Genomic DNA, 144,179 nt, shown 5'->3' on the forward strand with positions numbered 1-144,179 from the left:
CACAGCGGTTGGAGCTCGGTCTGGATTCCCTTATATGAATAGTAGATCTGATGAGTGCACCTTTCACCATCTATTGGGACACCTTGTGCTGCACACACCCCATAGGGGTTCAAACTCACCGGAGCCAGGAGGTTAACAAGCCTTGGATCAAATCCTCTCTCTGTTTACTCCCGAAGTCCTCCAGGGTTGATGATCAGATAACAGCAACAATGTCCACATGTACAAAAAGAGACCCCGAATAGTCCAGTACCGTTTTGATAATTTATTGTAAGTAAATACACTGTAAAAATCAGTGGGCGCAGTTCCTTACAAAGGATAGCCTTCTAGCTTTCAGTTGGTTGGTAATAGTGGATAACTCAAACTGCTTCTCTCAAAGCACAAGGGTACTGGTTGCAGACTGGATGGATGTTACACACTCACAGCTGATCAGTCCTTCATTCCACTAGTATACAACTACAAGCTTGGAGCGCACTGCGTGTCAACCAGGCACAGCTGATCCGCACTTCCTCCTTCTCGTGTCTGAAGCTTCAGGCTAAAAGCACACTGCGTCCTCACGTGATAACGGTTGCCATGGTATCGTGCTCTGACTAGTTTCGTCAGGAAGACTTTTTCAAAGAGCATGTCTACACGGCTTGTTGAACAAAATTTATCTGAAAACCAGGGGGTGGGGCACAACCAACACTCCGCCCTAATGAGTTAATACTTGGTAAGCACTAGGTCTGATTGGAAGGTGCGTCCCTATCTTAAACTGGGAACGTATCCATACTCCAACCAACCAAAAGCTGCAGGTTGCACATTTAAATGACACCGCAGTCTATTTATACCAGAATCTTGCATTACATCTGCAAACTCCCAATTCTTTGTGAGAAACAGTGCCTATGTCCTGGATTAAAACTAAACATCTCCTCTTCCATATATTCCAGGTGCAACTGAAGAGAGAGAGTCGCTTAACCCCCAAACATAATTAAGCTATATGGATGTCGCAGTGTAGTGACCTAGTAATTAAAATACCCATAGTTCCTCACCCGATATAATTCTCATAAATAATCAGATAAGTTTATCACATTGCGACATAAAATTGACATAAAATTAACAAAAAATAAGAATGTTACATACAAAATCGCATATAATCGCATATAATCGCAGCAACATCGGAACTTGTGATAAAATCACGAAAATAATAATGATTAAAATCTAATCAGATTAAAATTACCTGACATACCTATTGACATAAAATGTTACATGCAAAATCGCATATAATTGCAGCAACCTCGGAACTTGTGATAAAATCACAAAAATAATAGTGGTTAAAATCCAATCAGATTAAAATTAACTGCACGGCATAATCTAAAATTCTACATAGATAGAAAGCGGAAGTTGATAAAAGATTCTCCAGTACCGCTCTGTATCACATAGTTCCATATTGTACATACACAATAAAAATATGTAATCCAAACGGGGCATAGTTATTAAGTTATCTATATAGAAAACAGATCAAAATCTCAGAGTGAGGAACCCCTCCATTAAAACTCTAATGCCCCGTACACACGGTCGGATTTTCCGATGGAAAATGTCCGATCGGAGCGTGTTGTCGGAAATTCCGACCGTGTGTGGGCTCCATCGGACATTTTCTTTTTTTTTTTTAATCTATTTTTATTCAAATTTTTCTTATAAGACACAAGAAACATAAAAACATATACAAATTGGTTAGTTAGTTTGTACAAGTAATACAGCGAGTACATCGGGTAATTAAACTGAAAAAAACGCAATAATACATACATGCAATACAAATGTGGGATATAAATGTAGAAAGATAGTACCACTTTCCTCCTGCTAGAAAGTAGGCTTTGGTTGGAAAAAAAAAAAAAAAAAAAAAAAACCCACAGTCCATGGAAGCCAATACCTATTAACTAGAGACTACCTTTAATCGTCAATTCTATGGTATATTAACTGAAACTAGTCAAACATTAGTAAACAATATTCATTTCCTCCAGCCACCCACTCCAAACTTTATTAAATTTCAATTGGCAACCTCTATTAAGATAGGTATCCTTATATAATGGAAGATTATCGTTAACCAAGCGTTTCCACTGGACGCTTGTCGGGGGATAGGGTTTTTTCCATTGGAATGCTATAACTTTCCTAGCATAAAATAGAAGCAAACCAATCATCGTACGTTTGGCTACAGCAGGAACTAATTTTTTTATAAGGCCCAACATACAGATCTCCATAGACAGTGGTAGGTTAGTGGATGCAATTTTATTAATTAAAACAAGGACCTCCCCCCAAAATTGTTGTATCTTTGGACAATGCCAAAAGATGTGAGAAAAATCTCCAGGGGTGGAGCTACATCTCCAACACTTAGGAGAATGGGCAGGGTTTATCAAGTAAAGTCTGTGGGGAGTAAAATACGCCCGGTGGACTATTTTAAATTGCACTAATTTGTCACGTATAGAAACTAGCGAGCTAAAGGGGAAGTCCCAAACATTATCCCAATCGTCGCTATTCAAAGCTGGAATGTCGCGCTGCCAACGGGATAAAAGGCCGTCCAACGGTGGCAAGGACACATAGATTAGGTGCTGATATATGTGAGATGTAGGTTTTTTTGTACAACCGGATCTAAGAGTATTCTCCAGTTTGGACTGTGTTAGTATACAGGACGAACATGGGAATTGGGCTTCGAAAGCGTGCAGAAGTTGAAAATAACGAAACTGATAATGCTGCGGAAGGTTATACTGGGAGGAAAGCTGGCTAAAGGAGAGCAATGAAGTGCTAGACACCACTTGTGAAATTAGTTTTATACCATATCTAGTCCATACCTGAGGGTCTATAAATTTATAGAAGTGTGGTAAGTTAGGGTTTAACCATAGGGGAGCATTAGGGGAAATTTCAGTCTGGGTGTATTTTTCAATAGCCAAACCCATTTTCCAGGCCCGTAAGGTAGTGAGCATAGACGGAGTTAATAAGTGTGGGGCACATGGGCCTCTGTGAATTAAGTATCGAAGGGATTCCCAGGAGCCCGCCACTGTGGCCTCCAAAACGGAGGCCACATTGGTTTTATCAGGATTTAACCACCAGACCACTGTCACAAGCTGTGTCGCCAAAAAATACTTATAGCAGTCCGGAAAGGCCATGCCACCCCGCGACAGTGGCCTCATCAGTGTCGATAACTTATATCTGGGTGGTGAGGGGCCCCAGAGAAACTCCGATAAACGTTGATTTAGTTTAGTGAAGAAGGATTTAGGAATCCACTGCGGGGAATGACGGAATAAGTATATGAATTTGGGGATGACCTTCATTTTAAGCAAGTTAACCCTTCCCCATACCGACAGGGGGAGATTATTCCATGCCTTGAGTTTAACTTTCATATCCCCCACTACCGGATCTAAATTTAATTTAAGAAAATCTGAAGCTTGTGCGGAGACATAAACCCCAAGATATTTAAAGGAGTCAACCCACTTTAATGGACTGTCTGGAAAGGATGTAGCTTTGGCTGCCTGATCTATTGGAAATAAAGTAGATTTTGGCCAGTTTACCCGGAGGCCCGTTACTATGGAAAATGTATTAAGGAGTGACAGAGCACCCTGGAGTGATGGACCCGCATCCCCAAGAAACAGAACCATATCGTCTGCATACAGGGCTACCCTCTCCTCTAGCATGCCAATCCGGAGCCCCTTAATATGAGGCGATGTACGAAGAGCCTCTGCAACTGGCTCTATGGCTAAAGCAAATAAAGCCGGGGAAAGAGGGCAGCCCTGTCTAGTTCCCTGAAACAATTGAAATGGGGTTGAAAGTCTGGAGCCCAAACGAATCGATGAGATGGGACACCTATAGATCACCTGCAACCATGATATAAACCACAGTGGAAAACCCATTCTACGTAGAGTCTCCCACAAAAAGGGCCACTCTACTGTATCGAATGCCTTTTCTATATCTAATAGGGCAATAGCCCTTGTACCGGAGTTGTTATGTTGGGCATGAATATTGGTGAAAACTCTCCTAAGATTAACATCAGTTGACCTTTTAGGCATAAATCCTGTTTGATCGGGGTCAATAACCGAAGGTAATAATGGATATAAACGGGTAGCCAGCAGTTTGGTTAAAATTTTTAAGTCATTATTTAATAAGGCAATTGGTCTATATGAGGTGCATAGCTCTGGGTCCTTAAGGTCCTTATGAATCAAAGTGAGAAAGGCCTGATGCATTGAAAGGGGCAGATCACCCTTGGATAAACAGATGGTATATAATTGGGCCAGGATGGGTGCCAAAAGTGCTGCATGTGCTCTATAAAATTCTATTGGAAGGCCATCCGGCCCTGGCGCCTTACCCAAAGGGAAGGACCGTATGACTTTTAAAACCTCTGAGGCCGTAAAAGGGCGTACCAATGATTCTCGTTCCTCATCCGACAGCCAGCCAAGTGCCAGTGGGTCTAAAAGATTTTGCAACAACTCTGGCTGGAAGTCGGGGGGAAGAGCAGAGGTATAGAGAGTTTGGTAAAAGGCATTAAACATTTGTAAAATTTCTGCCTGAGAGGTCACCATATCCCCAGTTGGAGACCGCAGACCCGGGACCACTGTGGATGGGTATTCATGCTGCGCCAACATAGCCAGAAAACGACCATTTTTATCCCCCTGTTCAAAAAGCCGCTGCCTACCTTTATGCATATCCAATCGTGTAACCTCCGTCAAATGTAAGTTTAATGAACTGCGGGCAGCATTTAATGCGTCAAAATGAGCTATTGTAGGATCTGTACTATAGATTGCTGTTTGATCCTCTACCATCTGTTGTAACCTATAGGTTTCCCGGCCCTGCTGTTTCTTGACACTTGCGATAATTGAAATATATTGCCCTCTTGTGAAGGCTTTGAAAGTATCCCAGATCATCTGTGGGGTCGAGGAGCCTTCATTAAGATCCCAAAACTCCACTAGTCTGGGTGGAATAGTGTCAGCCACCTCAGGGTGGGAAATCCACTGTGCCCCCAGCCTCCACAGGGCCGCATCACGATGTGCAGACGAGCGAAGTTCGATTACCAGTGGGCTATGATCAGACAGCCCACTGGGTAGGTACTTGGCCCCTATTACATCCGTCAGCAAGGTCGAATTAGAAAAGGCCAGGTCAATTCGTGAGGCAGTCCTGTGTGAGGCCGAAAAGCATGAGTATGCCCTAATGGCCGGGTGTTTCCATCTCCATATCTCCTGCAGCCCCATTGCCTGTGCCCATGTAGATAGCTCAGAGCTATAGTTTTTAGATGGGACCGGTCTGTCCAAATCTGGAGAGATAGTAGAGTTAAAGTCACCCATCACCAGTAATTTCGCTGGATAAAAGGAAGCGGCTTTCTCCAAGACCTTATATAATAAGTCGTGTGTAAAAGGTGGGGGAATATAAACATTTATAATTATGTATCGTTGAGACCAGTGTAAAAACACCACCATTGCAAACTTGCCCTGGGGGTCCGTACACACGTCCTCAATAACACAGGAAAATTTCTTATGTATTAGGATTGAGACCCCTCTAACATAAGAGGAGTAAGTCGCATGGATGGCCCTCTGAATCCAGGGTTTTTTAAGAGTTAAAACCTTGCTGCCTGTGAGGTGGGTTTCCTGTAAGAGAATGAGATGTGGAGAGTGGGTTTTTAAATATCTTATCAGCAGTGCCCGTTTGAATTTGGAATTAAGGCCTCTGACGTTCCATGAAAGGACCGAAAAAGTTTCAGCTAAAGAAGTAGCCATATAGGTTTAGAAAACCATGACCAAATAAAATGACCGGAGGAACACCATTTGGGGTAACTCACAAGCAGCAAGATCTCTACAATATACCAACATGTACCAGCAATGTTAATTTTTGAAGCGATTTTTGAAACAAACTTATACAAACTAAAACCATGACAAAGACCAACATAAAACAAAAAAAAAAAAAAAAATATATAATACCCAAGCACAGGGTGCTTATCCTACTAAGTCCCATCTCCTCTCAAAAAAAAAAAAAAAAAAAAAGGAGAGGAGAATTGGGAATAGTTTTTTTCCCAAGAAAAAAAAAAAAAAAAAAAAAACACACAAGCTACAACTATATATTGCAGATATACCCCTAAAAGGGGATATCGTACTACTGTTTGTTCAGGCACCCTACAGCCGAACAAATGTGGATAAAAACCTATCCAAAAAAAAAAAAAAAAAAAAAGGAATGAAAAGAAAGGGAATGGGGAAGTGGGAAGAGGGCCGGGGGGGGGGGGGGGGAGGAATAATAAAAAATAAAAAATAAATTTGAAGTAGGGGTTTGGGTTATGATTTGACTCTTGACTCTTGGTGTAGAATATAGTCCAAGTCCAAAAGGCTGAGCAATCCAGCTCCAAATAGAGTGCATTTATTTAAGCATTCATTAATAAACCACAATATGACGAAATAACAAGGGAATTTTAAACATTATAGGGGTGCACTATAATGGACTATAGTAGTAGGGATATTACCCACAGCAAAGCACATATGTCACCCACGACCATCTAACCAGGATATAGCGGCCTCCGGATTAGTGAAAAAATATGCTCGGTCTCCGTCTACAACTCGGAGCTTGCTGGGATACAATAAGCTAAATTTGAGACCCTTATCTTTTAGGCGTCTTCTGACCTCGGTAAAGGCCCGGCGTCGCTGCTGGACTTCAGGGGAATAATCAGGAAACAGCATAATTTTTGCATTGTTGAACCGCAATTCTTGTTTATCTCTAGCTGCAGCTAATATCTTATCTCTGTCTCTGAAATTCAAAAGTCTCAGTAGAAGAGGCCTAGGAGGATTGCCAGGGACTGGAGGGGTTGGTGGAATCCTGTGTGCCCTCTCTACCACAAATGTAGGGGGCATGACAGGTAAATCCAACAATGATATAAGGAAGGATTCCACAAATTCAGCTGGTTTATTACCTTCTGTTTTTTCAGGTAGGCCTATAATCCTTAGGTTGTTTCTCCTCATGCGGTTTTCTGTGTCCACCGACTTATCTTGTAGAGCCTTTACCTGCAACTGTAAAGCGCGAAGGTTCCTGGAATCTGCACTGGTATCATCCTCCAGTTGTGAGATCCGACTCTCAACCTCTACAAAGCGGGATCTGAATTTGTCCATATCGTGCCGAACTAAGCTGATATCTGAAGCCAAATGGTCTATTTTGACCATCACTTGTTCATTCCCTGCTTTAATTGCCGCCAGCAACTCGGCATGGGAGGCTGCGTGAGAGGCTGCAGATGAGACCGGATCAGAAAGCGTCTGCGTGCCGACTGACATGTTCACTATGGAAAGTCTCGTAAACGGTATCGCGACAGCGGCAGCAGCAGCAGCAGCAGCAGGCTTATCAGAGCTGAAAGCGGTGGAAGCGGTGGAAACGATGTGGGCGGAGGAGGTGGTGGAGACCGTGGGCACAGTGGAAGACCGGAGCCTGCCCGGAGATATGGTAGGACCTCGCGGTGCACCGAGGGCCTTTTTCTTTCCCAGGGTGCCTGAGTACAGCCTAATCTGGTGAGAATCGGCGCTGAAAGTCAACCTGTCAGCGCTGAAGAAAATTCAGGATGAATGTTTGGAGCGGAGCTCAGCCCGCACACGTCCTCTCACTCTCTCTCACATCATCGGATTTTCCGACACACAAAGTTGGAGAGCAAGAGATAAAATTTTCCGACAACAAAATCCATCGTCGGAAATTCCGACCGTGTGTACACAAATCCGACGGACAAAGTGCCACGCATGCTCAGAATAAATAAAGAGATGAAAGCTATTGGCCACTGCCCCGTTTATAGTCCCGATGTACGTGTTTTACGTCACCGCGTTCAGAACGATCGGATTTTCCGACAACTTTGTGTGACCGTGTGTATGCAAGACAAGTTTGAGCCAACATCCGTCGGAAAAAATCCTAGGATTTTGTTGTCGGAATGTCCGAACAAAGTCCGACCGTGTGTACGGGGCATAATACATTGTGTAATCGTCCACTCTAGTGAACCTAAAAATCGCTGATAAAGCAATTAATATCGAGTTCAATATTTAACCCTTTCGGGCTAGGAGTGTCAGATAAAAAAATCCATTGAGTTTCTTTTTTTGATAAATCCCTTATTATATTACCCCCCCTCCAAGATTGTTTGATGTAATCAATCCCCCAAAATAACAATCCAGCAGGGTCTTGTCCGTGATGTAATTTGAAATGCGGGGATACGTTATGGTCTTTATAGCCAATAGTAATGTTGTGCACATGCTCAGCGATTCTCACTCTTAAAAGACGCTTAGTACCCGGGACGGAGGCTTTTGGAGGGGACTGACTGCTAGCCTCTTGCCTACCGACTATGGGCCCTGGCATTTGAGGAAGCTACAAGCATTTAGGAAGATGTTCTGTTATGTAATGCAAAAGGACATTATTAAAAAGGACATGTTGGTCTCTGCCAGCGTGGGACTCATAGCAGATGCTGATGCCACCTGTCTGAGGCCCCCTGCCATAATGTGTTTATTGTAAGTGTGCTATTATCTGAAGGAGATCTGTGTTTATATTTATGATAATGTGTATTGTAGTTTGTGAGCTAGGAGAAGGCAAGTCTGACCTTCCAGACCTCTGAGTGATCCAGGTGGTTAATTAACATGTTTATAGTATATGTCTGTTGTTGTAATTATATTCCTGTGTGCAGTTTGTATTGTTAGGGTAATCTGGTCAGGAGGGGGATGTCCTCCTTAAGTGTATAAAAGCCTATATTCTTGTTCAAATAAACAGTTCCAGCTTTGCAGCCAAACGAGTCCTGCCTAGTTCTTGGTTGTAATATGTGGCTATAATATCTATATTCAGACTGGAGGAAGTGGTATATGACGGAAGCACTCAAGCGGAGTGTGAGACGTTCTGTTACACATATGGCTCGTACTGAAGAATGGAGGCAGCAGGACATCACGCTGGTCCCAAAAACCACCGGGCAGCCATTATGCTGCTGACCGCATGCTGCCACCTACTGTCCGGTGGACCTGTCAGCAATCCCACATTACTGCATGGCCAGCTAACTCTTCCCTATGCTATCCAAAACTTAATATTTTTGGCTGGAGTTACACTTTATAAAATTTACCTGTTCTAACTTATATACAAATTCAATATACGGACAAACCTACAGATCTTGTTCGTAAACCGGGGACTCTCTTTATAGAGATCGGAGACATGAGAGCTGTAGAGAAATTACAGCCGGGCAGAGAAGGTTGAAGATTACTCTCTGGACGCAAGTCACCCCGGGGGGCCCTATTCTGGAATCCCATAACACCAGCACAACAACATTTCACCATAAAACGAAAAGCCAGAATCATTCTCGTAGCTGAACTGACGTGAATTTCATAAATCCGAAAAATGTGAAGGTTGAAGAAAAGGTGTGGTCTCCACACGTTACTGAACACTCACACATATCAATATTAGGTCATCAATATAGCGTTAGTAATATAAGAGTTCTGGTCGTCTGTCTCTAAAAATCTCTTTATCCTCCCATTCACCCATAAAGAGGTTAGCGATGCTGGGCGCGAATTTCACGCCCATTGCAACGCCCCTCTTCTGGGAGAAGAAATGATGGTCAAACCAGAAGTAATTGTGAGAGAGACAGAAGTCTAACGCATCTCTAAGAAATATTTTTTGTCTCAGAGGCAGATCTTCCCTTTTACTCAATGCCCAATTGGGTGCTAGTAGAGCATCCTCATGTTGGATAATAGTGTATAAGCTGGTCACATCAGATGTGACCAGATACACCTCATTCTTCCCTGCTAAGCTGATTTCTTTCAGATCCTGTAATAAACTCTTATGCCCCGTACACATGGTCGGACTTTGTTCGGACATTCCGACAACAAAATCCTAGGATTTTTTCCGACGGATGTTGGCTCAAACTTGTCTTGCATACACACGGTCACACAAAGTTGTCGGAAAATCCGATCGTTCTGAACTCGGTGACGTAAAGCATGTACGTCGGGACTATAAACGGGGCAGTGGCCAATAGTTTTCATCTCTTTATTTATTCTGAGCATGCGTGGCACTTTGTAGCTACTACTTTATACTTTATACTTTATAGCAAGCTCTCAAACTTTGTTTGTCGGAAAATCCGATGGAAAATGTGTGATGGAGCCCACACACGGTCGGAATTTCCGACAACAAGGTCCTATCACACATTTTCCATCGGAAAATCCGACCGTGTGTACGGGGCATTAGTGTCTTTCAAATAGGCTCTGGTTGCGGTTACACTTTTTTGTAGGAATATGTCTAAATACTGTCCTAATCTTGAGGTGACCGAATCAATCCCATTAACTATGGGTCTAGGGGGGGGATTGGTCGAATCCTTGTGGATTTTCGGAAGGGTGTAAATAGTAGGGGTGCGACTACTGCTGGGGAACAGAAATCTTTTTTCTTTGTCCGTAAGGACATGTGAGCGATAGCCAAAATCAATCAGCGTTTTTAATTCGGCTCTGTACTGAGGGGTTGGATCCTTACCTAGCATCTCGTATGTATGTTTATCTGACAACAATTCAGACAGCTGAGTGGTGTAGTAGTCCTTTGACATAATTACCACTCCCCCTCCTTTGTCAGCAGGTCTGATTATGATGTCCTTTCTCGCTTCAAGTGACTCAATGCCTTCCTTAATATATCTCGGGTTCACTTGTTTTTTTGGTTTTAACTGGTCTAAATCTCTTAAAATAAGTCTTTAAAAAAAAATGTATTTCATGTCTTCTTATTAAAACCTTTGGTCTGCAACCGCTTTACCACCTCGTTGCCACATCCTCACCCTGTTCAGGTTGAGAACCATGAGGAGTATGAAGCTCAGTCCATTGTTGACTCCCGTAGGCTCCGTGGTCACATACAGTACCTGGTATATTGGAAAGGTACGGTCCAGAGGAACGCTCTTGGGTCCCATCCTCAGACGTACACCCCCCTGTACTCCTCCATGATTTCCATAGACTTTTCCCCTCGAGCCTGGTGGTCCTCCGAGGGGAAGGGGTCATTGAGGAGGGGTTACTGTCAGGACTGGGCCCAGCCCTTCCTTCTCTGAGCTGGCCGCTCAGCTGTCGGCTAATTACCAGCTCCTATCTCTCCACAGTGACTCACCTGTTGATGATATCCTGCTCGTCAGACCTGCCTACTTAAGCCGTCCAGTCCAGAGGATCTCTGCCTTCGCCTTGGTCACATCTCTAGAGACGATCTCCTGTGTTCCTATTAAAGACTTGCTTGGCTGACATTCCTTCTGGCTCTCTGACGTTTTGGCTTGTCTGACTATCCTTTCTGGTTCCTTTCATGACCTCCCCCTCTGTGTGTATTTCTACCACTCATTTACGGTTCAATACCGGGCAATTTCACCCCCTTCCTTCCCAGGCCAATTTTTAGTTTTCAGCGCTGTCGCACTTTAAATGTCAATTGCGCGGTCGTGCTACGTTGTACCCAAAAAAAATTGACGTCCTTTTTTCACCACAAATAGAGCTTTTTTTTGGTGGTATTTGATTGCCTCTGCGGTTTTTATTTTTTGCGCTATAAACAAAAGAAGAGCGACAATTTTGAAAAAAACACAATATTTTTTACTTTTTGCTATAATAAATATCCCAATTATTTTTTTTAAAAACACATTTTTTCCTCAGTTTTGGCCGATACGTATTCTTCTACATATTTTTGGTAAAAAAAATCACAATAAGCGTATATTGATTAGTTTGCGCAAAAGTTATAGCGTCTACAAAATACGGGATAGATTTATGGCATTTTTAAAAGAAAAATATTTTTTTATTTTTTTAGCGGCAATCGCAATTTTTTTTGGTGACTGCGACATTATGGCGGACACATCGGACACTTTTGACACATTTTTGGGACCAATCACATTTATACAGCGATCAATGCTATAAAATTGCATTGATTACTGTGTAAATGTGACAGGCAGTGAAGGGGTTAACCACTAGGGGGCGGGGAGGGGTTAAGTATGTTTCCTAGGGAATGATTCTAACTGAAGGGGGAGGGGACGCACTAGGGGAGGAGACCGATCAGTGTTCCTCCGTTCTGAGAGCACAGATCGCTCTCCTCAGAGCTGACAGGCTGTGGATCTGTGTGTTTACACACACAGATCCACATGCCGGCCCGGTTAACGGGCAATCGCGGGTGCCCGGCGGACATCGCGGCCCCCGGGCACACGCACCGGGTCCCGAGGAACGCGGCGGGCGCGCACGCGCGCTCCCGGCGGCGCGCACGCGCCCCCTAGATGGCCGGGAATCCCAGGACGTTATATGACGTCCACCCAGGATGGGAGATCCCATCTGTGGACGTCATATGACTATACGCGGGTATTGAAGTGGTTAAGCAATCAAACTACGTTATGTTGATGGCTCCTCATCTTTTAACCATCAGACTGGAACCTTTAGGCCTCTTGACATCAATATCACCATTACCATTCAGTTTTCCTCTGGAATTACTGTCTTCGGTGCTCTTAGTGACCTGCTTATGTCAGAAAAATTAGGCAGACGTTGAAAGATAGGAAAGTGGTTAATATTGACTGAGATTCCCTGGCCTGGAATTCATGTTCCTCATTACTGAGACCTAGGGAGAAAATAGCATTAGAACCTACATCTCCTACATCATCATTCACTGTATACTTCTGATCCGTCGCAATTTTCTAATTTAGGCCCTTGGTGTTCCTTGGATCAAAGGAGGTCACAGCTCCTCCATTAGAAGCTTGTGGGGGCTCTGTTGACTCTCTCGGGTGGGTACAGGTTCTGCAGGTGCGTTGTAGGGCGGCATTGTGGCCCCAGGAGCTATGGGGGAGGCCATCCCTGTTAGCTTGTCAGGGCTTGGCTTTAGGATCTTTGCCAGAGGTAGATGTATCTCTGGCAGCAGGATTACTCCTGGGCCGGTCATCCAGCCCAAGTTGTGCTCTTATTCCAGCATTTGTTGGAATAGCAGGGCGCCACAGACATGGCAGCAAGCTCGAGTAGAGAAGATGGGTATAGATCTCTTGCAAGTTGGGTACAGAGCTTGGAATTCTTCCCAGGTACCCATACGCAAAGGACAAACCCATAAGCTAACAGGTATCATTCTCCAGTATTGATGGTAGTTGGGATTCCTTTGCACGGTAGCTGGTGGCTGGTAGCAGTGCATGTGGAGCATCTGCACATCAGTCCCGGTCTGGTTACTATAGACACCCCTTATCATGTATTCCACCAATCAGGAGATGGAGTCGTTCACATGGAGTATTGCTTGGCAAGCCTGGACAAGTTCTAAGTAGCTAATTTTTGCCATGGCCTCTTTGGATGGGGGTCTTTGGGTGCATGCAGTGGGCATAGCCCCACATTGGGTGCCAAACCATAGGGTAGGGCAGGTCAGAGTTACAGGGTAGCCATCACGTCCTCCATGTTTCCCTCCTCGTTGAGCGCCAAGCAAGGGTCACATGAGAGGCCTACCCTAGTATGGGTTCTGCTGAGCTACGCTAGGCACTTTATACAGAGTCACTGTCATACATATGGGGCATCTTTACTTGAGCCATGCTAACAACCCAGTAGATGACAAACATGAACAAACTCTAGTTAATTCTCTTGATGTAATCAGCATCACGATGGTTACTTGTACATTTAGGAGGGAAGCACAGAGCCAATGCCCTCTCCACCTGTCCAGTACATCACCGCTACCTCACACGGTATTGGTCCTGCTGGGCACCTAGCATGGACTCAATGCACTTTACTTCATTTAACTGTTTCTCTTCTGTATCTGTGCACAAGATGAGAGCCCTGACAGTGAATATCTGCTCCCGTTGCTATGGGAGATGGATCACATCCGAAAAAGTGCCGACAACATCTCCCTCACCTGTCACATGTACACGCTTAGGGCAGGCTGCTAGAGAAACCATTGATACCCTTGGCAGCCACTTATAGTATAGTTACATATAGTAGGTGAGGTTGAAAAAAGACACAAGTCCATCAAGTCCAACCTATGTGTGTGATTATATGTCAGTATTACATTGTATATCCCTGTATTTTGCGGTCATTCAGGTGCTTATCTAATAGTTTCTTGAAGCTATCGATGCTCCCCGCTGAGACCACCGCCTGTGGAAGGGAATTCCACATCCTTGCCGCTCTTACAGTAAAGAACCCTCTACGTAGTTAAAGGTTAAACCTCTTTTCTTCTAATTTTAATGAGTAGCCAAGAGTCCTGTTAAACTCTCTTCTGCGAAAAAGTTTTATTCCTATTGTGGGGTCACCAGTACGGTATTTGTATATTGAAATCTTGTATCTTCACACTCTTGTACTGATGTCTTCATACCCTAATGCGTTTGATGACCCAAGCTGTGGACTATATGTGCAGGTTACTTACATTGCACCTCTTTAGAAACTTCAGACCACTCAAAGGAAAAAGTTTCAAAAGCTTTATTTAAAGAAAAAATATACATGATAACAACAACAATGGACATTCCAATATAAAGTGAAACATTCCCTAACATCCCTAGTCCCTAACTACACTACAGGCTTGTGGCTGACCCAGTACACCTGTTCAAGGAAAGTTCAATGTTGGTCCATGTCTGTATTTTAAATCCTGCTTCAGCAGGATACGGGCCATTCAGACTTAGGCAATGGTACCAGGCAGAGCATCCATTTCCGAGTGTGTGTGTAAGTCTCCCCTCTCCTCCCCCTAGGACCTGGCCCTCGTCATTTTTATAACACACAGGACCAGGGGGTTGGATCCAAGAAAAACCCACTAAGAAAAACCTGGGGGTGCAGTTAACCCCTATTTTCCACTGGGGTAGCAGTAACCACTACCTGCCTACATATTTCTCTCTTTTACTTTCAAGCAACCAGAACCCCCAACTATTTCAGATCCTGAATGATTGTACTAAGCTCAGACTCTACATAATCATATTTCTTGTCCACCTTCACCTCAGTGCACTTAGTGTGCCACATTCCTTCTAGAGAACCGTCTTTTATATTTATCTCTCTTCTAATGTTAGAACATATGATTATCATTACTACTGTGAAAAAAAAGTCCCTCTTCTGTACTCTGATCTTTGTCCTAAATATTTCTGATCCACCCCAGCCTCACCTTGTGTAGAAGAATGTGACCCCCCCCCCCCCCACTTTACAACTGCATGTTTCCCCAGTGTCAGAGAATTTCAATATCATTTCTCTCTTCTGCTGTCAGTGATGGCATTTACTGATATGAGAGCTGAGCTGGATTGTTCCATCTGTCTGAACACTTATACCAATCCTGTAACACTGAAATGTGGACACAACTTCTGCCGGGCCTGTATTGATCGTGTGCTGGATACACAGGAGGGGTCTGGAGGATATTCCTGTCCTGAATGTAGAGAGAAGTTTCAGGATCGTCTTGAACTGCAGAGGAACATGAAACTATGTAACATAGTGGAGAGTTTCTTGTCTGCTCAACCAGATCAGGAGGAGTCCGGGGTCTTCTGTACTTACTGTGTGGACTCTACTTTACCTGCTGTTAGATCCTGTCTACACTGTGAGGTTTCTTTGTGTGATAAACACCTAAAAGTCCACAAAAAGTCCCCAAAACACATCTTAGCGGACCCCACCTTGTCCCTGGAGAGAAGGAAATGCTCCATCCATAAGAAGATCCTGGAATATTACTGCACTGAGGATGATATCTGTGTCTGTATGTCTTGTTATGACATTGGAGAACATAAAGGACATACAATGGAGTCACTGGATGAGTTTTCTGAGAAGAAGAAGGAGACACTGAGGAATGTTCTGCAGAAACTTCTGATAAAGAGAGAGAAGATAGAGGAAAGTGTCCAGAGTCTGCAGAAAGACAAGAGGAAAGTAGAAGAAAAAGCTGATGGTGACACAGAGAGAGTAACTGTCCTGTTTAGAGATCTCAGGAGACGTTTGGAAGACCTGGAGAGGAGAGTCCTGAGGGAGATATTTGGGCAGGCAGAGCGCGTCTTCCTCCCCATGTTGGATAAGATTCGGGATCTGGAAATAAAGAAGGAGGAGCTGTCCAGGAAGATGCGTCACATTGAGGAGCTGTGTAACATGACGGATCCACTGACTGTCTTACAGGAATCAGACACAGGTGACTTGTGTGATACTGAGGATGGAGATAATGAGGACAGAGGGAGACATGGGGAACTCCTCCATGATGTAGGGGATGTGGATGTGGTCGGAATCTTACACACAGGTTTATCTCATATAATAAAAGAGGTAAATGTATACATGTATATACAGGAAGCTGAAGACATATTACTGGATGTAAACACAGCTCATGATTATCTACAGCTATCGAAAGACAGGAAAACTGTATCTGAATCAGATATAGACCAGAACCGTCCAGAAATACCAGAGAAATTTCAGAACAGAGTTCAGGTGTTGAGCAGTCAGAGTTTCTCCTCAGGGAGACATTTCTGGGAAGTGGATGTCAAGGAATCAGATGACTGGAGAATCGGGATGTGTTACCCCAGTATAGACAGGACAGGGGGGGAGTCAGGAATTGGAAGGAATAACAAGTCCTGGGGTTTGGTCCGATCTGGTAATCAGTATTTAGTGAGACATGACAGAAAAGAGATCCCCTTACCCATCAATATCTCCAGTAACAGAGTCAGGATATATTTGGATTATGAGGGCGGGCAGATCTCCTTTTATGATCTGAGTGACCCGATCCGACATCTCCACACCTTCACCACCACCTTCACTGAGCCCCTCCATGCTCTGCTATGCGTAGTGGGAGGTTGTATGAAGATATGTGGGGGGAATCAGGAGATGTGAGAAATCTGCCTGGAGACTGGTGACATCACAGGGAGGAGGGATGGAATTGGTAGAATATTCAGACAATGGCATAAAACAGTGGGTGGGGATTCAATCAGTGTCCTGTGTAGATTGTTTTACTACAAATTCATTTAGGCCTTGTGCATGCTGGACATATAAAATGCTGCTTATGCAGGCTTTGGTCAATTTTTTCTTTAGCCTGTATAAGCAACTTTATGTTAGCATGAGTAGCATTTTTAAGCTGATAAAAATAAATAATCACAAGTGCATTTTTGAGAGGAGCTTTCGGGCAGAAAAAATGGTCATAAAAAGTGCATAAACGTGGCAGTTAGGAGCGTTCGGCCTTTTCAAGTGTACATCATTTATAGTGAAAAATGAGCAGAGTGGAATGTTTTGGAAAAAAAAACACTTGTAAAAGCAAATGCCTATGGACGATCTTAAACTCTTGTGCAATGCCAGCCACTGTGAGTGTTTTTATGCTGCTTTTTCTGTCAGAGGAATTTTTTCAGCCGCCATAAATGAGAATTCTCCATCTGTCATTGATCACTATGATTGGGTAGAATATCTGTCCAACTACTGCAGTATCAGTGAGTAACATGTTCCTCTTGGTCAGTGAGGAGAGGTGTGGCCTATCTATTAATGGCGGCTGGTGCTCAATATTTTTTTTGGGGGGGGCGGCAATCCAATGCCAACCCTGCGGGAGTTGGACGGAAATGGGCGATCCCTCACCGCAGAAGATGGACAGGAATGGGTGATCCCCCACTGCGGGAGACAGGCGGGAATACCGCGATCACCCCCCCCACAGGAGACAGACGGGAATGCGGCGGCGATCAGAGGCCTCCTTACCTTCTTAGGAAGGAGGCAGATAAGGCAGACATGGATCTGGGCTGCAGCTCCCCACTTCGGGGCCATCGCTTCTCCTCCAGGCCAAAGAGGAAGTGGGTCCTGACTGAGACCCGATTGTCCGGGAGTCCTAAGACTCCCAGGCTAATTGGGTCTCAGGAACTGCTTCCTGATTGGTATGTAGATTAGGGGGCCGGACGCATGGATAGGGGGGCAGCACCCATGCACCCCCTATGGACGGACCGTCACTGCTATCTATATGATACTGTAATCTATGTTCTATCCATCTATCTAGGGCTTTTTTTCTCAGAGAATAGGTGCAGGTACTCCCCCTTCTGAGTCTCCACCCCCTACCTACTTCCCAGCACCATCCCTTGGTTCCACCCCCTACCTAGAGAATACAGGGCCAAGTATCATTTTTTGTAGTAGTTTACATGAAATTTACTAATGAAAGGAGGTAAAATAGGTCCCCTGCAGCCAGCAATAATAGATCCCTCCCAGCAACAATAGACCCCCCCCCCACAACAAAATACCCCAGCAACAATAGATCCACCACAGCAACAATAGACCCCTCCCCAGCAATTATAAGTCCCTCCCCAGTGACTCTAGATCTTCCCAGCAACACAAGATCCTGTAGCCAGCATCAATAGACTCTCCAGCATCCAGCAACAATAGACCCCAGTAGATCTCTCCCATCAACAACTGACTCCACAGCAACATAACCCCCCCCCAGCAACAATAGATCCCCACCCCTTGACATTATATACATTCAGTGCTGAAGGTGCCAGAACTGCGTTCTCCCATGTTCCCATTGAAAAAAAGCCCTGTATCTATCTATCTAGAATCTATATAGAATTTTGGACTTGGCATAGCTTAGGGGCCTCACAAATCTTGGAAGGTCTGAGGGGCGGGGCCCAGCAAAAGTGTTGGAAAAGGGCTATCTGCCTTGGGTGTTTCAGCGGGCGGGGGGGCAGAAAAGGGCAGAAAATGCAACCTATGTTGCTGATGTAGTTTACAGTTCATGGGAGGAGGGACTTTTTTTTGTTTTGGGTGATAGAGGATCTTATCCTGACACTGTCTGGAGGCTCCATGACCCTATCGTGGGGATTTACTAAAACTAGTGCACACAGAAGCTGGTGCCACCATCCAGTTTTAGTAAATCCATCCCTGTATGTTTTTCTTTGGAGCTTATGAAATGTTACACTGCTTTGTGGCCCCCAAATGGCCTAAAGAAACTCTGTCACTTGCCCACTCTAGGCAGTGATAGGTTCTCCTAAAAGCCCACCTCTAACCCAGGTAGATTCTCCCTTCACTGCTCCCCCACCTCTTTGTTCTTCAGTCAGAGCCTTGAGTCCTAGCCTTGTGTAGGCTCCATGTTGGATCATGTCAGAGCTTACACAGAATTCATGATGTCACCCCTCCCCCTCCCTCATGTGACAGTATTCAAGCCTGGTGATTGGCCGCTCAGGCCTGAATACTGTATGCTGGGAAAAGATCATATGATCCATCATACCTGGGAAATGGAGGACTTAGCAAGGGCTTTGATGAACATACAGCATATTGGGGGCACAGCAAAGGAGAGTATACTGATATTTGGGGGGCTTTCAAGTGAACCTGTCATTTTACCCTGAATGGACAAAGTGGTGGAGTCTCTTTTATCCACCACTGGGCTGGACATACGTTCATCAGTCAATATGACTAAGACTAGAATATGTAGACAGTTTCATTCCTTATTAGTAATATATTTACAATGAGTTTGTTCTATTGATTGTTTTATTGTCTGAGGAAATACAAATGAATAATAGATCTACAAATAGATAGAAAGAGATGGAAATCAATGGAAAAATCTCAGAGGAACCATATGAAGAAATGATCCCGAGATTTACTAGTGATAGAAAAAATGGGATTTATCACTAATATAATAATATTACTATAATAATGTATGATCACTAGAACTGGAATGTGTCCCCAATATAATGTGTCCCCATAGAATAGATCACCAATAGCATTCTATGGGATCACTTTTATAATGGATCCTAATATAATGTGTCCCCATAGAATGGATCACCAATAGAATTCTATGGGATCACTTTTATAATGGATCCTGATATAATGTATCATTGTGATGGTGTATCTTATAATCACTAGATGTGGTGATGGGAGGAGAATTAGGAAATGAGATGTTAATATGAATAAAGTTTTTCTCTATTGTACATGTGAAGTGTTCGTGATATAACAAAGAAATCATGAAATTTAGATTTAATGATGAACACTGTGTGATTTCTGTGGTGTTGAGGTGTCAGTGAGGGTGTTGGGGTGTCAGTGAGTGGGAGAGGTGCTGCTGACTCCATTTGAGGTATAATAAGTGCCCTTTAGTGATGGGTAGTCATGAACCAAACTGCCCTGGGTTCAATTCTAGCAGGGATTAAGTGGACTTCTAAGCATCTTGGTTGTCAAACCTGAACCCCATTGAAATTACTGGGAGCTTGATTTGTCAAATTAAAAAATGCCCATTTTAAGGGCTAACAATCAAGGGGAAAAAAGGAGCAGTGATATTTTTGAAATGATTAAACTTAAAAAAAAATGTAATTGGTTACACATTAGCAATGTCCAATTCATTTAAATACTAAGCCTGGGGTTGTCCTAAGCACTGACATTTACAAAGGAGAGAAGTTTTAAATTTGCCTGCAATTTACATTTCATTGACAGCTTATTAAAAAAAAAAAAAGACCTGCAGCCTGGTTGAGCAGGAAAAGGGGGTGGGGGGGGCATGAGTGTTCATCCCCCTAAACCATACCAAGCCACAGGCCTTCAACAAAGGGGGAACCCAGAGGTACAGCACCTTGTCCACATGTTTATGAGGGCAAGGGCCTTATCCCCACAACCCTGGCCAGTAGTTATGGGGGTCTGTGGGTAGACGACTTACCAAAATTTGAAAACCATCAATTATAATAAGGGGGCTCCTAGACACAGCCTTCCCCACTTGAATAAGTAGGGGGTACATAGTAGACCTACTCATTCACAAAAAAAAAAGTATAACCTAGAAAGAGACACCCAAACATTTGACAAGTCCTTTATCAAAAAATAAAAATCACCCAAAAATATCCCTCATTGTAAAGCCGTCATCAACTATGATGCCTGTCACCCACCAACTTGCTGATAAAAAAAAACAAAAAAACCTGACGACCTGGCGTACACGACCGATCCCAATGGTACAAGTGATGAATGACAGCTGGATAGTGGTGACATTATTGGCAAAATATGATCATGGTCATATTTGGTCAATGTCATTGTCCAAATAGAGCCAGTGGACATATTTTGGCAGTGATGTCACTGATATCCCTACACCCTCTGCTTAAAAGGGGTGGGGATCAGGGTTGCAACCCGTCCATAAATTTACGGACGGTTTGTAAAAATCAGACACTTTTTGCCTGTCTGTAAATGTCAGTGAAAGGGAAAGAGTACCTGTAAAAAATACAGTTGTGGTTGGTTTGTTACTGTGCGTGCGCAGTTCCAAAGCCAGATGAATGCTACTACTCGGGTGGTGGGGCAGTGATATCATGGTGCACATCAGGCTTGGGAATAAAAAGCCACATCCGACTCCCCTTTTCCTGCCAGCCGATATTCCGTCGCAAAGGAGTCATCCTCCAGGGCTCGGTCATGCTGCCTGTTGCTGCCCAGCCCTATCTGCTTGCCCAGTGTTCTCCAGAAGGTCCAATCCTTCACGGTAGTAGCTAGCAAGCACTGGGGCAGCAGTGACAGTCTGTCTCCTCATCTTACACAATCTCAATCTCTTCTGGGGCAATTGTAAAGCAGTCTCTCTCTCTCTGTGTAATTGTAGAGCAGTCTTCTCTCTCTGGGGCAATTAGGGAGCAATCTTTCTCAGGGGGCAATATGGAGTAGTCTTTCTCTCTGGGAGCAATGTGAAGCAGTCTCTCTCTCTGGGGGCAATATGGAGCAGTGTCTCTCTCAGAGGGCAATGTGGAGCAGGATCACTCTCGCTCTGGGGGCAATTGTGGAGTGGTCTCTCTCTCTGGGGGCAATTGTGGAGCAGTCTCTCTCTCTGGAGGCAATTGTAGAGCAATCTCTCTCTCAGGGCAAGGTGGAACAGCCTCTCTGTCTCTCACTCTCTGGGGCAGTCTGTCTCAAGGGGCAATGTGAAGTAGTCTCTCTCTCAGGTGGCAATTGCAGAGCAGTCTCTCTGAGGGCAATGTGGAGTAGTCTCTCTCTCTCTGGGGGTAATGTGGAGCAGTCTCTCTCTCTGGGGGAAACATGGGGCAGTCTCTCTCTCTCTCTCTGTGTGGGAAGTCTCTCTCTGCATGGCTGGGCAGTGTGGGTGAGTTTCTCTTTGTGGCTGGGCAGTGGAAGCAGCCTCTGTGGCCCATGGAGCAGTGTTGAGACAGTTTCCGTGGCCTGTGGGGACAGTCTCTCTGGGACAGTCTTTTGGACTCTCTGAGGAGACAGTTGCTCAGTTACTGTGTCCATGGGGGCAGAGAAAAAAAAGGACTGGGGATAGGGATAGGATAGGGCCTTGTAACAGGCCAGACCTTACTTGTCTGCAGGCCGCCTCCCAGGATGGTGGGGACTGAAGGTGTGGTGTCCAACTGACTCTAATCTACCTTCATATTTTAGGAAAGTTTTGGGAAGGGTTAGTTGGCATTACATTTTATTCTAGGGGTTTTCTCCTTCTCCACCTTTGTACATTTAGAATCTTCTGGACTTTTACCCACTGATGCCACAGTTATTGACCAGTTTGTTCAACTGCCACCTTCATTCAAGTTAGCTGCACCTAGAACACTCATCTGCCTGACTACAAGCACCACTGCTACCTGCAAACTCCTAAAAAAATTTGGTGACAGTCTTATGATTGAAAATACAGCCACATCTTATGGTAAGTACATGAAGGCAGGTGCAGTTTGTTGTCTCCACAGCAGCTGGCACTCAACTGCAGCGGCAGAGGGAGAGAAAGTCATGGGAAACATGGCTCCTCTATAGTTTCCTGAGTCACTGGGGCAGCGATTCATTTGGATGCTGGTCACCCATGTGACTCTGGCGGCCATCTATTTAGGACCTTGGCCTCCTGGGTTTGGCATGCATTCACTTGTTGGTAGTGTAGGGACAGATCATCCATCTGTCAGGGACAGTAACAGTGGCAGGAAAAGGTTCCAGTTGAGTAGGGAAAGCTTAGGGCTCCACACTCTCCTTGGACACCTTCCTGCTTGGGCTCAGAATAGCCAGGCTGCATTTCGCCTCTCCAGACAGACGTTATCAGTTTGGCTAAAGCATGCTCTGCTACATGCTGTTGGTATCCATGAGTGTTCCCGGTTGGGCCACCCCCCACGGGTTGTTGTGAACTGAACTGCTTGCCCTTACTTCAATACAAGTTCTACCATTTGCACCTGGACTGTGTGCGTGTTATTGGTCCTGCACCGTGCTCCAGCCACCCACACTTTGTGGCAGTCGGTAGGATATGTAATTTCTGGCAGCAGGTGCAGAAGTCGGAGCAGGCACCATCATGGCACCGTTAGAATCAGCCCTGGCACTGGTGCCCAAGTTTAATAGTGCCAATATGCCCCTTACGAAGTGAGAGGAGAGACTAGAAAGGACTATGTGCCTGTACCAGGTTCTCGCCTGGCTGATCTCAGAACTAGCCATTAACTCCTAAGAGGATGATGTCTGACAAGAGGTAGTGGCTCTGCCGGCAGAGGACCGGGCCACCCGGGAGCAAATTGTGTCACAGCTGGAGAGCCTATTTTGAGAAAATGTGACAGTCCCGGGTCTGAGGCACACATTCTTTGCCCGGAGGCAACAGAAGGATGAGAGTATCACGCAACTTTTTTTTTTTGAAACAGTACATCTTTATAAAATGTTTTAATCAAAATCACAAATGCTATAAAGTAATCCAATGTCAGTATTAACCAACAGGTTTACAGATAAATAAGTGTATCAGGAAAAAAAATATACCTGTTACCCCAATTGGACTCAGATTGAAACAGGTACCTTATCGATTGAGAAAATGTATAGAAATACAAACGGTGATATTTCAAACACAAAGAATAAACAGTAGAAGAGCCACACTTAAAGATGTTGTAACCAAAAAAAAGAGACCCTGTTCCTTTATAGCACGTTAAAGTGGCTGTACACTCAAATGGCTAAAATTGATCTAGCCTCCATTTGTTTGTTCATTAAATAGTGCAGTGTGTTTTTTTTTTCAAATTCCAAATACCTTTTTTTCCTTGTGCTCATTTGTAGTCCCGTCCTCTGTCTGCTCTGTATCCTGATCTAAAAGACCTGAGTTGGAGGGGCCGAGATTCCCCTTCTGTTTGAGGTAAACAGTATAGTCAGTGAATGAAGGATGGAGGAGAGGGGCGGTGTGGAGAGGATAGGGGAGGGGTGGTAAGGAGAGGAGAGGCTTTGAGAAGAGGAGAGGATAAGGGAGGGGAGGTGGTGAGGAGAGGATAGGGGAGGGGGGGTGGTGAGGAGAGGATAGGGGAGGGACAGTGATAGGAGGATAGGGGAGGGACAGTTAGGAGAGGATAAGGGAGGGGAGGGGCAGTGAGGAGAGGATAGGGAAGGGGTGGTGAGAAGAGTAGAGGATTGGGGAGGGGCATGAGAAGAGGAGAGAATAGGGCAGAGGCGGCGAGAAGAGGAGAGGATAGGGGAGGGGCGGTGAGAAGAGGAGAGGATAGGGAAGGGCCGGTGAGAAGAGGAGAGGATAGGGGAGGGGAGGGGCAGTGAGAATAGGGGAGGGGCGGTAAGAAGAGGAGAGGAGCGGATAGGGGAGGGCTGGTGAAAAGAAGAGAGGATAGGGGAGGGGCAGTGAAAGGAGGATATGGGAGGGGCAGTGAGGATAGAGGAGAGGTGGTGAGAAGAGGAGAGGATAGGGGAGGGATGGTGAAAAGAGGAGAGGATAGGATAGGGGAGGGGCGGTAAGAAGAGGAGAGGATAGGGGAGGGGCGGTGAGAAGAGGAGATGATAGGGGAGGGGCGGTGAGAAGAGGAGAGGATAGGGGAGTGGAGGAGACAATAGGGGGGCCATGAGAAGAGGAGAGGATAGGAGAGGGGCGATGAGGAGAGGATAGGGGAGGGGTGGTGAGGAGAGGATAGGGGAAGGGCAGTGAGAAGAGGAAAGGATAGGGAAGGGCGGTGAGAAGAGGAGAGGATAGGGAAGGGGTGGTGAGAAGTGGAGAGGATAGGGGAGGGGCAGTGAGAAGAGGAGAGGATAGGATAGAGGAGGGGAGGGGCAGTGAGGAGAGGTTAGGGGAGGAGCGATGAGATCGTGTTCTCACTACACACCACAGAGCTGACAAGGAGAGAGGAGGGGGAGGAGCTGTAGAGACACAGAGACTCAAAGGAGAGAAGGTAGATGACAGAGGCACGTATCCTGACCACAATTTCATGGTTTAACAGCCATGATACACGTGGTCAGCTCACAGAACGGAAGTCAGGACCAGGCAGAATCAACCAAGTACTGTAGACCATACAAAGGAGCAATTGACTAGGCAAAAACACTATGCTACAGCTTGTGCCTTAAAGGGACAGGAGCATGTTTTTTTTTGGGGGGGGTAACAACCATTTTAACCAGTGCTATCTAAATTGTCCCTTGCTATAAAAAACCTGGTGAATCCTGCCTGTTAATATGTCCCCCTATGTAAACTGACCACAGTAATCATGGCTGCTGATCCAGGTCAGGTTACATGCCTCCGTCATCCCACTGCTCTCCTCTCTCCCCCTCCCTGCCTGTCAGCTCCTGTGTGTGAGCTCCAAATCCACCCCTCCCCTTCTGCTACTATTAGTAGCTGGCAGTAAAGTCAAAGCAAGATTACTGCCAGCCCCTCTGTTTTACTAAGCCATACTACACAGTGTAAAAGTTTGTATAATATTAAGCCTCTACATACCTTATTGCAGATTATTTCTGTTGTTGGCTGCTCTATTCCCCCGATGTAAGGGCTACAGCGGGAGCGGCTGAGCGGACAGCACAGTGATCACATGACCTCCCGGCTGTAATCAGAGGGGGATCGCAGCCCCTCCCACTGTAGCCCTTAGATTGGGGGAGGAGAGCGGCCAGAGGTTACTTGACCGAACACTAAGGATCTGCAAAAAGGTATTTAGAGGCATACTTTTCTACAAACATGTACTCTTTGTAGTATAGCTGGGTAAAACAGAGGGGCTTGCAGTAATTTTTCTTTGACTTTACAACCACTGTAAGAAGGAGTATATCCTAATGGAAGATGAATTCACTATCAATATCACACACTAGTGAAAGTCTTAGATTAGGTTTTATAAAGCGCTCTTAATTGTTTTGATGCCTTTGAGTGAGAAAGCTAGGTTTGCCATTGTGCTTTAAATGTACTAATTTTATAATTCTCGTATGCTAGCATTAGTTTAACAAGACCTTGGGTATTCAATCTAACTATTACCTTAGATAAGTTAGGAGTGATATTAGGTTTCCATAGACTCAAAATTGTGAGTTTGCAGCTATAAGTACATGTGTCCCAATAGTTCTATTAACTGCTGGCTCCTTCTTCATGAACTTTATTCTGTCTTTGGGGACCAAAGGGTTTCAGTTGGGGGGGGGGGGGGTGAAGCCAGGTGCAGGCTATAATATTGTGAATACAGTGGACAACACCTCCTTTGCTGCGGTCTGCTGCTGTTTCCCTCTAGTGTTGCACTCACACTGTTGCATCACATTTGTGAGCCAAGAAGCAAAGGACTGTGGGACTTGTAGTCCTGTGTTCAGCCATAACTGGACTCCTGAATCTCTCTCAGTCTACATCTCCCAGCAAGCTGCTAATTAAGAAGGGGATTATAAGAGAGGCTATTTAAAGAAGTGTTTAGAACATGCCCCCTCTCTTCTCTCCGGGATCCCCGGATCGATCAGCAAGCATCAGAGCTGCTGTCCAGATGCTGATGCCAGAGCCTGTCTGGGAGCCAATGCTATCCCCGGCCATGAGAGACCTCATCGCTGTGCAAAATCTAGAGGATCCTTAGTCCTTTCTGCTGGTGAACAGCCAACCACGCTGAAGGCGCCTGTCTAGATCACTGTGTTTACATCCATGCTGCATCCATCCTTGTTCTGGCTGGGGTAAAGACGCTGAATTACTTCCTGTGTGTGCCGACTACCTGCAGGATCTGATGAGGGGGCTTGCCCCCAGACCCCCTTCTTTTCAGTAACATACAATACATGGACACTGCATGCAGACATCATAACCCAACTTGCCACCTCTGTCATACCCACTATTTGCTTGCTGACTGCTTGAACCTTCTCTTCTTTCTCTGAGGATTTTCCTTTTTCCACATCTTTGAACTCCAACGTACCAGTAAAGACTGTGTTCAGACCTAACACTTGAATGAACTTTATCCCATCATCTGCAGGGTGTGAGCTGGCCCTAATACTGCCTAAAGGGGTTGTAAAGCTTCATTTTATTGTAAAAAAATAAGGCCCCTTTCACACATGCGGACCGTTGAGGTCCGCCTGACCGAATGCTCCATGCATCTCTATGGAGCGACGGATGTCAGCAGTCACATGTTCGCTGACTTACGATCCACTCCAATCCACTGAATCCAGACGGATGGAAACCCTGGGGCCTGAATTACAGTGTTGTTTTTTGAAGCACCTGATTAGAGCCATAGGCTCTAATGGGCTTCAAAATAGGGTGGGCTCAGAGCGCAGAGCATTGTGCCATGAGCCCACCCAGGTGTTACAACAGCGAATTAATATTCGCTGTTGTAATACTGATCCTCAATCCGGCCAATCAGAAGCAGGTCTGAGAGTCTAATTGCCCGAAAAGAAAAGACTCCCGATTGGCCGCTGAGAAGGAGGGAGGTAATGGAAGCCAGAGCTATCGCCCATGGGGAGCAGGGGAAGGGAGAGCCACCGCCGCAAGCCCTGGAGAAGAGCTGCATAGATGGGGTGAGTGCACCAGACCCGTCCACCAGCCGACCGACGGGGGGGATTGCAGTGGATACTGTTTGTCGCCCCCCAAAGAAAATCACCACTGGCTGCCATTGGAGGTAGCACACAGGTATTAGAAGCTTCTTGTCTAATACAGGAAGACAGACTGTCTCTGTACTCTGGGGAGAAACACTCAAGGTACTAGTGGAGGAGAAGAGAGACCGGTAGGAAAAAAGGGAGAGAGCAAGGGAAAGGAAACAAGGAGAGATGGTGGAGAAGGAAAGAGGACCTGATCACTGCAGCACTTTGTCCCTGCCAGAAAGTAAAAGATGGAGCAAGGAAGAAACAAAATCAGAAATAACAAGCTACATACTTCTCTCAATTGTTTTCTTTTAAAATGACCCCTTAACCATCCCAGATCCCAAAAGATCATAATATGCTCAGACTATAGATTTCACTTCAGTGCTCTTAGTGTGTTACAGTCCTTCTCAGGACCCATCCTTCCTTCTTTAGCTCTCTTCTAATGTTGGGAGGTAGGATTGTCTTTACTACTGTGAATAAAAACCTCCTTCCTCTGTACTCTGATCTCCGTGTCAAATTTCACTGATCAAGGCCTGCCTCACCCTGTGTAGAAGGATGTTACCCCTCCCAACTGCATTCTTTCCCGGTGTCAGGGAATTTAGTTTAATTTCCTCGTCTTCTGTCAGCGATGGCGTCTGCTAATCTGAGAGCTGAGCTGGAATGTTCCGTCTGTCTGAACAGTTATACAGATCCTGTAAACCTGAGATGTGGACACAACTTCTGCCGAGTCTGTATTGGTCGTGTGCTGGATACACAGGGGGGGTCTGGAGGATATTCCTGTCCTGAATGCAGAGAGAAGTTTCAGGATCGGCCTGCACTGCACAGGAACATAACACTACGTAACATAGTGGAGAATTTCCTGTCTGCTCAGCCAGATCAGGAGGAGTCCGGGGTCTTCTGTACTTACTGTGTGGACTATCCTGTACCTGCTGTTAGATCCTGTCTGCACTGTGAGGTTTCTCTGTGTGATAAACACCTGAGAGTCCACAAAAAATCCCCAGAACACATCTTATGTGACCCCACCTTGTCCATGGAGAGCAGGAAATGCTCCATCCATAAGAAGATCCTGGAATATTACTGCACGGAGGATGATATCTGCATCTGTATGTTTTGTGTGACTGGAGAACATAAAGGACATGAGATGGAGTCACTGGATAAGGCTTCTGAGAAGAAGAAGGAAACACTGAGGAATGTTCTCCAGAAACTTCTGACAAAGAGAGAGGAGACGGAGGAAAGAGTCCAGAGTCTGCAGGAACACAAGAGGAAAGTAGAAGAAAAAGCCGAGAGAGTCACTGCTCTGTTTAGAGATCTCAGGAGACGTCTGGAAGACCTGGAGAAGAGAGTCCTGAGGAAAATCTCTGGGCAGGGAGAACAGGAAGCCCTTTCTATGTTGGATTTCATCCAGGAGCTGGAAATAAAAAAGGAGGAGCTGTCCAGGAAGATGCTTCACATTGAGGAGCTGTGTAACATGACAGATCCACTGACTGTCTTACAGGAATCAGACACAGGTGACTTGTGTGGTACTGAGGATGGAGATAATGAGGACAGAGAGAGACATGAGAAACTCCTCCATCATGGTGGGGGTCTGGATGTGGCGGGGGTCTTACACTCAGGTTTATTCAATATAATAAGAGGGGTAAATGTATACTTCCCTATACAGGGAGCTGCAGACTTATTACTGGATGTAAACACAGCTCATAATTCTCTACATATATCAGATGACAGGAAAACTGTATCCAGGTCAGATAGAAACCAGAATCATCCAGAAACACCAGAGAGATTTCAGGGTTTGGTTTCTCAGGTGTTGAGCAGTCGGAGTTTCTCCTCAGGGAGACATTACTGGGAAGTGGATGTCGGGGGATCAGATTACTGGACAGTTGGGATGTGTTACCCCAGTATAGTCAGGAGAGGAGATCAGTCATGGATTGGATGGAATAAGAAGTCCTGGGGTTTGTACAGGACCGGTAATCAGTATTCAGTAAGACATGCCACTAATAGGACCCCCTTACCCACCAATATCTCCAGTAACACAGTCAGGATATATCTGGATTATGAGGCCGGGCGGATCTCCTTTTATGATCTGTGTGACCCAATCCGACACCTCCATACCTTCACCACCACCTTCACTGAGCCCCTCCATGCTGTGTTAGGTTTAAAGAGAGGTTATATAAAGATATGTGGCGGGGATATGGAAATGTGAAAACTCCATCAGTCTGGTGACATCACAGGGAGAATGGATGGGATTGGTGAAATAGTCAGACAATGGGATAAAGCAGTGGGTGGAACTTCAGTCAGTATCCTGCAGGTTTTTTTTACTACAAGTAGATACTGTATAATTGAGATTTCTCTTTCTATTACCCCTATCTATCTATCTATCTATCTATCTATCTATCTATCTATCTATCTATCTATCTATCTATCTATCTATCTATCTATCTATCTGTCTACAATATCTCACAAAAATGAGTACACCTCTCACATTTTTGTTAATATTTTTTTATATCTTTTAATGTGACAACACTGAAGAAATAACACTTTTCTACAATGTAAAGTAGTGAGTGTACAGCTTGTATAACAGTGTAAATTTGCTGTTCCCTCAAAATAACTCAACACACAGCCATTAATGTCTAAACCACTGACAACAAAAGTGAGTACACCCCTAAGTGAAAATGTCCAAATTGGACCCAATTAGCCATTTTCCCTCCCCGGTGTCATGTGACTTGTTAGTGTTACAAGGTCTAAGGTGTGAATGGGGAGCAGGTGTGTTAAATTTGGTTCTCTCGCTCTCTCATACTGGTCACTGGAAGTTCTGAAAAAAAGAATTGTTGCTCTACATAAAGATGGCCTAGGCTATAAGAAGATTGCCAAAACCCTGAAACTGAGCTGCAGCACGGTGGCCAAGAGTATACAGCAGTTTAACAGGACAGGTTCCATTCAGAACAGGCCTCGCCATGGTCGACCAAAGAAGTTGAGTGCGCATGCTCAGCATCATATCCAGAGGTGGTCTTTGGGAAATAGACGCATGAGTGCTGCCAGCATTGCTGCAGAGGTTGAAGGGGAGGGGGGTCAGACTGTAAGTGCTCAGACCATACGCCGCACACTGCATCAACTTGGTCTGCATGGCTGTCATCCCAGAAGGAAGCCTCTTCTAAAGATGATGCACAAGAAAGCCTGCAAATAGTTTTCTGAAGACAAGCAGACTAAGGACATGGATTACTGGAACCATGTCCTGTGGTCTGATGAGACCAAGATAAACTTATTTTGTTCAGATGGTGACAAGCGTGTGTGGCGGCAACCAGGTGAGGAGCACAAAGACAAGTGTGTCTTGCCTACATTCAAGCATGGAGGTGGGAGTATCACGATTTGGGACTGCATGAGTGCTGGCAGCACTGGGGAGCTACAGTTCATTGAGGCAACATGTACTGTGACATACTGAAGCAGAGCATGATCAGGGCAGTATTCCAACATGATAACCGGCACAGTGGTGTGGTGGTAGCACTCTCGCCTAGCAGTAAGAAGGGTCGCTGGTTCGAATACCAACCACGACACTACCTGCCTGCAGTTTGCATGTTCTCCCTGTGCCTGCGTGGGTTTCCTCCGGGTACTCCGGTTTCCTCCCACACTCCAAAGACATGCTGGTAGGTTAATTGGATCCTGTCTAAATTGTCCCTAGTATGTATGAACATGAGTTAGGGACCTTAGATTGTAAGCTCCTTGAGGGTAGGGACTGATGTGAATGTACAATGTATATGTAAAGCGCTGCGTAAATTGACGGCGCTATATAAGTACCTGAAATAAATAAATAATAAAAATAAAAATAACGACCCCAAACACACCTCCAAGACGACCACTGCCTTGCTAAAGAAGCTGAGAGTAAAAGTGATGGACTGGCCAAGCATGTTTCCAGACCTAAACCCTATTGAGCATCTGTGGGGCATCCTCAAATGGAAGGTGGAGGAGCACAAGGTCTCTAACATCCACCAGCTCCGTGATGTCGTCATGGAGAAGTGGAAGAGGACTCCAGTGACAACCTGTGAAGCTCTGGTGAACTCCATGCCAAAGAGGGTTAAGGTAGTGCTGGAAAATAATGGTGACCGCACAAAATATTGACACTTTGGGCCCAATTTGGACATTTTTTCTTAGGGGTGTACTGACTTTTGTTGCCAGCAGTTTAGACATTAATGGCTGTGTGTTGAGTTATTTTGAGGGGACAGCAAATTTACACTGTTATACAAGCTGTACACTCACTACTTTACATTGTAGCAAAGTGTCATTTCTTTAGTGTTGTCACATGAAAAGATAGAATAAAATATTTAAAAAAATGTGAGGGGTGTAATCCCTTTTGTGAGATACTGTATCTACAGTGGGGACGGAAAGTATTCAGGCCCCTTTAAATTTTTCACTCTTAGATATATTGCAGCCATTTGCTAAAATGGTTATAGGGTATTCCTGCGCTATCGTGAGACGGGGTGAGGGAGAAAGGGAGAAGCCCAAATCAAAGTAAAACAAGGAAAAGCAGCCTACACCGAATAGGGTGCAGCCTGTCCCTGGCTAAAATAAGAATGAGTAAAAATGTGGTGCTGCGCTAATCCTTTAGATAAACAATGGTTATACGTGTGATACCTCAGTGATGGTGGGTGTCTCCAAACACAAATAAATAAAAATAAAATATAAATAAATTATATAACAATGAAACAGTAACTAAATGTGACACTGTAGTAAGAGTATATAGTGATGGTGTGTCTTCTAGCAGCATATGACTATATACCTATCATACAAGTACTCTACTGGTTCTAACAATAAAACACAGGAGATTTGTGAAAAGTGACTGGTGCTTATAAATACATCCTAATACACAGAATATATAGAAATATATAAAAAAATTTATAGCAGCTAGCTTTAAACGTAACCAGTCTCTGACTGGCCTGGCATACACCTGGTGTGACTCAACACACTCCCAGGTGTATATATATATATATATACAAAGTGAATCGTGCTTATAGTGCATAACATAGAGTGACAGTCTTAATATGGCTGAGTGATATAAAGTTCTTTCATATGCATGCAAATAACACATGCAACAAAAATAGTGCTCCGCTTGGAAATGATCAATTATTCAAAGTCCACAAAATATGAGTGATCCACTTGGTGCTAAATATACGTGACGGTAGTGGTAAATCTTCATGCAGCAAAGCATACACTAGTGGGCAGTGGCCCCTTACCTGAAGGTAATGGGGTACTTGCATTTAGCCACTCACATTACACATTATTTAGCCACTCACATTACAATCACTAATACCAGGTGGAGATCCGACGAGCGGCGAGCTCGTAATACAAAAACAGTCATAGAGGTCACGTGACTTCTTCAGGGGATCCCCTGAAGAAGTCACGTGGCCGTGACGTCACGCGTAGGGACGGGACAGGCACTCTATGACTGTTTTTGTATTACGAGCTCGCCGCTCGTCGGATCTCCACCCGGTATTAGTGATTGTAATGTGAGTACATATGATTTTTTAATAAAGAGTTGTACGTTTTCCATACAATATTATACTATTGTGGGCTTCCTTTTCTGATTTATCTGGGTGACCCTGGGACACTACTTGAAAGGATTAGACGCCCTCATAGGAAATAGACCAGGATAGGACTACATCTCCACCATCTCCCACAGCTAGTTGTTTCCACGGTCTCTACAACAAAAGGTTGCCATGCCTTAAAGTGGCTAAATGCGAGTACCCCATTACCTTCAGGTAAAGGGCCACTGCCCACTAGCATTAGCTAAAATCATTTAAGTTCGTTTTTTTTTCCTCATTAATGTACACACAGCACCCCATATTGACAGAAAAACACAGAATTGTTGACATTTTTGCAGATTCGTTAAAAAAGAAAAACTGAAATATCACAGGGTCCTAAGTATTCAGACCCTTTGCTCAGTATTTAGTAGAAGCACCCTTTTGATCTAATACAGCCATGAGTCTTTTTGGGAAAGATGCTAAAAGTTTTTCACACCTGGATTTGGGGATCCTCTGCCATTCCTCTTTGCAGATCCTCTCCAGTTCTGTCAGGTTGGATGGTAAACGTTGGTGGACAGCCATTTTTAGGTCTCTCCAGAGATGCCCAATTGGGTTTAAGTCAGGGCTCTGGCTGGGCCATTCAAGAACAGTCACTGAGTTGTTGTGAAGCCACTCCTTTGTTATTTTAGCTGTGTGCTTAGGGTCATTATCTTGTTTGAAGGTAAACCTTTGGCCCACTCTGAGGTCCTGAGCACTCTGGAGAAGGTTTTCGTCCAGGATATCCCTGTACTTGGCCGCATTCATCTTTCCCTCGATTGCAACCAGTCATTCTGTCCCTGCAGCTGAAAAACACCCCCACAGCATGATGCTGCCACCACCATGCTTCACTGCTCGGACTGTATTAGACAGGTGATGAGCAGTGCCTGGTTTTCTCCACACATACCTCGTAGAATTAAGGCCAAAAAGTTCTATCTTGGTCTCATAAGATGAAGATTAATCAACATGTGTGTATGTAGATGTGTGAAAATAGCTGTATTAGCTTCCTTCAATGTCTCATGGTGCTGGTGTGAGTGTCTGCTGCAGCATCTGCCGGAGTGCGTGTCTCCTCTCAGAATCAGCCTGTCTGTACTTTTTACTAACTTACTACTTCTACAACTAACCCCCACCTTTTCCCAAAAAAGGCTAGCTTAAAGGTTTGTATTTGTCTTTTAGTTCCACAGAAAACACGGCTTTCAATGAGCATTTTTCCCTCCCACCTTTTTAAAAAGGTGGGTGTCACTCATTCTAACATGCGGCTTTCAATGAGCATTTTTCCCTCCCACCTTTCTAAAAAGGTGGGTGTCACTCATTCTAACACAGGATGTTGAAACTGTCTCCAATCAAAACATTCCATGGGGATGGGCAAGACTACTATGTGTATGTGTAAAGTTAAACATATACAGTATAAATTTCTTTTTACATCTTAAATCCTTGAATCAAATACTACACATATCAGTAGATAGATTATATACATTTAAAATGCAGTGTTCTTATTAATATACTAATCAAGAAATATAGTAATGTAAAGAAACAGCTTATATTCTCAACATACTGAAACTTTGTGTCTTTGGAAAAGGATGTAACCTTATCTCTTACGATGGGAGAGGTGAATGGTCAACTCACTCTAAATTACTGCCATATGTGAGATGTACATAGAACTGCTTTTCCAAGAAATGCATTTGAAGCTTCAAACAAAATATATACTTACATAAATATATAAGTCTATATATAAAACTTCACTTTTTCTATACATAGAAGATAAATAAATTATATAAAATGTATCCAAGTCCATTATTCTCAGAAACAATCCATTCATAAATTCTGATAATCTAACACTGAGTAAAGAGGAAAAAATGTTGTCGCTGCCTTGGAGGCGGCCATGTTGTTGGTTACTAGCGGGCGGACTTACAAAATCCACTCATTATATTGTGTACTGTACTGTATACGCTGCTGGTGTTACATGAAAACAGCCAACTCGTCCAATTTACAATTACTGCTGCTGGAGAGAAACCGGGAGTGACGTGGTTTGAGATTTTGGCGATTTGGAGTTTTCAGCAGAACACCGGCCTTCCACCCCGTGCGATACATACAGTAAATAGGGAGAAGGTCCAGGTCAAGGTAAGAAGAGAGAGAGAGAGAGAGAGAGAGAGAGAGAGAGAGAGAGAAAGAGAGGAGGTTGAGCCAGCTGGAGCTTAAAGCAATACTAAACACACACTATCTACTTACATTGTCCCTTCTGTTTCTGCATGTGGATGACGGCACTGTAAATATTTTAATTAACAAAAACCTAAGTAATTTTTTTTTTAATCAATGTATAGTTGTCACATGGCTTTCTCCCAGTCTGTCTGGTCTAGTCCTCTGTTGCTGGTCACATGTTCAAAAAACAAAACAAAAAAAACAGCCTTTGGGATAGAGAGTAAAAATAAATAATTAATATTAATAAACCTTTTAAAATTGTCATACAATTATGTATTTGAAATCAAATCTTTATTGTTTTTGGCAGTAACATGGTGTGGGCGGATTTCTTCCAGTCTCTGGCTGTGTCACGCCCCCTCCAGCCTGTGTCTTAGAATAAGAAGGAGGTGAAGCCTCCATCAGTCTACATGTAATATCCTAGCCCCATTGTGTTTAGCTGGCTAGTGGGCATGGAGGAGGAGGGAGGGGGTGGGCTGTCATTAATCATTGTGTATACACCCGCATGTGTGACTTTATAGTCGGATGGGCTGCTCAGATGTGATGGGGAGGAAATGCTCAGCATGAAAACTCATTGAAAACTGAGCATGTGCAGAGCTGCCACCACAGCTGCAAAACCCCTAACTGCAGTGGGGACATGAACAGAAGGGGGAGACAGAGAGCAGCAGGATCAACCCAGGTATTTTTTACAGAATACAGAAAATGAATCCCCTAATGACAGAGAGAGTATGGACAGCATGTAATACAGCAATTATTGATCTTTTTTAATGATGTGGGTTTAGTGTCACTTTAAGAATGAGGGAATACACCCAAAAGTCCAGGAGCCCAAAAAAACATGTAATTGGCACAAGATGTCGGTGTCCTGGTGGAAGCTAACAGTCACTGAAGATCACCAGTCATGGAATAACACCTGTAAACGTATGCCTGGGCAGCCACCCCCATTAGTTTAGGGTCTGGACTATGTTGTGCCTGTTTTCTTTTATGAAGAGTTACAGTAAAAGTTGTTAAATTGTTCCATGCGAGGTCTGAAGTCATTCAAAGGGGTGCATGATGGTTTCTGGCATATAAAAGAACTGGGCCAGTAAGACATAAGTAAGGTATGAAGCAAGACCACTAAAAAGGGTTAACTCAGCAAGACAAGTTGGAGGAGGAGTACAGTTGCTTTGGGTAACCAGTACAAAGTGTATAGCAGAAGCTCAAGAAGTATGGTATCTAGTGTAGGTAACAGGTCCACCAGTAGTGAGGGGTTCTGGTTCCTTCCCTAGCGGGCGGTTTTTTCCAAAGTCACTGGGACTAACCTGTGGTAGGAAGACCTCATGGACCTAGCCGCATGATATGGGAGAGCAGAAGTTAAGCGAGTGCATGCATGAGGTCCACGCTATGTACTCGGCAGGACCCCATTCTGTCACTGGGAATGAGTTGGCAGAGGTGCGCTAGACTGGTGGAGTATAAATACTTGATATTTTTCAAATAGTGTTTGTTTATGTGGTAGTGCCGGTAAAGTCCCACCCTTAGGGGGTTCCTCTTTGTTCCTTGATACATTTGGGATATGGCACACCTTTTTTGAGTTCTTATCAGAAACCTTGTTCATAAACTGATAGAGAGTATGCAGGCTCAGCAACGTCCCTCCTAAATGCAAACATGTAACAAGCAAGGCGGTGTAGTGACACAGGACAACACTTTTATAGAAGGACTCTGTGTAATTATTTACTGCACACATTGTAGTGCTTATTGGTTGAACTAGATGGACTTCTGTCTTTTTTTAATCAGATTAACTATGTAACTATGTAACAGTGTACCGCTCTCCTCTAAGCTGGGGAACCGCCATAATGTTTGACTTCACATGAATGTGGCCCTGCCCGGTCCAGGGCATTGGTGAGCATGTATACAGGTAAAGAGGTACCCCCACATGCAGGGCATGTGCCCCCCCTTCCCACTATCTGATATATTACTTTCTCTGCAATTATTAAACAGGAAGTTATCACAGTGTGTGACATAAGCAATCCCCTCTCTCTCTGCCCCTCCCCCTCCTCTCTGCTACTCCCCCATGGTGTAGTGCGGTCACTGTGATTGGATAGGATGTGGTCACCTCTCCTCTTTCCTCCTCCTATTCCATACAATCTATACTAAAGAAATGTAACAATCTCAGAGGAAATATATGAAGGAGTGATCTTCTTTAATATTGAAACAATAAAATGTGACTGTCCATTAACCACTTCAGCCCCGGAAGATTTTACCCCCTTCCTGACCAGTGCGTTTTTTGCAATTCGGCACTGCGCCGCTTTAACTGACAATTGCGCGGTCGTGTCCTATATAAGTCTTACAATAATAATTCTTACAATTTCCTATATAAGTCCTATATTCACGTATGTTTATTAGAACCTGCATATTAAATATATGACATTTAATTGCCTCAAAAAACTGTTTAAACATTGCTCTAAATTATCTCTTGATTAAAACAATGAACCAAATACCACTAATTAAAGATTAAAAATTGTATAAAATATATATATTTAAAAATTAATAATTTATATGTACCTTATTTATCGGCGTATAACACGCACATTCATTTTAAGAGGGAAGTTTCAGGAAAAAAACTAAAATTTTAAATAAGGAACTTTGGAGCAAAATAAGGGTCAGTGCCCATCTGCAGCCTCATCAATCCACATCAATACAGCCTCACGATTGCCATCAATGCAGCAGCCTCACCATTGCCATCAGTGCAGCCTGATTGACGTCCACCTGCAGCCTAGAGGGGACAGGGAAGGGGCGGGACGAGCGCCGACAGATTACATACAAAGAGAATCTCCTATGATAGACAGAACAGTGGTCCAATGGCGAACCAGGAGACAGGACTTCCTATTACAGAGGCTGCCAAGTAAACAGGAGATTCTCACTGTCTGTAATCTGACAGCGTTCGTCAGGCCCCCCTCCCTGTACCCTCCGAGGCAGCTAAAATTGAAGTATTGGCGTATAACACGCACATGCTATTTGCATCCGATTTTCATGGTAAAAAAGTGAGTGTTAAATCTCGGTCATTAGCTACTTAGACTTATATAGGAAATTGAAAGTAGTCTAAATAGAGCCGGTGCATAATATAGGTTGCATAATTGTACCTGTAGTTTGAAAATTATTAGATAACCTACAATGTACTACACGTGATTAAATGAATGCTGTTTCCCAGAGATGGGGATATTGCGATTGCGGGGACACCAGTTGTGCGCAGGCGCGCCGGATGATTCCCTATCAGCTGATGATAGGAGGGTATATAAGGGATGATTGACGTCCCGTGCGGCCAATCCCATGAGTAAGTCACTGTTGTGACGAAACATGTAGGGGGTGGCCGTGTGATGGTGAGCACCAGAGACGAGTGACGCATTCTAGCTTACCAGGAAGGGGGGATCTGTCAGAGTGGCTGTCCATCGAGGAGTAGGTGAGAGAAGCGATCAGACGCCTGCACACCTCGGGTCCGCCGTGACCGCAACCCCTAACTGTGATATCCAATTGTTTGCTGTGCTGTGCCTTGGAGTTCAGTGTGCTGTGGAAGTTTACTCTGCGTTTTTTGAATTTTGAAAGTGTGAGTTTAAACATTGAAGATTTTTGTGTGTTTTTCATTAAACTGGTTATGCGATTTACACTATTGGAGCACTTTTTTCATTTACATGTGGAACGATTCCTGCACACATATTTGGATGTTTGGTTTGCTGCTGTGACCTTTCCTGTTTGGGTACAAAAAGCACTGAAGCCTTACACGAGAGTGTGGGCAATTGGAGTTGGTGAGTGAGTTTCTATAAGGAGTGGGCTCATTCAGCACCTGGGTGTGGTGGAAGCTGTAAAGAAGACATCACTTTCTAAAGAATTTATTTCAGTTTTTTATAATTTTATAATTTTTTGATATTTTTTATGCAAAAGAACAACATTTTTTGTAATATAATCAGTTGTAGTGCATTTTTTGTATATTCTTCACTTGTCACTTGGTGTCCACTATATATATATTTGCATTTTACATTTGTATGTCCATTTAGTTAAAGGGTTCACTTTAAGGGCGAAAATATTAGCTTTTAGATAGCGCCACTGTTTTTTTCACGTCTATCCAATTATATACGTCACAGAAGAAAACACTTTATATAGAAGTCGCTGAGTATGCTGGATATGTGTTCCAGCCTGCACTGCAGTAAGGGGTGTTGATACAATCCTAAACAATAAGTGTAGTGCTAGATAAATAAGCAAATGAAAAGTGCCAAAACAGGTGCTCCAAATGTGAGAAAACTATATAGTAAAAATATAAATATAAAACCCTGGAGCCCACCCCAAGGGATTATATGTTACAATGCGTAGTATACAATGATAGACCAATAAAGTGAAAATATAAAATGCGGTGGTCGAGCAATAACAAAATAAATATTTTTCAAAAATCACACGGTATTTGCCTCTAACACATTTAAAAACAATATAAAGTGCTGTGCATATATATCCAAAAATTGATGCAGTATATTAAACCGTGATTAGTAACTAAAATATGTGACTGGGAACATCAATGCCAAAACAAACAGGATAATAAAAAAATTAATCCAATACAGTGTTATAATGAATAGCCATAGTGATCTAAGCAATAGTGCATCATGCAGTAAAGTGTCCGGCAACCAGCAGGGGGTGCTCGAAATTCAGGTAATACAGTTCAAATGAAAGTGCCTCAGTGCAGCAAAAACCAGCTTCAATGTTTCCTTGGTGGTGTCACTTTAACATGGCATGCAGATGAGATAAATTGACATAACTTCAGAGGAATGGTGACTGTGCAGTATTAAAGCAAGATTGTATCCATGCAGGAATCCTCAAACAGTGGGTAGTGGCCTCTTACCTCACTATACTGAGGTTACAGCATAGAACAGCAGACGCTATTGGTGTCTCCTATGCAGGGGGGTCCTAGGTGCTGTGCTGTCAATTAGTCAGACCTCAAGCCCATAGGGAACATCATGTTGGAATGAAGAGATAAAATCCCATATAGTGTAGTATTTAGTAGTAAAAGTTAGACTTTATTTAGTATTACAACGTCATACAGGGTACTCACACAGTGAACAGTGGACGGTACAATGTATCCGAACGAGCGGCGAACTCGTACACTGCTACCAGTGGGCGGTGCCTGTCCCTACGCGTGGCATCACGGGTCACGTGGCTTCATCAGGGGACGTCCCTGGATTGTATCAACACCCCTTACTGCAGTGCAGGCTGGAACACATATCCAGCATACTCAGCGACTTGATTTGACCTCAGGACTAGTGCAGCACCAACCCCCATTTTCTGTCATTGCCACTTATCAGGGTTTAAGGCTGAACCCCATTCGGTGCAAGCTGCTTCTCCCTATTTTAAACCATACTAGTAGCACTGATTGGTAGCGCAGGAATAACACTCCCCATATTGATCACTTTATATAGAAGAATCTCTTACCTTGAGGTAAGCGACAGCTGCTATGGCCTCAGTAGATGCATCTGAGAAGATGTGAAGCTCTTTCCTCTGACTTGTAGCAAGGGAGGCAGAAGTGTAGCAGCATGGTATATTAATTCCATCTAAGGCATGTAGAGATTGTTTCCAGGGCTCCCACTTTGAAAGCTGGTCTATCGGTAGTGGAGAATCCCGATCTTTAATAGTCTCTGAGAACTGTCTAGTAAGGATTTACCTTGTATGGTGATGGGAGCTACGAATCCCAATGGATCGTATAGGCTGTTCACTACTGACAGAACACCACGTTTGGTAAATGGCTTGTCTGCAGAGCTGACTTTAAAACTGAAGGAGTCTTTTAATAAATCCCACCATAGGCCCAGACTTCTCTGTACAGGTGGTATGTCCATTCCCAGATTCAAGCCTTTAAACCCTGTGGCATGATCGCCAGGTTTAAAGGCTTTCATAAAAGCAACTCTATTTGAAGCAGTCTTGTGTAGTCTGAGGTTAGCCTCAGAAAGCATATCTTGTGTCCTTTGGAGCAGGTCTATGGCTTCTTCGTCTGTAGGTAAAGATTTAAGTCCATCGTCCACATAGAAGTGTCTCTCGATGAAGTGTCGAGCATCCATGCCATACTCCTTTTCCCCATCAAGGGCAGTCCTTCAAAAACCGTATGTTGCAACAGTGGGTGAGGGACTATTTCCGAAAACATGTACCTTCATGCGATATTCAATCATCTCATTGTCCATGTTGTTGTCACGGTGCTACAGAAACCTTAGGAGGTTCCTATGGTCTTTATGCACAATGAAGCAATGAAACATTTGTTCAATGTCAGCAGTTATGGCAACTGGCTCTCTTCTAAACCTCTTAAGTACACCTGCAAGGTTGTTGGTTAGGTTTGGACCAGTGAGAAGAACATCGTTCAGGGATATGCCTTGATGCTTGGCACTGGAGTCAAATACTACCCTGATTTGCTTTGGCTTACGTGTATGATACACTCCGAAGAAAAGCAGGTACTAGCACTCATCGTGTCTTTGAAGTGGTGGGGCTGGTTCGGCATGATCATTGTCAAAGATCCTTTTCATAAAGGTGATGAAATGGTCCTTCATTTCAGGCCTGTTCTTTAGTGTACATTGAAGTGAGTTGAATCTGGATAGAGCCTGTTCACGATTGATTGGGAGTTTAACCCTTGCAGCACGAAGAGGTAATGGGGCAACCCAGCTGTTAGACTCATCCTGGAAGAATTCTGTGTCCATTATTTTTATGAACTCTCTGTCTTCAACTGACATGGCTATTTGGTTGTCATCACTTGTAGTACAAAACACTGTGGTACCTAGGTTGTCATCACAAAGGTTAGGAGTGACATCAGGTACTTGGATGATGTCAAGAGGCTTCTCTTTTACTTCATAATGGCGAGGGCACTGTTTGAATTGGGATTCACGTCCGTTTCCTAACATGTACGTTTTGAAGGAGTGGATCTCGGATGACGTATGCATTCTATCTAAGCATACGTTGCCCACGATTACCCAGCCTAGATCGATTTTTTGTGCGTAGGGGGCATCTTGAGGTCCATTGCACTGCTTGCGTACTTTGTGTACTCTAATGCCACGTACACATGATTGGACAATCCCACATCAAAATCCATGAGATTTTTTCCGACGGATGTTGGCTCAAACTTGTCTTGCATACACGCGGTCACACAATGTTGTTGGAAATTCCGAATGTCAAGAAAGCGGTGACGTACGACGAGCCGAGAAAATTTAAGTTCAATAGCCAGTGCGGCTCTTCTGCTCGATTCCGAGCATGTGTAGAACTTTGTGCGTCGGAATTGTGTACACACGATCGGAATTTCCGACAGCGGATTTTGTTGTCGGAAAATTTGAGGTCCAGATCTCAAATTTTGTGTGTCGGAAATTCCAATGGAAAATGTCCAATGGAGCCTACACACGGTCAGAATTTCCAACAAAGGGCTCCCATTGAACATTTTCTGTCGGACACGGCATGAGAATGTCTCTTCCTAGCAAGATCAAGATTTCAGCATTCATGTCCATTGCAGGAATTTCATTAACAAGGTGCCTTGAGTGAGGATGGTGATATGCAGAACTCACCAATTCCATCCACAAGATGCTTTTATTCTGAACATCAGGTTACAGCAGATGACAGGATACAAACAGATGAATAAGTTGTAGTATTTATGCGGTCAAAAGATAATATTGTCTGTAGCTTAAAATACACGCTACATGTGGCCTGTAAGCTGCATCCATGACACAAGAAGTACAATCACAGGAAGAAGGGTGGAGCATTACATACGAAGGAAGTGTGTCATAACATAAGGGAAAAATAAACCTGAGAAAACAACAAACAAAAGGTCACTAGATGGCAGCATGTGAACTAAATATAAACGTCCATAGAAAATGGTGAGGAAAACAGTCTATATAAATTCTATGTCCCATTGGAGCAGCACATAGGGATTTAAAATCCCCACCGTAGTGACGTCAACGCCGTGTCCCGTCTGCGCCTGCGCAGTGGCGACCCACCGTAGAGCAACTGTGCGACCGCCAGGCACCCGGCGTATATGTAAATGCATGCTTTGCTATTTAGGCAATCACACTGATGGATTTTGAATAAGAATTTCATAAGGAGGAATGCTCTCTTTAGGTACCAAACTAATCGCATACCTAGTGCGCCCCTGATGTTTTCATAGGATTATGCTTCCTGATGGTACCCTGACAGTTTGACTATAAATTACAAGTTTAAAGGTAATCTGCTCAAACTGCTGGAGGCTCATTTCAGCTTAAAACAATGTTTATATGTAACTTTTGTAGTGGTACCCCCGTAGGGGCTGCTGGTAGTTGTGGTCCGTCTCTCACCCTGCACAGGCAGGCATACAAATTCCCAGATCTAACAGTCAAGAAAGACATATTGGTAGGTTAATTGGATCCTCTCTAAATTGTCCCTAGTATGTGTATGTATGAATGTGAGTTAGGGACCTTAGAGTGTAAGCTCCTTGAGGGTAGGGACTGATGTGAATGTACAATGTATATGTAAAGCGCTGTGTAAATTGATGGCGCTATATAAGTACCTGAAATAAAATAAATAAATCCCCACCATGAAACATGGTGGTGGCAGCATGATGTGGTGGGGATGCTTTTCTTCAGCAGGGACAGGGAAGCTGGTCAGAGTTGATGGGAAGATGGATGGAGCCAAATACAGGGCAATCTTAGAAGAAAACCGGTTAGAGTCTGCAAAAGACTTGAGACTTGAGGTTCACCTTCCAGCAGGACAACGACCCTAAACATACAACCAGAGCTACAATGGAATGGTTTAGATCAAAGCATATTCATGTGTTAGAATGGCCCAGTCAAAGTCCAGACCTAAATCCAATTGAGAATCTGTGGCAAGACTTGAAAATTGATGTTCACAGACGCTCTCCATCCAATCTGACAGAGCTTGAAGTATTTTACAAAGAAGAATGGGCAAAAATGTCCCTCTCTAGATGTGCAAAGCTGGTAGAGACATCCTCAAAAAGAATTTCAGCTGTAATTCCAGAGACGGTTCTACAAAGTATTGACTCAGAGGGGCTGAATGCAAATCCCCCCCCACACTTTTCACATATTTATTTGTAAAAAAAAAATTGAAAACCATTTATCATTTTCCTTTCACTTCACAATTATGTGCCACTTTGTGTTGGTCTATCACATAAAATCCCAATAAAATACATTTAGGTTTTTGGTTGTAACATGACAAAATGTGGAAAATGTCAAGGGGTATGAATACTATTTCAAGGCACTGTATGGCCAGCATTTGTGTCATGTTTTTTCTCTACACCCGTCTTTCCCCCTTTATCTCTTCTAATGTTAGGAGGTATGATTATCTTTACTACTGTGAGAAAATCCTCCCTCCTCTGTACTCTGATCTCTGTGTCAAATTTCACTGATCCAGCCCAGCTTTCCTGTGTAGGAGAACATGACCCCTCCCAACTGCATTCTTCTCCGGTGTCAGAGAACTTCATTTCATATCCTCATCTGCTGTCAGCGATGGCGTCTGCTGATCTGAGAGCCGAGCTGGAATGTTCCCTTTGTCTAAACATTTATACAGATCCTGTAACACTAAAATGTGGACACAACTATTGCCGTTCTTGTATAGACCGGGTGCTGGATACACAGGGGGGGTCTGGAGGATATTCCTGTCCTGAATGCAGAGAGAAGTTTCAGGATCGGCCTCCACTGCAGAGGAACATAACACTGTGTAACATAGTGGAGAATTTCCTGTCTCCCCAGCCAGATCAGGAGTCCGGGGTCTTCTGTACTTACTGTGTGGACTCTCCTGTACCTGCTGTTAGATCCTGTCTGCTCTGTGAGGTTTCTCTATGTGATAAACACCTGAGAGTCCACAAAAAGTCCCCAGAACACATCTTAACTGACCCCACCTTGTCCATGGAGAACTGGAAATGCTCCGTCCATAAGAAGATCCTGGAATATTACTGCACTGAGGATGATACCTGTATCTGTGTGTCCTGCAGTTTGGCCGGAGAACATCGAGGACACCAAGTGGAGATGCTGGATGAGGCTTCTGAGAAGAAGAAAGAGACACTGAGGAAAGTTCTGCAGAAACTTTTGTCAAAGAGAGAGGAGACGGAGGAAAGAGTCCAGAGTCTGCAGAATCACAGGAGGAAAGTAGAAGAAAAAGCAGCTGGTGACACCGAGAGAGTCACTGCTCTGTTTAGAAATCTCAGGAGACGTCTGGAAGACCTGGAGAAGGAATTCCTGAGGGACATCTCTGGGTGGGCAGAGCGAATCTTCCTCCCGGTGTTGGATAAGATTCGGGATCTGGAAATAAAGAAGGAGGAGCTGTCTAGGAAGATGCATCACATTGAGGAGCTGTGTAACATGACGGATCCACTGACTGTCTTACAGGAATCAGACACAGGTGACTTGTGTGATACTGAGGATGGAGATAATGAGGACAGAGAGAGGCATGAGGAACTCCTCCATGATGGAGGGGGTCTGGATGTGGCTGGGATGTCACACACATTACACACATTATCTGATATAATAACAGAGATAAATGTATACTTCCCTATACAGAAAGCTGCAGACATATTACTGGATGTAAACACAGCACATAATTTTCTACATATATCAGATGACAGGAAAACTGCATCCTGGTCAGATAGAAATCAGAAGTGCCCCAAAACTCCAGAGAGATTTCAGGATTATCCTCAGGTGTTGAGCAGTCAGAGTTTCTCCTCAGGGAGACATTACTGGGAAGTGGATGTCGAAGGATCAAATGAATGGAGAGCTGGGTTGTGTTACCCCAGTATAGTGAGGAGAGAACGGCAGTCTTTGATTGGATTTAATAACAAGTCCTGGGGTTTGGCCAGGTCTGGTAATCAGTATGGGGTGAGACATGACAATAAAGAGATCCCCTTATCTGCCAGTATCTCTAGTAACAAAGTCAGGATATATCTGGATTATGAGGCCGGACGGATCTCCTTCTATGATCTGTGTGACCCGATCCAACACCTCCACACCATCACCACCACCTTCACTGAGCCCCTCCATGCTATGTTATGTGTATGGGAAGATTGTATAAAGATACATGAGGGGAATCAGGAGATATCTGCCCAGAGACTAGTGGCATCTCAGGGAGGAGAGATGGGATTGGTGCAATATACAACCAATAGAATAAAGCAGTGGGTGGGGCTTTAGTCTGTATGCTGCTGACTTTTTACTATAAATAAATATAAGTGAGGTTCCTCCCCCTTTCACTGATCACTGTAATTGGGTAGAATATCTGTTCAGTTACTGCAGTAACATGTTCCTATTGGTCAGTGAGGAAAGATGAGGCCTATATAATGATCTACTTATTATGTACTGCCCACCTCACCACCTGTCCCCTGGACCCTCACAATTACTGTGGCCAAATCCTGCTCTATCCTAAACTCTTAGCCACTTGAACACCTTTTCAACAACCGCATGAGCTCCTACCTCACTGACAACAACCTTCTGGATCCCCTACAGTCAGGCCTCCACCCACAACATTCCACTGAAACAGCCCTACCAAAACTTCCCAACGACCTACTACCTGCTAAAACCAACAACCAATACTCCATACTCATACTCTTGGACCTTTCTGCTGCCTTCAACAGAGCTGACCACCCATTCCTCCTCAACAAACTCCAGTCCCTTGGCCTCTGTGATTCTGCTCTTTCCTGGTTCTCCTCCTACCTATCTCAGCGCACTTTCAGTGTCACATACAACACCATCTCCTCCGCTCCTCTTTCTGTTGGAGTAGTCCTTGGGCTTCTCCTATTCTCTCTCTATACCTCTTCCCTGGGCCAGTTGATAACCTCCTATGGCTTCCAATACCACCTCTATGCTGACGATACCCAGATCTATCTCTCCATTCCTCAACTCACCCCTCAATCTCCTCATGTATCACAAACTTACTGAGCAACATATCAGTATGGATGTCACACCACTTCCTCAATCTCTCTAAAACTGAGCTTGTAATATATCCTCCTCCCCAATTCCCAGCCTGTGACTTTACCATTGAGAACAACAGCACAGCCATTGATCCCTCCACACACGCCAAGGTGCTGGGTGTAATCCTAGACTCTGACCTCTCCTACAGACCCCACTTCCAATTACTGGCTACCTTTTGCCACTGTAACCTTCACAACATTTCCAGAATTCACCCCTTCCTGACTAATGACACCACAAAACAACTTATTCACTCCTTGGTTATTTCCCGCCTTGGCTACTGCAACTCCCTCCTCACTGGCCGACCTTTACACAGGTTATCTCTCCTTCAGTCTATTATGAATGCTGCTGCTAGACTCATTCACCTCACTAACCAATCCATGACTGCTGCCCCTCTCTGCCAATCCCTTCACTGGCTTCCCCTACCCCACCGTATACAATTCAAAATACTAACCACAACATACAAGGCCATCCACAACATCTCCCCCAGCTACATCACCAACCTCATCTGCAGATATCACCCAAATCGCCCTCTCTGCTCTTCCCAAGACCCCCTGCTCACTAGTTCCCTTGTCACCTCCTCCTATTCTCACCTCCAGGATTTCTCCAGAGACTCTCTCATCCTCTGGAACTCCCTGCCCCAGTATGTCTGGTCAGCCCCTAACCTGTCCACATTTAGGCGACCCTTGAAAACCCACTTATTCAGGGAAGCCTACCCCACCTCCACCTATGAACTGTACCCGAATCTCCTCCATCAATTCATCCCCTGCAGCTATTGCTTTTTGTACCACCTCCCCCTTGCTTTAGACTGTAAGCTCCACAAGCAGGGCCCTCCTATTACTTTGGTATGGAACTGTATTGTAATTGTACTGTCCCCACTTTACAGTACATTGTAAAGCGTTGGCACTATATAAATCCTGTATAATAATAATATCTATCTATCTATCTATCTATCTATCTATCTATCTATCTATCTATCTATCTATCTATCTATCTATCTATCTATCTATCTATCTATCTATCTACGACAATCTGACATATTATTTTCTATGTAATTGTTGAACAGAAATTTATCACAGCATGCAACATCAGAAATCTCCCTCTCCCGGCCCCTCCCCATGCCATTTGCTCCCCCCCCACATGCAGTCACTCTGTGCGGGGTCCAGTGCAGTCACTGTGATTGGGTAGGATGTGGTCACCTCTCCTCTCTTGCCTCCTCCTATTCCATACAATCTATACTAAAAGAGGTGAAAATTTATGTAAAAATCTCAGGAAGGAAATATATGAAGAAATTACCCCGGGATTTACTAGTGAAAGAAAAAATGGGATTTATCACTAATATAATGATATTACTATAATAATGTATGATTACTAGAACTAGAATGTGTCCCCAATATAATGTGTCCCCAAAGAATGGATCACCAATAGAATTCTATAGGATCACTTTTATAATGGTATCCTAATTTAATATGTCCTCATAGAATGGATCACCAATAGAATTCTATGGGATCTCTTTTATAATGGATCCCAATATAATGTGTCCCCATAGAATGGATCACCAATAGAATTATATGGAACCTTTTTATAATGTATCCTAATATAAGGTATCATTGTGATGTTGTATCTTGTAATCACTAGATGTGTCCTGGTGGTGGGAGGAGGAATTAGGAAATGAGATGTTAATGTGAATAAAGTTTTTTTCTCTATTGTACATTCGAAGTGTTGGTGATATATCTAAAACATATGTCTGCTGATGAATATTGTGTGATTTTTTTTTGCTGATGGCCAGAGGCGGGTCTAGGCTTTATGAGGCCTTTGACAAAACTTAGACATTGAGCCCCAGTCACGCCCGGGGGGCACACATATCTACAGTACGGAGACGAGTCGGTCCACACCAGTCCTTACAACTCTGGACGGACAATGATCACACGCCAACTCTAACCTCAACCAGTAGTATCCTCCTAGGGCGCAGCACATAAACCCACATTGAGCCAACGGAGAGCCGTCGTTATCCGCTCCCAGATCTTCGGGAACCAGCCCAATAACATCAATTCACACACACACGTAGTCCGATGAATCCCGGTGAAGAGTGGACAGATCCCCCTCCACTCTACCATCCAATCCAACAACTAACCACAGACAGCGCACCACTCTATCCCTCTCTTCTCAGCACAAATTATTGTTACCCCCTCCCTTTCATTGTGTTAGATGGGATCAAGGGACACCTATTAGCAAAAGTATGTAGGCATAGGACACACCCCCTGCCATGCCCCCTTAAAAGAGAATTATACAAAAAAAAAGTAGGTAAACCCAGAAGTGATTTTTTTTTACCACTACTATTCCTTTATATTGGCTTTGAAAATTTACAAATGCAGTAATTAAGAAATTGGATGAAAGGTTTAACGCTGGGAAACACTTTTTGAAAGATACAATTTTTTTTATATACAACTGTATAGATCAGACCAAAGTGAGGGACAAATGAGGAAAGAGGGACAGAGGGCCTTTGTTCCAAATCAGGGACAGTCCCTCAAAATCAGGGACAGTAGGGAGCGATGATATAAACTCCCCTCTTCCCCCCCCCAATTTACAGGTAGGAAACCAGGTAGAGGTGCAGGTTGTGCTCTCTCCCTCCTGTCAGTGGAGAGATCCTCCATACAGCAGATGTGATTTTTTTTTGCTGATGGCCAGAGGCGGGTCTAGGCTTTATGAGGCCTTTGACAAAACTTAGACATTGAGCCCCAGTCACGCCCGGGGGGCACACATATCTACAGTACGGAGACGAGTCGGTCCACACCAGTCCTTACAACTCTGGACGGACAATGATCACACGCCAACTCTAACCTCAACCAGTAGTATCCTCCTAGGGCGCAGCACATAAACCCACATTGAGCCAACGGAGAGCCGTCGTTATCCGCTCCCAGATCTTCGGGAACCAGCCCAATAACATCAATTCACACACACACGTAGTCCGATGAATCCCGGTGAAGAGTGGACAGATCCCCCTCCACTCTACCATCCAATCCAACAACTAACCACAGACAGCGCACCACTCTATCCCTATAAATTCAGCACCCCCCCTCCTAGCACAAATCCCCCCAATCCCCTCTCCTACCACAAATCCCCCCAATGCCCTCTCTTACCACAAATCCCCCCAATCCCCTCTCTTACCACAAAGCCCCCCAATCCTCTCTTACCACAAATCCCCCCAATCCCCTCTCTCACCACAAATTCCCCCCAATCCCCTCTCCTTCCACAAATCCCCCCAATCCCCTCTCTTACCACAAATCCCCCCAATCTCCTCTCCTTCCACAAATCCCCCCAATCCCCTCTCTTACCACAAATCCCCCCAACCCCTCTCTTACCACAAATCCCCCCAACCCCTCTCTTACCACAAATCCCCCCGATCCCCTCTCCTACCACAAATACCCCAATCCCCTCTCCTACAACAAATCCCCTCTCTTACCACAAATCCCCACTCTTACCACAAATCCCCCCCAATCCCCACTCTTACCACAAATCCCCCAAGCCCCTCTCCTACCACAAATCCCCCCAATCCCCTCTCCTACCACAAATTCCCCCAATCCCCTCTCCTACCACAAATCCCCCCCAATCCCATCTCCTTCCACAAATCCCCCCAATCCCCTCTCCTACCACAAATCCCCCCCAATCCCATCTCCTTCCACAAATCCCCTCAATCCCCTCTCCTAGCACAAATCCCCCAATCCCATCTCCTACCACATATCCCCCCAATCCCCCCTCCTAGCACAAATCCCCCAATCCCCCCTCCTAGCACAAATCCCCCCAATCCCCTCTCCTATCACATATCCCCCAATCCCCTCTCCTAGAACAATCCCCCAACCCCCCCCCCTTTTAACACAAATGCCCCCCCAAACTACTCTCCTAGCACATATCCCCCATTCTTTCTCCTAGCATAATTTTTCCCCATCATCCCCATTACCCTTCACAGCACAAATAGCCCCCATCCTCTCTCCTGCACAACCCTCTCTTCTCAGCACAAATTATTGTTACCCCCTCCCTTTCATTGTGTTAGATGGGATCAAGGGACACCTATTAGCAAAAGTATGTAGGCATAGGACACACCCCCTGCCATGCCCCCTTAAAAGAGAATTATACAAAAAAAAAGTAGGTAAACCCAGAAGTGATTTTTTTTTACCACTACTATTCCTTTATATTGGCTTTGAAAATTTACAAATGCAGTAATTAAGAAATTGGATGAAAGGTTTAACGCTGGGAAACACTTTTTGAAAGATACAATTTTTTTTATATACAACTGTATAGATCAGACCAAAGTGAGGGACAAATGAGGAAAGAGGGACAGAGGGCCTTTGTTCCAAATCAGGGACAGTCCCTCAAAATCAGGGACAGTAGGGAGCGATGATATAAACTCCCCTCTTCCCCCCCCCAATTTACAGGTAGGAAACCAGGTAGAGGTGCAGGTTGTGCTCTCTCCCTCCTGTCAGTGGAGAGATCCTCCATACAGCAGATGACACAGGATGGCTCTTGGATTGGGCTGAACACAGTTTTATTACCCCACCCCCTATCTCTTCCAACGACTGCTCAACTCCCAGCCGCAGGGAATGAATCAAACACTGAACATGCCGATGTAAGAGCGATCCTGTGTCATCTGCTTTATGGAGGATAGCTGTATTGGTGTGGTGGTAATCCGAAACACTATCGCTGACTGCACTGGCTCTGCTATCACTGTAACAGTCAAATTACTGAAGTGTGGAGTTGTAGTTAAGAGGGCTGGGCTGGAAGGGAGCATTTGTCTTTTGGACACGCCCCCTTCTATGACACTGCAGTGAGAGGCGTGCCTCCACTGCAACATTTTTATTGGACAGCTTGTTCCAATGGTGCTTTACCATTGATCCAAGGCTCCAAGCTGTCCATTGGGCTCAGTGCCTCTGACAAGAAGTGAGGAGAGGTGCTGTGAGCTCATCCTCTCAGTCTGCTGCAAACAGAGTGTGACAGCTTGTATTTTAACTGCCCGCTCTGTATGTATGGCCAGGGTCAGTACAGGCAGCGACATGATCATTAAACAGGCAAAGGATCAGCCTAGCAGCAAGCAGAAATGTGGTCAATAACCAGGCCAGGGTCAATTAACCACTTAAGGACGGAGCCTATTTCTGACACTTGTTGTTTGCAAGTTAAACTCAGTTTCTTTTGCTAGAAAATTACTTAGAACCCCCAAACATTATACATTTTTTTATAGCAGACACCCTAGAGAATAAAATAGCGGTCGTTGCAATACTTTATGTCACACCGTATTTACGCAGCGGTCTTACAAACGCAATTTTTTGGAAAAAATACACTTTTTTTGAATTAAAAAATAAGAAAACAGTAAAGTTAGCCCAATTTTTTTCTATAATGTGAAAGATAATGTTACGCCGAGTAAATTGATACCTAACATGTCACGGTTCAAAATTGTGCCCGCTCGTGGAATGGCAACAAACTTTGGCACTTAAAAATCTCCATAGGCGACGTTTAAAAATTTCTACAGGTTACCAGTTTTGAGTTACAGAGGAGATCTAGGGCTAGAACTATTGTTCTCACTCTAACGATCGCGGCGATACCTCACATGTGTGGTTTAAACACCGTTTTCATATGCGGGCGCGATTTGTGTATGCGTTCGCTTCTGCGCGCAAGCTCGTGGGACGGGGCACTTTAATTTTTTTTTTCTTATTTATTTTCCTTCTTTTTTTTTTTCTTTACACTGTCCCTTTAAAAAAAAATTGGATCACTTTTATTCCTATTACAAGGAATGTAAATATCCCTTGTAATAGAAAAAAAGCATGACAGGACCTCTTTAATGTGAGATCTGGGGTCAAAAAGATCTCATATTTAGACAAAGCAATAAAAAAAAAAAAAAAAAATTCTATTAAAACAAAAAGTCCCTTTAAGGCCGGAGGGCGGAAGTGACCGGTTCTCCAAGGGCATAGACCTGAGTGAGGGCCATCTTGCCCTCACTCGACTTCCTGCCCATCCATTCTGGGGAATGGATCGTTTCTGCCGCTGCCGACAGGTCCGGTAAGCAGCGGAGACCATTGGGATGCAGTAGGAGAGGGGGGGGGGCACCTCTCCCACCACCTATAAAAGTGATCTTGTGGCGAATCCACCGCTGAGACCACTTTTAGGTGAAAGAGGATCATCGGCCGTGGATAAAAATATGGGCATTATGGCAGCTATCTGCTGCCATAACAATGGTATTTAATGTCAAAATAGCGACATATATCCACGGTGGGCAGTCCGGAAGTGGATAACCACTTCACGCAAATCGCTGTACTCGTACGTCTGTACTTTGATGCAAAATACAGCTAGCTGAGCTGCCATAACCCTGGTATTTTTGGGAACAGTGTGTGTTTCTCTGAGATAAAAGTGGTCTTGGCGGCGGATGTGCCATGAGATCACTTTTATTGACGGCGGGAGAGGTGCCACTCCCCTCCCGCCACTCTCCGGTCCCCTCTCCAGTGGATGCCTGGCTGCCCACTGAGGGGAAGATGGCCCCCGCTCGGCTCCATTACAAGGGAGGGTGGAAGTGACATCATACATCACTTCCACCCATAGAATTTTTTTTATTATTTTTTGATTTTTTTTTTTATTGCATTTTAGTGTAAATATGAGATGCGAGGTCTTTTTGACCCCATATCTCATATTTAAGAGGACCTGTCATGCTTTTTTTCTATTACAAGGGATGTTTACATTTCTTGTAATAGGAATAAAAGTGACCCAATTTTTTTTAAAAAACAGTGTCAAATTAAAAATGTAAAGTAAAATAAATAAGAAATTTTATTTTTTAAAGCGCCCCGTCCCGACGAGCTCACGCGCAGAAGTGAACGCATACGTGAGTAGCGCCCGCATATAAAAACAGTGTTCAAACCACACATGTGAGGTATCGTCGCGATCGGTAGAGTGAGAGCAATAATTCTAGCCCTAGACCTCCTCTGTGACTCAAAACTGGTAACCTGTAGAAATTTTTAAACATCGCCTATGGAGGTTTTTAAGGGTAAAAGTTTGTCGCCATTCCACAAGCGGGCGCAATTTTGAAGCGTGACATGTTGGGTATCAATTCACTCGGCATAATATTATCTTTCACAATATATTAAAAAATGGGCTAACTTTGTTATTGTCTTATTTTTTAATTCAAAAAAGTGTATTTTTTTCCAAAAAAGTGCGCTTGTAAGACCGCTGCGCAAATACGGTGACAGAAAGTATTGCAACAACCGCCATTTTTATCTCTAGGGTGTTAGAAAAAAAATCGATATAATTTTTGGGGGTTCTAAGTAATTTTCTAGCAAAAAAAAATGATCTTAACTTATTAACAAGTGTAAAAAAGAGGCTCGGTCCTTAACCACTTCAGCCCCGGAGGATTTGGCTGCCCAATGACTGGCACTGCGTCGCTTTAACTGACAATTACTGCTCCCTATGACAGGGAGCAGTAGATCCCTGTCATGTTACTAGGCAGAACAGGGAAATGCCTTGTGTACACTGGTATCTCCCCGTTCTACAGCTCCGTGACACGATCGCGGGACACCAGCGGACATCGAGTCCGTGGGTCCCGCGGGCACGGTCACGGAGCTCGTGGCAGAGGTGCGCCCGCGCCCCGCATGGCACGAAATTCAAAGCGACGTATATATATACGTTGCTTTGCGCAGCCGTGCCATTCTGCCGACGTATTAGTGCGTGATATGGTCGGCAAGCGGTTAAAGTGGTTGTAAACCCTGAAAAAAAAAAAACCTGCAAGACAAAGGCATAATGAGCTAGTATGCATAGCATACTAGCTCATTATGTATTATTTACCTCAGATCGAAGCCCCCGCAGCGGTCCTCTTAGCCACCCCTGGCGGCCGACATCTCTCCCGGGACTGACTTCCGGGTATCGCGGTTCCGACACTGTGATTGGCCATGGCATGCGCGTGGAAGCCGCTGGCGACGGCACGTCCAACTGAAGCAACGGCACGATGTGCCATTGCTTCAGTGCGCATGTGCCAATGACATCGGCTCATGCAGACACAGGGGTATATCTCCTAAACCGGTACCTGGGTAGCTACAGGTAAACCTTATTATAGGCTTACCTGTAGCATAAAGTGTTTGTAAGGGTTTATGTAACAAAACGTCCTACATTCCGCTTGAGTGCTTTTGTCATATATCGCTTCCTCCCAGTCTGAATATAGATATCAGATATTCCAAATGCTCACAAGCACAAAACAAGACGATACTTGTTTAGTTGCTGAACGTGGACTCCTTTATTATAACCAAAATACAAGTCTTATATACAGTTAAAGAGGAGGAGGTTCCTACCTCCTGCTCATATTACTATAACAATACAACTGTAACCAGAAACAGAATTAACATGAGCTAATTAACTAATCCCTTAAAGCAGCTGATGTGACTCCGTGCCCTCCTGAGCATTGTTATGATTAATCAGAATTTCACTACAGGTTAGACTTGTTGTCACCGAGCTTCACACAGTAGATTATACATTATCATAAGTATAACACAGGACACATTCATACAATAGCAGGAGCTCAATGGCTCCTTCACCGCTCCGAAGATGCTGCTAGCAGGACTTTTTTTTCCGTCCTGCTAGCGCACCGCTCCAGTGTGAAAGCCCTCGGGGCTTTCACACTGGAGATACAGCAGCGGCTGTTTTGGGTCGGTTTGCAGGCGCTATTTTTAGCGCAATAGCGCCTGCAAACCGCCCCAGTGTGAAATGGGTCTTAGAGAGTACAAGGGCTGTGGCATTTTTGTGCCATCTATACACAGAGTAGGCTCAGGTTTTATTTAACAAAGGCACTTTAAGCCCTTGCCGCTGTTTAGCACAATTTAGCCACATCCACGATTTGATGCCTTGTTACGCCTGCTTGCTCCCCCTTCTTTGAGTGCCCAAGGGTGCCCCTGGTCTTTCTTAATCCTAGCAATGCCCCAGGCTCTGTGGTCCTTCCCTCCAAGCTCTATGTCACTGACCCCAGCAGTGACATTGAGGTTAGTGGGAAGAACCAGTGAGTGCTGCCGAGGACCAAAGGATGAACCCTGCCAGATATGGTGATTTCTGAAGTAGAATTCGGGAGCCAGCAGAAAGTGCCAGCAGTACCTAAGGTCCCTAAAAAAAAATACAGTGCCCAGCCCCAAGCAGTGGGCTGTCTTCTGGGAGGCGTTATGATAAATGTCATAGTCTTGATGGGGTGGTTGAATCTTGAGATGTGGATGTTCCAAGGTGGGCTGGATTTGCATGCAGACTGCCTCCTGTGTGAGGTAGTGCTGCAGTAATTGATGGAAGTCCAATCAAATGAAAGAGCAGGCCTCCAACAGCAAGGTGAAGATGTTTGGGGCTGGACAACACTGGAACTCATCCAGCTCAGAACTAAGGTAGATGGTGGTGGGTTTGAAGCAGCTTCTAGAGCACTCGCTCGCTGTGCAGTGACATTAACCACCTTACTACCAAAAATCGGAGTGGTGGACATTTATCTCCAGAGAGCTATTTAAAAATGTCAGTCCTGAAACAACCCTTGGGTAGCAAGTGAGCCCATTAATGTCTGAACTGAGCCACCCTTGGACAGCTCCATTCAGAGATGCTATGCACGGTACTGATCTAAATGACTCTGTACGAAGTGAATGCTGTGATGACCGATCACAGTGATCACATGATGTAAACAACGTAGTGTTTACATCTGTGAGCCCTTCCCTTCCCCCATTGTAAGAGGAAGGGGAGGGTTCACAGTTGTAAGCACTATGCTCAGGAATCAGAATTAAAAACATCTGATCATTAACCCCTTCGTCTCTATTGTATGTGCCCCGTACATTAACCCTTTAATTTCTTTCCCCATTTATGTATGCATGACCTGTCCTTTTAAAAATCTAGTGTACCTTTACCAAGCTCCACGTTTTACCTCCCTCAATACCAGAATTTTTTTTTTTTTTAAATGACCACCTTTGGGTGTCTATTTTTCCAAAAGGGGTCCTTTAGGGGGTTTTAGTACTGTTCTGGAATTTTTATTTCCTGTGTTTTATAACACAAAGTAATAAAAGAGTTTTTTTTTTTTTTCTTTCTACAGTAAAAATAAACACCACATTCCGTAGCATTATTAACCGCTCGCCTACGGGGCAGTTTTGACATGTTTCACATACATGTGAACAAATCTTTTTTTTTTTTTCAAAAATTACTTAGAACCCTCAAACATTATATATTTCCCCAAGCAGAGGCGCTGGAAAATAAAATGGTGGCTGTTGCAATTTGTTGTTTTGCACGATATATGCATAACCGTTTAACACAGGGATCTCCAAACTACGGCCCTCCAGCTGTTTCGGAACTACACATCCCATGAGGCATTGTAAAGCTCTGACATTCACAGACATGACTGAGGCATGATGGGAATTGTAGTTCCCGAACAACTGGAGGGCCGTAGTTTGAGGACCCCTGGTTTAACAAATGCTAATGTTCAGGAAAAAATTAATTTAAATTAATTTTAGTGCATACAAATACAAGATATTACCCATTTTGTGGTAAAATATAAAAGATGATGTTGAGTAAATAGATACCGAACATGCCAATATTTAAAATTGGGCATGCCTGTGGAATGGCGACAAACGAGGGTACCTAAAATTGTCCATAGGTGTCACTTTAAAAGCCTTCACCCATCGAAAAGAACACCTTCTACCTACTGGTTATACTGTAAATGTAACGGTACCTCCGTAGGGGCTTCTGGTAATTGTCGTCCGTCTGTCAACCTGGCCAGCCAGGTACACAATTTTCAGTCACTCCTCAGACAGAAAACAGTGCTTAGACTTGTTTTTTTGTTATTTTATTAGGGGAATTCCACTTGGATGGGGATAGGGTAGTTATGAGATGCCCAATTGATTGTAGGACAGATATATATGTGCTTTGTGAAATTATATTCAGCTCCTTCTGGAAATAACTATGACGTTCCTTCAACAAAGGCTTGGTGAGTGCATCGGCAGTCATTTCCTATTGAATGTCAATAACACCTTGCTTTTGATTGCCCCTCAGTAGGTGATACTTGATGTTGATGTGTTTGGTCCTACGATTGACCCTTTCTGATTGTGTAAGCTTTATACAGCCCTGGTTGTCTTGTCTTGACATGTCTATCCCAACGTCCACAAAAAGTTGACAAATCCATTTCACGTCTTGACATGCATGTGCTGCTGCAATGTACTCTGCTTCAGTTGAAGATAGGGCGACAGTTTATTTTCGACTAGACCAACTTATGGTTCCTTCCCCGTACTAGAAGATGAATCCACTTGTGGATTTGCGGTCTGTGCAGTCCCTGGTTCAATCAGCATCCACATATCAGACCAGCTTAGGATTTGTTGTTGCTGGTAACTGTAACTTCATTTGAATCGTTCCTTTGAGGTATGGTATCACTCTTTTTACTGCGTTCCAGTCACGCTGACAGGGAGATGAGACTTTCCTGCATAGTATGCCCACTGCTGCGGCTATGTCTGGTCTTGTCACAGTGACAACATATAGCAGTATACCGATTGCTCTGCGATACACGTCATTGTTGGGTAGCAAGTTTTCTGCTTCATTGCTGTTTAGATTGGTTCCATAATGCCATGTACACACGGGCAGGCTTTTCGGCATCAAAGGTCCGACGGACTTCCGACGGACTTTCGAATGAACAGATTTGCCTACACACGATCACACCAAAGTCCGACGGATTAGTACGTGATGACGTACAACCGGACTAAAATAAGGAAGTTGATAGCTGCCCTAGTGTCGGTTTTTGTCTGTCGGACTAGCATACAGACGAGCGGATTTTTCGACCGGACTCAAGTCCGTCGGAAAGATTTGAAACATGTTCCAAATCTAAAGTCCATCTAATTTTCGACCAAAAAAGTCGGCTGCAGGTCCGATGAAGCCCACACACAGTCGGATTGTCTGACTGAATTCATCCCATTGGACCAGTCCGGGCAAAAAGTCCACCCGTGTGTACACGGCATAAGAGTTTTCACTTCCTTTGCATCTTGCATATGGAATTGTTCTGAGATTGGTTAAGAAGATAACGTCCATCTTCTTCTCTCTCTATTTGGATTCCCAGATAGTAGCAAATGTTACCTAGCTCTTTGATTTCAAAATTTCCTTTCAGCTTGTGAACTATTGTACTATTGCAATTTTTCCTTTCTGCTACACCGTTTTGTTCAGGAGTGTATGGTGTGGTTGTCTGGTGTACTATTCCTTGTCTCTTCAGATATGAGGCCACTTCTTTGCTTATGTATTCTCCTCCATTGTCGGTACGTATTATTCCTGGTTTGCATTGGAATTTGTTGCTAGGCATGGCAACAAACTCTTGAAGTTTCTCTGATGTTTCATTCTTGTGTTTCATCAGATAAGTAGTTGTGTACCTGGAACAATCATCAATGAAAGTCAGTAGATATCTGTTCGCACCTGATGTGGGAGTTTTCATTGGATTGCATACGTCACTGTGTATGAACTGTAGGGGGTGAGTGGTTTTTCTTTGAGACGCCTGTGGAAGGGGAGCACGTGTGGCTTTTGCTTCAATGTAGCACTTGCATTTCATGAGTACTTTGCAAGGCATTATTGTCAAATCTTCTGATAAGCATCTTTTTACAATGTCCTGTATAGCTTCTGGACTTCTGTGCCCCAGCAGTCTGTTCCATAAGTGAATACATTTGATGTGTAGGTCATGAGAGATTGCTTTGATTCTCTTTTTTGTGAATAGCTTTAGCTTTTACTGCTCGGCTTTTCAGATAGAACAGTCCCTTTTTAAGTGACTGGCCCTTTTACAGCAAAAACAGGCTCTGCTTTCTTTGTTGTGCTTTGTGCCTTAAGAGCTTTGTCATTATGGTGCGTATTTTCTTTTCTTCTGTCATATTCATCAATTAATTTTCCTTTGACATATTCCAGTGTCAGTTCCAGTGTCCAGTGTCAGTTCCTGCTCTGGTCTGGTTTCTAAAGTGTTATTGAGAGCAGTATATGTCTCAGTTTGTGGGTCTGTCTATATTTAGCACTTACCGCAAGCAATCCTTGTTCAAAAGCATTTCTAGCTTGAACTTCCACAGCTGGTAATTGGCATTGTTCAGCTTTGCTATTGTAAACTTCACATCTGAACCGCTTTCTATCTTTCAATGGTCTGTATACAGTATTCTCTGACTTGCTGTACTCACTATTCTTTCCAGTGCCTCTGTGTGCTGCTGGGTGTCTGGGACCCATAACCTATTAGTTGAGTATTAAAATCATGCTTTGCAAGCTTCTTGGATACAGCAAATGGCTTTACTTTTATGGAGAAATACAGTATCTCACAAAAGTAAGTACATCCCTCACATTTTTGTAAATATTTTATTCTATCTTTTCATGTGACAACACTGAAGAAATGACACTTTGCTACAATGTAAAGTGGTGAGTGTACAGCTTGTATAACAGTGTAAATTTGTTGTCCCCTCAAAATAACTCAACACACAGCCATTAATGTCTAAACCGCTGACAACAAAAGTGAGTACACCCCTAAGTGAAAATGTCCAAATTGGGCCCAAAGTGTCAATATTTTAGACATTTTCACTTAGGGGTGTACTCACTTTTACCTTTTGCACTCAGGCTGCTGGCACCTAGATTGTGATCCTGCGAGCTGGGAAATCTTTGTGCCGGGCGCAGCTGAGGGTGGCATTGTTACGTAAGTGACAGCGCGATGTGAGATTGGCCAGTCCTTTGTCATGAGTTGGGGAGAAGGGCAAAGGTCTGACATCTGTTTTTGTTACAATCTCCTTTTTATTGTGAAGGCAAGCATACAGCAGTTACCAGGGGCGGATCCAGAGTCTAGTCTCGGGAGGGGCACTGCCAGAAAATATATTTTTTGGGGGTAAATCTATCGGGGCAATGGCTGGTGTTGGCTTCAATCATCATGGCACCATAGTTGTTATGGTGTCAGGATGATTGAAGCGCATTATTACTATTATTACATTGTTATAAAAAATTAAATAGTTTAACTCACCATAATGCAGAATCAGTGGGAGCCCCGAGTGTGTCACTTGCCACGTCACCTGTCACCAGATGCAGATTGTCACTTGCCACGTCGCCTGTCACCAAATGTGGATTGTCACTTGCCACGTCGCCTGTCACCAGATGCAGATTGTCACTTGCCACGTCACCTGTCACCAGATGCAGATTGTCACTTGCCACGTCGCCTGCCACCAAATGCGGATTGTCACTTGCCACGTCACCTGTCACCAGATGCAGATTGTCACTTGCCACGTCGCCTGCCACCAAATCTGGATTGTCACTTGCCACGTTGTCTGTCACCAGATGCAGATTGTCACTTGCCACGTCACCTGTCACCAGATGCAGATTGTCACTTGCCACGTCGCCTGCCACCAAATCTGGATTGTCACTTGCAACGTTGTCTGTCACCAGATGCAGATTGTCACTTGCCATGTCGCCTGCCACCAAATGCGGATTGTCACTTGCCACGTCGCCTGTCACCAGATGCAGATTGTCACGTCACCTGCCACACGTTGCGGATTGACAGTCACTTGCTTTGTCACTTTCCTGCTAAGGTGGTCTCTTGTGTCCCAGAGTCAGGCAGCAGAGAGATGATGTAATCTCTCTGCTGCTGCGGCTGCCTGCACGGTGAGGGGGGCACTACAGGGATGCAGGGTGGGCACCGGGCAGTGAGAGATGTCATCTCTCTGCTCCCCGGCTCTGCTCATCCGCGCTCTCATCTTCCGGCTCACCAATTGAGCCACCGGGCGAGCCCGCTGTCTCTCTCCCGTGGAGCCGCCCGCCGTCTCTCTCACCTATGGAGCCGCCCGGTGGCTCTCTTATCTGCGGAGCCGCCCACTGGCTCTCTCACCTAAGGAGCCGCCCGCTGGCTCTCTCACCCGTGGATCTACCCACCAGCTCTCTCACTAAACCTCATTCTCGGAGGGGGCAATTGCCCCGTTGCCCCCCCCATATCCACCCCTAGCAGTTACACAGGGAGAAACTGTTATTTGATGTTACATGTATTAGAAGTTTCCTGTCTGATACTAAAGGCTAAAGAGCAGGAATACAGATTGTCTCTGTACTCTGGGGGAGAAATAGTCAAGCTGCAGGTGGAGGAGAAGAGAGACTGGTAGAAAAAAAAGGAAAGAACTTGAAGCAAACCGGGAGAGATGGTGGAGAAAAAAACAACAACATGAGCCCTGTTAACTTCAGCCCTTTACAACTTTTCACGACAAGTGTACCAAAGATTACCCTGGATGATTTTAGTTCCTAGCAATGCCAATGGAGGAGAAGAGAGACCGGTAGAAAAAATGGAAAGAACGTAAAGCAAACCAGAAGGGATGGTAGAGAAGAAAGAAAGAAAAAAAAAAAACACGAGCCCTGTATGTTGTACAACTTTTCACCCCAAGTGTACCAAAAAGTTACCCTGGATGGTTTTGGATCCTAGCAATGCCCCTGGCAGTAAGTAAACGATGAAGCAAAGAAGAAAATCAGCAATAGCAAACTACATATTAAAGCTGGAAAAATTATATTTGCCTGGCTGTGTAGGAGTTGGGAAACCAAGTCATCTGCAACCCCTACAGGGGTAGTGCTATTGAAGTTTCCTGACGGATACTAAAGGCCAATCAGCAGGAATACAGATTGTCCCTGTAATCTGGGGGAGAAATAGTCAAGGTACAGGCAGAGGAGAAAAGAGACCGGTAGAAAAAATGGAAAGAACGTAAAGCAAACCGGGAGAGATGGTGGAGAAGAAAAAAAAAAAAAATAACACAAGCCCTGTTCACTGCATCACTTTGCAACTTTTCACCACAATTGTACCAAAGGATACCCTGGATGGTTTTGGATCCTAGCAATGACCCTGGTAATAAGTAAAAAATGAAGCAATGAAGAACAATATCAGCAATAGCAGCCCACATATTTCTCTCACTTACTTTCACGTAACCATACCCCCCAACCATCCCAGATCCAGAATGATGGTATTAGGCTCAGACTGTAACCACACTCCTTTTTTACCATGTTGCAGCCATGTCCAGCTTTCACCTTTATTGCACTTAAGCTGGCCATAGATGGGTAGAATTTTGAATAAAATTGCGTAGGAAAAGAAAGCTCTAAGATAGTTTGTTCATTTGTGTAATCATTAGTGGGGTCAAATTGATGTTTATTTTTAACTGCAGTGGTGAGGACATTTGAAGGAGCAGGATGGAAAAATTTTCTCGAAGGAACTAATTTCAAACAGTGCATGTCGTTTTTTTCATTCGGTAAAGTTCAATTATTCCAAAATCAAATGTTTAAAGGAAACAAAATCTTTGAAGCTGCATTGGAATGTTCTGAGAATTTTCGTATGAATTTTCCTAAGAATTTTCTGTACAAAATTGTATCCATCTACGGCCAGCGTTACTGTGCCTTGTAGGAGGTATGATTATCTTTAGTACTGTGAGAAAATCCTCCCTCCTCTGTACTTTGATCTTTGTGCCAAATATATCACTTATCCAGCCCAGCCTCACCCTGTGTAAGAGGATATGACCCCTCCCAACTGCATTCCTCTTCGGTGTCAGAGACTTTCACTTTAATTTCCTGATTTTATTGTCAGTAATGGCGTCTGCTAATCTGAGAGCTGAGCTTGATTGTTCCATCTGTCTGAACATTTATACAGATCCTGTAAACCTGAGATGTGGACACAACTTCTGTCAGCTCTGTATTGATCGTGTGCTGGATACACAGGAGGGGTCTGGAGGATATTCCTGTCCTGAATGCAGAGAGAAGTTTCCGGATCGGCCTGCACTGCAGTGGAACATAACACTACGTAACATAGTGGAGAATTTCCTGTCTGCTCAGCCAGATCATGAGGAGTCCGGGGTCTTCTGTACTCACTGTGTGGACTATCCTGTACCTGCTGTTAGATCCTGTCTGCTCTGTGAGGTTTCTCTGTGTAATAAACACCTGAGAGTCCACAAAAAGTCCCCAGAACACGTCTTATGTGACCCCACCTTGTCCATGGAGAGCAGGAAATGCTCCGTCCATAAGAAGATCCTGGAGTATTACTGCACTGAGGATGATACCTGTATCTGTGTGACCTGCAGTTTGGCCGGAGAACATCGAGGACACCAGGTAGAGATGCTGGGTGAGGCTTCTAAGAAAAAGAAGGAGACACTGAGGAATGTTCTGCAGAATCTTCTGACAAAGAGAGAGGAGATGGAGGAAAGAGTCCAGAGTCTGCAGGAACACAGGAGGAAAGTAGAAGAAAAATCAGCTAGGGACACTGAGAGAGTCACTGCCCTGTTTAGAGATCTCAGGAGACGTCTGGAAGACCTGGAGAAGAGAGTCCTGAGGGAAATCTCCGGGAGGGCAGAGCGGGTCTCCATCTCCATCCGGGATCTGGAAATAAAGAAGGAGGAGCTGTCCAGGAAGATATGTCACATTGAGGAGCTGTGTAACATGACGGATCCACTGACTGTCTTACAGGAATCAGACACAGGTGACTTGTGTGATACTGAGGATGGAGATAATGAGGACAGAGAGAGACATGAGGAACTCCTCCATGATGGAGGGGGTCTGGATGTGGATGGGATATCACACACATTACACACATTTTCTGATATAATAAGAGAGGTAAATGTAGACTTCTATATACAGGGAGCTGCAGACATATTACTGGATGTAAATACAGCTCATAATAAGCTACAGCTATCAGATGACAGGAAAACTGTATCCAGATCAGATAGATACCAGAATCGTCCAGAAACACCAGAGAGATTCTATCTTTATGTACAGGTGTTGAGCAGTCGGAGTTTCTCTTCGGGGAGATATTACTGGGAAGTGGATGTCGGGGGATCAGGTGGATGGGGAGTTGGGATGTGTTACCCCAGTATAGACAGGAGAGGGTGGCAGTCAGGGATTGGATGGAGTAAGAAATCCTGGGGTTTGTACAGGAATGGTAATCAGTATGAGGTGATACATGACAGTAAAGAGATCCTCTTTTCCACCAATCTGTCCAGTAACAGAGTCAGGATATATCTGGATTATGAAGCCGGACGGATCTCCTTTTATGATCTCTGTGACCCGATCCGACATCTCCACACCTTCACCACCACCTTCACTGAGCCCCTCTATGCTCTCTTAGGTGTAGAGAAAGGTCATATAAAGATACATAAGTGGATTCAGGGGAAAACCATCCAGAGACTGATGACATCACAGGGAGGAAGGAAGGGATTGGTGGAGTATGCAACCAATAGAATCAAGCAATGGGTGGGGCTTTAGTCTATGTCCTGCAGGTTTTTTTTACTATAAATAAATATAAGTGAGATTTCTCCCTCTGTCACTGATCACTGTGACAGACATCCCAAGTCTCCAGCGAGGTGCAGGAGTCTCCTGGATGGTCCCCTGCTTCACAGCCAGGAATGATCGATGTGGCGGGAGGGACAGCTGTGAACACCAATCTTCCTGTATAGCTTTTTAGCCAACAGACGCTTCTCCTCCTCTCCTTCCCGTGGCTGTAGGATAAAAAAGCTATACAGGGAGATCGATGTTCACAGCTGTCCCTCCCGCTGCACCGATCATCCCCGTGTGCTCCTCCGGCCCCCTGTTCTCCTTCTCCGGCCCCCTCCATGTCCTTCTCCACCTCCCTGTCCTCCTCTTCCCCCCCTCCCCCTCGTCCCCCGTAGCCGGCTTCCCTCCTCTCCTGCTGGCTGGGGAGATGTGTCAGGATGGAGAGCAGAGGAAGGGACTGGTAACTGTCTCATTTACTGGCTCCTTCCTTTTCTAAATTGGACACAGTGATCAATTGCTACCGATCGCTCCTGTGTCCTGTGAATACTGAGCATGGTAACCTGTGTGTTACTCTGCTTCAGTTTATGAATGGACAGGTGCCTCTGCCTCCTCTCCATTCATCTTCAATGCTGAGAAAGGGACTGGGGAATCTGTGTCCTCAGCCCCTTTCTCTGTCACAAAGGGGAGATGGTAGGGTTTTGTTTAGACCCCTGATATCTCCCCAAAGCCCACCAACAGGGCTGATAAAAAAAATGCAATAAATATAAAAAAACTAAATTGTAAAAAAAATTCTAAAAAATGTAATTGTAAAAAATATATAAAGTAAAAAACTACTGACACCACTCCCCCCTGCCCTACCAACACTACCCACTGCCATAACCCCCTCCCCCCAAAAAGCATTGAGAAAAAAATAAAAACCTAATTAAATTGTAAAATAATCAATATGTAAAAATAAAAAAACTACTGACACTACCCACTGCCTTACTGACAATGTCCACTGCACCATACCCCCTTCTTCCCCAGAAGCACTGTAAAAAAAATATTAAAAATATTTAAAAAAAGAATAAACAACAAAATTTTAAAAAATAATAGATAAAATAATAAAAAACAAAAAACTACTGACACCGTCCACTGGTCTACTGACATCGTCCACTCCCCCCCCCCCCCCCCCAATCATTGTGAAAAACAAAAAAATACAAAAATAAATTGTAAAACATAATTTAAACAATTACATTGTAAAAAAAATAATAACAAAAAAAAAAAAATACTGACTTTGTCCATTGCTTTACCGACACTGTTCACTTCCCTACTGACACTATCAATTGTAAAAAAATAAAAATAAAGAACTAATGATGTGCACATTATACCCACCTCCATACAGTCTGCACTCCTCTCCTGCGTATAATACCCACCAACATTCACTCCATACTCCTCTTCTGCACATACTACCCACCTCCATACACTCCGCACTGTACATTCCCTATTTAACATTACTGCATTCTGCCCTATGTAAGTAACCTCAGACTCTATTAAAACCACACCCCATTTACGCCATGCCCAATATGTAGTGCAATTTAGGCCACACCTACATTTTGAAACCTCCCTGAAAAAAAATTTGGCTGGGATGTCTGCTGTGATTGGGTAGAATATCTGTCCAGTTACTGCAATAACATGTTCCTATTGGTCAGTGAGGAGGGGTGTGGCCTATATAATCTATCTATCTATCTATCTATCTATCTATCTATCTATCTATCTATCTATCTATCTATCTATCTATCTATCTATCTATCTATCTATCCCATGACAATCTGACATATTTCTTTCTCTGCAATTGGTAAACAGAAATTTATCACAGCGTGTGACATCAACAATCTCCCTCCTCCTGCCCCTCCCCCTACCATTTGCCCCTCCCCCATATACAGTCACTCTGTGCAGGGTCCAGTGTGGTCACTGTGATGGGACAGCTCTCCACTCTTTCTTTCCGCGTATTCTGTACAATCTATACTAAAGAGATGAAAATCGATGTAGAAATGATCCCGAGATTTACTAGTGAAAGAAAAAATGTGATTTATCACTAATATAATGATATTACTATAATAATGTATGATTACTAGAACTGGAATGTGTCCCCAATATAATGTGTCCCCATAGAATGGATCACCAATAGAATTCTATGGGATCACTTTTATAATGGATCCTAATATAATGTATCATGTGATGGTGTATCTTATAAGCACTAGATGTGGTGATGGGAGGAGAATTAGGAAAGAAGACGTTAATGTGAATAAAGTTTTTCTCTATTGTATATATGAAGTGTTGGTGATATAACACAGAAATCATGAAATGTATATCTGCTGATGAATATTGTGCAATTTCTATGCTGATAGATCAATGTGGGGGTGTTGCAACCCTGGAAGCGGGTGGTTGTGGGGGTTTACCAAAATCTGGAAGCCCCTTTATTGATAGGGGGACCCCCAGACCCCACTTTCCCCATGTGAATGAGTATTGTGTACATAGTATACTCATTCATAAAAAAAAGGTGTAACCTAGAAATAAAGAAACCAAACCTGTGACAAGACCTTTATTAAAACATATCAATCCCCCAAAAAATGTCCCTCATTGTAAACCATCATCAAACACGATGCCCACCACACACCAACTCGCTGAAATAATCCTGACAACCTAATATACACAACCAATCCTGATGGTACATGTAGCCAGTTCCCTGAGCTAAGGAAAGGGGGAGCGGTGACATCATTAGCCAAATATGCTATTGGCCATATTTGAGTAGTGATGTCACACTACTCAAATACTACTAGCCAAACTGATAAGGGGCTAGGGTCCCACTGGACTCGCGGAGTCTTATTCGGAGCCTAGCTGCATCGAGAGGCCCAAAACCCAAGGAGCCCCTTCAGGCTTTTGAGGAGCATAAATTACACATCTTATTTCCTGACTACCTATCACATTGTATATCACGTTCTTCTCCCTTTATATTATTAAATGCATATGATTGCAGGGAGACCGGCGGACATTGAGTATGTCGAGTACGGGCACGTTGCTTTGCGCAGCCGTGACATTCCGTATGCCGTGCTATTCCGTATATTGGCGTTAGCCGGTCGGCAAGTGTTTAACCACTTCAATACCGGGCCTACTCTGGCACTTCTCTCCTACATGTAAAAATCATCATTTTTTTGCTAGAAAATTACTTAGAACCCCCAAACATTATATATGTTTTTTAGCAGACACCGTAGGGAATAAAATGGCGGTCATTGCAACTTTTCATCTTGCACGGTATTTGCGCAATAATTTTTAAACTTTTTTTGGAAAAAAAAACGGTTTCATGAATTAAAAAAAACAAAACAGTAAAGTTAGCCCAATTTTTTTGTATAATGTGAAAGATGATGTTACGCCGAGTAAGTAGATACCCAACATGTCACGCTTTAAAATTGCACACACTCGTGAAATGGTGCCAAACTTCGGTATTAAAAAATCTCCATAGGCGGCGCTTTGAAAACTTTTACAGGTTATCAGTTTAGAGTTACAGAGGACGTCTAGTGCTAGAATTGTTGCACATGTGTGGTTTGAATGGCGTTTACCTATGTAGGACTTACATGTGCGTTCGCTTCTGAACGTGAGCTACCGGGGACAGGGGCGTTTTTAATTTTTTTTTTTTTTTTTTTTATTTCACTTAATTTTTTTTTATTTTTGCACTTTTTTTACATTTTTTTTTATCACTTTTATTCCTATTACAAGGAATGTAAACATCTCTTGTAATAAGAATCTATTGTGACAGGTCCTTTTTATGGGGAGAGGCGGGGTCAATAAGACTCCACATCCCTCCTCCAGGCTGGAAAGCATGAGATCGAGAAAAAAAATTCACCGATCTCATGCTGACAGCCGCGATCGCGGCTTTATTTACTTCTGGAAACCAGGGCGTGACGTCATAACGTCACGCCCGGGCCTCCGACGGTCATAGAGATGACTGGTGACCATCTGGTCACCGAAAATCTCTACTGTCGTCATCCGGCACTGGCCGATTCTTTCTCTGGGCCCCGATGGCACGGGAGAGCCCGGAGAAGCACTCCTTTCTCAATTTTTAACCAGTCAGTTGTTCCATGTCCTGTTCTAACTGTTGCTTCTTGACTTGCATACGGGTTTTTCAGAAGACAGGCGAGGTGGTCTGGTATTCCCATTTCTTTCAGTATTTTCCACATCTTGTTGTGATCGTCACAATTGAAGGCTTTACTGTAGTCAGTAAGGCAGAAGTAGACATTCTTCTGGAACTCCCTTGCTTTCTCCATGATCCAGCGAATGTTGATTTCTAGTTCCTCTGCCTCTTCGAAATCCAGCTTGTACTTGTGGTCGCTCTCGGTTCACTTGCTGGTGAAGCCTAGCTTGTAGAATTTTCAGCACAACCTTTGGTAGCATGTGAGATGAGTGCGATCGTACGGTAGTTTTAACATTCTTTGGTGCTGCCCTCCTTTGGTATAGGAATGTAACCAGACCTCTTACAGTGCTGTGGCCATTGTTGAGTTTTCCAAATTTGTTGGCATATTGCGTGCAGCACTTTAACAGCATCATCATTTTAGGATTTTAAATAACTCAGTTGGAACACCATCACTTCCGATAGCTTATTATTATTATTAGCAATGCTTTCTAATGGGGTGTACACACGGTCGGACTTTTCGACCGGACTGGTCGGACAGACGCCGACGGACCAAATCCGGCGAACAAGCCGATGGTGTGTGGGCTTCGCCGGACCTTCAGCGGACTTTTCCAGTCGCAAATCTGACGGACTTTAGATTTGGAACATGCTTCAAATCTTTACGTTGTGACTCCACCGGATCCAGAAATCCGCTCGTCTGTATGCTAGTCCGACGGACAAAAACCGACGCTAGGGCAGCTATTGGTTACTGGCTATCAACTTCCTTATTTTAGTCTGGTGTATTTCATCACGTACGAATCTGTCGGACTTTGGTTTGAAAGTGTGTAGGCAAGTCCAGTCGTTAGAAAGTCTGTCGAAAGTCCACCAAAAGTCCGTTGAAAGTCTGTCGGACAGGCTGTCGGACTTTTGTAGCTGAAAAGTCCGACCGTGTGTACATGGCATTAGGCCCACTCTCAGGATATCCCTCCAGGATATCCAGTTCAAGGTCAGTGATTGCATCATCGTGGTTATATGGGACATCATTCAGATCATTCTTGTATAGTTCTTCTGTGTATTCCTGCTATCTTTTCTTTATCTCCTCTGCTTCTGTCAGGTCCTTGCCATTTTTATCTATTATTGTGCCCATCTTTACACAAAACTTTGCCTTGATATCTCCAATTTTCTCGAAAAGCTCTCTAGTCTTTCCCATTCTGTTGTTTTCCTCTATTTCTTTGCGTTGATTGTTTAAGAAGGTCTTTTTGTCTCTTCTTGCTATCCTCTGGAAGTCTCCATTTAGTTGGGTATATTTCCCTTTTTCTCCATTGTCTTTTGCCTTCTTCTTATTTATTAATATTATTATTAGTATTATTATTATTATGTACCGCACTACCCCCGTAGGAGCTGCTGGGGAGTTCATTCCCTTTCGCTAGTGTGGTTCTATTACCCCCCCCCCCCCTTCCTTGAACTGATGACACAGCAGACAGTCTAGAACAAATAAACGTGAAACTTTATTCTTTTCCATTGGTGCATGGCTGAAAAGAATGTGCGATATGTACAATCTGTATCCTCAGGAAGTATGAGCTGCCTTTATAAACTTGGTTCCTTTAATGGTAGTTATAACCTTTTCCCTTGATGAACTGACAGCGCCCCTCTGAAAGACACCTTGGGATTTAGATTTTTAAGAAGTGTTAGGCCTCACCTGCCCATCTTGACTTCCGCAATCCTCCCTGGTCGGTTCAGGGTAAGTCCGAGATAGCCCCGATCTACCGCATCCTCTTGACAGTCACTTCCCGCTCTGCATGTTTCCGAATCATCCCATACAGCAATGTCCGGTCCATGACTCCTGGAGATTCTTTAAGTGTCTTTAACCACCTCCTTTCCCCGCATGGCACTATCCTTTCCCCCTAAGGGGAAAGAACCTCAGCTGCACCAACTTCTACATGATGTCTTCTTCCTGCAAAATCTCTTCCCATCCACCCTTTGGACATGTGACCCACAGTTTATATAGGCCTGATAGCCCCTGCCCACTCAAATTAATGATTGGTTCAGGGTAGCCCATACAAACTATCTGCATCCTGTTTCCAAACCACCTTCCCTCCAGCACTTCTCTCTGGAGGAATAGGGCATCACCCTTAACAGAATACAGGAGATCACACCCCCAGTTCTACTCTGTCATTTCTCCCAACCAAATCAAACCCAACCAGGCTTAAACCAACAAGGTAATGCACTGGAAATTTAACCTAACACTAACCCTCACTAACTAGTTAGCACACACCTAAGTAGGTGGGCGCTACAATTATTATAGGCTTACCTATAGGTAAAAGTCAGAGATGGGAGTTTACTCCCACTTTAAGCTGGCCATAGATGAGTAGAATTTTGAATTAATGTTTTTAGGAAAAGAATGTTCTAAGATTGTTTGTTCATTCTCCTAATGATTAGTGGGGTCATATTGATGTTCATTTTCGACCGCAGTGATGAGAACATTCGAAGGAGCAGGATGGAAAATGTTTCTCGATGGAGCAAATTTCAAACAGTGTATGTGGTTTTCATTCAGTAAAGTCCATTCATTCCAAGATCAAATGTTTAGGGGAAACAAATTTTTTTGGAGCGACATTTGAATGTTCTGGGAATTTTCATATGAATTTGCTACACCCGTCTTTCCCCATTTATCTCTCTTCTAATGTTGGGAGGTATGATTATCTTTACTACTGTGAGAAAATCCTCCCTCCTCTGTACTCTGATCTCCTTGTGAAATAACACAGATATGGCCCAGCCTCGCCCTGTGTAGGAGGATGTGACCCCTCCCAACTGCATTCTTCCCCGGTGTCAGAGAAGTTAACTTCATTTCTTTCTTCTGCTGTCAGCGATGGCGTCTGCTGATCTGAGAGCTGAGCTAGAATGTTCCATCTGTCTGAACACTTATACAGATCCTATTATGCTAAAATGTGGACACAACTTCTGCCGGGTCTGTATTGATCGTGTGCTGGATACACAGAAGGGGTCTGGAGGTTATTCCTGTCCAGAATGCAGAAAAAGGTTCAGGGGTCGTCCTGCACTGCAGAGAAACATAACATTGCGTAACATAGCGGAGAATTTACTGTCTCAGCCAAATCTGGAGGAGTCCGGGGTCATCTGTACTCAATGTGTGGACTATCCTGTACCTGCTGTTAGATCCTGTCTACACTGTGAGGTTTCTCTGTGTGATAAACACCTGAGAGTCCACAAAAAGTCTCCAGAACACGTCTTATGTGACCCCACCTTGTCCATGGAGAGCAGGAAATGCTCCGTCCATAAGAAGATCCTGGAGTATTACTGCACTGAGGATGAGACCTGTATCTGTGTAACCTGCAGTTTGGCTGGAGAACATCGAGGACACCAGGTGGAGATGCTGGATGAGGCTTCTGAGAAGAAGAAGGAGACACTGAGGAATGTTCTGCAAAAACTTCTAAGAGAGAGAGAGAAGACGGAGGAAAGAGTCCAGAGTCTGCAGGAACACAGGAGGAAAGTAGAAGAAGAAGCAGCTGGTGACACCGAGAGAGTCACTGCCCTGTTAGGAGATCTCAGGAGACGTCTGGAAAACCTGGAGAAGAGAGTCCTTAGGGAAATCTCCGGGAGGGCAGAGCGGATCTCCATCTCCATCCGGGATCTGGAAATAAAGAAGGAGGAGCTGTCCAGGAAGATACGTCACATTGAGGAGCTGTGTAACATGACGGATCCACTGACTGTCTTACAGGAATCCGACACAGGTGACTTGTGTGATACTGAGGATGGAGATAATGAGGACAGAGAGAGACATGAGGAACTCCTCCATGATGGAGGGGGCCTGGATGTGGATGGGATATCACACACATTACGCACAGGTTTATCTGATATAATAACAGAGGTAAATGTATACTTCCCTATACAGGAAGCTGCAGACATATTACTGGATGTAAACACAGCTCATAATGATCTACAGATATCAGATGACAGGAAAACTGTATCCGGGTCAGATAGAAACCAGAAGCGCCCCAAAACACCAGGGAGATTTCTGTGTTGCGCTCAGGTGTTGAGCGGTCGGAGTTTCTCCTCAGGGAGACATTACTGGGAAGTGGATGTCGGGGGATCAGAGAGATGGACAGTTGGGATGTGTTACCCCAGTATAGAGAGGATAGGACGGCAGTCACTGCTTGGAGATAATAACATGTCTTGGGGTTTGTACAGGTGGGGTAATCAGTGTACAGTAAAACATAATAGTACTGTGATCTTCTTACCCACCAATATCTCCAGTAACAGAGTCAGGATATATCTGGATTATGAGGCCGGGCGAATCTCCTTTTATGATCTGTGTGACCCGATCCGACATCTCTGCACCTTCACCACCACCTTCACTGAGCCCCTCCATGCTGGGTTAGGTGTATGGGAAGGTTGTATAAAGATACATGAGGGGAATCAGGAGAAATCTGTCCAGAGACTGGTTGCATCGCAGGGAGGAGGGATGAGATTGGTGGAATATACAACCAATAGATTAATGCAGTGGGTGGGGCTTTAGTTAGTATCATGCAGGGTTTTTAATATAAATAAGTATAAGTGAGATATCTGCCTCTGTCACTGATCACTGTATTTGGGCAGAATATCTGTCCAGTTACTGCAGTAACATGTTCCTATTGGTCAGTGAGGAAAGGTGCGGAATATATAATGATCTACCTATAATCGATCTATCCCATGACAATCTGCCATATTATTTTCTCTGTAATTGGTAAACAGAAATTTATCACAGTGTTTGACATCAGCAATCTCCCTCCTCCTACCCCCCCCCCACTATTTGCTCCTTCCCCGTATGCAGTCTCTCTGCGCAGGGTCCAGTGTTGTCACTGTGATGGGACATCTCTCCACTCTTTCCTCCCACCTATTCTATGTAATCTATACTAAAGGGGTGGAAATCAAAGTAAAAATCTCAGAGGGAACATATGAAGAAATGATACCAAGATTTACTAGGGAAAGAAAAAATGGGATTTATCACTAATATAATGATATTACTATAATAATGCATGATTACTAGAACTGGAATGTGTCCCCAATATAATGTGCGCCCATAGAATGTATTACCAGTAGAATTTTATGGGATCACTTTTATAATGGATCCTAATACAATGTATCTCCATAGATTGGATCACCAATAGAATTCTATGGGATCACTTTTATAATGGATCCTAATATAATGTGTCCCCATAGAATGGATCACCAATAGAGTTCTATTGGATCACTTCTTCCACTTTTATCGCAACATTTGAGAAAATTACAGTCCACCTTAAATTCCTTCATCTGGAACAAAAAACATCCCTGCATCAAAGCATCACTTCTCTGTACCCCGGCTACCCTGGTGGGCCTTGGGTCTCCTAACATTCCAGCATACTATAAAGCAGTCATTCTAGAACACATCAAGCACTGGTGGCTCTCTCATGATCAGCCTGCATGGATACTGATTGAAGGACTCGCTCTCCATTCTCCACCTAAGAACGTTTTCTCAGTAATGTTACTCAAATACAAGCCCCCTCATCACAGCTTAAGCTATATTGAAGCCTCTCTACGTACCTGGTCCTCTATAACGCAACTGACCTCAGGCATTCCCACACACATCCTACGCTCACTCCCCATCGCCGTGATGGAATTGCTATCTTCGGACCTCAAAGTCAGTAGCTGGACTCAGAGTAGTATCCGGTAATTCGAAGGTCTTTATAACAACTCTTTTCTCCTATCCTTCCAAGAACTGCAAAAAAATTTGATCGCAATGAGTACTTGAGCATAAGATCAATTCTTCAAGCTCTTAAACACAATAATCTTCTCTCGGACATCCTTTCCTTTTTATGACTCTCCCACTTCAGCCAAGAAAGAAATCTCATATCTCTACTTCACAATCACAACTACTTAATTTCTCCATCCCTCTTCGTAAATGGCATACCTCCCTACAACTGCCTCTAAAGATTTCCAAATGTATCTAACACTAGGAATCCTTACATAAAATCTTCCATAAATGGTATTACACTCCGACCAAACTCGCCACTATTTTCCCAGATCATTGGCCAAACTGCTGGAGATTGTGCAGACATCCTGGAACACTGTACCACATCTGGTGGGACTGCCCATGTACAATATCTCCTCATACTGGCTAACAATTTCAGACTTTGGAACATCTAGAACAAGCTCCTCAGAGCCACTCAGTCTGCAAATAGCACTTCTTGGTGAGGGTACCGCAGACCACCCTCCCTGCCTCAAAACTATTGTTTCTCAAGTTCCCATAGCAGCCAGACTGGTTCTAGTGCGCAACTGGAACCAGAAATCCCCCCTCCCTTGTTTGAAGAACTTCTATGTACTCTCAACAATCACTTCCTAATGGAATTATAATTTGCAAAAATTAATTTATGAATCCTAACTTTTATGAAAAATTGGAACCTCTGGATCAGGGATAGCAGGAGTTCCTCCATTCAAAACTCCTGACCCTTATTATAGCCCACCTACAAGTCCTACAAATGACTATCTCAATTGGATAATCTACTCTTGCCTCGAACTACACACTTTTCAAAACGTTGGAAGTGATTGGACACCAGCATCAGTGGGCATGCCTCATAAACCCAAATGTTTGTGCAGCCCCTCCACCTCCAAACCTATGGTAACTAAGGTGACACCTTTCCTCCGGTTTTTCTTTTTTTTTCTTTTTCTTGTTGGTACATATGCTTTCTTATACTATATTGTACAACTGGTATAATGTTTGTGCACCATTTTGTACATTCTCAATCTTTGAAATTTAATTAAAAAAAAAAAAGAATTCTATTGGACAATTTTTATAATGTATCCTAATATAATGTGCCCCCATAGAATGGATCACCAATAGAATTCTATTGGATCACTTTTGTAATGGATCCTAATATAATGTGTCTCCATAGAATGGATCACCAATAGAATTCTATGGGATCACTTTTATAATGGATCCTAATATAATGTATCATTGTGATGTTGTATCTTATAATCACTACATGTGTACTGGTGATGGGAGGAGGAATTAGGAAAGGAGATTTTAATGTGAATAAAGTTTTTTTTTTCCTCTATAGCACATGTGAAGTGGTGGTGATATAGCACAAAAATAGTAAAATGTACAGTGCCTTGAAAAAGTATTCACACCCCTTGAAATTTTCCACATTTTGTCATGGTACAACCAAAAAAATAAATTCAATTTATTGGGATTTTATGTAATAGACCAACACAAAGTGGCATATAATTGTGAAGTGGAAAGAAAATGATAAATGGTTTTCAAAACGTTTTACAAATAAATATTTGAAAAGTGTGGCGTGCATTTGTATTCAGCCCCCTTTACTCCGATACCCCTAACTAAAATCTAGTGGAACCAATTGCCTTCAGAAGTCACCTAATTAGTAGAGTCCACCTGTGTGTAATTAAAAACAGTATAAATACAGTTGTTCTGTGAAGCCCTCAGAGGTTTGTTAGAGAAGCCTAGTGAACAAACAGCATCATGAAGGCCAAGGAACACACCAGACAGGTCAGGGATAAAGTTGTGGAGAAGTTTAAAGCAGGGTTAGGTTATAAAAAAAAAATATTCCAAGCTTTGAACATCTCACGGAGCACTGGTCAATCCATCATCCGAAAATGTAAAGAGTATTGCCCAAGTGCAAACCTACCAAGACATGGCCAACCACCTAAATGACAGGCCGGGCAAGGGGAGCATTCATCAGAGAAGCAGCCAAGAGGTCCATGGTAACTCTGGAGGAGCTGCAGAGATCCACAGCTCAGGTGGGAGAATCTGTCCACAGGACAACTATTAGTCGTGTTCTCCACAAATCTGTCATTTATGGAAGAGTGGCAAGAAGAAAGACATTGATGAAAGAAAGTCATAAGAAGTCCCATTTGCAGTTTGTGAGAAGCCATGTGGGGGACACAGCAAACATGTGGAAGAAGGTGCTCTGGTCAGATGAGACCAAAACTGAACTTTTTGGCCTAAAAGCAAAACACTATGTGTGGTGGAAAACTAACACTGCACATCACCCTGAACACACCATCCCCACTGTGAAACATGGTGGTGGCAGCATCATGTTGTGGGGATACTTTTCTTCAGCAGGGACAGGGAAGCTGGTCAGAGTTGATGGGAAGATGGATGGAGCCCAATAAAGGGCAATCTAATGCAGCGTACACACGAGCGGTTTTGCCGTCGGAATAAACGCTGAAGGTTTCTCCGATGGTATTCTGACGGAATTCCGCTCAAGCTGTCTTGCATACACACGGTCACACCAAAGTCCGACCGTCAAGAACGCGGTGACGTAAAACATGTTCAACGGGACTAGAAAGACAGAGCGCTTCCGTCTCTTACTAGCTTAAGAGCATGCGTTGTTTTTGGTACGTCAGAACAGCATACAGACGAGCGGTTTTTCCGATAGTAATTAGTTCCGTCGGAAAAATATAGAACATGTTCTCTATCTAAGTCCGTCTGAATTTTCAACGGAAAAAGTCTGATGGGGCATACACATGGTCGATATATACGATGAAAAGCTCCCATCTGACTTTTTCTAACGGAAATTCCGCTCGTGTGTACACGGCATTAGAAGAAAAGGCTACAAAAGACTTTAGACTGGGGCGGAGGTTCACCTTCCAGCAGGACAATGACCCTAAACATACAGCCAGAGCTACAATGGAATGGTTTAGATCAAAGCATATTTATGTGTTAGAATGGCCCGGTCAAAGTCCAGACCTAAATCCAATTGAGAATCTGTGGCAAGACTTGAGAATTGCTGTTCACAGACGCTCTCCATCCAATCTGACAGAGCTTGAGATATTTTGCAAAGAAGAATGGGCAAAAATGTCCCTCTCTAGATGTGCAAAGCTGGTAGAGACATCCCCAAAAAGACTTGGTTCTACAAAGTATTGAATCAGGGGGGCGCCATTCAAATGTACCCCCACACTTTTCACAGATTTATTTGTAAAAAGTGTTGAAAACTATTTATCATTTTCCTTCCAATTCACAATTATGTGCCACTTTGTGTTGGTCAATCACATAAAATCCCAATAAAATACATTTACGTTTTTGGTTGTAACATGACAAAATGTGGAAAATTTCAAGGGGTGTGAATACTTTTTCAAGGCATTTTATATCTGCTGATATATATATATGTGAGATTTCTATGCTGATGGATCAATGTGGGAATGTTGCAACCCTGGTCGGTGGTTGTGGGGGTTAGTGGGCTGGGTTTAACAAAATCTAGATGCCCCTTTTATTGATAGGGGGACCCCCAGACACCACTTTCCCCATGTGAATGAGTATGGGGTACATAGTACACTCATTAATAATTAAAAAAAAAAAGTGCAACCTAGAAATAAAGAAACCAAACATGTGACAAGTCCTTTAATAAAACATAACAATCCCCCCAAAAATGTCCCTCATTGTAAACCCATCATCAAACATGATGCCCACCAACTCGCTGAAAAAACCCGACAACCCAGTGTACACAACCAATCCTGATGGTACATGTAGCCAAATCCCAGTTCCCTGACTTGTCATCCGCTATATAAGGAAAGGGGCGGGGATAGTGGTGACATCACTAACCGAATATTCTATTGGCCATATTTGAGCAGAGATGTCACTGCTACACCTCTTATTCGGAGCTTAGCTGCATCGAGAGGCCCTAAATCCAAGAAGCCCCTTCAGCCTTGTGAAGAGCACGAATTACACGTCTATTTTCCTGACTACCTATCACATTGTCATTTTTTTGTCACAATATTTTTAGAAAATTTGGAAATTAAAAAAAAATATGTTTTTCACAATTTTTTACATGCTGTCACCAGTGCAGTACAGCATCACCATAAGACTATTGTGGAGGTGATCAGGAACACTGACTGGTGACAGCGTGTAATAAAAAAATAATAATATTTTTTATTAAATTTTTTTTCTTTTTTTGTTTTACAATTTTTTTTTACAAACAGTTACCAGATCAATACAGTGTTACCACTGTACCACTGTACTGCTCTGGGGAGGTGATCAGAGATTTTTAAAAATGTTTTTACACACTATGATTGCTTATATTTTGTGCATTTTACAGTAAGACCCCTTTCACACTGGAGGCGTTTTTCAGGCACTACAGCGCTAAAAATAGCGCCTGAAAAAAGCCTCAGCTGCAAACCCAGTGTGAAAGGCCGAGTGCTTTCACACTGGGGCGCTGCGCTGGCAGGGCGTCACAAAAAGTCCTGCCAGCAGCTTCTTTGCAGCGGTGGAAGAGCGGTGAATACAACGCTCTTCCACCGCTCCTCCAACGCTCCTGCCCATTGAAAACATACCGCCGGCAAAGCGCCTCTGCAGCAGTGTTTTGCGGGCGGATTTAACCCCTTTACAGCCGCTAGCGGGGGGGTTAAACCCCCCCGCTAGCGGCCGAATAGCGCGGCTAAAACGACGGTAAAGCAGCGCTAAAAATAGTGCCGCTTTACCGCTGTACCAGTGTCTGTACCAGTGGCGACTGGTGCTCAAATTTTTATTTTTTTGGGGGGGGGGGGGGGCGCAAAAAAACTGAAAAATCAAACGCAGCCCTGTGCCCATCAAACGCTGCCACCATATCCATCAAATGCAGACACCGTGCCTATCAAATGCAGCCAACGTGCCCATCGATTGCAGCCACTGTGCCCATCGATTGCAGCCACTGTGCCATCAAATGCTGTCACTGTGCCCATCGATTGCAGCCACTGTGCCCATCAATTGCAGCCACTGTGCCCATCGATTGCAGCCACTGTGCCATCAAATGCTGCCACTGTGCCCATCAAATGCTACCACTGTGCCATCAAATGCAGCCACTGTGCCCATCAAATGCAGCCACTGTGCCCATCAAATGCAGCCACTGTGCCCATCGAATGCTGCCACTGTGCGCATCAAATTCTGCCACTGTGCCATTGAATGCCGCCACTGTAACCCCCCCATCCTGCCCGCTCGCCGTCTGCCCAGCACTTACCCTGTCTCAGTGGGGCAGCAGGTGACAACGGCGAGCGGTGTCCTCCATACATCCCCTCCCATCCTCTCCTCCCGTCCTCTCCTCCCGATAGGCATCCAATCACAGCGCCTGTCGTTTCAGCCAATCAGGTGACGGGTAACAGACCCGAGCACCTGATTGGCGGAGAGGCGGTTTAGTGTTATTCATTCGCTGTTCTAACACACCTGAATGAACTGCGAGCGCCAAGCATGGCGCTCGCAAGTCACCTTTTTTGACGCCTATATAACGCCTATATAACGCCTATAATTCAGAAGCCCAGAGACCGAAAAAGGGCCGGGCGCCTGAATAGGGGGTGGCAGCGGCGGCCATGGATAGATTCATGCAATGCATGAATCTATCCATTGGTCATAAAGGGGGTGGCTGGAGAGAGGGGGCGGCACCCGTGCACCCTTATGGAAGCACGGCCACTGGTCTGTACCATGTGATGATTGTGTCCAATTACAGAGCTCATCACAATAGTACACAATGAAAGGCATGTGATTGGACACAACGATCACATGGTACCGACAGCAGAACGGTCTAGAGCTAGAATTATTGTTCTCACTCTAACGATCACAGCGATACCTCACGTGTAATGCAAACACTGTTTACATATGTGTGCATTACTTACGTATGAGTTAGCTGCCGAACATGAGCATGGAAGGATGGGGGCGCTTTAAGTTTTTTTTTTTCTTATGTATTTTTTTTTTATCACTTTTATTCCTATTTCAAGAAATGTAAATGTAAAAATGTGGAGAGGGTGTAAAAAACCTTCTCTTCTCAGACACATGTTATGTCAACAGTGTCTTAGGCGTTTTGTTCAAAAGTTCAGTAGCCAGACTGTCTTTAAACAAAGTGTGAGTTTATTTGGTCACACTTGGCAATTACTTGAAAATATATACAAAGTTAAATTCTTCTTACAGCTTGATGTAGTAAAACAAAAATAATAATAGGAACAAAAACTTGTATCAAGAAGGTTCAAGACATGTCTCAGCTCCGTTGGTGCTTTTCTATGTCAGAGAGATGTCCGCTCTAGCAGCTGTTTGTGAGGTAGGCTGTATTTAGGCCTAATGTAAACGAAATGTCTTCTGTAGAGTAAGAATGCGTGTGTTCTTCTTTGTGTATGTGAAAAGGTAATGAAGCCCTTCTGTTTGTGTGTGTGTGTGATGTGTCGTGTGTGTGTAGTAAAGTGTGTGCGCTCTGAAGTGAAGTGTCACTCTGTTTTTATACTATTTCAAATCAACTAGTCAGCAGACTAAAGTCATAGCCATATACGGCTAGAACTAAAAATGAAATGATCATATTCGTGATTCTTCTAAATATTCTCTTTGCCAACAGCTGACACGTCTCTTAAACCTCTTTGATTGTCAGTAACACACAACAGTTTCTTATAAAAAACTAAAGGTGAATGACCTTTCCAAATGGCCAAATTCTTGTAATGGATATCTTTTAAACTACAGAAATGCAATTCTGTACCAAACCTTACAAATGCATATTAAACTACAATTGGATACATAAATATATATATACTACTTCACACAAACTCAATCTAACTAATTAAATAACTATATCAAATAACTAACTATATTATGGATAATATGTTTTTACCTTTAAAAAGATCTTTACAATAAAGTTTATGACAGATATACTGAGTATATTCTTATCTGTGAAATCACTGACCTACTGACCTTTTAGTCATTAACTTTGCACATGAAGAACAACTGTTACAGAAATGACATGCACACAACCTAGCTATTTCAAGATTTGTCTTATGCTGAGCTGAATGAGCTTTTTCAAAGTCAAAGCATAAAAGGGAACCCAGACTGCATACTTACAGATCTTGATTTTAAAGCCGAATTAATATAATTATTCTACAATCCCCCCTGAATATAATTTATTATATTAACTAAATCACGCGCACTCCATTTATGGCGCCCTTTCATACACATTTTGAATCAGTTGCTCCAGATGTACCACAGCTCATCATAGGATCAGATAAGACAGAAGTAATTTTCAGACTAAAAATACCTGTCATAATTTTTCACCTTTTTTCATTTCTTCCTTAATCAATTTATAAAATCGTTTCATTCTAACCATAATACAGATTTGAAATAAAATACATAATATCATGATAATAAATATAATAACTATAGGATGCAATAATATATTTCCGGCAGCAGTTGTCACTGAGGTATTTCCTCAAACTGAAACATTCCTGCTGATTACATCCTTCCCATTTAGTTCTATATTTTTACCAATTATTTTTATTTATTTTATTACCAATTCTTTAGAAACAAAAAGTATAATTCCAATGTACCTTAAAAATAACAAAATAATCTTTCCAATTGGCATTCCAATTGACATCTCTGTTTGCATCCCTGGTACCTTCAGATCTTTAATTCTTAACCATAACTTTAGCTACTGGAATAAATTACTAAACATACTCATTAGAAGTAGAAATCTCATTCAAGACATCATTTCTATTTAAATTTAGCAAAGGCCTTGCCATAATTTGTGAACAAACTTCTGAAATACTTGTACCTGTTTGCAATGTTTGCAACCACACTTCTTTCTATACAACAGATTATATAAAAATAACAAAGTATGCTAATCTCAAAAGACATCCTGTCATTAACTTAAAAAGTTAATAAACCTTGTGTTTAAAAAAAAAATAATAAAGTTTTTAAACTAGAACTGTAGCAGGTGAATAAGTCACCCAATCTTTACCTTATTCTTGAATCATCTTACCCTATTTAGACTTTATAATACTATTCATACGTTCTACAATACCTGAGTATTTAAGATGATAAGAAACAAAAACTTTACTAAATACCTAAAATTGCATACATGTCCTGCAAAATTTTAAATCATAATCTGATTCCATGGTTTGAAATCCAACCCCAATGGAATATGACATAAGTTCACAACAACTTAGCTTTTGTTAAAAATATTATTTTTTCTAGAATTATCTCAATTAATTTATCAAAAAGAAACATTAACTAAAAAAAACAAATCCTAATATCCTCCTTTAGTAGGTGGAAAAAACTAATATAATCAATCTATATAGATTTGCCAAATTCCTCAATACTTTGTAGTATCAGGTTACTCTTTCCTATTGGATTGCTCTATAAACAAATAAAACACTATTCAGAAGTTTGATGACAAAGTGTTCTAAAATGAGTAGTTCAGGATTTCTTTCATTAGCTTAAACAAAAAATCAATCAGTCAGTCAGTCAGTCAGGTACCTGGATATGCAAAAAGAAATATTTTCATTTAAAAATAACTCTATTCATTATTGTTGGAATTATTTTTTACCATACATATTATCTTCATCAGTCTGTACTGATTCTAAGACAAAATGTCAGTCCCCCTCTTTATCCTGTGACTAATATTAAATTGTGTAAAAGAATAATCTTACCAGATTATTGTATTGTTTCCTTTACACTGACAATTTAGGTTGGGCTTTCCCAAATATTCTATTTCTGAAAGAAATTTGATCATGTTGAAATTTCTTTTCAGAACCAAAAACATTCCTCTCATACAGTATGATTGAATGAGCTACACATGCCTCTCACTCTAACTGCTAAATAAACACATGGCGGTCTTAAGATCAGCTTTCAATGCAGACACTTACAGAAAGTTTAATATTGTCATTCCATTGTGCCAATATATTTAGCACTATCTATATGAACACAGGAAATTCTTTCCCAATAAATGTCCACTAAAAATTGAATAAGTGACTTTTTCCTTAATTTACACAATTGTGGCTCTATCCCTCATATTGCATCTATATAATCCTCATGTATTTTTAAATACCACCACAACTGATCTTTTTAACATCCAATTGCCATTAGACAAAGCTGTGTGTATTGACACCTCCTGTTTTCCTAGTAATAACACCTTTAGTGTAACATAAGATGTTTTTCAAAACAAATGGTGCAAAACCCACAATGTCTCTGATCTGTAGCATTGGACAATGTTTTTTTTTCCAATGAAATTGTCTCATCACCCACATACACTTGAATATAAAATGGCTGAGAGAGATCTCTATATTAATCAAAAATACTAAATTAATAAGGGCTTTTTTTAGATCTTCAAATTATTTTATATAAGTTCTCTCTTGTAATTAAAAATATTTGCCCTACAGTAAGCCTATATAATTCATTAAAATTTACTCAGACAAATACTTTGTCTACAAAAATCTCAATGAACTCTTGAGAAAAGTTATTAGGACCCAAAAAATCTTATTTTTTTAAAAACAATTACTTTAATAAGTAATAATACCTTTTTAAAAATAATTTTTTTCCTCATCCATGAACCCTCTTCCAGATATTTGGAAGACTTTGATCCACAGAAGTGTAAACTGTCATGGCATGACGACTAGTCTGTGTAACTTGATCTGCATTTCTCTGTTGGTAATAGGCTCCTCGTATGTCACAAACTCTTCAGAGAATGATCTGTTACAGTCAATCTTAGCTATCATGCTTTGTATACAACACACTGTACAATTCGGTAACAATCTAGTTTTTCGTTTTTAAAATGTTTAACCTTTTTAACACTTTTTAAACATATTTTGTTTGTACATCTGCCAAAAATCATGTACACTACGTTATATGGCTTTTCTGATTATAGTAATGACAAAAAAATTGTTTAGAGGAAAATCTCGTGAAACTCACAGATTGGGTCCTGCCCAAAAACTGCGATAGGCCTTTTCCCCGAGAAAACTCCTCCATCAATCAAAGTCCTTACTTTTACCAGAAATACTAATTTACAAAGACTATTAACAATTGCTATTTTTACAATTTTTTTAGATTGAACAAAACTTTCATATTTTTATATTTTCTCTGGGTAGTTTTAAATAAATTAGAACAATCTACTACTTTTAATTTAATAACCAAATCTAAGTTTGGAATTTTTGTAAAAATAGTTCAATCCTTAACTTATTATTTCCTACAACCAAATCTATAGGATTTTTGTAAGACACTAAACACCATGTTATTTTCCATAATCTCAATTTCATACAGTTCTTTCCACAATCTTAATCTATACTTTTTCTCTGAAAACTTTTTTCTGCCCCCTATATATGTGTTTTAAAATGACCACGTGTAATAACACACATTTCTGTTTTTCAGGGCTAAAATATTCATAAACATCATAAACATTTACATGCAGCATTAAACTTAGTTTCCTTATTAAATAACTTCTTTACACTCTGGCATTAATTAATTACCTTACTACTGCATGTATTCCTGTATTCCATATATATGGAATGTATCAATTTCCCGATAGTACAGGAAAATACTTCTGAGCCTTGAGATGTTAACCATCCCATGTTACCATTTTATATAAACAAACACACTCACCCCTTGTTAGTATGATAGTCCTTGTGTGCACTTAAAAAAAAACAAGAGATGAATAATGTCCTTTAACTTTGTTGTTCGTTGCCTTTTCTTTAGTTTGTTGCTTTTTCTTTCGTTTGTTGCGTTTTCTTTCTTTCGTTGCTTCTTCTTTCCTTTGTTGCCTTTTCTTGGAAGAATCATTTTCTTGTAGCTTTTTGCCTTGTTCCTTGTATTGTGTGCTGTAGTGTGCTTTAGTGTGCTTTAGTGTTCTTGCCTGTTGATTTTTCTTTGCCTGCTTCTTGGACTTTCCATCTTCAAACATCAAAATCCAACTTTCATCTTAGCTCACCCAAAGAGTACTATCTGCCTGTTGTACACCAATGGTAGCTTTTTCAAATAACGTGAAGTTTCAGTTCCTGTTTCAACATTTTTAGGAACTAACCTTGGCAGAAATCTTCACGTACGTAACGTTACGTTTTCACAAAGTCTTGGATTTCCAACCATAGCTTGAAGCATACCGTCCAAATGGCCTTGTCAATCAACTTCATAGGCTGGGTCTTCCTTTTTTTTTTTTTCTTCAAAGTTACAAACTTTGGCTAGAGGTGAGAAAACAGACATAGAAAAACTCACCCGCGACTTTTATTGAACTGTTGTCCACATCTGACGCAAACGCCTCTGTCTAGGTTCTTTACTTAGTTTCTTCTTGGAGCTGCTTGTTCCTCCATATTTGATTATCAGATGCCATATCTTATTTAGAAGAATTTCTCGTCTTTAGCTGGCTCAGTTCCTTGGACCTTGCATACTTGTCTGATGGAACACAAACGCCGCTTTCTAGGTTCTTTGATCGTTTTTTCCCGAGACTTGATCAATCATGAAAATGTGTGAGTCTCCCCCCCTTTGTCAAGGAGCAGGGAAAAAAAACTGGACTGGCTGGCAATCGCCAATGTAAAAATGTGGTAGGGGGAGGGTGTAAAAAACCTTCTCTTCTCAGACACATGTTATGTCAACAGTGTCTTAGGCGTTTTGTTCAAAAGTTCAGTAGCCAGACTGTCTTTAAACAAAGTGTGAGTTTATTTGGTCACACTTGGCAATTACTTGAAAATATATACAAAGTTAAATTCTTCTTACAGCTTGATGTAGTAAAACAAAAATAATAATAGGAACAAAAACTTGTATCAAGAAGGTTCAAGACATGTCTCAGCTCCGTTGGTGCTTTTCTATGTCAGAGAGATGTCCGCTCTAGCAGCTGTTTGTGAGGTAGGCTGTATTTAGGCCTAATGTAAACGAAATGTCTTCTGTAGAGTAAGAATGCGTGTGTTCTTCTTTGTGTATGTGAAAAGGTAATGAAGCCCTTCTGTTTGTGTGTGTGTGTGATGTGTCGTGTGTGTGTAGTAAAGTGTGTGCGCTCTGAAGTGAAGTGTCACTCTGTTTTTATACTATTTCAAATCAACTAGTCAGCAGACTAAAGTCATAGCCATATACGGCTAGAACTAAAAATGAAATGATCATATTCGTGATTCTTCTAAATATTCTCTTTGCCAACAGCTGACACGTCTCTTAAACCTCTTTGATTGTCAGTAACACACAACAGTTTCTTATAAAAAACTAAAGGTGAATGACCTTTCCAAATGGCCAAATTCTTGTAATGGATATCTTTTAAACTACAGAAATGCAATTCTGTACCAAACCTTACAAATGCATATTAAACTACAATTGGATACATAAATATATATATACTACTTCACACAAACTCAATCTAACTAATTAAATAACTATATCAAATAACTAACTATATTATGGATAATATGTTTTTACCTTTAAAAAGATCTTTACAATAAAGTTTATGACAGATATACTGAGTATATTCTTATCTGTGAAATCACTGACCTACTGACCTTTTAGTCATTAACTTTGCACATGAAGAACAACTGTTACAGAAATGACATGCACACAACCTAGCTATTTCAAGATTTGTCTTATGCTGAGCTGAATGAGCTTTTTCAAAGTCAAAGCATAAAAGGGAACCCAGACTGCATACTTACAGATCTTGATTTTAAAGCCGAATTAATATAATTATTCTACAGTAAACATCCCTTGTCATAGAAGTAAGGGATTACAAGTCCTCTTTATGGAGAGATCTGGGTTCTATAAGAACCCAAATGTCTCCATTACCTTTGAAAGCAAAAGAAAAAGATAATAAAAAAAAATGATCTTATGCTTTAAAAAAAAAAAAAAAAATTGTTTACTTCCGCCCTAGACTGGAAGTGACATCATAGAAGTAAGGGATGACAGGTCCTCTTTATCAAGCCGCGCCCACATGGTGTTCAAATCACACATGTGAGATATCGCCGTGATCTTTAGAGTGAGAACAATAATTCTAGCACTAGACCTCCTCTGTAACTCTAAACTGGTAATCTGTAAAAAAAATGGGTCGCCTATGGAGATTTTTAAGTACCATAGTTTGTTGCAGTTCCACGAGCGTGCGCAATTTTAAAGCGTGACATGTTGGGTATCTATTTACTTGGCGTAACATCATCTTTCACGATATACAAAAAAACTAGGCTAACTTTACTGTATTGTCATTTTTTTATTCCAATAAGTGTATTTTTTCCAAAAAAAAAATGCGTTTGTAAGACCGCCGTGCAAATACTGTGTGACATAAAGCATTGAAACAATCTCCATTTTATTCTCTAGGGTCTCTGCTAAAAAAAAATGTATAATATTTGGGGGTTCTAAGTAATTTTATAGCAAAAAAAATACTGATTTTTACTTGTAAACAATTAATCTCAGAAATAGGCTTGGTCCTTAAGTGGTTAAGGCTCCATTCACCCTTGTGCGACTCCAAAATCGCACGATATCCAGTGCAACTTTGGAGTGTGACTTTGAGTGCGACTTTGATCCAGCTTTACACTCCCTGGCACTAAGTTGCATCAAAGTAGTGCAGGAACCTATTCAAAGTTTCCGCAGCTTTAAGTCACATAGATCCGAATGGGTGCCTTTGAAAACAATGGGCTGTGACTTGTCATGTGACTTTATGTATCCAAAGTCACATGACAAGTCACACACGTGTGAATGGAGCCCGAGGGTTTTTTTGTTTTCTATAGCGTGGGTTTCTTTCGTTGTTTTGAATTATAAATGCCATCTTCTGGTCAAAAATAAACAGAGCAATCCAATGAAACAAAATATGGAGAAAAAGCAATTTTATCTATATACTATATATATTGCTGTGCAAAAGTTTTAGGCAGGTGTAAAAAAAATGCTGTAAATAAAGAATGCTCTCAGAAAAAGAAGTATTAATAGTTTATTTTAATTTTTTTTCAGTTAACAAAATGAAAAGTAAACTACAAACCTTGCTAGAAGGCATAAATTGGGATAAAATCTTAGGAACAAAGAACACGGAGGAGAGATGGGTTTGCTTTAAGAGCATATTAAATAAGGGCATTAGCCAATGCATCCCATTGGGTAATACATTTAAAAGAACGAACAAAAGCCCTGGATGGCTTAACTCCAATGTAAAAATGCATATAAAAGCAAAGGAGAAGGCATTCAAAAAATACAAGGTTGAGGGATCATCATCAGCATTCAGACTTTATAAAGAATGCAACAAGAAATGTAAGGGTGCAATTAGGACAGCTAAGATAGAACATGAAAGACACATAGCGGAGGAGAGCAAAAAAAAAATCCCAAGAAATTCTTTAAATATGTAAACAGTAAAAAAGGGAGGACTGACCATATTGGCCCCATAAAGAATGAGGAAGGACATCTGCTTACAAAGGATGGGGAGATGGCGAAGGTATTGAATTTATTCTTCTCCTCAGTCTTCACGAGGGAATCGGGGGGCTTCAGTAACCAAAACTGCAGTGTTTATCCTCATGACACAACACATGAAGCACCTCCATGGTTAACAGAGGACGGAAATAAAATTAGACTTGAGAAACTTAACATTAATAAATTACCAGGACCAGATGTCTTGCACCCGAGGGTACTTAGGGAACTCAGTCAAGTAATTGCCAGACCATTGTTCCTAATTTTAACTGACAGTCTACTGACTGGAATGGTACCAGCTGATTGGAGAAAATCCAATGTAGCACCAATATTTAAAAAGGGCCCAAAATACATCCCTGGGAATTATAGACCAGTTAGCCTAACATCAATACACTCCCTGCCCCAGTATGTCCGATCAGCCCCTACCCTGTCCACCTTTAGGAGATCCCTGAAAACTCATTTATTCAGGGAAGCCTATCCCACACCCACATAACAACTGTCCCCGAGCCACCCCCATCAAATCATTCTCTGCAGCTATTACCTTTTGTACCACCACCCCCTCCCTTTAGAATGTAAGCTCTACGAGCAGGGCCCTCCTGTACCTTTTGTATTGAACTGTACTGTAATTGTGTTGTCTGCCCTATACATTGTAAAGCACTGCGTAAACTGTTGGCGCTATATAAATTGCATATAATAATAATAATAATAATAATAATAATTATCAAACAGCTTCCTGTGTTCCTGTGCCTTGTATACTCTGAAGACCCCTTACGTAACGGGTGACCCCGCCCCCCTCTGACGTCACGGGGAATGCCACAGGGAAGTCCCCGTCAAGTCCCCATGCGTCAGAGGTGGGCGGGGTCACCGGGTGGCCCCACCCTCCATTATTTAAAAAGTGTCAGAAGACGAGAAGCGTCACACAGCAGGAGCTTCCCATCATGGATGCGGAGCGGCCCGAGAATGAAGAAGGGAAGAAGACGCCGTGGAGGAAGATGCCGGATGAGAACACCGGAGCAAGAAGCAGAGGATCAGAGGAAGAAGAAAATGGAGGAAGAAACCGAAGGAAGATAGAAGAAAGAAGATAGAAGAGAGAAGATGGAAAGAATACTTTAACCGGTTCCCGACCGGCACACGCAGAATGGCACGGCTGGGCAAATGGGCGTACCTATACGTCCATTTGAATTCCCCGCCGTGCCATTGCGTGCGCGCAGGCCGGGAGCTCCGTGAGTCGGGTCGCGGGTCCCACGGACTCGTTCGCCGCGGGAATACCCGCGATCGCCTCACGGAGAGAACAAATGGGGAGATGCTGATGTAAACAGCATCTCCCTGTTCTGCCTAGTGTCAAGTGTCACTGATCACAGCTCCCTGTCATCTGGAGCAGAGATCAGTCTAGTGACACTGCTAGCCCATCCCCCTACAGTTAGTAATCACTCCCCTAGGACACACTTAACCCCGCCCCCCTAGTGGTTAACCCCTTCACTGCCAGTGTCATTTATACAGTAATCAGTGCATTTTTAATTGCACTGATTGCTGTATAAATGACAATGGTCCCAAAAATGTGTCAAAAATGTCCGACATGTCTGTCATAATGTCGCAGTCACAATAAAAATCGCTGATCGCCGCCATTACTAGTAAAAAAAAAATTATTAATAAAAATGCCATAAAACTATCCCCTATTTGGTAAACGCTATAACTTTTGCGCAAACCAATTAATAAACGCTTATTACGATTTTTTTTTACCAAAAATATGTAGAAGAATATGATCGGCCTAAACTGAGGAAAAAAAATGTTTTTTTATATATTTTTGGGGGATAGTTATTATAGTAAAATGTAAAAAATAATGCGTTTTTTTCAAAATTGACGCTCTTATTTTGTTTATAGCGCAAAAAATAAAAATCGCAGAGGTGATCAAATACCACCAAAAGTAAGCTCTATTTGTGGGAAAAAAGGACGTCAATTTTGTTTGGGAGCCACGTTGCACTACTGTGCAATTGTCAGTTAAAGTGACGCAGTGCCGAATCGCAAAAAACGCTCTGGTCAGGAAGGGAGTAAAATTTTCCAGGGCTGAAACGGTTAAATAAAGGAACTGTCAAAAACTGCCTCTTGTCATTTTTAACATTTTTGACACTTTTTATGTGAAATGGTAGGGGTACTTTTGTACCCCCTTACCATTTCACACGGGGGGGTCGGGATCTGGGGGCCGGGATCTGGGGGTCCCCTTGTTAAAGGGGGCTTCCAGATTCCGATAAACCATCAGCCAAGGATTGTGGGGATGAGGCCCTTGTCCTCATCAACATGGGGACAAGGTGCTTTGGGGGGCTACCCCAAAGCACCCTCCCAATGTTGAGGGCATGTGGCCTGGTACAGTTCAGGAGGGGGGGCACTCTCTCGTCCCCCCTCTTTTCCTGCGGCCTGCCAGGTTGCGTGCTCGGATAACGGTCTGGTATGGATTTTTGGGGGGACCCCACGCCATTTTTAAAAAATATTTTGTTCGGGGTTCCCCTGTGGGGAAATCCCCTGCCGTTTTTATCAATGAACTTTTATGTGTATTGTTGGACCGGTAATTTATTAATAGCCACGAGTAGTTTTAAATGACTTTTTTTCCTTTGAAATGTCATTTTGCTGTCAGACTGTTCTAAACACAGGAACATGCGCCCTTTTACAGGCATACTATAGACACCCCCCAGGTACGAAATTTAAAGGAATATTACACTTTTATTGTTTCACTTTAAGCATTATTAAAATCACTGCTCCCGAAAAAAACGGCCGTTTTTAAAACTTTATTTTGCATTGATACATGTCCCCTGGGGCAGGACCCAGATCCCCAAACACTTTTTATGACAATACCATGCATATAAGCCTTTAAAATTAGCACGTTTGATTTCTTCCATAGACTTTTAAAGGGTGTTCTGTGGCTTTCGAATTTTCCGCGAACACCCCAAATTGTTCGCTGTTCGGCGAACTGGCGAACAGCCGATGTTCGAGTCGAACATAAGTTGGACTCGAACTCTAAGCTCATCCCTACTCTCCAGTATATTTCCAGGTTTCCGGGACTTCTCCCTCACAACTTGTTCTCCCCATCACGCTGCAGTTAGGAGAAGAAGAGATCCAGCTCCAGGCCATAATCGATTCTGGAGCATACAGTTGCTTTGTGGACTTGAACCTGGCAAGAAACCTTAGGTTGCCCCTCCTCCACAAGAGACGGGGTCTGGAAGTTCGTTTAGCAGATGGCACATTACCCAATTCTGGCCTTGTTACCCAAGAGACTACTCCTCTCCTTCATTCTTCTCCTGATGGCCATCGGGAATTCAAGTCTTGAGCTCACCTATGTCTCCAATTATCTTGGGTATCCCTTGACTCCAAGCCCATAACCCCAGATCGATTGGATGAAGAAGGAAGTCCTGTTCACCTCCCCCTATTGCCAACAACATTGTCTCATCCCTGAATCCAGAGATACCACCAGTTGTCTGACAGTCCAGTCTGTATCTCTCACTAACCAGGATATATTTCAAGCATACCACAAATTCCTGGACGTCTTTGATAAGAAAAAAGCTGATGTTCTACCACCACATCAGTCATATGATTGTCCTATTGAACTTCTTCCAGGGGCCGAGATTTCATTTGGACGTATATTCCCCCTCTCTGAAGTGGAATTAGGAACACTGCGACAATACATAGACGAAAACCTGGCAAGGGCTTCATCTGTCCTTCTTCCTCTCCTGCCAGTGCCGGCATTTTCTTTGTTGAAAAAAAGGATAAGACTTTAAGACCATGTGTGGACTATAGGGAACTAAATAAGATCACCATAAAAAAACGATATCCACTTCCACTGGTCCCTGAACTCTTCCAGAGACTTTGTTCAGCCCACATATTCACCAAACTCGACCTCCGGGGTGCATACAACCTTGTTCGTATCCGTGAGGGCGATGAATGGAAGACAGCATTCATAATGAGGTTCGGGCACTTTGAGTATTTGGTGATGCCGTTTAGGCTCTGTAACGCTTCGGCTACTTTCAAGCACTTCATAAACAACATCTTCCGGGAATATCTTGACTACTTTGTCATCATCTATCTGGATGACACCCTTATATTCTCAGCCACCTTGGAGCTCCATCGGACTCATGTAAAAACAGTATTACTCACACTAAGGTAACACAGACTTTACGCGAAAGCAGAGAAGTGTGACTTTGAAAAGGAATCAACACAATTCCTAGGGCTCATCATCTCTACCGGTGGTGTAGCTATGGATCCACAGAAAGTGCAGGTAATCCTAGATTGGCCAACTCCGTCACATAAAAAGGGGGTACAAAGGTTTGCAGGCTTTGCAAACTTCTTTAGAGGGTTTATAAGGTACTTTTCTTCCATCATTTCACCCATAACCCAAGTGACCCGTCTACATGTTCGTTTCCTGTGGTCCTCCAAAGCCCAATCTGCTTTTGAGAAACTGAAGTCTTTGTTTACCTCTGCACCAATTCTTCAACATCCTGATCCTGCCCTGCACTACATTTTAGAGGTCGATGCCACAGAGGTAGCTACAGGAGTAGTATTTTCACAGTGCCTGGGACCCAAGTCTCTGCTTCACCCTTTGGCCTTCTCCTCCCGGAAAATGAGCCAGCCTGAGAGAAATTACGACGTAGGTTATCGTGAGCTTCTGACCATTAAGACAGCCTTAGAAGAGTGGAGATACCTTCTTGAGGGAGCCACGCACCCTATAATGATATTCACTGATCACAGGAACCTCGAGTACCTCCGCACTGCCAAGCGCCTGAGACCCCGTCAAGCTTGCTGGGCTCTGTTCTTTTCATGATTTAATTTTCACATCACCTACCGCCCTGGCTCCAAGAACGGAAAGGCCGATGCTTTATCCCGAATGTTTCCTGATACTCCAGAAGAAACAACATCCAGCACGATCTTGTCTCCACAGAACTTTCTGTTGATTCAACCCGATCTAAGGTCTTCTCTTGAACAGGCCTCCCTCCAATGCCAGGAACCAGAGACTTCCTCTCTAAGAAACCAGTGGGGGTATCTCTGGTTCCAGGACAAGATCTTTGTCCCACAACAAGCCAGAATCCAGGTCTTACAAACTTCACATTATCATCAACTTGCTGGTCACTTCGGAGTATGGAAAACCATGGATCTTATTTAGCGATCCTTTTGGTGGCCTACCTTAAAATCTGATTGCAAAAAGTATGTTAACTCCTGCACTACCTGCCAGTGAAACAAGGGGTCCAACATTAAGTCTTGGAGTCTACGTCCTTTGCCAGTACCAGAAGAACCATGGAAGAATATATATCTATGGACTTCATAGTAGAGCTGCCCCCCTCCGAAAGTTTCCCAACGATCCTAGTTGTTGTAGACCGTCTGTCCAAGATGTCACACTTTGTGCTATGACACGTACTCCTTCTGCTGCAGACACGGCAAAAGCTTTCATAAAGGAGTCAGACTTCACGGCCTTCCTGACAGCATTGTGTCTGATAGAGGGGTCCAATTTACTTCCCGATTTTGGAGAGAGCTCTGCAAAGTTTTGTCTATTAAGGTTTGCTTATCCTCTGCCTATCACCCCCAGAGCAACGGTCAGACTGAAAGGACTAATCAGACTTTAGAGCAATATCTACGCTGCTTCTGCTCCATTTCCCAGGATGACTGGTCCTCGCTACTCCCCTGTGCGGAGTTCGCATACAATAATTCAGTACACTCAACCACCAATCAGTCACCGTTTTGGGCCAACTATGGGTTCCATCCTTCATTCCTACCTAACGTCATTCCAGAGACCTCAATCCCAACAGTTCAACAGGATAAAATCCATTCAGGTTAATTATCAAACCCTCCGGTTAACCATGCAAAAGAGGGCTACAAGATACAATATGATAAGAAGAGGGGAGAGAGCCCTAGCTTTAAGGTTGGAGATGAGGTTTGGCTCTCCTCGGCAAATCTTAAACTTCCTTGTCCCTCCCGGAAATTGGGACCAAGATTTATCGGCCCATTCAAGATTAGACGGGAGATTAACCCAGTAGCTTTTGAACTGTCACTTCCAAGCTCTTACAAAGTGCAACCTATGTTTCATGTTTCCCTACTTAAAGCTGTTATCTCTAGTCCTTTTTTAGGAAGAGAAGAAGATCCTCCGCCTCCAGTTTCTGTGGGAGATGAGACAGAGTTCGAAGTTGAAGCCATCCTGGACTGCCGCCGGAGAGGTAGGATCATTCAATTTCTTATAAAGTGGAAGGGTTACCCAGCATAAGAAAGTTCTTGGAAACCTGCAGCCAATATACATGCTCCTAGACTTCTGCAGAGATTCCGAGTTCGTTACCCCGAAAGATGGGCCCGGCTGGACATCCGGAGGCTGCCCTTTGGGGGGGTACTGTCAGGGACATGGCCGTGTTGTGGGCAATTCTGCCAGTAACTGTCATGGTTGCGCCAGACGAGTTTCCGTGCGCAGATGCAGATGCGCGACAGCCAGACCACGGGATTCTGTGTGTGCCGGTGTGTGCACACGTGTGTGCACACGCACACGCGCGCCCTGATTTTGTAGGCACTGCCCCCCGGCCTATTTAAACCCACCACAGACACTTGCAGTTTGCTGGATTATCAAACAGCTTCCTGTGTTCCTGTGCCTTGTATACTCTGAAGACCCCTGGTTTGACCTCTGCTTGGCTTGACCTGTGTTCCTGTTTATCTCCTCGCTCTGACCCCGGCTTGGCTTACTACTCTCCGATCCTCTGCCCTCTGTGTATGACCCGGCTTGTTCCTGTACCTCTCTCAGACTGTCTTCTGGTATCTGATCTCTGGCCTGGCTGAGGACCCTGTTCCTGGTTTACCCTGCTGTTGCTACTCAAGACTTCTCTCTGCACGGCTGCCACAACGCACTCTAGCTACTTACAGCCAACCAGCCAGCTTGCAGTATCCCTGGCAACCCGTGCACCTTTGGGCATCGCATCCCCTGTATCAAATCCAGGGAAGTGCTGCACTCAGCTGCAAGGGAAGCCCTCTCAGCAACCCGGCCTCACACTACAGACCTGACAATAAGGTCCATTGGCATGGACCATAGGGTGTGTACATTGATTGAAAACTGGCTACAAGGGCAAGTTCAGAGGGTGGTGATAAATGGGGAGTACTCTGAATGGTCAGGGGTGGGTAGTGGGGTCCCCCAGAGTTCTGTGCTGGGACCAATCCTGTTTAATTTGTTCATAAACGACCTGGAGGATGGGATAAACAGTTCAATCTCTGTATTTGCGAACAATACTAAGCTAAGCAGGGCAATAACTTCTCCACAGGATGTGGAAACCTTGCAAAAAGATCTGAACAAATGAATGGGGTGGGCAACTACATGGCAAATGAGGTTCAATGTAGAAAAATGTAAAATAATGCATTTGGGTGGCAAAAATCTGAATGCAATCTATACACTGGGGGGAGAACCTCTGGGGGAATCTAGGATGGAAAAGGACCTGGGGGTCCTAGTAGATGATAGGCTCAGCAATGGCATGCAATGCTAAGCTGCTGCTAACAAAGCAAACAGAATATTGGCATGCATTAAAAAGGGGATTAATTCCAGAGTTAAAATGATCATTCTCCCGCTCTATAAGGCTCTGGTCCGGCCGCACCTTGAGTATGCTGCCAGTTCTGGGCACCAGTCCTCAGGAGGGATGTACAGGAAATGGAGCGAGTACTAAGAAAGGCAACAAAGCTAATAGAGGGTCTGGAGGATATTAGTTATGAGGAAAGGTTGCGAGCACTGAACTTATTCTCTCTGGAGAAGGGACGCTTGAGAGGGGATATGATTTCAATATACAAATACCATACTAGAGGTTTAACCTTAAACTGCGTAGAGGGTTCTTTACTGTAAGAGCGGCAAGGATGTGGAATTCCCTTCCACAGGCGGTGGTCTCAGCGGGGAGCATCGATAGTTTCAAGAAACTATTAGATAAGCACCTGAACGACCGCAGCATACAGGGATATACAATGTAATACTGACATATAATCACGCACACAGGTTGGACTTGATGGACTTGTGTCTTTTTTCAACCTCACCTACTATGTAACTATGTAATAAGAACAAATTTCACACCTGCCTAAAACTTTTGCATAGTACTGTACTGTATGTAAAAACGGAAAACAAATGCTCTAAATATGTCATACAATGAAGGCAGGCCTGGATTGATAAAGGGATATAAAGGGTTAAAAGGGGGCAATGGCCTCCCTGACAGAAAGGGGCCCCCCTATATACAAACATTATATTAAAGCAATATAAAAAAAGATATGTTCCACAACTGCCATATATTCCAATGAAGGACAGGCTTTACAAACAACTATACCGACTTAACTCGGTTTGCCGCGTGCTGGACACAGGAAATTCAGTAATGCTGCTGCACTATATCATAATCTCAATTCGATCCATGAGCCTGGGGACTCTCTCCCCATCCACTCCCCCCACCCCTGTTTTCCCTTATACTTCCCCCACACTATACTTTTTCTCTTCTTCTTCTCTTTTCTACCTCTTTCTTTTCCTGCTTGCAGGACCTCTCCACCACTTATTGGAAAAAGGAAAAAAGGAGAGGGGGAACACATGGGACCGTACTAATTAATTCGCCATGATTCCGCAAACATAATGGCCTTGAATGTGCTGTGTCATGTAATAATCCGTGGTGGAGATTTACTGTTGGATGTATTGATTGGTCCATGTGGACCCACTCTGTCTGTTATAAATAAAAAATTAAAAAAAAAAAAAAGATATACATAAAATAATAAAAAATAAGTAATAATAAAAATATAAAATGTATACTATAAAAAAAACTTACTTTCTTTTATTAAATGTACCTTGGAAAATAATATTTTGCCGGCCATCATCTGTAAAACTCTGGACTGGTATATCGTATCGTTTTTGAAAAAATAATTTTGGCAGCTATAGCAAACCACACATAGAGCACTATGACTGTGTGACCTCAGAACGACGTTGTGTCTCGCATTTTAAAATTGCTTGACTGTCATTGAGAATGTAAACCAACTCTGTGTATAACCTGAAGTGCACCAGCCATCCCCCCCCAGATCTAAATCTGTCTCTGAATGAAGGAACTCAAATTAATCTCAATGTGCAAAAATCACATACATATGATAATTACCATAAATATAAGAAAAAATTGATATATATAAATATTTGCATAGTAACATAATAGGTGCCGCTGATAATAAATAGAAATAACCACATTGTAAGATTTATTAGATTTATATAGCATTTTCTAAAAAAAAAAAAAAAAAAAAAAAAGGAACAGAAAGATAAAAAGTGGTGAAAAATATGAAAATTAAAAATACTTATTTGAAAATAAATAAAAAACAAAGTGGAGCTTTGTCAGTAGTTGGTGGCAAAGTCCATCCAGATAAGGTTCATACAGATTTATCTATACATTTATAGTGTCTAAAAAGTATATCTAAACACTCATAATCAGACTTACGTGGTTAGCTACTGTGTTTTTTTCAACTGTAATTAATTTAACCAACTTCAGCCCCCGACCTTTTGGCTGGCCAAAGACCAGAGCACTTTTTGCGATTCAGCACTGCGTCGCTTTAACTGACAATTGCGCGGTCGTGCGACGTGGCACAGGCAGGCCACGCTGCATTGGGAACACACAGGCCACATTGGGCACAAGTGATGGTGATTGAAGCGACAACAACACCAGGTGTTTGGAGTATCTTTATCTGTTGATTGTTAAACTATCTGGAACACTAGTCTTTTTCTTTTTCTTTCTCTTTCTTTCTTTCTTTCTTTCTTTCTTTCTTTCTTTCTTTCTTTCTTTCTTTCTTTCTTTCTTTCTTTCTTTCTTTCTTTCTTTCTTTCTTTCTCTTTCTCTTTCTCTCTCTCTCTCTCTCTCTCTCTCTCTCTCTCTCTCTCTCTCTCTCTCTCTCTTTCTTTCTCTCTCTCTTTCTTTCTTTCTTTCTTTCTTTCTTTCTTTCTCCTCATTCATCTCAGATTTGAGCCACGCCCACTATTTAATTTAAGTCCCGCCATTTTTTTGGGGGGGGGGGGGCCATACAACATTTTGCTATGGGGCCCTGTGATTTCTAGTTACGCCCCCGCCTGCAACCACTTGTTACTGACTAGAGATGGGCCAAACACCCCCGGTTCAGTTTGCACCAGAACAGCCGAACATTGCAAAAGGTTTGGACCCGAACACCGAACCCCGTTTTTAAAGGGGCAATAATGCTTAAAGTGAAACAATAAAAATAAAAAATTAATTTAAATACAGTGCTTGGGGGTCCCTTTAGTCTGCCTGTAAAGTGGCGCATTTGTATAGTGTCTAGAATCTGCTGCAGCAAAACTGACATTTCTAAAGAAAAAAATGCATTTAAATGTACTTCGCAGCTGCAAGCTAATGCCAGAACCCAGCAAAAAATAAATAAAAAGTGAAAGAAACGGCGTGGGGTCCCCCCCAGTACATAACAGGCCCTTTGTGCCCCTTAGGTCCTGTATGGATTTTAAGGGGAACCCCACACCAAAATTTAAAGAAAAAATGGCATAGGTTCCCCCTAAAAACCATACTGCTTATCCTGAACCATACCAGGCCACATGTCCTCGACATGGGGGGGTGCTTTGGGGTAAAGGGGCTCTGCCCCCCACCCCAAAGCACTTTGTTCCCATGTTGATGGGGACAAGGGCCTCTTCCCCACAACCATGGGCTGTGGTTGTGGGGGTGTGCGGGCAGGGAGCTTATCAGTATCTGGAAGCCCCCTTTAACAAGGGGGCTCCCTTTAACAAGGGGGCTCCCAGGTCCCGGCCCCAGTGTCAAAAATAAATAAAAACAGTAGGCGGTTGGTGATGTCACAAGGGGGTGGGGCCACCAGATGTCACCAGGTGGCCCCGCCCCCTACCTATTTAAGAACTGTCAGCCAGCATTCAGGGGTTGCCATTCAGCAGTCAGCCTTTGGCGATTGCAGAGCTTTTTTGTCTATTTTCGGGTTCAGTGGTGCGCCGGGTGTCGTGATTCATGAAGGATTGGGGGACATTGTTTTTTTATTTTACATTTTTGTAATAAAGGAATTGCCAAAAACCTGATTTATTTTTGACACTTTTTTTGGTGAATGGGTAGGGGTACAATGTACCCCACACTCATTCACATGGGGAGGGGTGGATCTGGGGACCCTCTTGTTAAAGGAGGCTTCCAAATTCCAATAAGCCCCCTGCCCGCAGACCCCTACAACCACCGGCCAGGGTTGTGGGGAAGAGCCCCCCCCTGCCCAAAAGCACCAACCCCCCCATGTTGAGGGCAAGTGTCCTGGTATGGTTCAGGAGGGGGGGTGCACTCACTCGTCCCCACTATTTGCTGGCCTGCGAGGCTGTATGCTCGACTAAGGGTCTGGTATAGATTTTGGGGGGGACCCCATTTTTTTTTCTTTTAGCTGTCAGCGGGTCAGCCCGCTAACAGCTGATGACTCATTCGTTGTTAAGGACACAGCGGCCAGCTTCCCAGCCCTGCTCCTTAGCAACATATTGACTGTGCGCTCGGCATCCCGCCGAATGCACAGAAAACTTTCATGTTCGGCAAACACCCGATAGGGCGATGTTCAGGCCAAACTTTTGCTCTGCCTGAACTGTTCGTCCAATACTATTACCGGCTTTTGGCTTGTTTGACTATGCATCTGCTTGATCCCTACCTGCTACATCTGCAACTGGACCCTGGCTTGCTCACCTTCTGGTGGGGCAATCTTGAGGACTGTGACCTGGCCAACAGGAGCTCTGGTAAATACCAGCTAATGCTTGACATTTCAAAGGAAAAAAAGTCATTTAAAACTACTCGCAGCTATTAATGAATTGCTGGTCCGACAATACACATACAAGTTCATTGATAAAAACGGCATGGGAATTCCCCACAGGGGAACCCCAAACCAAAATTAAAAAAAAAATGATGTGGGGGGGTCCCCCTAAATTCCACACCAGGCCCTTCAGGTCTGGTATAGATATTAAGGGGAACCCCGGACAAAATTTTTTTTTAAAATGGCGTGAGGTTCCCCTCAAAATCTATACCAGACCCTTCAGGTCTGGTATGGATTTTAAGGGGAACCCCGCACCAAAAGAACATAAAAAATGGCGTGGGTTCCCCCCAAAAATCCATACAAGACCCTTATCCGAGCACGCAACCTGGCAGGCCGCAGCAAAAGAGGGGGGGCGAGAGAGCGCCCCCCCTCCTGAACCATACCAGGCCACATCATGCCCTCAACATTGGGAGGGTGCTTTGGGGTAGCCCCCCAAAACACCTTGTCCCCATGTAGTTGGGGACAAAGGCCTCATCCCCACAACCCTTGCCCGGTGGTTGTGGGGGTCTGCGGGTGGGGGTGTTATCGGAATCTGGAAGCCCCCTTTAACAAGGGGACCCCCAGATCCCTGCCTTCCCCCCTGTGTGAAATGGTAAGGGGGTACAAAAGTACCCCTACCATTTCACAAAAAAAGTGTCAAAAATGTTAAAAATGACAAGAGACAGTTTTTGACAATTCCTTTATTTAATTGCTTCTTCTATCTTCTTTCTTCTATCTTCTATCTTCTATCCTCTATCTTCCTTTGGTTTCTTCCTCCATCTTCTTCTTCTGGTTCTTCTGGTTTTTCCTCCAGTGTTCTCGTCCGGCATCTTCCTCCGGGGCGTCTTCTTCCCTTTTCCTCAGGCCGCTCCGCATCCATGATGGGAGGCTCCCGCTGTGTGACGCTTCTCATCTTCTGACGGTTCTTAAATAACGGAGGGCGGGGCCACCCAGTGACCCCGCCACCTCTGACGCACGGGGACTTGACGGGGGCTTCCCTGTGGCATTCCCTGTGACGTTTTTAAAACTTTTTTTTTGCATTGATCCATGTCACCTGGGGCAGGACCCAGGTCCCCAAACACTTTTTATGACAATACCATGCATATAAGCCTTTAAAATTAGCACTTTTGATTTCTCCCATAGACTTTTAAAGGGTGTTCCGCGGCTTTCGAATTTGCCGCAAACACCCCAACTTGTTCGCTGTTCGGTGAACTGGCGAACAGCCAATGTTCGAGTCGAACAAGGATAACTCGAAGCTCATCCCTAGTGACAAGCATATTCATTTTCTGGTTTCACAGAGACAGGGACACCTGCCTTTACACGCACATGATCTTGAATGTCATCCCAGTCTTAGTCTGTAGGGTTCAATATTGAGTTGGCCCACCGTTTGCAGTTATAACAGCTTCAACTCTTCTGGGAAGTCTGTCCACAAGGTTTAGGAGTATGTCTATGGGAATGTTTGACCATTTTTCCAGAAGCGCATTTGAAAGGTCAGGCACTGATGTTGGATGAGAAGGCCTGGCTCACAGTCTCCGCTCTAATTCATCCCAAAGGTGTTCTATCGGGTTGATGTCAGCACTCTGTGCAGGCCAGTTAAGTTCCTTCACTACAAACTCGCTCATTCAGGTTTTTATGGACCTTGCTTTGTGCACTGCTCCAAATCATTTGGTGGAGGGGGAATTATAAAGTGGGGGTCTTCTTCCGGCTTCGGGGGTCCCTCTGGTTCATCTTCTCCCGGCGTCCGGTTGGTTCTTCTCCGCTCTCTCCGGCCTCTTCTCTCGGTGTTCCAGTTCTTCGGCCGGGTCCCCCGCTATCTTCAGGTAGCTCTCTTGCCAGCGGAGGTCCGGACTTCTGGGCTTCTGGGCTTCTTGTCTTCTTCCCTCTTCTCTTCTCCAGATGTTGACACGACGCTCTCTCCAGCTGGACTGCTCCCTGAGGGCTCCGTTGTGACTTATATAGGCGGAGACCCCGTCCCCATATGATGTCACAGTCCCTGGGCATGCTGGGACTGTGATGTTTTAGGGGGCGTGGTCAACATCACCCAGTGACCACGCCCCCTAAGACATCACAGTCCCAGCATGCCCAGGGACTGTGACATCATATGGGGGCGGGGTCTCCACCTATATAAGTCACAACGGAGCCCTCAGGGAGCAGTCCAGCCCGAGAGAGCGATGTGTCAACATCTGGAGAAGAGAAGAGAAGACAAGAAGCCCAGAAGTCCGGACCTCCGCTGGCAAGAGAGCTACCTAAAGACAGCGGAGGAGCCGTCCGAAGAACTAGAACACCGGGAGAAGAGACCGGAGAGAGCGGAGAAGAACCAACCGGACGCCGGGAGAAGATGAACCGGAGGGACCCCCGAAGCCGGAAGAAGACCCCAGAAGCCGGAGGAACACCCCCGAAGCCGGAGGAAGATTCCCCCCCCAGCTGTTTAAAAAATTATTTTAAAAACCTGTGTAGTGTGTTTTATTATTGACACTTTTTCCCTAGGTGAATGGGTAGGGGTACCATGTACCCCATACTCATTCACATAGGGTGGAGGGCCGGGATCTGGGGGCCCTCTTACAGGGGGCTCCCAGATTCCGATAAGCCCCCCCGCCCACAGACCCCGACAACCAATGGCCAGGGTTGTCGGGAAGAGGCCCTTGTCCTCATCAACATGGGGACAAGGTGCCCCACAGGGCGCCCCCTCCCCCAAAGCACCCCCCATGTTGAGGGCATGCGGCCTGGTACGGTTCAGGAGGGGGGGGCGCTCGCTCGTCCCCACCCCCCTTCCTGACCGTCCGTGCTGCGTGCTCGGATCGGGGTCTGGTATGGATTTTAGGGGGGACCCCACGCCGTTTTTTTCGGCATAGGGGGTTTCCCTTTATAATCCATACTAGACCTAAGGGCCTGGTATGCTCCGCGACAGGGCTCGCAAGGTGTCAATCTCGCTGCTAAAAGCGGCAAAATTGACTTCCTTTTCTAGCCCCGAGTCACGTTCAAAATGAACGGACTTGTCCGTGTGTGGGCAAGTCCGTTCATTCTGAAAGTCCGCCGTAACTCCGGCGAAAGTCTGTCAGAAAGACAGGCGGACTTAGCCCGCCGGAAAGTCCGGTCGTGTGTGGGCAAGTCCGTCCATTTTAAAGTCCGGCGCACCTGGCGGACAAAGTCCGTCAAAAAGTGTGCCGGACTAAGTATGGCAGAAAGTCCGATCGTGTGTACGTGGCATAACTCTTCTAATTGTAGCCATGGTGTTAGCACTACTGACAAACAATCCACCAAATCACCCCACTGCCAGACTTCATGCATCCTTTCCAGAGACAATGAACAGTCTTTTGCAAGCTTTGTTTTTTTTTGTTTTAATGGGGGGTACAACTTGGATAGGGATATGGTATATAGTGAAATGAACCACCGAAGGTCAAATATGTTGCCTTCAACGAGTTGCCAACATCCCGGATCAGTACATAGGATAAGAGCCTTAAATCAGGGAACTTATATACCTGCCAGTATAATGGGACTTTGTAGGCGAACCATACGATTAGATAAAAAATATCTTTTATTTATTTAGAAAAGCTTAAAAACAGAATACATTGGACATGAATCTCAAAAAATACTTATACAGTAGAATTTGCCTTCATATAATTATTGTATACTTCCATTTGTAAACAAGATATTTTCTCTAGAAGCCTAACATGTTTCAGGACGATGTCCCTTCTTCAGAGGCGTGTTGCAGAGAGAAAAAAATCCTATATGTAGAAGATACATTCTGAAACAACAAATGAAAACAGTTTGCACAATGTAACAATATGAGCATAAAAAGTTTTAGTAGCCCAGCGACCCACAATGTCCACCATACATACCAGTAGAAGGTTTTCAGGAATGAAAAGTAGATGCACAAAATGTGCACAGGCATCCAATTTTGGATGAGACAACAATTTATGTATTTAGGATAAAAATGCACTGATCGTCAGTTGACCAACCAGTGTAGAGTAATGGTTATCCCTCGGCTTCAGACATGACTCCGCAAAGGCCCCCAAATGGGAGGATAGCCCTGCTGGGTCCCCAAAATGACCTTAGAAAGAAAGGAAAAGAAGCTTTAAGCAATTTTAACAAAACCCATGAATTTGTATATATATATATATATATATATTTTTTTTTAAATTATTTTATTATATTTCCCATTTGCCATAGGAGGCTCTTTCATTTTGAACAAAAATGTCTGGCCAGTACTCCACATTTACAAGGTAATGCTGTATACAGCATTTGAAATGTTAGAGAGATGACATTCAGTAAAAACTGTTAACTTTAAAAGATTAGTAGTGCCACCGTCTGCTACTGCAAAGAAACACTTTTCTGCCTGTGCATAAAAGCAGGAAGTTCATGCAGCTGAACCGTTTTGCAAAGTAAGTATAAATAGAAGAGTAAAAGAAAAGGGGGGGAGAGACATAAGAAGGTTTGCCTGTCTCTGTCTTTCAGAGAGTGTGTCTTGCAACAGAATGTATCATACATTAAAAGGAGAGAAGTGTTTGAAAACACTTACCAATAAAAGCAGGGATAATGCACGGACAGCTGGAGCGTGGAGAGCCTTAGTGGTGGAATAACACACTGGCAGGATGCCAGAAAGCGGCTTAAGTAGCCGTCAGCGCCTGCGCAGTGGGATTCCAATAAGAAGTGTCAGCAGAGGGAGGATGCCGCTCCGCAGAGTGCGCATGCGTCGGATGGGATGACGCACACAGGGAGGACGGACACACAGGAGCCCTGGAGAGGAAAAGGCTCCGAGGTCCCGCCGTCCCTGAAGAATGGCGTCATCACGCACGACGCCGGGAGCAGCAAGGTGCTGTCAGGCTAACCTGTCATAATATGGGATCGGAGCAGTGGAGGAAAATGATTATTGCCATGGCAACTGGGAGCACGGTCACATAAACAGGGGAAGAGGAGAGAGGAGAAGAGGGGGGATAGACAGAAAAGGAGGGGTATGAAGAGAAGGAAAAGAGCGATTGGATAAATAGTGGGTATGTGGCGACCATATAAAGAGGAAAATACATAAGAAAATAAAAAAATAGAGAGATAAAATGGAAATCAATTCACTGGTTCCATTCTGTTTAGAAACCACAAGGAAAGGAAGGAAGAAGGACCCAGGGCATCTAAAAATGGGGCCCCAGGGGAGGGTGTGCACGGCGCCCCCCCCAGAGCCGAAGCGCTGGGGGGGGCGTCATGCAGGTCCACCCCACCGACGCACGCGAACACCGTCATGACCAAGCCCAAAATTTTGGGCTTGGTCATGACTCGCCGACATTCACATAGTGAGTAGTTTTAAATATGGCGCCGCGGAGTTCGGAGGGACTCGGCGGAGCTGAACGAGCGCCGCCGAAATCACAGAGCCGAGATACACATAGTCGAGTGTATTCGGCTCTTTCCGGCGCCGCTCACAATCACGCACAGTCCCGCCATTGGACCTGTGTTATGTCCATCATAGGGTGGGACTCGGCGGGACTGTGAGCGGCGCCGGAAAGAGCCGAATACACTCGACTATGTGTATCTCGGTGGCGTTCGTTCAGTTCCGCCGGCGCCGACTCCCTCCGAACTCCACGGCGCCATATTTAAAACATGCAGCTATGTGTATGTCGGCGGCGGCGGTAGGCATGGACAAGGCTGCACTGGGGCAAAGCTACACTGACAAGGCTTCACACTGACAAGACTGCACTGGGGCAAAGCTGCACTGACAAGACTGCACACTGACAAGACTGCACTGGGGCAAAGCTGCACTGACAAGGCTGCAATGGACACTGGGACAAGGCTGCACTGACAATTCTGCACTGGGGCAAAGCTGCACTGACAAGGCTGCACACTGACAAGACTGCACTGGGGCAAAGCTGCACTGACAAGGCTGCAATGGACACTGGGACAAGGCTGCACTGACAATTCTGCACTGGGGCAAAGCTGCACTGACAAGGCTGCACTGACAATTCTGCACTGGGGCAAAGCTGCACTGACAAGGCTGCAATGGACACTGGGACAAGGCTGCACTGACACTAAAAAGGCTGCAATGACACTAACAAGGCTGCAGATGAACACTGATGAGGCTGCATTGATGGGCATTTTAATGTAAGTTTCTTTTCCTTAAACTTCCCTCCTAAAAGTTTTTTTCCCTAATATTCTCTCCTAAACTTGGGGTGCGTGTTATACGCCGATAAATACGGTAGTCATTGCCATCATATTTAAAGAATTCAATACACTGAATAAAGTTAGAGCCTGAAGATTGAATGTGCATGTTTGACTAAGTATAAATCTTCTCCTGCAGCTCCCTGCAGACCGTTACTCCCTCTGCATCTCCATGCAGACTACTGTCTCTAATGCCCTGTACACACGGTCAGACATTGATCGGACATTCCGACAACAAAATCCATGGATTTTTTCTGACGGATGTTGGCTCAAACTTGTCTTGCATACACACGGTCACACAAAGTTGTCGAAAAATCAGATCGTTCTGAACGCGGTGACGTAAAACACGTACGTCGGGACTATAAATGGGGCAGGATTTTGTTGTCGGAAAATTTTATAGCAAACTCTCAAACTTTGTGTGTCAGAAATTCCGATGGAAAATGTGTGATGGAGCCCACACACAGTCGGAATTTCCGACAACAAGGTCGTATCACACATTTTTCGTCGGAAAATCCGACCGTGTGTACAGGGCATTAGAGTTTCCCATCCGACACCGTGTGAGGGACAGAAACATCACTTTTGACTGTGTAAAAGCAATGGTCTTAGATCTCTTCACCTCCTGCCCAAAACTTGATTCCTTCTGCACAGACTTGATTCCTCTTGCACAAACTTGTAGTTGCTAATTGAAGTATGACACATCCTCTTCTAATGGGTAGTATGAACTCACTCTGAATAAGCCCCGCTACTGGCTCTGGTGGCTCGCTGCTAATAGGCCTGAGGCCTGCAGAACCTCTCCCCAGAGGCCTAGTAGGTTAAAGCCTGTCTTCTAGGAAGTGGACTACTGCTCCCAGCCAGCCCAACTTGCAAACCATGTGCCCTCTGGCTACACTGATTTGACACAGATCCCCACAGTCTCTTCTCTGATACAGGACTCCTCACCATCCACCGTGTGCATGATAAAGACTCTGCTAATGACTGTGTAGAAGAAGAGTTCCCTTACAGATTCCCTGGCACCTCCAGCCACCCACTGTGGTAACACTCACCGACCTTCCAGCCCTGAGTCCTTGATGAGGAACTTGTCTGGACCATGCGTTCCAACAGCTTCTCCTGCCCCTCTGCTCCAGGAGTTCCCTGCCACCAACCGTGTGGTGACAGAGACATTATGAATGACCGTGTAGAGGTAATGTTCCTTCACAGCTCTCCCGGGTCCTCCTCCTGCAATCGCTAGACCCTCCACAGATGCGGGTGTCCTCCTGCGGCTGTCTAGCACTCCATTCCTCACTTCACCCAGGTGACTACTCCTCCACAGTAGCATGTGACCTCTACGTATATAGGAGGCCCGCCCCCTGCCAACACCAGTTAGGGATTGGTCAGGGCTCCCACATGAGTTGCCTGCCACTCCAGCTCTTGGCCCAACCTCTCCTCCAGAACATTCTCCCTGGAAGCAGGGGAGGCACCTCAGAACTGGAGCACAAGTGATCACACCCACTGCTACTCTTCCCACTCCCAGCCCCCAGATCAAAACAGACAGGCCTAGCTTGCAGCATAAGCCTGCCTAAATTTGCCTGTGCTGAACAAACCCTAGTAATAAAACCCTTACTAGCATCTACCTACTGGTAGAGGGTGCTACATAATGTTAGGAGGTATGATTATCATTACTACTGTGAGAAAATGCCCCCTGCTTTGTACTCTGATATCTGTTTCAAATTTCACGGATCCAGCCCAGCCTCACCCTGTGTAGGAGGAAGTGACCCCTCCCAACTACATTCTTCTCCGGTGTAAGAGAACTTCATTTCATTTCCTCATCTGCTGTCAGCGATGGCGTCTGCTGATCTGAGAGCTGAGTTGGAATGTTCCATCTGTCTGAACATTTATACAGATCCTGTAATGCTGAGATGTGGACATAACTTCTGCCGGGTCTGTATTGATCGTGTGCTGGATACACAGGGGGGGTCTGTAGGATATTCCTGTCCTGACTGCAGAGAGAAGTTTCAGGATCGGCCTACACTGCAGAGGAACATAACATTACGTAACATAGTGGAGAATTTCCTGTCTGCTCAGCCAGATCAGGAGGAGTCCGGGGTCTTCTGTACTCACTGTGTGGACTATCCTGTACCTGCTGTTAGATCCTGTCTGCTCTGTGAGGTTTCTCTGTGTGATAAACACCTGAGAGTCCACAAAAAGTCCCCAGAACACGTCTTATGTGACCCCAGCTTGTCCATGGAGAGCAGGAAATGCTCCGTCCATAAGAAGATCCTGGAGTATTACTGCACTGAGGATTATACTTGTGTCTGTATGTCTTGTGTAATTGGAGGACATAAGGGACATGAGATGGAATCACTGGATGAGGCTTCTAAAAAGAAGAAGGAGACACTGAGGAATGTTCTACAGAAACTTCTAACAAAGAGAGAGGAGATGGAGGAAAGAGTCCAGAGTCTGCAGGAACACAGGAGGAAAGTAGGAGAAAAAGCACCTGGTGACACCGAGAGAGTCACTGTCCTGTTTAGAGATCTCAGGAGACGTCTGGAAGACCTGGAGAAGAGAGTCCTGAGGGAAATCTCCGGGCGGGCAGAGCGGATCTCCATCTTCATCCGGGATCTGGAAATAAAGAAGGAGGAGCTGTCCAGGAAGATCCGTCACATTGAGGAACTGTGTAACATGACGGATCCACTGACTGTCTTACAGGAATCAGACACAGGTGACTTGTGTGATACTGAGGATGGAGATAATGAGGACAGAGAGAGAAATGAGGAACTCCTCCATGATGGAGGGGGTCTGGATATAGATGGGATATCACACACATTACACACAGGTTTATCTGATATAATAACAGAGGTAGATGTATACTTCAATATACAGGGAGCTGAAGACATATTATTGGATGTAAATACAGCTAGTAGTCAACTCCATATATTAGATGACAGAAAAACTGTATTTCTGTCATACAGATACCAGGATCGTCCAGAAACACCAGAGAGGTTTCGGTATTGTCCTCAGGTGTTGAGCAGTCGGAGTTTCTCCTCAGGGAGACATTACTGGGAAGTGGATGTCGGGGGATCAGATTGGTGGATAGTCGGGATGTGTTACCCCAGTATAGAGAGGAGAGGAGGGGAGCCAGTGATTGGAAAGAATAAGAAGTCCTGGTGTTTGTGGAGGGATGATGATCAGTATAAGGTGATACATGACAGTAAAGAGATTCCCTTACCCACCAATATCTCCAGTAACAGAGTCAGGATATATCTGAATTATGAGGCCGGGCGGATCTCCTTTTATGATCTGTGTGACCCGATCCGACATCTCCACACCTTCACCACCACCTTCACTGAGCCCCTCCATGCTGGGATACGTATAGGGAGAGGTTGTATAAAGATCTGTGGGGGGAATCAGGAGAAATCCATCCAGAGACTGGTGACATCACTGGGAGGATTGGTGGGATTAGCTGAGTATGCAATCTGTAGAATAATCTATAGAATAATCTATAGAGCAATCTTTAGAACAATCTATAGAATAACGCAGTGGGTGGGGCTTTAGTCTGTATCCTGCTGTTTCTTTACTATAAATAATAATAAGTGAGATTTCTCCCTCTAACACTGATCACTGTGATTGGGTAGAATATCTGTCCAGTCCTCACATGTTCCTAGTGAGGAAAGGTGTGGCCTATATAATCACCTACTGATTATCTATCTATCTATATCTATCTATCTATCTATCTATCTATCTATCTATCTATCTATCTATCTATCTATCTATCTATCTATCTATCTATCTATCTATCTATCTATCTATCTATCTATCTATCTATCTATCTATTTCTCTGTAATTGTTAATCAGAAATGTATCAGAGCGTGTGACATCAGCAATCTCTGTGATTGGACAGGATGTGGTCACCTCTCCTCTCTTTCTTCCTCCTATTCCATTAAATCTGTAATAGAAGAGGTAATAATCTCAGAGAAAACATATAAGGAAGTGATCCAGAGATTTACTAGGGAAAAACATTTGATTTCTAACTAATATAATGATATTTCTATAATAATGTATGATTACTAGAACTGGAATGTATCCCAATATAATGTGTCCCCATAGAATGGATCACCAATAGAATTCTATGGGATCACTTTTATAATGGATCCTAAAATAATGTATCATTGTGATGTTGTATCTTATAATCATTAGGGAAGGAGATATTTTTTTTTTCTCTATTTCTATTATAAAGTATCTCACAAAAGTGAGTACACCGCTCACATATTTGTAAATATTTTATTCTATCTTTTCATGTGACAACACTGAAGAAATGACACTTTGCTACAATGTAAAGTAGTGAGTGTACAGCTTGTATAACAGTGTAAATTTGCTGTCCTCTCAAAATAACTCAACACACAGCCATTAACCACTTAAGGACCGAGCCTCTTTCTGAGATTAGGTGTTAAGTTAAAAACAGTTTTTTCGCTAGAAAATTACTTAGGAAAAAAATATATATAATGTTTGGGGGTTCTAACACCCTAGAGAATAAAATGGCGGTCGTTTCAATACCTTCTGTCACACCGTATTTGCGCAAAGGTCTTACAAGCGCACTTTTTTGGGGGGGAAAAAATACACTTTTTTGAGATAAAAAAATAAGCCAACAGTAAAGTTAGCCCATTTTTTTTTATATTGTGAAAGATAATGTTATACCGAGTAAATTGATACCCAACATGTCACGCTTCAAAATTGCGCCCGCTCGTGGCATGGCGACACACTTTTACGCTTCAAAATCTCCATAGGCGACGTTTAAAAAACATTCTACAGTTGCATGTTTAGAGTTAGAGAGGGCTAGAATTATTGCTCTCGCTCTACCGATCGCGGCGATACCTCACATGTGTGGTTTTAACACCGTTTTCATATGTGGGCGCTACTCACGTATGTGTTCGCTTCTGCACGCGAGCTCGGCGGGACGGGGCGCGTTTAATTTTTTTTTTCTTATTTATTTTACCTTTTATTTTATTTTTTTACACTGCTCTTTAAAAAAAAAAAAAAATGTGTCACTTTTATTCCTATTACAAGGAATGTAAACACCTCTTAAATATGAGATCTGGGGTCAAAAAGACCTCAGATCCCATATTTACACTAAAATGCAATAATGTCATTTAAAAAAAAAATTGCCTTTAAGAGCTATGGACGGAAGTTACATTTTGACGTCGCTTCCGCCCTGCAGTGGTATGTAGACTGGTGGGGGCCATCTTCCCCTCACTTATCTCCATGCCGAGCCAGGGAAAAGACCCTCTCCCAAGGCCCTCTCCCGCCGCCAAAAAAAGTGATCTCGTGGCAAATCTGCCGCAGAGACCACTTTTATCTTGAAGTGGACCGCCCGCTGAAGAAGAGGATACCGGGGTTATGGTAGCTAGCTGCTGCCATAACAACGATATTCCTCTTCAAAGTAGCGGTGTAAAACGATGGCGGGTGGTCCGGAAGTGGTTAATGGCTAAACTGCTGGCAACAAAAGTGAGTACACCCCTAAGTGAAAATGTCCAAATTGGGCCCAATATGCCACTTTCTCTCCTCGGTGTCATGTGACTCGTTAGTGTTACAAGGTCTCAGGTGTGAATGGGGAGCAGGTGTGTTAAATTTGGTGTTATCGCTCTCAATCTCTCATACTGGTCACTGGAAGTTCAACATGGCACCTCATGGCAAAGAACTCTCTGAGGATCTGAAAAAAAGAATTGTTGCTCTACCTAAAGATGGCTGAGCTGCAGCACAGTGGCCAAGACCATACAGCAGTAGGGATGAGCCGAACACCCCCCAATTCGGTTCACACCAGAACTTGCGAACAGGCAAAAAATTAGTTCAAACACTGTTAAACTGTATGGGACATGAACATGAAAAATCAAAAGTGCTCATTTTAAAGGCTTATATGCAAGTTATTGCCATGAAAAGTTTTTCGAGACCCGGGTCCTGCCCCAGGGGACATGTATCAATGCAAAATTTTTTTTTAAAACAGACGTTTTGTCAGGAGCAGTGATTTTAATAAGGCTTAAACTGAAGCAATAAAAATTAAATATTCCATTAAATATCGGGCCTGGGGGTGTCCTTAGTATGCCTGTAAAGTAGCGCATCTTTCCTGTGTTTAGAACAATACCACAGCAAATTACATTTCTAAAGGAAACAAAATGTCATTTAAAACTGCTTGCAGCTGTAATGTATTGTCGGATCCTGGCAATATAGGTAAAATCATTGCAAAAAACAGTGCCAATTTTTTTTTTTTTAAATGGCGTAGGGGCCCCCCAAAATCCATACCAGGCCCTTACCTGAGCAGGCAACCTGGTAGGCCGCAGGAAAAAGGGGGGGGCGACAAGAGAGCACCCACCCTCCTGAAATGTACCAGGTCACATGCCCTCAACATGGGGAGGGTGCTTTGGGGTCCCCCCCAAATCACCTTGTCCCCATGTTGATGGGGACAAGGGCCTCATCCCCACAACCCTTGTTCAGTGGTTGTGGGGGTCTGCGGGTGGGTAAACGGGTGATGGGTGCGGAGTTCCACTTAACATCCATACCAGACCCAAAGGGCCTGGTAATGGACTGGGGGGAACACATGCCATTTTTTTCAATCATTTTTATCTATATTGCCGAGATCCGGCAATACATTACAGCCGCGATCAGTTTTAAATGACATTTTGTCCTTTACAAATGTCATTCTGCTGCTCTCATTCATAAAACTATGTACGGCTGTCCTGTAAGCAGCCTTACATAGTGTGGGGTGTGGACTCAGCCCCCTCAGCCATGATTGGCCCAAGGCACCCTGCCTTGGGCCAATCATGGCTCTCACATCATAGCGCGGTGTGATTGGCCAAAGCATGCAGGTCAGGTGCAATCTCGCAGTGCATTAACGATCTCAGCGTTCATTATGGCGCGTTCCGCGGGCACTTGAATTTTCCGCGTACGCCCCATAATGTTCAGTATTCTGCGAACACCCGATGTCGAACATCAGGCTCATCTCTTTACAGCAGTTGTGTAGGGACTTTTGTGAGATAATGTACATGTGAAGTGTTAGTGATGTATCACAAAAATAATAAAATGTATATCTGCTGCTGAATATTGTGTGATTTCTGTGCTGATGGATCAGTGTGGGGGTGTTGGGAGGTGCTGGATGCCGGTATCTGTGCTCTATTTGAGGGGTAGTAAGTACCCATCAGGGCTGGATAGTGATTAGCTAAACTGCCCTGGGTTCGGTTTGACCAGGGTTTCAGTTTTGGGGTCCCGTCCCCAGGGAAAGCACCTTGTCCCCATGTTCATAACATCACCTTTCTCACGTGAATGTGTATGGGGTACAAAGTACATTGTAGCAAGGTCCCAGGCCTCCTTCAGTCTAATAAGAGCCTCCAGGCCCAGAGCTGACATCCTTCTGTATATGGTGGGTTGTGAGGCATAGTGGGTGCAAGGTAGTTAAAGTTATTGGGCGCCAGACTCTTTTCGAATGCAAAAGAGATTTTTATTTCTATTAACAGAACTTTTGGGAGAGAAGGTCAGGGCCAGGACAACTTTAGGTAGTTGCAAGATTAATTGACAGACTCCGAGACTTCAACAGGAGAACAGAAATGCAGGGAAAGGCATCCAGCAGATCACCACATCTGCATGTGTAGGAATGCTGTCTCCTATGGCAACAGTCTTTAACAGTTCCTAACACAAAGTGTAACAGTTCTTTTACTTCCACTATAATCACTTCTTGTAGTTCTTCAGCCCACTGAGCTCCCAGTCTCTCTCTCCTCAAGCGTCACCCCCGTTTCTCTGCTGGGTTCCTAGCTTGGCACTCCAGATACCTCTCAAGCTTCACCCCACCGGCCTGCTCTGTTCCTGGCTTGACACAAAAGGCTGCTCTGGAAACGTCACCTCTGCTGGCTGTATCTCTAGCTTGACATCTGCTGAAGTTTCCCAATTCTACACTGTGCCCGGTTGGTGAGAATGTGGCACCGGTACTTGCTTCAGTTACTCACTATGGTCCCTGGTAATAAGGTGGTTGGTCCCTTAGTGGCGACAACTTCCCTTCTACCTCAGACCACGACAGGTTCTCCAGCCGGAAGAACCGTCACTTCTGGTTGGACTGCAAGCCGGAATCCTAACTCTGCTCTCGTTCTTCTGGATAGGCCCTCAGACAGCGAGCAGCCAGATATGCCCGGGATAGGACAATCCCCAGCCAAGCAGCCTGGGCAATACAACACAGCCGTCCAGGTGGAAAAGAACATAGATCACCTGACGCAACCCAAATATATAGGTTCTCCCAGCAGGCCAAGGGATTTAAGAAAACCCCTGCCCATTGGCTGAGATACCCGATATACCCATAATCTGACCTTGCAGTGCTCTTGTCATATCTAATACCACCAAGTACCCGGCCACCTGGTGGTAGAAGAGAGAAGTGCAGCAATTACAGACTTAGTGTGAAATCAATTAATCCTCAACAATTAGCCAAGGTAAAAAGTAAATAGTGCCGTGCTGTATAAATCTAAACATAAATAACCATAATGAAATGAACTGAAATCCATGCACAATTAAGTGACAGTGTGCTACATGTTAAACAACCATCGCTGTGCTAATAACAAGTAAAGTGACAATGTGCAAATGTGCAAATGATCAGGTTGACTTAGTACAAAAAAAGTGCCACGTTCCTCAAGGCAATGCTCTAAAAGGAAAAAAATAAAAATAAATATATATAAATATACATATATATATGTATATATATATATATATATATATATATATATATATATATATATATATATATATATCTAAAAATGTTCTTATCTTCTTTGTAATAAATAAAATAACATAAAATATTTACAGAATGTCCTTTTCTTCTTTGTGGTGAAATGAAAATACACAATGTGAAAAATACGTGATTTTTTCTTCTGTGCAGAGAGTATCTACATAAAGTGCAAAAGTGACTCCTTATCTTCTTATCTTCAGTGCAATACACTAGTGTATTAGGTGTCCCCTTACCTCACAGCCATGTAAGTATATCTTTGAAGGTAACAGGTATGCTCCTTATGTGTCCAGATGTTCACCGACCTCCCGATCTGGTGTTTTAGGTATGGAAGTGTGTATCCGTCTTTGGAAGCCAAAACACGCTACCAGTTGTGGCCAGTATCGGCGTGACCTCTATGGGTAGGTATTCGGGTGTAAAGGGAATAAGAAGGGGGGTACTCGATGGTGTAGTACGTTTAAAATAAATTTATTGCAGTTAAAAAGACTTGAGTATTCACATTTCATTACATACACAATACAAAACAAAAACGAGGAGCGAGCTCGCAGACGTCACTTCCGGTGCCTGTACGTCCTGATGCGTGTTCATCACGGTCATGTGACTTCATCAGGGGAAAAACTAAACTAAACACCAGGGTACTACAACATTTATTCACAAAGAAAGGTGTAACCCAGAAATAATGACACCCACACATGTGACAAGTCCTTCATTAAAACATAACAATCCCCAAAAAATGTTGTTTTTTGTAAATATCCATCCATCATACATGATGCTCACCACCCACCAACTCTCTGAAAAAAAAACATAATGACCTAGTGTACACGACCAATCCTGATGGTATGAGTCACCAAAAGACAGCTCCTTGTACTATCATCAGCTATATAAGAAAAGAGGCGGGGATAGTAGTGACATCATTGCCTGAATATGCCATTGGCCATATTCAAGCAGTGATGTCACTGCTTTCTCTGACATCAGTGGTTCCTGTATTCACTGTGGGTGCTTGAGAACCAGTGACAGTGGGAAGCTGTCATATATAGGAGTGGTAACAAATACTGCCTCTATATATGATGCCCGGCTCCTGCCGAATGAGCTAAACTGATAACAAGCCATGGTCTCACTGGACTCGCTGAGTCTTATTTGGATCCTAGCTGCATAGAGGGGCCCAAAATCCAAGGAACCCCTTCAGGCTTTCCAGGGGCATAAATTACACATCTAATTTCCTAACTACCTATCATATTTTGGAGGCCCTGAAGCACCAGGACAGTTGAAACACCCACAAAATGACCCAATTTTGGAGAGTTGAATGGTGAAGATTAACTTTGTTTTTGTCACAAGTTTTTGGAAAATGTTGAAAATGTTTTACACAAAATTGCTCATTTAATAGGATATTTCCCCACACACAGCATAGATATACTTAGAATTACACCAAAAAACACATTCTGCTACACTTTCTGAGTATGACAATGCCACATGTGTGAGGCTTTTTCAATCAATGGACTGATTATGTACCGGACATTGCATCTTGTGTATCACAAAACTAAACCAACACTGAATCAAAAACAATGTACTGTAGTACTCGCTACTGTACAAATGGTCAGCGATATACTGTAGCTTAGTGTAGTGCAAGCCTAGCCTACTGGTATGTGGTTGCTCCGAGGAATTATACACAATGCTAGGTTTACTGACCAGCAGTGGCGGCTGGTGCTATAGGGAGAGGCAAACAATCCGCCCCCCTCCCCCCCAGATGGTAGGTCTCGGTCAAATCACCCACACTTACCCCATCTAGGCCACGAGCAGTGCTTCCCCAGGGCAATGGGCGTCGACTTCACCCTGCGTCTCTTCCGTGGCTTCCCCTGTGTCTCCTCCTCCTCCTCAGCAGCCAATAGGATTGCTTCTCCTCTTGGCCAATCAGATCTGAGCACCTGCTTCCTGCTCAGATCTGATTGGCCGAGAGGAGAAGACGATAGCGAATATTAATTTGGTATTGTCACACATCTGGGTGGGCTCAGGGCATAGTGCTCTGCGCCCCAAGCCCACCATTTCTCGAAGCCAATTAGAGCCCCAGACTCTAAACATGTGCTTCAAACAAAAGAAAAAAAGAACATTGGAATCCATGTGTCCGGTGCCCTGCATGTAGATTAGGGGCCATGTGCATGGATTAGGGGGGCGGCCGCCACAGCTGGCCAGGATGTACAGGAGGTTCCACAAGGGTGGATGAAAAAATACCTGTGGTTCCCAGGTGCAGTTGTCCACAGAGGATGGCTGGGTCTGGTGTCTCACAGGAACGTAGTCAGTGGGACATGAATATGGGTCAGTACAGGAGGCAGGCAGAGATGTGGACAGCAAACAGGCAAAGGATTGGTTGAGGTGGCAGACAGAGATGTGGTCAATAAACAGAGCAGGGTACGTTCAGGTGGCAGACACGGATGTGTCAAGTATGCAGGTAAAGGCTCAGTCCAGGTGGCAGGCAGAAACATGGTCAATAAACAGGCCAGGGTCATTTCAGGTGGCAAACAGCCCATCCATAAGGGACGAAAGGTCACCTCCCCCCTAATCCATGCACCTGGTCCCTAATCTACATGCAGGGCGTTGGACGCATGGATTTGAATTTTTTTTTTCAAGCACATGATTAAAGTCTGAGGCTCTAATTGGATTAAAAAAAGGGTGGGCTCGGGCAGAAGAGCACTGCACCCTGATCCCACCCAGTTGGGTGACAATAGCAAATTAATATTCACTATTGTCTTCCTGATTCCCCTCCCAGCCAAGCAGGAAACGGGTCCTGAGACCCGATTGGCCAGGGAGTCTTGGGACTCCCAGCCAATCGAGTCTCAGGACCCACTTCCTGCTTGGCCGGGAGGAGAAGCAATGGCTCCGGAGCAAGGTCTCCTCACCTTGGAAGACTGAAGCCATCAGGGTGAGAGTCAGGGAACAGCTCAGCCAGCGGTACGGTCCTCTCCAGCCGGGAGCCATAATCCTGCGGATCAGCATTAGATCCTCCTAGGGAAAAGAAGCTCGACCAATTTATAAAGACTCGGATCCCTTTTCCATTGATTGCTCACCCACAGCCAGATCTAGCACTCTATCCTGGAGCTCCACTGTATACTGTCCATCCCGGAGCTCCACCGTATACTTTCAATCCTGGAGAGCAGCCGCCCTACCCCAGATCTTCATCAACTGCCTCCTAAGGTAAGGAGGCCTCTGATTGCTGCCTTCCTATCTGTCACCCGCGTGCACAGGGGGGGGGGGAATTGCCGCCTTCCAATCCATCTCCCGCACAGGGGGCAGACTGCCAACTTTCCGACCGTCTCCCGGAGGGGGGGTGGGGGGCGGCGTTGGTTTGTCGTCGCCCCCCCCAAAATATTGAGCACCAGCCACCACTGGAAATTACACTGATATTGCAGTGATCAAAACACTATTGCTGGCCTACACTGGCATTGATGACACTGTACTGGTGTGGCTATCAATCAGAACACTGTTTCTGGCTGCACTGGCACTGGTGACACTGTACTGGTGAGGTATCGCGGCGATTGTTAGAGAGAGAACAATAATTCTAGCACTAGACCTACTCTGTAACTCTAAACTGGTAATCTATAAAAAAATGTTAAGCGTCGCTTATGGAGATTTTTAAGTACCGTAATTTGTTGCCGTTCCATGAGCATGTGCAATTTTAAAGCGTAACATGTTAGGTATCTATTTACTTGGTGTAACATCATCTTTCACATTATACAAAAAAATTGGGCTAACTTTACTGTTTTGTCATTTTTTAAATCCAATAAGTGTATTTTTTCCCATAAAAAAAATGCGTTTGTAAGACCGTCACGCAAATACTGTGTGACATAAAGCATTGCAACAATCTCCATTTTATTCTCTAGGGTCTCTGCTAAAAAAATATATAATGTTTGGGGGTTCTAAGTTATTTTATAGCAAAAAAAATACTGATTTTAACTTGTAAACAATTAATCCCAGAAACAGGCTTGGTTCTTAAGTGGTTAAGGCTCCATTCACCCTTGTGCGGCTCCAAAGTCGCACGATTTCCAGCGCAACTTTGGAGTGTGACTTTGAGTGCGGCTTTGATCCAGCTTTACACTCCCTGGCATCAAAGTAGTGCAGGAACCTTTTCAAAGTTTCTGCAGCTTTAAGTCGCATACATCCGAACGGGTCCCATTGAAAACAATGAGCTGTGACTTGTCATGTGACTTTATGTATCCAAAGTCACATGACAAGTCACACAAGTGTAAATGGAGCCTCAGGGGTTTTTTTTTTATAGCGTGGGTTTTTGTCGTTGTTTTGAGTTATAAACGCCATCTTGTGGTCAAAAATAAACAGAGCAATCCAATGAAACCAAATATGGAAAAAAAGCAATTTTATCTATATACGCTACTGTGCAAAAGTTTTAGGCAGGTGTAACAAAAAAAAAAAATGCTGTGAATAAAGAATGCTCTCAGAAAAAGAAGTGTTAATTTATTTTTTTATCAGTTAACAAAATGAAAAGTAAAAGAACAAAATTTCACACCTGCCTAAAACTTTTGCATTGTACTGTACTGTATGTAAAGACGAAAAACAAAAAAATGCTCTAAATATGTCGGCCAATGAAGACAGGCCTGGATTAATAAAGGGGCAAAAGGGGGCAATGCCCCCCCTGACAGAAAGGAGCCCCCCTTTATACAAAAAATATATAAAAACAATATAAAAAATATATACATAAAATAATTAAAAAATAAGTAATAATAAAAATATAAAATGTATACTATAAAAAACATGTTTTATTTTATTAAATGTACCTTGGAAAATAATATTTTTCCGGCCATCATCTGTAAAACTCTGGACTGGTATATCGTATCGTTTTTTTCAAAAATGAATTTTGGCAGCTCTAGCAAACCACAAATAGAGCACCATGACTGTGTGACCTCAGAATGACGTTGTGTCTCGAATTTTAAAATTGTGTGACTGTCATTGACAATGTAAACCAACTCTGTGTATAACCTGAAGTACCCCCCCCCCCCCCCTCCCCTCCCCACCAAGATCTAAATCTGTCTCTGAATAAAGGAACTCAAATTAATCTCAATGTGAAAAAATCACATGATATATATGATAATTACCAGAAATATAAGAAAAAAATTATATATAAATATTTTGCATAGTAACATATTATTTGCCGCTAATAATAATAAACAGAAATAACCACATTGTAAGAATTAGATTTATATAGCATTTTCTAAAAAAAAAAACTAAACAAAAAACAAACAGAAAAATAAAGATAAAAAGTGGTGAAAAATATGTAAATTAAAAATTATTATTTGAAAAAAACAAAAAAACAAAAACAAAGTGGAGCTTTGTTAGTAGTTGGTGGCAAAGTCCATTCAGATAAGGTTCATACAGATTTATCTATACATTTATAGTGTCTTTAAACACCCATAATCAGATTTACGTGGTTAGATACTGTTTTTTGTTAACTGTAATTAATTTAAACCGTATGTTCACCTTCAACACCAAAATGTAACTCCTTCATAAATAATGCCCAACATACACTTTATTACCAAAACTATTGGGACGCCTGCCTTTACACACACTTGAACTTGAATGGCATCCCAGTCTTAGCCTGTAGGGTTCAATATTGAGTTGGCCCACCCTTTGCAGCTATAACAGCTTTAACTCTTCTGGGAAGACCGTCCACAAGGTTTAGGAGTGTGTCTATGGGAATGTTTGACCATTCTTCCAGAAGAGCATTTGTGAGGTCAGGCACTGATGTTGACAATAGTTTAGATGGGAACTGGAACTCTTTATTGAAACACAGAATTTATATACCACACAATCAGGTGAGGGGTTGACCATATTACCATAACAATACAATCTGTAAACAGGAATATAAATAACACTGCTAAGGGACAGAAACATACACATAATGCTAATCTACATCTAGCAATTAATAGCTGACAGTGATTTAATTAACCCGTCAAATAATCTATATAAACACATAACATCCCACAATAGTTTGCTAACAAGGTAGAGTGGACACAATACTAGCAGACAGGCAGAAACAATAGGTGACTCAATTAACACAATTAACAATGGGAGAGAAAACACTCAGATTAACACTCAGAAAACACACAATCAGGTTACTTTGAGCTGATGATATCTGCTCTGAGTCTGCAAATTGAAAACAGTCATTGCTGGTTATGGGCATAGAGGCCCTAAATATGGAACCAGGGCCTAGATTCCCAAAGCCTGTGTGTTTCAGAGAAATAAATCCAAAGCAAGACCATTCCAAGGGTCCCCCAGGCACGTACCTCCCAAAGAGTAGTGTTCCCTTAATGCCAGGGCCTATAGTTAGTAGGCAAGAGGCCACCTTGCATTCCCCTCAAAAAGCCCCTGTCCTAGTTGGGTTTGTCACACCAAGTATTCTGTGACGGGCCCAACCAAGGACCAGGTGGCTCTGACCCCAGCCAAGCTATTCTGGGAGTATGTGATACAACCGTACAGATGTCCAAAATGGATACTCTCGGATCAAGGTCCAAACTTGTAATTGGTAATCTTTTCCGAACTATGTCACCTTAGTGGTATCAGAAAGTCACATACCACTCCGTATCACCCCCAAGGTAATGGGGCCTTTGAGCAGTTCAACCACACTCTTCTGGGCATGCTAAGGACCCTTGAGCAAGGGCACTGTGATCACTGGAATCAGCACATAGGCGATATAGTGTGAGCTTAAAAAATACAGTCCACCTTACTACCGGGCATACTCCCTTTTTTCTTTATATTCAGGCACTACAGATCACTGCTAGTGGATCTCCTTCTGGACTCTACAGAGGGCTCCCAAACCCAGATGCCCAGCACCTGGGTACATGAACACAGGGACTGGATGCAGAAATATAAACAAGTCGTTCTGGGCTGGCACAAGGATTTGGTTATGGACTTAGTCCTGGATTAACTGCTATTGCGACTGGGGGACCTGCTGGGGCTGTGTGCCCTAAGTGTTGATTGCTCTACCAATCCAGCTGGAGACAGAGAGCCCTTCAGCTCTGCAGATATCCCACTGGTACAGAAGAAGATGATCACCTGCAGTCTGACCCCTCAGAGGACGCATAGGTTCCTCACCCTTTGCGGTCCAACTGCAGGCAACTTCCTGCAAGATACTCTGATTATGTTGTGTGAACTTTCTCCTGTTGTTAACCATGTTCTTTGTGTTGTTCATGTTATTTTCTGTGTGTGATGCTGAGGACAGCATCTGTCAAAGAAGTGGGGGTGAGTGTAGGCAGGTGCAGTTTGTTGTGTGCACTGCAGGTGGTGAAATATCACAGCGACCCAATTTTCACCCATCAAGGCGGGTTGGTGTCATGCCAGACCTTTAAGGACGGGGTCCCCTTTGTATGGAGTGTCCACTGCCTTGGACCTGTATAGCGCCCTGCCAATGCAAACCTGTGGTATAGAAATGTGACCAAGGTGCTGGATCGCAGGGTCCAACTCTCCTGAGAGAAGCGTTACAGGCAAAACCTTGTGTCTTCCGTACCGAGGCTCGGGTACCATCCACTTCCTCGGTACCATCCACCATCTATGGAGCACTTTTTTGCACAACATTAACCGTGACCAACACCTTTAGACACTGGCAAAAAAACAGAGGTACTCCCTGTATGGGAGGGGTTATATAGGGGGGGACTTCCTGTCTTTGATTATGCTAGTGTCCATCACCTGAAGGTGGGCGTATAACCCATATAGTAATTACTACAGTGCTCTGTGTCCCTTGATGTCCTATAAAGAAAAAGGAAAGAATGCAAAGCAAACCCTGAAAGATGGTGGGGAAATAAAAAAAAAAAGAAAAAACATGAGCCCTATTCACTGCGGCACTTTACAACTTTTCAAGCACAAGTGTGCCAATGGGTACCCTGGATGGTTTTGGATCCTAGCAATACCCCCAGGCAGTAAATTAAATATGAAGCAATGAAGAAGAAAATGAGCAATAGCAGCCTACACCTTTCACTTAACCAGAACCCCCAACCATTCCAGATCCCAAATGATGGCTCAGACTTGATGTAACCACATTCCTTTTTACCATTCTAAAAGAGGGGTCTATGGGACTTTGGATGAGGAGATGACGTTGTCATCAGTCTCCATCCCTATTAAAATATACAAAAGAGAACAAAGAAGTGGGACTTTAAAGCGGTGTTCCAGACGAAAACATTTTCTTAAAAAGTCAGCAGCTAAAAACACTGTAGCTGCTGACTTTTAATAAGGACATTTACCTGTACAGGGAGCCCGTGATGTCGCCCCCCCCCACGAGGCCAATCCGTCCATCGGATTGGATGCCGGCGTCGCCATTCAAACTAAGGGAAACAGGCAGTGGAGCCTTGTGGCTTCACTGCCCATTTCCTACTGCGCATGAGCAAGTAGTGCGGCGCTTTGTGAATGGCCGGCTGTCTTCTGGGACACACAGGTCCCAGAAGACAGCGCGCCCCATTTCCCAGAAGACAACGCGAGGGAGGACGAGAAAGAGGAGCTCCACAGAGAAGGAAGTGGCACGACTGCCTGGCAACAGGCTTTTCTGGTAAATTAAATTTTTTTTTTTAAATGTTTTTTAAGAGATTTAAAGGAGTGTGTTAATGTTAATTTTTTTTTTTTAGGGTGGACCTTCGCTTTAAAAGGGTCAAGTGTTGTGTGGCGTTAAAATTAACATATCTATAATATATGTAAACAAGTAGGACATCTGTCTCATAATAAGTGGTCCTTTTTACCATGTTGCAGCCATTTTCACCTTTCATCTCAGCGCACTTAAGCTGGCCATAGATGGGTAGAAATTTGAATGATTTTTTTTTAGGAAAAGAACGTTCTAAGATAGTTTGTTCATTTTTTTAATCATCAAATTGATGTTCATTTTCATCTGCAGTGATGAGAAAATTCAAAGGAGCAGGATGGAACATTTTTCTTAAAGGAACAAATTTCAAACAGCTTATATGGTTTTCATTCTGTAAAGTCCATTCATTCCAACATCAAATGTTAAAAGGAAACAAAATCTTTGGAGCGACATTAGAATGTTCTGAGAATTTTCTAATGAATTTTCCTAAGAATTTTTGTTCAAAATTCTATCTGTCTACAGCCAGCGTTTCTGTGCCTTGTTTCTTCTCCACACGGTCTTTCCCCCTATATCTTTTCTAATGTTAGGAGGTATGATTATCATTACTACTGTGAGAAAATCCTCTCTCCTCTGTACTCTGATCTTGGTTTCAAATATCACTGATGCAGCCCAGCCTCAACATGTTTAGGAGGATGTGACCCTCCCAACTGTATTCTTCCACGTTGCCAGAGAACTTAATTTCCTCGTCTGCTGTCAGCGATGGCGTTTGCTGATCTGAGAGCTGAGTTGGAATGTTCCGTCTGTCTGAATATTTATAAAGATCCTGTAATACTGAAATGTGGACATAACTTCTGCCGGAGCTGTATTGATCGTGTGTTGGATACACAGGAGGGGTCTGGAGGATATTCTTGTCCTGAATGTAGAGAGAAGTTTCAGGATTGGCCTGCACTGCAGAGTAACATAACACTACGTAACATACTGGAGAATGTCCTGTCCGTTCAGCCAGATCGGGAGGAGTCCGGGGTCTTCTGTACTCACTGTGTGGACTATCCTGTACCTGCTGTTAGACCCTGTCTGCTCTGTGAGGTTTCTCTGTGTGATAAACACCTGAGAGTCCACAAAAAGTCCCCAGAACACGTCTTATGTGACCCCATCTTGTCCATGGAGAGCAGGAAATGCTCCATCCATAAGAAGATCCTGGAGTATTACTGCACTGAGGATTATACTTGTGCGTGTATGTCTTGTGTGATTGGAGGACATAAGGGACATGAGATGGAGTCACTCGATGAAGCTTCTGAGAAGAAGAAGGACACACTGAGGAATGTTCTGCAGAAACTTCTAACAAAGAGAGAGGAGACGGAGGAAAGAGCCCAGAATCTGCAGGAACACAGGAGGAAAGTAGAAGAAGAAGCAGCTGGTGACACCGAGAGAGTCACTGTCCTGTTTAGAGATCTCAGGAGACGTCTGGAAGACCTGGAGAAGAGAATCCTGAGGGAAATCTCCGAGCGGACAGAGCGGATCTCCATCTCCATCCGCGATCTGGAAATAAAGAAGGAGGAGCTGTCCAGGAAGATGCATCACATTGAGGAGCTGTGTAACATGACGGATCCACTGACTGTCTTACAGGAATCAGACACAGGTGACTTGTGTGATACTGAGGATGGAGATAATGAGGACAGAGAGAGACATGAGGAACTCCTCCATGATGGAGGGGGTCTGGATGTGGCTGGGATATCACACACATTACACACATTATCTGATATAATAACAGAGGTAAATGTATACTTCTATATAGAGGGAGCTGCAGACATATTGCTGGATGTAAACACAGCTCAGAATAATCTCCATATATCAGATGACAGGAAAACTGTATCCTGGTCATATGAAAACCAGTATCGTCCAAAAACACCAGAGAGATTTCATGATTATTCTCAGGTGTTGAGCAGTCGGAGTTTCTCCTCAGGGAGACATTACTGGGAAGTGGATGTCGGGGGATCAGATAGATGGAGAGTCGGGATGTGTTACCCCAGTATAGACAGGCGAGGATGGCAGTCAGTGATTGGAAATAATAACAAATCCTGGGGTTTGGAAAGAACTGATAATCAGTATTTGGTAATACATGACAGTAAAGTGATCCCCTTACTCACCAATATCTCCAGTAACAGAGTCAGAATATATCTGGATTATGAGGCTGGGTGGATCTCCTTTTATGATCTGTGTGACCCGATCCGACATCTCCACACCTTCACCACCACCTTCACTGAGCCCCTCCATGCTGGGTTAGGTGTATGGGGAGGTCATATAAAGATCTGTGGGGGGAATCAGGAGAAATTCATCCAGAGACTGGTGACATCACAGAGAGGATGGATGGGATTAGTGGAGTATGCAACCAATAGAATAAAGCAGTGGGTGGGGCTTTAGTCTGTATCCTGCTGTTTTTTTTACTATAAATAACTATAAGTGAGATTTCTCCCTCTAACACTGATCACTGTGATTGGGTAGAATATCTGTCCAGTTACTGCAATAACATGTTCCTAGTGAAGGAAGATGTGGCCTATATAATGATCTATCTATCTATCTATCTATCTATCTATCTATCTATCTATCTATCTATCTATCTATCTATCTATCTATCTATCTATCTATCTATCTAATAATCTATCTATCTATCCCATGACAATCTGACATATTACTTTCTCTGTAATTGTTAACCAGAAGTTTATCACAGCGTGTGCCATTAGCAATCACTGTGATGGGATAGAATGTGGTCACCTCTCAACTCTTTCCTCTCTCCTTTTCCATTCAATCTATAACAAAAGAGATGAAAATCGATGTAATAATCTCAGAGGAAAAATATGTAGAAATGATTTACTAGGGAAAGAAAAAATTGGATTTATCACTAATATAATGATATTACTATAATAATGTATGATTACTAGAACTGGAATGTGTCCCATTTTTGTAAATATTTAATTATATATTTTCATGTGACAACATTGAAGAAATGACACTTTGCTACAATATAAAGTAGTGAGTGTACAGCTTGTATAACAGTGTAAATTTGCTGTTCCCTCAAAATAACTCAACACACAGCCATTAATGTCTAAACTGCTGGCAACAAAAGTGAGTGCACCCCTAAGTGAAAATGTTCAAATTGGGCCAAAAACATCAATATTTTGTGTGGCCACCATTATTTTCCGGCACTGCCTTAACCCTCTTGGGCATGGAGTTCACCAGAGCTTCACAGGTTCCCACTGGAGTCCTCTTCCACTCCTCCATGACGACATCATGGAGCTGGTGGATGTTAGAGACCTTGCGCTCCTCCACCTTCTGTTTGAGGATGCCCCACAGATGCTCAATAGGGTTTAGGTTTGGAGACATGCTTGGCCAGTCCATCACCTTTACCCTCAGCTTCTTTAGCAAGGCAGTGGTCGTCTTGAAGGTGTGTTTGGGGTCATCATCATGCTGGAATACTGCCCTGTGGCCCAGTCTCTGAAGGGAGGGGATCATGCTCTGCTTCAGTATGTCACAGTACATGTACACTTGTCTTTGTCCTCCTCACCTGGTTGCCACCACACACGCTTGACACCATCTGAACCAAATAGGTTTATCTTGGTCTCATCAGACCACAGGACATGGTTCCGGTAATCCATGTCCTTAGACTGCTTGTCTTCAGCAAACTGTGGCGAGGCCTGTTCTGAGTGGAACCTGTCCTGTAAAACCGCTGTATGGTCTTGGCCACCGTGCTGCAGCTCAGTTTCAGGGTCTTGGCAATCTTCTTATAGCCTAGGCCATCTTTAGGCCATCCATATTGAACTTCCAATGACCAGTATGAGAGAGTGAGAGCGATAACACCAAATTTAACGCACCTGATCCCCATTCACACCTGAAACCTTGTAAAACTAACGAGTCATATGAAACCGGGGAGGGAAAATGGCTAATTGGGCCCAATTTGGACATTTTCATTTAGGGGTGTACTCACTTTTGTTGCCTGTGGTTTAGACATTAATGGCTGTGTGTTGAGTTATTTTGAGGGGACAGCAAATGTTATACAAGCTGTACACTCACTACTTTACATTGTAGCAAAGTTTCATTTCTCCAGTGTTGTCACATAAAAAAGATATAATAAAATATTTACAAAAATGTGAGGGGTGTACTCACTTTTGTGAGATACTGTACATGTGAAGTATTGGTGATGTATCACAAAAATAATAAAATGTATATCTGCTGCTGAATATTGTGTGATTTCTGTGCTGACGGATCAGTGTGGGGGTGTTGGGCGGTGGTGGAAGTCCTTCATTAAAACATAACAATCCCCAAAAGATGTTGTTTATTGTAAATATCCATCCATCAAACATGATGCTCACCACCCACCAACTCTCTGAAAAAAAAAAAAAAACCTAATGACCTAGTGTACACGACCAATCCTGATGGTATGCATCGCCGAAAGACAGCTCCTAGTACTGTCATCAGCTATAAAAGAAAAGAGGCGGGGATAGTAGTGACATCATTGACTGAATATGCCATTGGGCATATTCAAGCAGTGATGTCACTGCTATCTCTGACATCAGTGGTTCCTATTGACTTTTGATGATAGGCAACTCCTATCCTCATATTGATTAGTGGTTCCAAATTAATAATAACTACTGCAGTAGGGAACAGAAACAAAAGATACACTACGCATCTTTACAAATAACTGTTCTGCATTATTATGACGCAATTGAAGGTTTTCATACACATGAATACTTAGGTATCACATTAATATAACAATTGTACGTGTATGGTAACAAGGGACGTTACATAGGCAGGCTAATTCTAATCAGGACTCAAAAGAATGTAAACATGTACTGAAAACATTATTAGTTCTGTGTGCACAGTAAGGTGTGCAATACATGCAAAATAGAATACAATTATATATAGAAATTACAAATTTCCATTACAATCTCCCCTCTTTTGATCAATATTTTGATCACTAACCATACCTGCTATCACCTTTAACCTGGAACCTCCACATGCTTAGGTGGAAGTAGTCCTGGCCAAAGAGGCAAAAACTCCATTGTGGAGAAAATAATAGATGAGCAGCTTTTTTTCATTACAAAATGACTTTTCATTGTGAAAAACAAATGATTGATGAGACATATTTACAGAGTACTGGCTGTACACTCCTGTGTCCAGAATGGCCTTCTAGCTGAATTGTTGGCATGCTGACTTATCAGCATATGTAAACACAGACAATTCTATATAAAATGGAAGACATACAAAAGACAGATATGACTTCAACATGGCTGAACTACTTTTCAAATCACATTATATATATATGCATATATATCTCTTACAATTAAAGTAATTGAATAAAAAAGTACCCTAGACTGTGATCACAAGAGGGAAACAAATCAAACATAGAGATTTCTTTAATGTAGTCATTTTTGCAGTGTCTGGTGTGGATCCCGGTGACTTTTCCTTCAAGTTTTGCACAACTTGTACATGAAATAGATGCTGTATTGAGTCTCCAAACATTTCCTTATATATAAGTGTCTCTTAACAATCCACAAGTCACCTGGCTTTAGTTTTAGATCCTTCCAAACTTTCAGGATCTGGAATTGGGGAGAAAACACATAAATGAGTTTGTCAAAAACCTTAAAAGATCAGCAACATTCTCTGTGAGATCCGAATGGAGGACTTCCGCCGCTGAGACAAAATATAAGCAAGTGAGTAACACACCCCCAAACCAAATCCCATAGGGAGAGAGTCCAACATCCCCTTAGGGGCTTGATAAAATATAAGAAAACATTCAGGCAAAAGTTTTCTAGTTTCTTACTCTACTTTGTCCGCTACATTGTAGACAGTAGGGGGTGTAAAAATAAAACCTCAAAACTTCTAGTAAGGACTCTCCTATGAAAATGATTTCCTCTGTTACTCTCTGTAGATTCTGGCACTCTACTTACAAACTACTTCTGATAACACTTTTTACTGTGGCTTTTGCAGTAGCATTTGCCACCAGACATCCAGAAAAAATGTCCATACAGACAAAATGCATACTCATAAGATCCTGACTTGGGCATCTGGATATATCTTTTTGTAATCTCTGGAAGGGATGTTTAGCTTTTGGTAACACCTTTGGTAACAGGTAAAACAAGAAGTGGTATGTTATAAAAACATCTGTGGAGGACCCTGGCTTTATTCCACGCTCATTTACTAAGGCAGACATAACTTCTTGTGACTGATGACACGGTCCATGTGTCAAGCTGGAGGGAAAAGAGTGGCTGGCAGACATAAATGATCACCTTTTCCAAAGTCCTATTTCATAAGAAGTTGCCCCCTGTGTACCACTTGTTCTTCTCGTTCTGGGGTCCTTAAAGTTGAATTATTAATCCCAGCTATACTGGGCCAGGACTAGGGTGGAATCTGAGAGTTGCACAGACCCATCTAGTGTGCTGTAAATGCAGCATCCTTGGTCGCCTGGTCTGCTTCCATGTGTGCCTTTAAGTTAATGTGGCTACCTCAACAAGAAGCTGGAAGGCTGAAAACAGCCAATCAAATTATCTTAGCATGCTTGATTGGTTTACCTGCCGAAGTAAAAACAAACTTCTGGCCCTTCAAGTGGAACCAAAAGCTCTCTATATCTCGACTAGCTATATAAATATACACTCTTCTTATAGCTCACAGGCTTTGCTAAAACATGGAGCTCTGCTTCTTGAGCTGGGGGGAAAGGATCCAATGACTCTGAATACAGAGTTTCCTTCTGGGTGATAAACTGCATACTCAGTATGGGTATTGCCATCCTCAGTATAAAACCAGGATCAAATGTACAAAAATTGTAATATCTGGGTCTTCAGGGAGTGTGTCCTACACTGGGCCCACAGCAGCTGATTCTTATGTTATCAATTTAACACATGAGGCTTCCTTTGTCTCCAGCCTCCTCCAATAGAGGCAATATGGTGGCTGGATTCAAACGTACGCATTTTTCATCGTTAGATTTGTACATATACAAACAAAACAAATTCATATTGTGAACCTTTCATAAGTCAAACATTTAGTTAGCTGTATATTTGCTGCGCAGAATATGGGACCATTAAAAATTAAATATTTGACCAAAATGATGTCTGTAACTTTGTCTAATAGCACCTTTGCATAAAAGCTGCAGCTCTGATATATCGGGATGAACCCTTCATTACTGGGTCCAGCCTTCATAAATATATTACAATGGCTTGTTTTCTATCATGCTGTTTGTGTAAGAACTCCAGTTTCATTTTTCAAAAAGACAACTTTTTCCTGGCAATATTATAATAAATGATAACAATACCCTGCGGTCATGCAGAGATGTCCATAAATCCAAAATATTCTTCTGCTTATACCACTGCACTTACAAGGAAAGTGGGCACATCATTTCACAATCCCCACATTCTGCTTTGGATTTCAAAAATAAAAATAAATAAAAACAAAAGGACCAACAATCTGTATGATGGACCAGAAAGCTCTCAGCCACATCAAAAACTATAAAACAACTGGCTGCAGGTGGCATCTATCCTAACAGGATTTGTGGACTTGATGTGACGGGTCTGTTATATTTAAATTTTATTTATTACGCTCACATCATGGACCGCACATCAAGTTATTATCAGACCTTAAGATTTAATTTTTGTAGAAAAACTTCTTATGTATCCCATCCATCTTGGCTTTGTTAAATATTATGGCAGCTTTATCCCAAATAACAACCTCATTTTAATCTTTTTTTTTCAATAAGGGCTTATTGTATAAAGGTAAAATTACAAAATTGTATATCTTAATCTAAACTAATCCCATTTTTACAAATTTCTCCAATAACCTGGATTTCATTTCCAACCAAAGGTTGTCTAAACCAGTTTCAATATATCTATATTATTAATAAAATTGTTAAACTGATATTAGAAATTAATACTCATTATTAGACATGCGCACACTGAAATATTTCGTTTCAGAATTTGGTTTTCGTCCGAAAAATAAATGTATTTAGTTACTGCCGAAATTCGTTTTTATATATTTTGTTTTTTGTTAAAAATTGCATTCGTCCGAAAATCCAAATTAATTAAGGTCGAATCTGTCATTGAAGGCTTATGGTGTCTGTCGAATGTTCAAAGAAGATTCGACGGAGCAGCTAAACTGTACGACGCCGCAATTGTACATTTCTGGTCGAATTTTCCGCCTACAAGCTAGCTATGGTAGAATTCTAATGTTGTATGACTAGTAAAAATTATATTTATTAATTATTTTACTAGTCAACCAACATTAGAATTTTTCTATAGCCTATGGGATGCATTTGACTGGAAATGTATGACTGCAGTGTCGTACAGTTTAGCTGCTCCATCGAATCTTCATAGAACTTTCGACAGACACCATAAGCCAAAGATTCAACGTTTGTATGTTTTTCGTTGCTTTGTCGAATCTTCGTCGTTCATGTTGAATGGTCTACTTGTAGAATAATCTTGGACTAATAGAGTTAAGGTTAGGCACATTCGACCACAGGTTCGATAGACACAGATTGTTATTGTCAGCGTCATGTCGAATCTCCTATCTATATCGAATTGTTATCGCAACAAAAATAAAGCATTTGTTGAATCTTTCAGTTTTCGTATTCTGTGCTTTCATTATTGTTTGTTAAGACGATAAGGAAAATACCGGAAATTCGGACGAAAATGCATTCGGATGAAAACGAATGCACATGTCTACTCATTATTACTTAATTTTACTTAATTTCCCTTTTTTAAATGCACTGTTTCCACTATCAAAGGATATTCAATTTGTGTAATACACGGTGAAATGTAACCTTCATTTTACCATGTTTGGAAAACATATTCAAAAATAATTGTGATCACATTGTTTACCATTAGATTTGTTAACCCGGCACATTTTGTTATAAATGTTTTGTCTAAAAAACAGAAATTGGCATGGTGTCCTTCCAGCTTATCACTGACCTCTCATCCCAGCCACATTCTTTCATGAGAGCACAAAGGAGGGGATCACATCTGCATACAAGACACACACAAGGGATAGAACTAAAGGTCCCAGCATTCACACAAACATACACGAATATCTCTCTAAAATCGCTTACATTTTTCCTATTTGTACACATGCATATCATTCTCTCACTTTCTTTTAAATCTTTTTATTTTCCTGCCTAACTTCTGCTTTCCTTATTTTGTTCTGATATCCTTTGCATCCAATGTATTGTAATACCGTACTTCACATACTCTACCTTCTATGATCAGACGGGCAGCCATAGTGCTAATCCCATCTTCCCTCTCTGACAACATATAAAGTATTCTGTTTTAACTCTCATTTCTCTGTTTCTTGACTTAACATGAAAATGTCCCTTTCTGTCTAGTGTTAATTGATTCCTTGATCCATCCTGCTCACATAGCTGTTTCTCTAGCTGTTTACTCTGCATGATTCTTAGTCCCTGTTGACTTTGGTAACCCAGTCTTCTCTACATGTGCCTATACCCTCTTGCCTCTAAACAACTTTATCTAGCAGATGGATGTACTACATATACCTGTGAACAGCACTATTCTTCCCTTTCTTATCTATAACACTCCAATGGACAATAGAAAGTGACAACATAACATATAACCACCAATCAATACAGTTTGATTAAGGGGAGTAAAAAAGGGAACCCTTTGTCCCGAAAATGCCTTACCGATCAAGGAAGTCTGATAACACAAATGTAGGCAAAAGGTTTACCTCAGCCGGCTGATTATCATAAATTCCCGGATCGTCTCAAGCTCCTCGTTTCAGATTCTCAGGGTCACCTGTAAAGACCCTCCTAAGGCAAAGCTCGCCACCTGACTTAGACATTTTGATGATAGACAACTCCTATCCTCATATTGATTAGTGGTTCCAAATTAATAATAACTACTGCAGTAGGGAACAGACACAAAAGATACGCTCAGCATCTTTCCAAATAACTGTTCTGCTTTATTATGACGCAATTGAAGGTTTTTATACACATGATTACGTAGGTATCACATTAATATTACAATTGTACGTTTATGGTAACAAGGGGCGTTACATAGGCAGGCTAATTCTAATCAGGACTCGAAAGAATGTAAACATTTACTGAAAACATTATTAGTACCGTGTGCACAGTGAGGGCAGTGTGCAATACGTACAAAATAGAATACAATTATATACAGAACTTACAAATTTCCATTACACTATATACACTGTGGGTGCTTAGGAACCAGTGACGGTGGGAAGCTGTGATATATAGGAGTGGTAACAAATACTGCCTCTATTTATGATGCACGGATCCTGCCGAACGAGCTAAACTGATAACAAGCCATGGTCTCACTGGACTCGCTGAGTCTTATGCCGCGTACACACGATCGGACATTCCAACAACAAAACCGTGGATTTATTTCCAACGGATGTTGGCTCAAACTTGTCTTGCATACACACGGTCAAACAAATGTTGTTGGAAATTCCAAACTTCAAGAACGTGGTGACATACAACAGGTACGACGAGCCGGGAAAAATGAAGCCAGTGCAGCTCTTCTGCTTGATTCCAAGTATGTGTGAACTTTTGTTCGTCGGATTTGTCTACACACGCTCAAAATTTCCGACAACAAATTTTGAAAATAGACGTATGAGTGCTGCCAACATTGCTGCAGAGGTTGAAGGGGTGGGGGGTCAGCCTGTAAGTGCTCAGACCATACGTCACACACTGCATCAAATTGGTCTGCATTGCTGTCGTCCCAGAAGGAAGCGTCTATTAAAGATGATGCACAAGAAAGCCTGCAAACAGTTTGCGGAAGTCAAGCAGACTAAGGACATGAATTACTGGAACCATGTCCTGTGGTCTGATGAGACAAAGATAAACTTATTTGGTTCAGATGGTGTCAGGTGGCGACAACCAGGTGAGGAGTACAAAGACAAGGGTGTCTTGCCTACAGTCAAGCATGGTGGTGGGAGTGTCATGGTCTGGGGCTGCATAAGTACTGCTGGAACTGGGGAGTTACAGTTCATTGAGTGAACCATGAATGCCAACATGTACTGTGACATACTGAAGCAAAGCATGATCCCCTCCCTTCAGAGACTGGGCAGTATTGCAACATGATAACGACCCCAAACACACCTCCAAGACAACCACTGCCTTGCTAAAGAATCTGAGGGTAAAGGTGATGGACTGGTCAAGCATGTCTCTAGACCTAAACCCTATTGATCATCTGTGGGGCATCCTCATATGGAAGGTGGAGGAGCACAAGGTCTCTAACATCCACCAGCTCCATGATGTCATCATGGAGGAGTAGAAGAGGACTCCAGTGGCAACCTGTGAAGCTCTGGTGAACGCCATGTCCAGCTCAAGAGGGTTAAGGCAGTGCTGGAAAACAATGGTGGCCACACAAAATATTGACACTTTGGGGTGTACTCACCTTTGTTGCCAGCGGTTTAGATATTAATGGATTTTTGTTGAGTTATTTTGAGGGGACAGCCTGTATAAGATATAATCACTGAAGACAATCCTCATCAGATAGTTTGAACTCACCAAATACCAATTCCATCCACAAGATGCTTTTATTCTGAACATCAGGTTACAGCAGATGACAGGATACAAACAGATGAATAGGTTGTAGTATTTATGTGGTCAAAAGATGATACTGTCTGTAGCTTACTTATGCAGAATACATGTACCCATGTTACATGTGGCCTGTTAAGCTGTCTTCATCACACAGGAAGTACAAACTCAGCAAAAAGGGTGGAGCATTACACAGAAAGGAAGTGTGTCATAAATCAGACAAAGACATGTAAATCAAGTGCATTACAATAAAAGGCCACTAGATGGCATTACGTTGGGGTAGCACACTCCCCGTCTGGCATTGTAAATTTCACTATATACATCAGAATGGTAGTGATGCAACTGCAAATAACAACAGTGTAATTTCCTGGATGTCTTGAAGACCTGAAAGACATAAAAAGAACAGACATATAATGCAATAACAATAACTCTTAATTCAAGGTTTCAAGATATGTCACTTGAAATTGTCACTTGATCCAACAAACCCAGGTAAGCATATTCAGTCTCCAAAAGGCAAGAGTAAAACAAGTTCTGTGATGGGTCTGAGGAAAGTCTTTACAGTTCCTTGTCTGGCAACCTTCACCTCTACCTTACATACCATACCATCATCACTAGTAACGCTCTTTACAATAAGTCCCATGGGCCATTCAATTCTTTCAGCTTGCTGGTCCTTGAACAAAACAAGGTCTCCAACTTGGAGGTTAGGGTTCAGATCAGTGGCAAACGTCTTGACTTCAGGACGAATCTCTGGATCTTTGTCAGGTTCTAGAAGACTGAAGACATCAGTTGTGGTTTCCTCTGGATGATCCAGCAGGAATTCAGGACCTGTTAACCAGGAAGAATTTGCAAAGACACTTGCAGACACTGGCCTGGTGGCATGATCTGCAGGGTTAATTTCAGATGGAACATAATGCCATTGTTCAGATTTAGATGATTTCCTGATTCTCTCTACACTGTTGCTGACATAGACAAAGAAATGTTTAGTCTGGTTGTATATGTAGCCCAGAACAACTTTGCTGTCTGTGTAGAATCTGACGTCATCTATCTGAATGTCTAACTCACGCAGTATGAAATCTGCTATTTCTACAGCTAGCACAGTCCCACAAAGTTCAAGCCTGGGAATCGTGTGTTCAACAATAACAGACAGTGCAGCGCTGAAAAGATAATCTAACAACTACAAATAATGATAAAATGTCCATATAAAATCATGTAGGCAAAAACATGGATGTAATATGAAAGCCAAAAACATCAACGGTGGTAAAGGGTGCTTCATGCAAATTCTGAAGTGCTCCTTAATCCGTGCTCACACCACTTGCTAACCAAACCGCTCACCTTACAAAATGGACCCCTGAGCAAACAGGAAGGTCACACAGGCATTCACCACCATTGGTGGTTAAGGTTAAGATCTTGGATGGAAAGCCGGGCACATCTTTCACTCAATCGCTTTAAATGTATTTCATCCGTAGTCACATGAAATGTAAAAAGATAATATAGTGCTCTCTGTATGGCTAAAAACTTGATCCTTTATTCTAAAAGACAGGTACTCACAAAAGAAGCCCTATACCTAGTGCTGGGATAATAGGTGTATGCACATCAAATGGTAACAGCAAATGATAAGGTGGCTGCAGTGACGTCTGGGGGTACTCCCGCACGCGTATCATCCAACAGGACTTCCTCAGCGGTAATGATCTATAATCGTGTGTTCAGGCTTAGGTGCTAACTTAGCTTTCCCAAACAGAAACCCTATGTGGGCTTGATTAGAAGAATCTCTTACCTTGAGGTAAGCAACAGCTACTATGGCCTCAGTGGATGCATCTGAGAAGATGTGAAGCTCTTTCCTCTGACTTATGGCAAGGGAAGCTGAAGTGTAGCAACGTGGTATACGGATTCCATCTAAGGCATGTAGAGTTTATTACCAGGACTCCCACTTTGAAAGCTGGTCTATTGGTAGCAGAGCATCCCAATCTTTAATAGTCTCTGAGAACTGTCTAAGTAAGGATTTACCTTGTATAGTGATGGGAGCTACGAATCCCAATGGATCGTATAGGCTGTTCACTACTGACAGAACACCACTAGTGATGAGCTTCGTGTTCGAGTCGAAGCCATGTTCGACTCGAACATTGTCTGTTCGACCGTTCGTCGAATTGCGAATGATATGGGCCGTTCGCGACAAATTCGTGTGGCGTGTCACGGCGCATAATTCACTGCGGCATCGCAGTGCATTGCTGGCTGATGATTGGCCAAGCATGCACTATGACCCGCTTGCTTGGCCAATCACAGCGCCGTCAGTAGAGAGGGCTGTAATTGGCCAAAGCCAGGGTGGTTTGGCCAATTATGGCTCAGGGGGTTTAGAACACGCCCCACACTATATAAGGCCGCCTGCACGTCAGCCCTGTGTAGTGTGTTCCGGCGTGCTGAGAGATAGAGAGAGAGACAGACAGTGTCATTTTATTTGAGTTAGATAGATTAGGCAGGACAGTCAATCAGTTAGCTGCACTTACATATTGTATTGTGTATTGTGTATATTGTGTATATATGCATCCCAGGTGTTGTATATATATATATATATATATATATATATATATATACACTGTATTCAGTTTAGCTAGATCCGTTCCTGTTATCTTCCTTGTCTTGTTACAGTATTTACAGCTACCTGAAGAAAATTGCTGGTGTTCTTTTGATCCTATTAGTACCACAGTCAGGCAGCTAGACTATTTACAGTTAGTGTAGTGCGTCCTCCTCACAGTGTTCAGCTAAAGCTACAGGTTAGTTTAGTGTCACCTCTGCACAGTGTTCAGCTAAAGCTACAAGTTAGTGTAGTGCGTCCTACTCACAGTGTTCAGCTAAAGCTACAGGTTAGTTTAGTGTGACCTCTGCACAGTGTTCAGCTAAAGCTACAAGTTAGTGTAGTGTGTCCTCCTCACAGTGTTGAGCTAAAACTACAAGTTAGTGTAGTGCGACCTCTGCACAGTGTTCAGCTAAAGCTACAAGTTATTTTAGTGCGACCTCTGCACAGTGTTCAGCTAAAGCTACAAGTTAGTGTAGTGCGTCCTCTGAACAGTGTTCAGCTAAAACTACAAGTTAGTGTAGTGCGACCTCTGCACAGTGTTCAGCTAAAGCTACAAGTTAGTGTAGTGCGTCCTCTGAACAGTGTTCATCTAAAGCTACAAGTTAGGGTAGTGTGTCCTCTGAACAGTGTTCATCTAAAGCTACAAGTTAGTGTAGTGCGTCCTCCTCACAGTGTTCAGCTAAAGCTACAGGTTAGTTTAGTGTGACCTCTGCACAGTGTTCAGCTAAAGCTACAAGTTAGTGTAGTGCGTCCTCCTCACAGTGTTCAACTAAAACTACAAGTTAGTGTAGTGCGACCTCTGCACAGTGTTCAGCTAAAGCTACAAGTTAGTGTAGTGCGTCTTCTGAACAGTGTTCATCTAAAGCTACAAGTTAGTGTAGTGCGACCTCTGCACAGTGTTCAGCTAAAGCTACAAATTAGTGTAGTGCAACCTTTGCACAGTGTACAGCTAAGGCTACCTGTAGAAGTTTGGTGGTGTTTTCCTGATCCTATCACTACCGCAGGCAGCTAAAGTATTTACACGTTAGTGTAATGCGACCTCTGCACAGTGTTCAGCTAAAGCTACCTGTAGAAGATTGGTGGTGTTTTCCTGATCCTATCACTACCGCAGGCAGCTAAAGTATTTACACGTTAGTGTAGTGCGACCTCTGCACAATGTTCAGTTAAAGCTACCTGTAGAAGGTTGGTGGTGTTCTCATACTGTAGGCAGGCAGTTGATTTTGCCAGCTGCAGTATCAGTATATATATGTATATATATGTATATATATATATATATATATATATATATATATATATATATCCCAGCTTAGTGCAGCTACAGGCCATTAGTATGTCTGGAAGGCCAACAAGGCGGGGCAGTAAGTCACAAGCCAATAAAAGAGGGCAAGCAGGCTCTGTGTCTAGAGGCAACGGTGCTGGTTTTGGAGACGCTGCATCCTCATCAGCACGTGGCCGTGGGACACGCTTGGCCTATTTTTTGGCAGCTGGCCGCATTGAGCCGCAACATGTGGAAGACTTGGTCGAGTGGATGAACAAGCTGTCCTCATCCTCCTCATCCTCCCTCACCCATGCTCAGGGTACTTTGTCTGGCAAAGCAGCTGCCAATGCGGCCTCTTCCCTTGGCTCAATGGCATCAGTAACTCCTTCCCTAGCCCCACCATGTCCTCCTGAGGAGTCCCTCAAACTGTTTGACCAGAGATTTGGGTACATGCTCCAGGAGGATGCCCAGCATTTAGAAGGCTCTGATGATGATACTGAGCTAGATGAATGCAGTAACGTGAGCATGGACAGAAGGGGTGCCCAAGAAGGACAGCAATCTGGCAGTTATGCTCCCCCTGCTGCAGCATACTGCCAGGTTTGCTCCAGTGATGAGGCGGGAGGGGATGATGAGGTCACTGACTCAACATGGGTGCCTGATACGAGAGGGGAGGAGGAGGAGCAGGCACATCACCAACGAGGCAGAATGCCCTCCAGGGGCCAGCCTAAGGGCAGCACACTGACTGCATCACACCGCAAAGCTCTGCATGTGCAGGGCGCTGCTGTCTCTGTGCGTTATTCCAAAAGTTCTTTGGTAGAGCCTTTTTTGAGACGAGTGCATCAGATCGCACCGCTGCTATTTGCAACATATGTCTCAAGCGTATCTCGCGTGGCCAAAACATCTCCCGCTTGGGCACCACATGCTTGACCAGACATGTGTTGACCTGCCATGCAGTTCATTGGCAATCATATCTAAAAGACCCACACCAAAGAACAAAGAGGACCTCTCACTGCTCCTCATCAGCTGAGATCTCCAACCCCACTATACCTTCAGTCCTCTCTGAGACCTGCACTGAGAGGAATTAAGGTGTAGAATTAGGTGTGTCACAGCCAAGTACTTGTGGGCAATCTGCTTTCGGTACACCGACGTCAGATTGTACCAGGCAAATTTCCCTGCCCCAGCTGCTGCACCACCAAAAGAAGTTTGCTCCCAGCCATCCACATGCCCAGCGGTTGAATACTAGCTTGGCAAAATTGCTAGCACTTCAACTGCTGCCTTTTCAGTTGGTAGACTCTGCCCCCTTCCGTGAGTTTGTGGAATGTGCGGTTCCTCAGTGGCAGATACCCAAACACCACTTTTTCTCACGGAAGGCGATTCCGGCTCTCTACCGGCATGTGGAATGCAATGTCCATGCCTCGCTGGACAGGGCGGTCAGTGGTAAGGTGCATATTACCGCTGACTCATGGTCCAGCAGGCATGGACAGGGACGTTACCTAAGTTTCACGGCGCATTGGGTCACTCTGCTGCCAGCTGGGAAGGATGCAGGACAAGGTGAAGTAGTGTTGGAGGTTGTTCCGCCACCACGCATCCAAAATGCCACTACTAATCATTGTGACACACCTCTCTCCTCCACCCCCTCCTCTTCTTCTTCCTCCATGGCCTCTTCCTGTGCTTTGTCTTCGGAACCAGCGGTGCTCCGTAGGCATTCAAGGGGCTACGCAAGTACGCAGGCCAAAAGATGCCATGTGGTGCTTGAGCTGGTGTGCTTGGGAGACAGGAGCCACACTGGGGCAGAGGTTCTGTCAGCTCTGCAGGGGCAAGTTCAGAGGTGGTTGACGACACGCCAACTTAAGGCAGGAATGGTGGTTTGCGACAATGGCACCAACCTCCTTTCTGCCCTCCGACAGGGACAACTGACCCATGTGCCCTGTTTGGCTCACGTTGTTAACTTGGTGGTGCAGCGGTTCTTGGGCAGGTACCCGGGCTTACAGGATGTCCTGAGGGAGGCCAGGAAAGCCTGTGTGCATTTCCGCTGGTCATATAATGTCAGTGCTCGGCTGGCAGACCTCCAAAAGGAGTTTAACCTGCCCAAGAACCGCCTAATCTGTGACATGCCCACCAGGTGTAACTCAATGTTGGCCATGCTGCAGCGGTTACACACGCAGCAGAGGGCCATCAATGAGTACCTGTGCGACTATGGCACCAGGACAGGGTCAGGGGAGCTTTTTTTTTTTTCCCACGCCAGTGGGCCATGATCAGGGATGCATGCACTGTCCTGTCACCATTTGAGGAAGCCACGAGGATGGTGAGCAGTGACAGTGCATGCATCAGTGACACTGTCCCCCTTGTCCACCTGCTGGAGCACACGCTGTGTGGAATAATGGACAGGGCACTTGAGGCAGAACAGAGGCAGGAAGAGGAGGACTTCCTTAGCTCTCAAGGCCCCCCTTATCCAGACAGTGTTCCTGCGTGCCCGCCGATTACACAGGAAGAGGAGGAGGAGGAGGAGGAAGAGGAGGAGGATTGTGTCAGTATAGAGGTGGAGCCTGGCACTCAGCATCAGCAACAGTCTTTAAGGGATCAGTCCCAAGAAACACATGGACTTGTACGTGGCTGGAAGGAGGTGGCTGCGGACCATGTTGTCCTTAGTGACCCAGAGGACTCCAGACCGAATGCCTCAGCAAACCTATGCTGCATGGCCTCCCTGATCCTGCAAAGCCTGCGGAAGGATCCTCGTATTCGTGGTATCAAGGAGAAGGACCAATACTGGCTGGCAACCCTCCTTGATCCACGTTACAAGGGTAAGGTTGCAGACCTTATCTTGCCCTCACAGAGGGAGCATAGGATGAAACATCTTCGGGAGGCCTTGCAGAAAGGTCTGTGCAACGCGTTCCCAGAGACTGGGAGGTTACAAACTCCTGTTTCTGGACAATGTGTTGCTGAGGCTTCGGTCAGTCAAAGAAGGAGCGGTGGAGAAGGTGGCCATCTGACCGATGCGTTCAGACAATTTTTTAGTCCGCAGCCCCAAGGTATGATCGGTTCCAGCAACCATCGCCAGCGTCTGTTTTACATGGTGCAGGAATACCTAGGGGCAAGATCTGACTTGGACACCTTTCCCACCGAAAATCCTCTGGGTTACTGGGTCTTGAGGATGGATCACTGGCCAGAGCTTGCACAGTATGCAATTGAGCTACTGGCCTGTCCTGCATCCAGCGTTCTTTCGGAACGCACATTCAGTGCTGCTGGAGGCTTTGTAACCGATCACAGGGTGCGTCTGTCCACTGACTCGGTCGATCGACTGACCTTCATAAAAATGAATCAGTCTTGGATCACCACCAGCTACCAAGCACCTGATGCTGATGTAACCGAATATTTTTTTTTTAAATGTCGGATCCCTTCAAAGACGGCCTATGCTGATGCTGAGTGACTATCCTGTTATGCTGAGTAATTATACTCTTCCTCCTCAATGATCATGCTGATAGCTTGTAAGAACATTTTTGGTTCTGGGCGCCGCCACCAGTGCCTAAGGTCCAATTTTTAAGCCCCTGTTTAACAAGGGCATGTAATGACAATTTTTGATGCAATTCTTTGCAGCAGGGCTAGTTCATGCGATCCAACCAGAGTATCTGTGAGGGGTTGCAGTGTTGTGGCAACAGAAACCAGAGACTAAGGCTCAATTTTTCAGCCCCTGTTTATCAGGGGCGTGTAATTACAATTTTTGATGCAATACTTTGCAGCAGGGCTAGTTCCTGCACTCCAACTAGAGTATCTGTGAGGGGTTGCTTTTTTTTGGGCAAAAGCACCAGTGACTAAGGCCCAATTTTTCAGCCCCCGTTTAACAGGGGCGTGTAATTACAATTTTTGATGCAATACTTTGCATCAGGGCTCGTTCCTGCTTTCCAACTAG

At 43.5% G+C, this 144,179-nt stretch overlaps 5 protein-coding genes and 1 pseudogene across 5 annotated transcripts; all 6 read left to right on the forward strand.

Moving 5' to 3' along the window:
* Nucleotides 1-15,128: 15,128 nt before the first annotated feature.
* LOC141134366 (nuclear factor 7, ovary-like) lies at nt 15,129-16,712 on the forward strand (annotated as a pseudogene).
* An 11,390-nt stretch (nt 16,713-28,102) lies between these two features.
* On the forward strand, nt 28,103-30,044 carry LOC141134909 (E3 ubiquitin-protein ligase TRIM39-like). Its single transcript, XM_073624341.1, has one exon. It carries the CDS (start codon nt 28,159-28,161, stop codon nt 29,728-29,730), a length of 1,572 nt encoding a protein of 523 aa, XP_073480442.1. The 5' UTR covers nt 28,103-28,158; the 3' UTR covers nt 29,731-30,044.
* A 14,581-nt stretch (nt 30,045-44,625) lies between these two features.
* On the forward strand, nt 44,626-48,904 carry LOC141133695 (E3 ubiquitin-protein ligase TRIM21-like). The gene has a single exon (XM_073623191.1). It carries the CDS (start codon nt 44,746-44,748, stop codon nt 46,417-46,419), a length of 1,674 nt encoding a protein of 557 aa, XP_073479292.1. The 5' UTR covers nt 44,626-44,745; the 3' UTR covers nt 46,420-48,904.
* Nucleotides 48,905-63,662: 14,758 nt separating this feature from the next.
* LOC141133696 (E3 ubiquitin-protein ligase TRIM39-like) lies at nt 63,663-66,222 on the forward strand. The gene has a single exon (XM_073623192.1). The coding sequence runs from the start codon at nt 63,760-63,762 to the stop codon at nt 65,422-65,424; it is 1,665 nt and encodes a 554-aa protein (XP_073479293.1). The 5' UTR covers nt 63,663-63,759; the 3' UTR covers nt 65,425-66,222.
* Nucleotides 66,223-72,405: 6,183 nt separating this feature from the next.
* On the forward strand, nt 72,406-114,663 carry LOC141134367 (uncharacterized). The gene is given in 2 exon segments (XM_073623934.1): nt 72,406-74,096; nt 109,218-114,663. Coding segments are annotated over 2 exon segments (3,564 nt in total). The 5' UTR covers nt 72,406-72,443; the 3' UTR covers nt 111,129-114,663.
* A 10,270-nt stretch (nt 114,664-124,933) lies between these two features.
* On the forward strand, nt 124,934-129,126 carry LOC141133697 (E3 ubiquitin-protein ligase TRIM39-like). Its single transcript, XM_073623193.1, has one exon. It carries the CDS (start codon nt 125,651-125,653, stop codon nt 127,310-127,312), a length of 1,662 nt encoding a protein of 553 aa, XP_073479294.1. The 5' UTR covers nt 124,934-125,650; the 3' UTR covers nt 127,313-129,126.
* The last annotated feature ends 15,053 nt before the right edge of the window (nt 129,127-144,179 follow it).

Source organism: Aquarana catesbeiana, linkage group LG03 (assembly GCF_042186555.1).
Source record: "Aquarana catesbeiana isolate 2022-GZ linkage group LG03, ASM4218655v1, whole genome shotgun sequence".
Classification (NCBI taxonomy): domain Eukaryota; kingdom Metazoa; phylum Chordata; class Amphibia; order Anura; family Ranidae; genus Aquarana; species Aquarana catesbeiana.

Coding starts and splice junctions, on each gene's coding strand:
- LOC141133695 (XM_073623191.1), top strand. CDS start 44,746: ATGGCGTCTGCTGATCTGAGAGCCGAGCTGGAATGTTCCCTTTGTCTA.
- LOC141133696 (XM_073623192.1), top strand. CDS start 63,760: ATGGCGTCTGCTAATCTGAGAGCTGAGCTTGATTGTTCCATCTGTCTG.
- LOC141133697 (XM_073623193.1), top strand. CDS start 125,651: ATGGCGTTTGCTGATCTGAGAGCTGAGTTGGAATGTTCCGTCTGTCTG.
- LOC141134909 (XM_073624341.1), top strand. CDS start 28,159: ATGGCGTCTGCTAATCTGAGAGCTGAGCTGGAATGTTCCGTCTGTCTG.